At 39.5% G+C, this 106,953-nt stretch overlaps 3 protein-coding genes across 5 annotated transcripts; 2 read left to right on the top strand and 1 right to left on the bottom strand.

Annotated features, from left to right (window-relative positions):
- Positions 1-5,500: 5,500 nt before the first annotated feature.
- On the bottom strand, positions 5,501-16,047 carry ky (kyphoscoliosis peptidase). The gene is made up of 7 exons (XM_041244403.1): positions 15,989-16,047; positions 12,601-13,361; positions 12,079-12,193; positions 11,594-11,711; positions 10,620-10,811; positions 8,921-9,111; positions 5,501-8,327 (listed from the first exon to the last, which is right to left on the bottom strand). The coding sequence occupies exons 2-7, from the start codon at positions 13,273-13,275 to the stop codon at positions 7,021-7,023; spliced, it is 2,598 nt and encodes an 865-aa protein (XP_041100337.1). The 5' UTR covers positions 13,276-13,361; positions 15,989-16,047; the 3' UTR covers positions 5,501-7,020.
- A 16,898-nt stretch (positions 16,048-32,945) lies between these two features.
- On the top strand, positions 32,946-65,319 carry LOC121309835 (sodium bicarbonate transporter-like protein 11). 3 transcript variants are annotated; one of them, XM_041243999.1, is made up of 20 exons: positions 32,946-33,130; positions 41,123-41,170; positions 42,686-42,808; positions 45,963-46,009; positions 47,439-47,664; positions 48,781-48,862; positions 49,004-49,127; positions 50,409-50,609; positions 51,534-51,618; positions 52,054-52,179; positions 54,610-54,723; positions 54,921-55,053; positions 58,609-58,682; positions 59,390-59,597; positions 59,784-59,890; positions 60,635-60,800; positions 62,309-62,482; positions 63,276-63,471; positions 64,116-64,285; positions 65,045-65,319. In XM_041243999.1, exons 1-20 carry the CDS (start codon positions 33,094-33,096, stop codon positions 65,109-65,111), a joined length of 2,508 nt encoding a protein of 835 aa, XP_041099933.1. In that variant the 5' UTR covers positions 32,946-33,093; the 3' UTR covers positions 65,112-65,319. The 3 variants fall into 3 exon arrangements, with proteins under 3 accessions (XP_041099933.1, XP_041099736.1, XP_041099293.1); XM_041243802.1 differs by having other exon boundaries at positions 41,120-41,170; positions 45,966-46,009; XM_041243359.1 differs by having other exon boundaries at positions 41,120-41,170.
- Positions 65,320-75,935: 10,616 nt separating this feature from the next.
- On the top strand, positions 75,936-91,266 carry LOC121328818 (5-hydroxytryptamine receptor 7-like). Its single transcript, XM_041273940.1, has 2 exons — positions 75,936-76,393; positions 90,201-91,266. The coding sequence occupies exons 1-2, from the start codon at positions 75,936-75,938 to the stop codon at positions 90,967-90,969; spliced, it is 1,227 nt and encodes a 408-aa protein (XP_041129874.1). The 3' UTR covers positions 90,970-91,266.
- The last annotated feature ends 15,687 nt before the right edge of the window (positions 91,267-106,953 follow it).

Below are 106,953 nucleotides of genomic sequence, written 5' to 3'. Positions count from 1 at the left end.
CTTCCCATCATTGTGGTGGGAAGTTGTCCCCAAATAATTATCTGGACTTTTCAAAGCATGTTTGGGGATTTGGCTCGGTGGATCTGTTCTAATATGGTGCTGTTGATTTGTACGTGTCTCTTTTAACTGTAGCAGATGGTTTAAAGATGTTTTTTGTTTTCAAGGTAGTACTTTTGTACCCTTGATTCATAAACAAAAAAGGATGCTGTCTCTCCTGTCTAGTCTGCCAATGTCAATATTTTGGGAAAAAGCTTTTCTAAGAAAAAATAGCAATTTGCACAAGTACTGTACTTAAATTCTGAATGCCAACCAGTTACTATCCTTAAATGCATATGATCATTTACAGTCATTGATGACAAGAAGCTGGTGAGTTTCAAAAGTTGCATGGAGCTCACTATTGGTGATTCTGCAAACATAAAAAACTGCTTACCTCATAACTACATTCAGAACGCGTGTGTGCTGTGCAATTTAAAGACTTAACATTCAGATTGAAAATCAGGAAATTATTCATGTAACTTTAAAAAGTGCCAAAACATTTGTCTCTGTTTTTATGCTGACTTTTTTGTTGATGTTACTGAATTTGATTTAAAAAAAAACAAAAAAAAAAAAAAACATATTTGCACAAAACTGCTGTAACTCCAGTTAAACTGGTTTGTCCTTTTTTGTATCTTGTTGTGTTTGTTACACTAAGTAGTAGTTTATTTACACTGATGCAATGCAATTAAAAAATAAATAAATGCTAGCAATTGATTCACCCCTCTGTCTTGTTCCATATTGTTATTTAATTGAAGCATACTAGCTCCTCTGCCTTGTGCTGTAATTTTAAAAAGTGAGTTTCAATGAGTTTAAACCTCTGCATTGTTGAGAAATGCCTGCATGGCTGTGACATTAGCTGGCCATTGAAATGAACAGTAGGACACGTTGTAACCACTATTTTAACATGCAGGTCTTCAATCACACAGTTACTATTTCTAAATATAGGATGCATTTAAGTTCCTTGCTTGTGTGTGTGTGTGTGCGTGCGCTCGTGTGTGTGTGTGTATGTGTGTTAGGAGTATCGTATTCAGTTACAGCGACCCATTGCCCTGGAATGGTGTTAATCAGAGTATCCTACAGATGATGGTTGAAAAAATCAATATCCCTAATGCCTTTGCTAAACATAGACCAATCCCTTGCATTAAGTGTACTCAGAAGTTAAAGACCGATACAAAGAATTAAAGAGTACTGTTCAATTTGCCATTTTGTCACACTCTTACACAGTCTCAATGGCCCAGCTGCTTAAATAATAAATATAAGACCAGTAGCAAAAAAGAGTTAGGAAGTCATTAGGAGTACTAATGGCTAGATTTGCTAGTGCTTCAGGCATCCTGCATATTTCAACTCTTGTTCCAAAACGTCCTTAGCGCAATAAAATGACCAAGCCAGAAATAAACAGCTCTCTGGGTTTGATTTAGGGACCTTGGGTCTCATTTACCAAAGGGCACTAAACATTATGGTGCAGCATAATTGCAATTAGTGTGCACGTTCATGATATCTGTATTTACCACTGCAATTTTATTAATTATCATACAAAATAGTGGGCATATTATGGTGCACACTAATACCATTGTGCCACACTATGGTAATCAATGAATATGTGACTTATATGGTAAGAAATGATAAAGTATATAAATGAGGCACCCCTCTGAATAGTGAGATGGGCTTCATTCACACTGTATTTACTAAAGGGCGATAATCGTAGTGTGCACTTAGAAACCGTTTGGAAACCAGTCTTTAACCACTGATAGGTGCACTATGTAAATCTACTTTTCTGGGCTGAAATCTGTCTGGCATGGAGGCATTAATTGCAGTACGGTTTTTCTTATAGAGCAGTGAAAATAATCTGTAAATAACAGGTTATATTAAGCGTGAATGAGTCTTACCATTTTTATCATTTATTTTATAGTTCATTACATTGGTACAAATGATAGAGAGGTTTAATAAAAGATGACCAAACAAGGTATTATAATATAAAACAACCTCACCCGCTAGAAATTCGCACTCCTCAGCTGGCAGTTTTAGTTTGCGTTGCCTTTCACAATAAATCACTGACCAAAAGAATTGCCTGGACCCCTGGGGCTTTTTATATCATGGTGGTCATGGGTAAGTCTTGGACATTATCATGCACATTAAATTCTCACTCACAATATATGTAATGTGCATGCTATGGTATGTAAGTGTAAATATAAATAAATGCGTTCTCTGTTAGTAAATGGGACAGTAAATTTAGAATGGTGCACATTAGGCTCTACGTAATGTGCACGTTACAGTTACAATTAGTGCCCTTTTGTAAATGAGACCCTTTAAGCTGTTTCTGATGTATTTTTTTGGTAATTGGTGGTTTTTTTAAAATTTCTTTTTCATTAATAACACTAATGTTGTTTTGGAGTAAGTTTTTCAGACTCGTTTGCCTGGAGGACTGATCTAATAGAAGGGTAATGAAAAAATAAATGGAGTCAGGTTTGGATGATTGATTGCCAGTCTAACCAGGCCCCTTATTAAAGCACGAATGGCCTGTTGCAATCAGTTCAGGAGAGGACAATAGCTGTGATACCACGACAGGAGATTCCATACACATTCTGTTCCTGTTTAATGGGACCCCCTGGATTGTACATGTATTGACTGCTTATCTCTTACTGTACCTGACCCCTTGCTGGCTGTTTTCTGTTAGCTTTGGCATTTGTGGAATGATAAACTTTTGTATTTTAAGATTCTTTGGACAAAGCAGTCATTATCCCTACTTCCGAACCACTGACTGATAACTCTAGTATGGCTCTACGGAAGTGATCTTGTTCATCAACAATAAAAGAAGAGTGATGTTTTTATTCCATAAAATTCTAAATGGATGTAACCAGGGCAGTTGGATGCAGTTCCGTTTTCTTTTTTATCCGGTTGCATCTCATTTCTTTGACATGCCAGACTATAAATACCAGAATGCATGGCGAAAAACAACTGAATTGTGCCAGAGTGTGATGGATCTATTAGCATAAGATCAAATCATCCAGGTTACAGACTCAACTTGTGTCTTATGTGCTTTATTTCAATGTATTTACTGAATAGAACCCAGATGTAAACTGGTCAGGCCAACTATAGAACTGTTTAATAAATAAGGAAAAGAATAATTAGTATTTTATACTATTGCCAGCTCAAAGAGGTAAACTACTGTAACTGCCACATGTAAAAATTATCTAAGTGCTGCAATGCAAAAACAGCATTCGATCACATGTCCATAGAACAAATTTTGTATTGGTTTGTAGCAGGGGGAGATCTGTGCTGACGCTTTGCTGGCGTGTTCACAGGGCTGCAGGAAGAGGGCGGCAGTCGTCCAACAACCGCCTGTGAGTCATGGCAGTGACACGGGGAGGTGGGAAAGTGGGTGTGTGGACTTTTCCCCCTCTCTGAATGGCTGAGAGGCGAGTCTTGGGAGATTGTTAGCCCTATAAAATAATGCTCTGCTGTTTCCTCAGGTCTGCCCTTTAAACGTGCCGAGAGTGCGGAAGCGCTGGTCGAGGACCGAGAACCAGTCGGGAGAAATCGAAACTGAGTGAGTCAGAGCGAGACAGTGAGGGTGGGGAACCTTTGGGCAGACCCTGGAGTATTGTAACTGAGCAGGCTGTTAGCCGGCAGTGTAGGACGGTGATCCGGGTCGCAGGGGTAGCGGCGACTGGGATATAGCTGTCAAGTGCAGCACCTTTTCTTTGTAGTTTGTTACTGTTTTATTTTACCTGTTTCTTTGTGCCTTCTGTTTTGAACTATTGTTTCAAAGCACCTGTAAGGGCGCCGGTATTGTGTACCATCGCTTGGTATGCCCGTGGTTCTGTTTACCATCGTTGGTAAATCAGACCACGGACCCACAGCACCATCTGCGGGCTAAAAGAAACATAGCACCCTGAAATAAAACTGGGCACCTGTGCGGTGTTGCCAAATCCACCTGTCTGTCTCCTGTGTCAGTGAATTACCCACCACCCTTCCACATGGTTATAAACTTTTTATTTGTATATATGAAGACATTTGTATATACAAGTTGGGTGATAATCATCTGATTGAAAAAACCCACCTAATATCAATCTGATTGAGAAACTAAAATAATTCGTGAGATTGTGAGACAATTTGTGAGATTGATAACATTAAGTCAAACTCACAGGTGAATTGTCAACACATCAGGTATGTGGATGCAAAAAATCCAAACGATCCTCAATGGAAGGTTTTGATTTTTATGTCAACAGCATGTGCAATAAAGGAGAGTGGCAGGGCAGAATCCCTGCTGCTGTAAATAGTGTGTTTGTGGGAATGTAAGGTTGGCTGTGGCATTGCTGGGCACTCTGGTCAATGGCGCTGGCAGCAGCTCAGGTGCTGAGCCCTGTGGATATGGATGTGCAGCTGGCTTTCGCTCCCCTCAGCAGCAGGTGTAGCGGCTGCTGAGGTTCGCCTGACGGTTGCTCTGCTGACTGGAGCAGGGGAATGCACACACACACACCCCCCCTTGACTCTGAAGACAACAGCGTCTCCTCCCCCTTTTGCACTGGAGATGGCACCAGCTCCTCCTTTCGTTTTGGGGCAGGCAGTTTGGTCTTCGCCAGCCTTTGGAGAGGCAGCTCCTCCTCCTTGTGGAGGGGGCAGCATACCACCTTGTGCCCGAACTCCCCGCACTCAAGGCACCAACCTTGGTCCTCGAGGCCACCGAGGAGATCCTTAAGTCCGCCACCCATTGGGTTTGGGATGAGTCAGGGTTCCAGCAGACAAAATTATCCATCTATCTATCTATCTATCTATCTATCTATCTATCTATCTATCTATCTATCTATCTATCTATCTATCTATCTATCTATCTATCTATCTATCTATCTATCTATCTATCTATATATATATATATATATATACACAGTTGTAGACAAAAGTTTACATACCCCAATAGAAAATGTATAATTTCTAGAAATTTCTCGAAAACAAATAATTATAGGGACAAGTTTTTTGTAGCAAAAGTTTTGCTTTTGTGGATGAGGAAAAAAAGACACAAGAAATAGATGTCTGCAATTATTTATTTCAACATTTTTTTTTTTTTTTGCAAAACTCCAAAAAAGCTAATTAAAAGTATTCATTCATTCACTGACAAGGAATAATTAATTAATAGGAAATTTTTCAAAGAGCTTTTGGCATGATTCTTTAATGATTTTTGACCATTCTTCAATGCCAAATTGTTCCAGTTCATTCAAATTCCACGCATACCTTTCTTCAACTCATACCAAAGATTCTCAATGTGATTTAGATCGGAACTTTGGCTAGGCCATTCCACCACTAGCTAGAGCAATCTAGGATATCTAAGAAAGTCAGCACAAAAACATGAGCATTCCCAAAGTCACCTGCGAGCAATTGTTACACTCAAGACTTTTGGACAAACCCGGATTGATGTTTAACTGGATGAGCAGAAGCGTTGGGATACAATACATCAAAATGAGCAAGTAAGAAAAACCTGTGAGGTTCTTAAACGCTTGATTTACCTTGGCATTTGGCAAGCAAGAACTGGCTTTCAGAGGCCACAATGAAGGCAACTCATGCCCTTAAATTAACAGATCCAAAATTTGAATCCAGTTACAGCCCTAATATAATAATGTTTTAAACTGCAGTCCTGCTCTAGGTCACAAGGGGTACTATTCCACTGACACCACAGGGGTAGTGTCACGGCCCAGGTTGGCTGCCAGTAGGAATTAGACCCAGAGACAGAAAGCTGCAGTTTAAGTGCTGGTGCACACGTTTATTAACAAAACAAAAACAGGAACAAAATAAACTGGCACGAGGGCCAAAATAAAAGGTTGAAACAAATGAATAACTATGGGTAGGTTGGGCATTCGCCTTCAATACCACATTAACAAACACCCAAACTCCTCCAGCAAACAACGGATTTTGCTTCCTTTCATACATGTGGTCTCTCCCCAGTTAGCATCTAGTACCTAATTGGGAAACGGCCACACCAGTGATAGCTGGCAGAGACAGAGTAAATCCAATCCCTGCCAATCCTAACATTCCCCCCCATACACTATTTACAGCAGCAGGATTTATGCCCTGCCACAGAGATCTATTCAGCAGAGCAGCTAATCTCAGGGGTCTGTGACAGTTTATAAACTACTCGACCCAGCGGTCTCCTAGGTATGACATCAGAGGAACCCCTGATGGAATTCCTGTAACTCACTGAAGCCCATCTATTGTTCTATATGTATATGCAAATCACTGGCCTGCTAAGCTTTTGCAGGCAAGCTTTAGAGAAAAGACACTATGAACATGTAAAAAAAAAAAAGTTATTTCTAATAAATCTTTATTAGTGACAATGTTTTTGTTTTACATTTTATTTTGTGTGACAGTTTTACATATATTCGGAGAATACATACAGTATTCTCATTGTACATGATACAGTACAATGTTATAAATGCACATCCCATATTACAATATGTACCAACCAGTTCACCTCATCCCAGCAACTTAATACAGTAGGTTTCATTTTAAAAGTACATTGTCAAAGTATATTATATTACTGCTCATCTAAACACAGTCCTGGTTTTGTAATTTCAAGTTCATAATTTGGAGTGAAAAAACACAGCAGCCCACTAAAACACATGGTTGTCTATTGAATTGATCTTAAAGACATCAGAGCTTTAAAATAAAAGTATATTAAATAGAGTTCCATGCATTACCAGGGCCCTGTCTTAATAATACAAACAGTGCCACTACTTAGATCCACTACAATATAGATCAGTTAAATTGACCCCATGATTCCTTCCTTCCAAAATCAATGCTGTACAATATCAGAATTCCACCAGCTTTTCAGATTCTTTCTGCTGTTGATTACCATTCAATAACAAATCAGATTTGGATTGTTTCGTATATCTGCTAAGGCTGCAGAATTCAGGCTGATACTTGTGCTATGTATCTAAATAAACAAACCTATTTAACTTATTTTCTAAGATAGTAGGCTCACAATGAGTAAGTTCAGAATTCATTTTGGTGGCCTAGAATGCCAAAAGACAAAATCACATCCATGCCTGTCGATTTTGTGTCAAACCTTGCTGCCACTTTCAGTTCAAGAACTGCTCCCCCAGTGGAGACTTCTCCTTCCCACACCCTGCTTTTATTGAGATGCAGCTCAGTCCGTGACTCCCCGACCACACAGACCTTCTGAGCTCCAGGAACTCGAACCCGGAACCGGACCCTGCCTAGGGGCTCCAGCAGGCCAGATCTGGGCTCAAAGAGGACGCAGCCCTTCTTCCAGGCCCTGTACGTGGTGGGGAAAGGCTGCCACCCTTCCTCAGAGGTGCATTTAAGGATGTAGTCGCAAACATGGGTGAAATCCTCGCTGGAAGCTGCCTTCGCGTGGAGACCCAGTTTGTAGATTCCGGCTTCTGGCAAACAAACACTGACTGTCACCTTACTGTCCGTGTAGGTGAAAAGGACATGCCTGTCCAGCGGATGCGTTGTGTCTTTCATATGTTCCTTGGTCAGAACCGCGGTGAACTCCAGGTCTTGGGAGTTGTGGAAAGTGATGTTGCATTTGCCCTGTTGGGTGGTGATGATGGGTGCTGCATGGCTAGGCTTGGAGATCCCAAGCTTCTGTGTCTTGATACCAGGTCCGCAGGATGCGCTGAGTGCAGGTGGAAAGAGCTCATTGAGGTTTATGGTGGGGCCAGTGCACTTCAAGAGAAAGTTTCCTGAGTTTTGTAAACTGCCTTCACCCTCAAAGTCCCTCACGAAGACAGAAAGACGATAGTAGCCACGGAATGGGCAGAGGATGTAACAGGTCAGCTTGTCCTGCTCCATCTGGGAGGCAATGCATCTCTTGGAGAGGGTCGGGTCCAGATCTTTGTGGACCAGCTCACACAGGATCATCAGCGGTCTCGTGGTCCGCAGGGTCAGCTCAAAGGATCCGGTGTCAACCACAATGGGCTCTGCCCCATGGCTGCACTCTCTGAGGCCCAGGTCTTTGGCTGTTTGATGAAGACCCCAGGAGAGGAAGGGGTTGTCGGGGAGTTCCTCCGAAGGCTTGGGTTCAGAACATTCCATCTGGAAGGAGCAGACCCAGCTCAAACTGCCTTCAGAGTGCGCAGAGCGAGCAAATATCATGACATCATATGCACCACTGGCTGGCGGGAGCAGCTTCAGCTTCATGCTTTGACGGGACACGGTCAGGAGCCCGAATGAGCTGCTCAAGACCTTCATGGCACCCTCGCTCAGCTGGGAGATCTGGTAGGTGAAGTCCACAGGCTTTGTACATCCAATGGACACCATGGCCTCTCCGTTTACTGGAAGGGATAAGAAACACATCAGTGAATTTAACCTGCAATCCTGTAGCCAAGGTCTGGTCCACACAGTTTAAATGGGCTGTCCCTCACATCAGTTTATTATGCAAGTGACATCCATGGGATGATCTGAAACCTATAGAGTAAATGATGCATCTGATAATATCTCTGCTGAAAGGTGTTCATGTATTCAACACTGCTCAAAGAACAGTCCCAGACTTTATGAGCCTTCAATAAAGGAATCAGAGACACTGCCAATTGTCTTATACTTTTCTGATTAAAGTAAACAAACTGTCTGACTTCAGTCCAGTCTGTGTCATCCTGTCTGTCCCTGGTGAGACTATACCCTGCCCCTGGTGAGACTACACCCTGTCCCCAGTGAAATTACACCCTGCCCCTGGTGAAACTACACCCTGTCCCTGGTGAAACTACACCCTGTCCCTAGTGAGACTACACCCTGTCACTAGCGTTTTGGCAGTTTTGTTAAAAATTATTATTATTATTGGCAACCATTGTAAACACCAGCGCTGGCTAATCTGTAAGTGACAATAAAACTTGTATAAAGTTCATATGGGTGTTTCTACAAGGAATGGTACCTGTGTGCAGAGGATACTCTTTTGGTGATATGATGGAGAGACCCAGCCTATAGAACTCCGAGGTCTTAAACGGCCTCTGCTCGAACTGCTTCAATGAGACTGTGGAGTCCATCAGCTGCCATTGAGGATCGTCAGGGCAGTGCGAGTCGATGAAGTCCTCGGGGTCTGCCAGGAAGTAAAAGTCATCATACCTGCAGGACAGAGGGGACTGGAGCTTTACTGCCTTGATACACTTTGTTATATTTTACTCCAAGTACTGTATGTTACTCCTTATGAGTGCACCTCGATCAGCTTCAGCACTGAGCTATCGGACAGCTCCAGTCAGACATTGTATATTTATTACAAGATAAACTTGTAAAGGGAGATTCATGAACAACTGCATTGCCATATAGTGATATTCAATTAAACAATTGTTAATCTTTTGTTTATGCAGTGATGTGTCTTCCTAAGCCTGGATATTTAATTGAATAGCACATTAAAACAGATTCATCACTGTCGGTGACATTACAGAATCACAATATAAATATAGCTTATCTTGGAAAGGGTTATACAGAGTATGGAAAGTCCACTCCGTGGAATCTTGGAAGAGAAGATGCACTAGTACTGTATTAGCTCTCTCGTGTCAGAAAATACCTATTAGGGTTAGGAAATGATTCCCTAAATCTGTAACTAGGGAGAGGGAGGACTGAACTGCACTGCAATTCTTTTCGATTCCATTCTGTTAATAAAAAACGTTTATACTGCATTTTCACACCCTCAACTCGGATAACACCATGGTGGGACTGTATTCTGAAAGCTTCAACTATTCCTCACAGATAGAACAAAAGAAGACAAATATCTCCACTGGTTAACAGCTTAATGCAAACAGGTAGCTAATGAGTGACCAGAATAAGAGCTGGCAATGTCACAGTAGAACTACTTTAAGGAATAGTACAGTTGACATAAACCAAACCAGCACACCAAATAACAAAAGAATGGACCTTTTCCACAGAACTTTACAACTATTTTTCAGAAAAGTGCAACAGATTTGGTGACACAGAACTAGCAAGAATATTCATGCAAGAGATTTAAGTTCTGTCACAGTGGGTTTGCTTGTGTAAATATTAACTAGCAAGCTAACTAAGGCTGTCTGTCTGTCACACTTACATTTTTACATGTGCTCTATTTCTATTTTGTTTCATTACTGATTGCTCTAATTTTGCATTTAAAGTATCAAATGTAATCAGAAAGGTCTATAGAAACTATAAGTCTATGATAAAACTTTGATTGAAAATAAGGGAAACCCTTCTTCAATAAAACACCTGGGACACAAGTCTGCAAGTTGTTTAAATAGGGATACAGATACACGACCATTCCTCAATGATTACCACCTCTATTTCCTTAAGGGTAGCTCAAGGAGGCAATCTGATCAGTAATTTGTATACTGTAGAACACAGAAGCCCATGCCAACTGACTGCATATTAGTAGCTTGGCAGTCTTGTCCATTGGGACTGATATATACTTGCATTCTTCCTTATGCATAACACAGACTGCAACATCTTAAACTTTCAGAATTAAGAGTGTGAGTTGCTGCTGAAAGGTTCTTTTGGGTATGCAACATGTGATAATCGTAAGGAGGTTGCCCATTTCTTTGTACTTAGAGAACATGTCAAAGTGATCTGCAGATCTGTGTCTTCCCCCTCTCCAAGCCGCTGCTCACCTCTGTGTGAAGGTCTTGCTCTCGATGTCCACAGTACCGGCGCCCCAGCAGGAGTCCAATAGGCACCACTGGCCCCCCAGCTGCACCACGTTCCACATGTGGTTGGACTTCTTGTTCTGGAAGCTTTGCCCAAGCCGATATCCAATGCCTTTCCCATAGCCGGAGACCTCCATGCACTTGATTCCCACCTCCCTTTAGAAATAAACACATGCATAACTGTGATGGGCCAGAAACACTCTTGACACACAGATTTAGAGTTTAAACTCTCAATCCCTCGGTGGCAGTGAGGGTGAGAGTGTATTTAATATTTACAGTTATGTTTTTTGTGAAATCAGCGGTGTAAATGGCTGGTTCTGTGCAGATGTGCTGGTCGTGCTTTACTGCGCTGATAAAAGTATTCTAATAGTCCAGAATCTTTTCCGGCACCGACCTCGTATCTCCCCTCGGCAAGGTTATGAAACGATAAAACAAAACACAATATTAATGCAGAACGACAGACAGACAGACAGACAGACAAACAAACAAACAAACAAACAAACAAACAAACAAACAAACAGTCTGTCTGTCTGTCTGTCCGTCCGTCCGTCCGTCCGTCGGTCCGTCCTTCTATTTCCATTCTCCAGCCCAACCTTTGTAAGACAGAGACTTCCCTATTTATGTTTGGAGCACTGTCGCTGTAATCACTGGAGACCAATGGCAAACTGCCTTGTGTTTAAAATGTCCGCTTTACGGAATACATTTCTCCATACACAAATCACTGTCTGCCCCTACCTAAGATGGTTGACTTCTAGTAATACTGAATCAATCCCTGTTCAGCCATCCCAAATAGTGTCACACGTGGGCTGCACAGCACCCTCTAGCATTAGGAGGTCGATTACAGCCCGGACCCTTCTCTGTCCATCACAATAACTTACACCTTGATAGCAATACCAAATACCAAATAATCCTTGGCTTATGCACTTGTGATATCTTACCTGCACATCTCCAGACAGATTCTGGAGTACCCACAGCACACGCCTTTCCCTGCCTGGATCACCTGCTCTGGGGAGCACATCTTTTCAGACAGCCCCAGATAGCCAGTCACGTCATATTCTGCAAGTCATAAGAAAGACCATAAATGTCGCTGTATCACAGTAACCCACTTACCATGCTGCTGCAGTGAAGGCAAAAGATCAAACCAGCTTTCCTGCTGTCAAACCAAAGTGGGCTCTATAAAACACAGTATTATAAAGACCAATGCAGCACCCCCAGGGGTTCCCAGCCAAGACTGGCAACTTGGTAAGAACAGGATTCGAACCATGCTCACATGACTCCATGCTTTTCTAGGTGAGTCACTGGGGACCTCAGAACAAGATCCTAAAATAATAAATACATGGTACATCCACAGGATATACTGTAATCCTAGTAGTGAGCTTCAAGCACCATTTTAATATTGCCGTTTCAGTAAATATTGACTTACCGATATTATGACACAGCCAGATCCATATGGCGCGCACCCTCTCCAACTCACTCTGGGCTTCCTCTGTGACACAATGGACAATTCTGGACAAAGAATACATCCTGTCTGCCTTTAGCTGCGAAAACAAATAAGCAAACAATAAATAAATAAAGACACGATGAAAGAACTTCCCATAGGATTCACTGTCCTATGTCTATTTATTCCTTTCCTCCCTCTATCATCTCCTGTCTTTTTCCTGTCACTATTCTGTTCAGTCTAGTGCTCTATATCTGGTCATCAACATACAGTAACTGTGTGCAGACTCATACAATTTCTTTTGATGAGACCAACAACAGAATATTTCGTTCCTAACATAAAAAAACTTAGTTGGACTTCAGAAGTTCTTCAATATTATCAACAGTACTAAGCTGTTTCTTACATCTAGTTTTGTAAAATTCACAGTTGTTTTTTCCTGTGCATTAGTGAATATTTCCATACAAGTTCCATGCATGCAGGGCTGTCTTCTTCCTGCCTTGTACCTACCTGCTTACTGACTCTCAGAACGTGGCTGTCCACTCTCTCAAAGACCTTGGAATCAGAGAACAGGTCCCTCCGGAGCTTCCTCTTCACAGGATTGGTTCTAGTGAAGACAGTTCCTTTCTCTCCCTCCCAAGATTTCAACCCAGACACCTCTGAGTAGACCTCCTTCTGGACCACGGAGCCTGACTCCTCCTTCTTCACGGTTGATTTCTTTACCACCCTTAAGGTTCGTGCACTCTCAGAGGACAGCTGCCGCTTGGTGGAGGGCCTCCCGTTGTTGCTGCTTTGTTCCTGTTGCACCACAGCCCCCCAGAACTCAAACAAGTTTCTCCTGGAGAGGACTCCTGGAGAGCAGGATGTGACGGGGGGGACAGTGCTTCTCTGCTCTTGGGCACTCTGGGCGGTTTTGACCTTGACCACAGTCCCCTGATGGAGAGCTGCTCTTCCATCTTTGCTGACAGTGGTGGTGTGCAGTTCACTCTCAAGGATGCTGTTTGTGACAGCTGACTTTTTCAAGGTGCTGGTTTTAGACCGTGGTTCAGGATTCTGGTTCTCTCTGTCATGTGGAGTCCTAGTGTAGGCCTCTTCTGTTAACTCTGTGTTGTTGTTGTTGTTGTTGTTGTTGTTGTTGTTGTTTGTTGTTGTTGTTGTTGTTGTTGTCATTGAGAGGACATTCATTTTTCAATTCCAAAGGTGTCTTTGAATCTGAAATCTTTGAAATCATTTGAAAGCTGTTGCTATTGCCCATCTTTGGTTGTCACAAACTGTAAAGAAAAAAAGGAAATTCCAACCTTTGATTTAACCCTACGTTCCCAATCAAGCAAGTCAGCAGCTTTTTTTTGCCTTTTGGGGTGGGGTGGAGGGAGGGGGGTGGGAGTTGGGGCATAGAAATTGAGAAAACAATGGTCCTCTTTCACAGTAATTTTCAAAACTAGTAATATTACAAAACTAGCAAGAGATATTCATGAAAAATATCTTAAATTAATATAATGAGTTATTTATTTAAGTTCTGTCAGTCATTTTGCTTGTATAAATATAAACTAGCAAGCTAAATAAGACTGTCTGTATGTCACACTTAAATTTTCACGTGTGCTTTATTTCTATTTTGCATACAAACAGAAAAAACTTCAAGATGTACAAGATCACTTAAATTCTCCATTGGGTTATAACTTCCAGCTAAGTTCATTGACTGGGAGACTGTGGAGTACCTCAGTCATTGTGCTTCATGATTGCTGCCTGCTCCCTCACAGTTGATCTGCTTGGGTGAATACAGGATGTGGAGCTGCACTATTACATTATGTGAAGGAGGCTTGCGCCACAAACCAGCAGTTCATTACTGAGTCACAGGCAGTTCTGTATTTTCCATCTCTATTATCCACTCACTAATGTACGTTTTATTAAAACAAGAGCACACATGGACCCTTTGTCTTGTTGTTAACCCCTGTTTAAAGCAGCAGAAGATAACAATATATTACCGACTAGATCTAAAGTTAAATCATTCACTCAAGTAAATGGCTGTCTGCACTCTGAAGAGCAGTACATTATCCATGCTGAATATCTAAGCAATGTCTACCCTCTGAAGAGCAGTACATCATCCATGCTGAATATCTAAGCGCTGTCTACCCTCTGAAGAGCAGTACATTATCCATGCTGAATATCTAAGCACTGTCTACACTCTGAAGAGCAGTACATTATCCATGCTGAATATCTAAGCGCTGTCTACCCTCTGAAGAGCAGTACATTATCCATGCTGAATATCTAAGCACTGTCTGCCCTCTGAAGATCAGTACATTATCCATGCTGAATATCTAAGCGCTGTCTACACTCTGAAGAGCAGTACATTATCCATGCTGAATATCTAAGCGCTGTCTACCCTCTGAAGAGCAGTACATTATCCATGCTGAATATCTAAGCGCTGTCTACACTCTGAAGAGCAGTACATTATCCATGCTGAATATCTAAGCACTGTCTACACTCTGAAGAGCAGTACATTATCCATGCTGAATATCTAAGCACTGTCTACACTCTGAAGAGCAGTACATTATCCATGCTGAATATCTAAGCGCTGTCTACCCTCTGAAGAGCAGTACATTATCCATGCTGAATATCTAAGCGCTGTCTACCCTCTGAAGAGCAGTACATTATCCATGCTGAATATCTAAGCACTGTCTACACTCTGAAGAGCAGTACATTATCCATGCTGAATATCTAAGCGCTGTCTACACTCTGAAGAGCAGTACATTATCCATGCTGAATATCTAAGCGCTGTCTACACTCTGAAGAGCAGTACATTATCCATGCTGAATATCTAAGTGCTGTCTACCCTCTGAAGAGCAGTACATTATCCATGCTGAATATCTAAGCACTGTCTACACTCTGAAGAGCAGTACATTATCCATGCTGAATATCTAAGCGCTGTCTACCCTCTGAAGAGCAGTACATTATCCATGCTGAATATCTAAGCGCTGTCTGCCCTCTGAAGAGCAGTACATTATCCATGCTGAATATCTAAGCACTGTCTACACTCTGAAGAGCAGTACATTATCCATGCTGAATATCTAAGCGCTGTCTACCCTCTGAAGAGCAGTACATCATCCATGCTGAATATTTAAAAAGATCTCAGTGTAATATGAACAAGAGACTGCATTTGTGGGAAAAATGTATACAGAGATTGCTTATATTTCCCTCAACTGACATCCTTTTTCACCCTGGGTTTAGCAGGGTATCTCATTTCAATATTTCCAGAATGCAGTAGTTAACTGTAGATATTTGTAGTCTGACATTTCTGTAGTCTGTGTCTCATATCAGAAATAAATCTCAAAGCAAGTATTTTACAAACTATTCAATTACACAACCATAGGTAAGTTACATATTTTTTTGTTAAATATATTTTTGCAGATTTTCATTTAGTGGCTTTAAAGCAGTATAATAACCACATAAAGCTGATTACATTCAGCACATGGCACATCTGTCTCCCAGAAACATAGAGCTGATCAAAGTACATAAACTGCAAGCAAGCACAGAACAATATGCTCAGCAAAAACATATACACACTGATACTCATTGTATGTGTGAGCTGTATGTATGCTCTCTATATGTATGTATATATATATATATATATATATATATATATATATATATATATATATATATATATATATATATATATATATGATATATAATAAACATAATATATATATATAATGTACATTATTTGCATATCTGTATATTAAATACCTGCAAATTATACATAAGGATTTGGAATATGTATATATAAAAACATATGATCTGCATTAACTTATCATAAGAAATGTGCTTAATTTCCTAATTGATTGATCAGATAATGCAATTTAGTTGAATGCATTAAGTGTAATGTATCAGAACAGCTTACCCTGTCTAACCAGCCTGTATATCTGTATCTCTATGTCTCTTGTTCTCGTTCCATCCCAGGACAGTGTGAGAACCTCTGCACCCCCAGGCTCGTTTTATAGCCCACCGGGTGGCCTGGGATTCACCCAGCCATCACACTGAAGAGATGACAGGCCTAAAAATACTACAAAGCAGCTGATAAGAGCTTTCAGATGAACTTTCCAGTGCTCCGTGAGGCCGGCATGCTAAAGCCTCCCTGAGGCCCAAGCCCTGAGGCTGGGTATGCTTGGAAGAGGAGCTGGAAGAGGGAGTCGTGCCAAGGTCAGTGCACTGCAAGGAAGGTGTGAGATTGCAGGGAGGCCAGCAGCATGGGGGTCTGTGCTGGTCTGTTGGTTCAGCCTAGGTGTGTAAACCCAGCAATTTTCCACAAAGTCATTTTACTAACTGGCAAAGTTTATAGACTGCTACTACACAACACTGCACACCCAAAAATATGCATATTCTCAATAGTGATTTTAACAGATTAGGTCAAATGTACACTGTGTAGAATTAAAAATTGCATTATAAACTGAAAAAAAAGAGCATTTCATAATGATACGGTTATGAGTCAATCTGAGTCAAAAGTCAAAGTATGAAACACATTCTAACTGGTTAAGGCAAAGCTTAGAAGGGTTGTTTTGAAAGACTGGGGATTTCAAATTGAGGAGAAAGCTGATGGTAAACACCTAATTGTACTACAAAGAAAAGACTGATGTAAATTCCAGCAATGACCAGACCAGGTGTATGTTTGCTGGTTTTCAGCTTGTGGTTTGCTGGTCATGCTGGTTCAGGTGTCTTGGTGCTGTGGTAAGGTACCTAGTTGAGCTGGCCCCTGAAAACGCAGATATAGTAAACATTCCTTTACTGTAAAACCTTGTCTGGGATTGGATATACATGCTGTGTACACAGTAAATATGTGTTCTTATTCCCAGCTCTTAAGACTAGGGTAAAACTAGATTCTAAATCACCTAGAATCTTAAGATTGAGAAAATAATAAAAACCTATATGAACATCATTTAGATCTTTTATTTAACGTCATGTAATCAAAGAAACTACAAAGTGATATCAAAGTCTATCGGGAGCCATAATAGTAGTGCAGTATTTCATGTTAGATTTCGAAATGTCCAGTTTTTCCATTTTTGTCAGTATTTGGAAAACTACAAGGCAGCATGTAATTCAATATGTTAGCTTATCATTATTCCAGGTGCCACAGGTGGAAGCTGAAGAAGGGCATATTCATAACCGAGGGGAGAAAAAGTTTTTTCACAGAAAGGGTAGTGAACTTGGTTAGGGTTTTTTTCTGTTTTTTTTCTTGAGTGATAAAGGACCACATTGACACCAAAGTGAGTGGGCACAGGTGGGCTGAATGGCCTTTTCTCATTCTTGAATTTCTTATGTTCTTATGTTTTTATTCAGCAGGTTTCATTTGACTTTATGAAGCCAAATTAATTATTTCTATAGGGTGGTGCAAAACTTTTGACCATCCCTTCATGCATATCATCCATGCATAACTGATATTTTTTGTGCAAGGTATATATGCCACATGAAAAAAAGAGAAGCGGTCCAGTAGTTTATTAGTCATCTAGAAGCTATGACCCTAACCCTTGGAGTTGTGTTAACTAGGACCATTGTCCTTGTGGAGCAAAAACGCAAAGACCTACGTTTATTATGTATTATAACATCAGCAGTATCTGTCTCTAGGATATTACCTTTGAGTTTGACATTTGCCTCTTTCTAGGGACAGGATGTACATTTCTCTTATCAGGAAGATAGTGAAAACTTTACGGCTTTCCTCAGTCCAAGAGGCTATTTAAACCAAAAGGTGTCACTTGTGCCACTCTGCAAACCCAGAGACTCACAGCATGTTTCCTTTATGAAATAAGAACATAAGAAGAACATAAGAAAAGTTACAGATGAGAGGAGGTCATTTAGCCCATCTTACTCGTTTGGTTGTTAGTAGCTTATTGATCCCAGAATCTCATCAAGCAGCTTCTTGAAGGATCCCAGGGTGTCAGCTGCAACAACATTACTGGGGAGTTGATTCCAGACCCTCACGATTCTCTGTGTAAAAAAGTGCCTCCTATTTTCTGTTCTGAATGCCCCTTTGTCTAATCTCCATTTGTGACCCCTGGTCCTTGTTTCTTTTTTTTCAGGCTGAAAAAGACATTGTCAATACCTTTTAGAATTTTGAATGCTTGAATCAGGTCGCCACATAGTCTTCTTTGTTCAAGACTGAATAGATTCAATTCTTTGCATATGACATTTCTTTTAAACCCAGAATAATTCTGGTCACTCTTCTTTGCACTCCTTCTAGAACAGCCATGTTCTTTTTGTAGCGAGGTGACCAGAACGGAACACAATATTCAAGATGAGGTCTTACTAATGCATTGTAAAGTTTTAACATTACTTCCCTTGATTTAAATTCAACTCTTTTCACGATATATCCAAGCATCTTGTTGGCCTTTTTTATGGCTTCCCTTATATACAATACTTTCTTATTGTCTAGATGAAAACATTTTCAAGTCAATTTAAACTCCTAGGTCTTTTTCATAGATTATTTCTTCAATTTCAGTATCTCCCATATGGTATTTATAATGCACATTGTTATTGCCTGCATGCAGTACCTTACACTTTTCTCTGTTGAATGTCATTTGCCATGTGTCTGCCCAGTTCTGAATCTTATCTAGATCATTTTGAATGACATTTGCTGCTGCAACAATGTTTGCCACTCCTCCTATTTTTTGTGTTTTTTATGTCATCTGCAAATTTAAGAAGTTTGTTTACTATACCAGAATCAAAGTCATTAATGTAGATTAGGAAGAGCAGAGGACCTAATACTGATCCCTTTGGTAATCCGTTGGTTACATCACCACTCCCTAATCAATATGCATGCCTTTCCTTGAATCCCTACTGCATTCAGTTTGAGAATTCATCTTTTACGCGGGACCTTGTCAAAAGCTTTCTGGAAATAAACCATGTCGTATACTTTGCAATTATTCATTATCGATGTTGCAGCCTCAAAAAAATCAAGCAGGTTAGTTAGACATGATCTCCTTTTCCTAAAACTACGTTGACTGTCTCCTAGGATACTGTTACCATATAGGTAATTTTCCATTTTGGATCTTATTATAGTTTCCATAAGTTTACATATAATGAACTGAACGATTTCTTTATGATAATCAATATCACAGTTATTGGAAGGGAGGAGACATGAAAAGGAGGAGTGATCACTTCTCTACACCATCTGTGCGGATGCACAGTTACTTTAACTGGATGATTCCATCAGCGACACATCGCTACACAGGTGTTTAAGAACAGCTGTTTCAAATCTCTTTTCATCTTATCCATTGTCTCTTTCCTTCATCATTATCTTCAAGCCTCCAGGCTGTCTTTGTCTTGACCACCTATGGAAGTTTGTTCTTCAGGCCGTCATCTTCTCCTTCAAGCCTTGATCTTTCTTGTCTTCCTCTTTGACACTCCTGCCAGCCTTTACAAGCCTTTGTCTTCTAACCCTACAGTCCCTTCCTGAATGCTGCTCAGTGCACCTTATCTTTGCTACAAGCAATCTGGAACCACAAAACTGTGATGCACTTTAAGAACAATATGACAAGGCTGCAATAATCTTCTATACTGGACCCGATCCTCAAAACTCATTGTTATCTCAAGACTGGTCTATAATTGTGTTACACTGAACATATCCATATACATTTTAGACATAAATATCTATGCATATTAAACCATTGAATACTAGTATGAGTTTATTTAAGGTTCTCTGCCGATCATTCAATCATTTTATTGGTCATAAGAACTTATTCATTTGAGCCAATGGTGACTAATATTAATTAGTTTTGTAAATCAATGTTAATTTCATAGCAGGTAGCCTTTTGTTTTATATGTGAGTGGATAAATGAAGTATTTACAAACCAATGTGCTGTTAAGCATATCAATAAAATTGTTACAACAGCCTGGAAGACCTGCTACTATAAAACCTTGCTGACCTTCTTTGAAGGAAGATTATGCTCTAAATTACTACTTGTGTAAAGATCCATCACATCCTCTCACCCTCTCCCACACACACAAACACACAGACTTGCTCTCCCACAGTCTAGCTCAGTTAATCATTTGCTCCAGGCTGCAGAAAATCACTAAGAAAGCATTTTTTTGATGGCTCAAATCTGATTGGCTGGGAGGGAGGTGCCTTTCATTTTGACATGTCTATACCTCCTTGTTGTCACCAACACCTGTGGGAGATCTTGGTTACATCTCCAGGGCAGTCAGGAGCACAGCTGGGACTACAGTGTGTGTGTGTGCGTGTGCGTGTGCGTGAGTGCATGCGTATGCGTGAGTACGTGTGTGTGCGTGCGTGTGTGTCCGTGTCTTACACCTCTCTGTCCCAATATTGATTCTTGCCCTCTACAAAGGAAGCAGCTGTTTGTCAGGCATGAAGATGGACACTGATTCCTCCAACATGGCTGGAGTGATTGTAAACCACTTTGCAGAAGGTAAGCGTGGATGATTTTATATTCACCAGAGAAATCCTATAACAAGGCAATGCATAGCGGTACAGCTTGAAATAGAATTCAGTTGTGTTTCCTTACAGGAAGTAAACTGTAAAATTATTTAAATTGACTATGTCACTAGGAATTATTCCCAGAAAAATAATAGAAAATATTAGAGTTTTCCACACACTAGTACTTTTAAATTGGCAGCACAGCAATCCTTAGCAATGCTTACAAATACACCGAGCCCAGTCAGATACAATTTTATACAATTATTTTCAGTATAGAAAGTACACAAAATGATCAGCCCTGTAATTTACAATAGGAGCACTAAACAATAGGTAGTTCGGGGAGAAATCTGGGACCAGTAAGACAAAGACTCCTATGCAGCATTACTAATTCCCACTTCCCTGTAAATCAGTATTCCTGAAGATTACTATGCGTTTACCTAGTCTGTATTATATTAGCCAATTTTATCTGACTCTGGCTACAAAGACAGGTCAGCAACCAGATCACCTTACTTAGAGGAAGCACCAGCTTGCTGTTACCTTTCCATCCTATTACTTTAGAGACCTGATAACACACGCAAGCTCCAAGGGCCAGAGCAGCACAATTATACACATGCTGTTTAACCACTCTGGGGTAACCCCTAAATGGCAAAATTATTAGCAATGCACCAAAACTGAAACAAAAAACACTCCAAGGTTTATTACTACTTCAACAGTTTGTTATTGTTGGTCAGATCTGCAGTACAACAGTACATAGCAGATCATATCAACACAAGTTTACGGTATATTTCTGTAACAATATTCTTACAGTGGCACCAGACATAATTTAGTTACCTGAAGTGTTTATATCAATAGTTTTGGTCATTCCTTATTTTAAGATTTTTCTTTTACTTTATTATATGTTAACTACTAGTGTACTAACATGTTAAATATTTTCATGATTAGTTAACATATCAGGGTAGATGTAAGTATAGGCACAGTGCAAATAATTGTGGATGCAAAATTCTAATTCCATTGCAGCCAAGTATTTTGTACTGCACCCTGTATAAGCTTAAGAGCAATGCAAATTACTCAACACACACAAATAACGATCTGCAAATATGATAACAAGGGTCTCAATGAGTCTATTTATTGGCCGCACTTGCAGAGTTAGGAGGACTGAGAGCAGTAGTCGTTGTATGACAAAGCAAAACAAAATGTTGGACGAAGGGCAGCAAAGTTTTCTGAGAAGGAGCTGAGAGTCCTTACGGCCTGATATGTATTGGCCTGCCCTTCATGCCATACAATATACATCCAGAAGTGTGCCCAGCACTCTGGAAGAGGTGGATTGGGCTATCCCTACAGACATTCAGAATGTGGTCTGAAAGGAAGCAGAGGCTGAGCAGCGCAGAGAACTGCAGCACTTTCACATGTGCAGGGATAGCAGTCCCTAGGTTGACACTGAGGTCTAGCTCATCCCTCAATTCAGCTATTAGGTCTAGGATGACCTGCGGAGTGAGATGATAATGCTTTAGCACCACATCCTCCAGCATCCCAAACAAAGTGACCCTGGGATTGAATATGCAGGGTCTTCATTGTCTTACCCTTCTCCTCTGAAGGTGTTCCTGTATCATCAATTGTCGCCAAATCATGAAGTGTATCACAGCAGCCACCCTGAAGCCAGTGACAGGTCTCTGCAGGTATTTGCTTTTATACAGCTCTTAGCTACTCTGTACCTCTTGTGCCATTGCTTGGTATGTATTTATTAATTCAGCAACTTTATTATATGTTTGATGGACTCCACGGCTTTCAAACCACTGAATCAGATCCACCAGTCCCTTGGCATGCGTTGCAATTAGGGAGAGTTGAGATTGTAAACTTTACACATCTTTAAGCAATTTCTGGAGGTCCTTTAACACTACAGTGTTTGGTGAAATGTGCATTTGCTTTTCCACGAAGCCTCCGTAAAAAGGGATGCATTTGGAATGATATTCAGCAGCAGAATACCAAGTGCCCCATTGTGTTATGCATGGCTCAGGTGGCAGCTTTATGGGTTTACAGTACAGCCTTCTAGTTAGATTGCTTCTGTCAGGTGGTCTTTAAAACATAGTTTTCTGCTTGGGCAATGTTTAAACAATTTTTCAACATTTGCAACCATCTTGTCGTGCATATTTACATTGACTATCCAGGGTTTATGTCACAACTGTGTCCTCACCAATTACTATTAAAGAAAATACCCACTATAGCTCATAATGTAATTATTAACCATAATAAACACAATACCTCAATAAGTACTAGTGATTCTGGCTTAATTATCCTTAGATTCATGATGAAAAGAGATTAACAAATAATATTATGTATGTTTAAGTATTTCAAATCAATCATAAATGTATATTTGTTATAGGACAAAAAGAAACCTAACAATCCAAATTATTATTACAGTTATTCATATTTTCAAAGGAAGAAGAATAAAGGTTAGGCTTCATAATTAAAAACATATGTATAAAGAAGAAACAAATTAAAACATTCAAGGAAAAGTAATGCATTGTTAAATGTTTATAGTAAATCTTTGATGTGCTCTCTGGTCATAGAGTTCTGCATTAGTGAAGCAGTCTTAATAGTTCATCACGTATTGTTTGGTTGAGTCACGTATTACATGCGCCAGCTTCCAAGTGGCTAAGTACACATGTACAATGTACAGCATCTAGTTGAATAGACGCACATTACGTATTGTGACGATTTCAATAGCATGGCTTCAGTTCAGTTACTTGTAAACACACCATATAAGTTTGATACTTGTTCTGTTGGTGTGATGTTTAAAACAAATTCTTCTTAACATGGTTGTCCTCTCTGTGGAAGTTAGTTTTGCAGCAGCGCAGTGCAGTATCTCTGTGAAGGCTGTAGGTAAAAGCTTTCGTTGTTCCAGAGGGAGCCTATTTTCTCCGGGACAGCTTTGAAGATTACATCATTAGGTTTTCGTTGAAGAACTTCAGAGTTTGATGAGTTGAGAGCAATGAGATTGAAGAAAGAGCGAATCCAGCGAGAATCTAGAGAGAGAGAGAGTGAAAATCCTTGTTTTGAGTTTAAATAACATGATGCAGAGGCGTTCCCTTGTACTGTAAACGAATCCTTGTCTGTCCTTCCATTGGTTCATAGTAGAGTAAGTGAATTTTATAGTTGATATGAATACATACTCTCCGTTTAATTGATCATTTCAACTTATTATGTACCATACAAACAGCCCGTCAGGACCTTCACATGTATCCCGATAAATATTGTACCACAAACAGCATATCGTGACATGTATCATATTGTGACATGTATCATATCGTGACGGTGTTGTATCGTTACACTCCTGCATGCAATTCAGAAAAAGAGAGATCAAGATGACTGTTCAGAAAAAGAGAGGTGAAGATGACTGTTCAGTGGTGGTGGGGTCAGCTGCACATCAGGTTGGCTCCTGTTGGCTGTAGCTGTGGCTCCTGGATTGAGCAGTTTCCCTCTGTGATGTTGCTGCCTTCTGTTGTTGTTTTTTCTTTTTTTATGAGATACTTCGCATCAGATGGCTTGTATTTGGTAATTCATATCAGATGGAAATGACACCACATCAATATTAACAATACAGTTTAATAGTAATCTTTATTATTATTATTATTATTATTATTATTATTATTATTATTATTATTATTATTATTATTATTATTAATAATAATAAACTATATATATTACAAAAAGAAAAAAAACATACATGGTGCTGTGTAGGTGCAAGCTGATTTTCACCCACTCAAGGTCATAGTGACTCTTAAGGCCATTCTGACCTCCAGTGGAAAGGATTTCAGAATGTATCGTGCAATCCACACTATTCTTTATTACTTGTGCAATCCACACTATTCTTTATTACTTGTGCAATCCACACTATTCTTTATTACTTGTGCAATCCACACTATTCTTTATTACTTGTGCAATCCACACTATTCTTTATGTATCATGCAATCCACACTATTCTTTTTGTATTTTCTGTTGGGTAATGGCAGCTTCTGCTTTGGGGCTACCAGCAGCCTGCCTTCCTGTTCTCATTCTCACTAATGTATTGGGGTTTGAACTGTCAGTGGTTATCTCTCATAAACATTTCACAAGGCATATCTAAAGTCAATAAACATTTCCTGCATAAAGACTGGTTTGCGGGTAATGAAACACACAAAGCAAAAGACTAAATGTGTGTGTGGTGTTGTATTATACACCTAAATGCGTGTGTGTGTGTGTGTGGTGCTGCATTATACAGATGAATGTGTGTGTGTGTGTGTGGTGCTGTATTATACAGATGAATGGTGCTGTATTATACAGATGAATGTGTGTGTGTGTGTGGTGCTGTATTATACAGATGAATGTGTGCGTGTGTGTGCGGTGCTGTATTATACAGATGAATGTGTGCGTGTGTGTGCGGTGCTGTATTATACAGATGAATGTGTGCGTGTGTGTGCGGTGCTGTATTATACAGATGAATGTGTGTGTGTGTGTGTGGTGCTGTATTATACAGATGAATGTGTGCGTGTGTGTGCGGTGCTGTATTATACAGATGAATGTGTGCGTGTGTGTGTGGTGCTGTATTATACAGATGAATGTGTGCGTGTGTGTGGTGCTGTATTATACAGATGAATGTGTGCGTGTGTGTGTGGTGCTGTATTATACAGATGAATGTGTGCGTGTGTGTGCGGTGCTGTATTATACAGATGAATGTGTGCGTGTGTGTGTGGTGCTGTATTATACAGATGAATGTGTGCGTGTGTGTGCGGTGCTGTATTATACAGATGAATGTGTGCGTGTGTGTGTGTGTATTATACAGATGAATGGTGCTGTATTATACAGATGAATGTGTGCGTGTGTGTGTGGTGCTGTATTATACAGATGAATGTGTGCGTGTGTGTGCGGTGCTGTATTATACAGATGAATGTGTGCGTGTGTGTGTGGTGCTGTATTATACAGATGAATGTGTGCGTGTGTGTGCGGTGCTGTATTATACAGATGAATGTGTGCGTGTGTGTGCGGTGCTGTATTATACAGATGAATGTGTGCGTGTGTGTGCGGTGCTGTATTATACAGATGAATGTGTGCGTGTGTGTGCGGTGCTGTATTATACAGATGAATGTGTGCGTGTGTGTGCGGTGCTGTATTATACAGCTGAATGTGAATGTGTGCGTGTGTGTGCGGTGCTGTATTATACAGATGAATGTGTGCGTGTGTGTGCGGTGCTGTATTATACAGATGAATGTGTGCGTGTGTGTGCGGTGCTGTATTATACAGATGTGTGCGTGTGTGTGCGGTGCTGTATTATACAGATGAATGTGTGCGTGTGTGTGCGGTGCTGTATTATACAGCTGAATGTGTGCGTGTGTGTGCGGTGCTGTATTATACAGCTGAATGTGTGCGTGTGTGTGCGGTGCTGTATTATACAGATGAATGTGTGCGTGTGTGTGCGGTGCTGTATTATACAGCCGAATGTGCGTGTGCATGTATTATACAGCTTCTAAATTCTGGCTGTCAAAGGTGAATGTAGACATTTTTAAAGGAGTTGATTACAATATAACTGAATATAATTACAATATAAAGTAGCTGCAGGTATTTTTTAATGTCCCCCTGTGCGTTAGTGCAGTTTGCAATCACTCTTGTTGTATTTTCTCACACATATTGTCAAGCAGTTTTGATCAAAGTTCAGCGTTGCTCTTGTTTTTCTTGTCCACTGCTGTACAGACATGTGTAACCCAGGGTAGATCAGCTGAAGTGTGTTTATAACAGTAAGAGACAGAGCCTTCTAGTCCACATCTGTGTATTGCCAGCAATGTAACACTTTCATTATAAATAAATAAATAAATAAATAATAAATAAATAAATAAATAATAATAATAATAATAATAATAATAATAATAATAATAATAATAATAATAATAATAATAATAATAAGCATGTGCACTGGCTTTATAGGTAAAATGTTTCTTGAGCAAAAGAATGATATAGTTACATAACTGTGTCTCATCTCTCAACATGATAAACACAATACATAAAAAACCCCAAAATCACAACAGGACCTCTGCAAAGGTAAAATCAATTTCTATAGATAATAGATACTTGACTTTCTGCCCACTGTGTTTTTCTCAGTGGAGTTTGAGAAGAGTGCATGTTTATTATTCTGGATAACTATAACTGAATGGAAACTGCTATGAATGCAACATTGGATAATTGCTACACTTTGTACAGTAGCCTGGTCTACCGGCACCTGCTTGCACTTCCCTCAGCATTGCTGACCTGCTTGTACACCATTAAGGGGCAGTGTAACACATCACACCACTCTGCCCACTCACGAAGGCAGTAACTGTCCTGCTGTCTGGGATGCAGTTACAATGCAATTAAAGTGAGTTTCAATTGCAGTTACAATGGAGAAGATTAGTGGGTCAATTTTGCACCAATCTTCACCGAACATCCATGTACACTCCATGTACACTTTGGATTGCATTTGACTAAAATCCGATAAACTCTTGATGTTATAATAATATTTTGAACCCTGCAGGTGCTGTGTAATGAAATAAAAGTTTCTGGATGCTTGTGCTCCTCACTTAACCTTATCGACCTTGAATTAAAAGATGATGCTAATGTCAAGAACTTGTTATACAGATGCACCATGCAAATGCTTTGCTTAGTTTTCTTATTTTCCATTCGTCTCTAGGTTAGGTTCAGAGCACACTGTCTCCTTCACAGCCAAATATTTATCTAAAAGTTGTTCCTAAGAAAGACAGATTGGAGCTCTTATTTTCTCATGTGTTTTCCAAAAGAGTGCTGTGGCCCTTTGTATACATGTATGTCCAGGATTACCTTTGTCTGACAATGGACGGTCAAAGGTTGTGCTTCACTCCCTTGCAGTAAACAATAGGACCCTGACAATTTCCTGCCCCAGCCCACCCCACCCTCCAGCAGATCTCCAGTCTGCAATGTGTGCCTGTTAAGCACTCCCACCCTGGCTGAGAAAAGGACACGGATGTGTGGTTTTTGCTGCTAGCATGTTACTGCAGACTCCAATGCTTACAGCAATTAGTATGTCATTAATACGTGGTTTCATTAATGCCATGAGGAGTCGTTTTCTGCCAGGCCAGTAGTCTTGAGTTCTGTGATTTCAAAGCAAGTGCAAAGTTGACCCACATTTAGTCTAGAAAGGCTCACTTTTAAAAAAAAAAATACAAGTAGTGAGAAATAACTTAAACCAATAATATGATGTTCTTATCTCCAACTTGTAATTCCATGCATTTTTTTATTTTTTATAATATAATTATGTAGCGTGCATCTGAAAGCACTTAAGGGGCTGGCATAAAGGTGCTTGAGGTACATGCATGCATGCTGTAGCTTCTTTAGCCAATGTAGTAAATGGGCTTGTGGTACTGGCACATAATAAGGCACAGGGAAAACAATTAAAGGAGTGCCTCTGCAGGCTCTGCTGAAGCCCAAATGCACGTATGACATGGTTTACTACTTTGTCAGCGATATACTGTACTGTGCTGTCAACCATGTGTGTTATCATGCTTTTTTACCACACAAGAGTTCATCACTTCCACCATCACTCCCCGCAGTGCTGGAACCAACCTTCATACATGACACCAGCCAACCAGAGACTGTTTTACTGACTAGCAATAGACCAACCATTTGCCCTCCTGATGTTACGCCAGATAAGAACATAAGAAAGTTTACAAACGAGAGGAGGCCATTCGGCCCATCTTGCTCGTTTGGTTGTTAGTAGCTTATTGATCCCAAAATCTCATCAAGCAGCTTCTTGAAGGATCCCAGGGTGTCAGCTTCAACAACATTACTGGGGAGTTGATTCCAGACCCTCACAATTCTCTGTGTAAAAAAGTGCCTCCTATTTTCTGTTCTGAATGCCCCTTTGTCTAATCTCCATTTGTGACCCCTGGTCCTTGTTTCTTTTTTCAGGCTGAAAAAGTCCCTTGGGTCGACACTGTCAATACCTTTTAGAATTTTGAATGCTTGAATTAGGCCACCACGTAGTCTTCTTTGTTCAAGACTGAACAGATTCAATTCTTTTAGCCTGTCTGCATATGACATGCCTTTTAAGCCCGGAATAATTCTGGTCGCTCTTCTTTGCATTCTTTCTAGAGCAGCAATATCTTTTTTATAGCGAGGTGACCAGAACTGCACACAATATTCAAGATGAGGTCTTACTAGTGCATTGTACAGTTTTAACATTACTTCCCTTGATTTAAATTCAACACTTTTCACAATGTATCCGAGCATCTTGTTCGCCTTTTTTATAGCTTCCCCACATTGTCTAGATGAAGACATTTCCGAGTCAACAAAAACTCCTAGGTCTTTTTCATAGATTCCTTCTCCAATTTCAGTATCTCCCATATGATATTTATAATGTACATTTTTATTTCCTGCGTGCAGTACCTTAAACTTTTCTCTATTAAATGTCATTTGCCATGTGTCTGCCCAGTTCTGAATCTTGTCTAGATCATTTTGAATGACCTTTGCTGCTGCAACAGTGTTTGCCACTCCTCCTACTTTTGTGTCGTCTGCAAATTTAACAAGTTTGCTTACTATACCAGAATCTAAATCATTAATGTAGATTAGGAATAGCAGAGGACCTAATACTGATCCCTGTGGTACACCGCTGGTTACCACACTCCATTCTGAGGTTTTTCCTCTAATCAGTACTTTCTGTTTTCTACATGTTAACCACTCCCTAATCCATGTACATGTGTTTCCTTGAATCCCAACTGTGTTCAGTTTGAGAATTAATCTTTTGTGCGGGACTTTGTCAAAAGCTTTCTGGAAATCTAAATAAACCATGTCATATGCTTTGCAATTATCCATTATCGATGTTGCATCTTCAAAAAAATCAAGCAAGTTAGTTAGACACGATCTCCCTTTTCTAAAACCATGTTGACTGTCTCCCAGGCCACTGTTACCATATAGGTATTTTTCCATTTTGGATCTTATTATAGTTTCCGTAAGTTTGCATATAATAGAAGTCAGGCTTACTGGTCTGTATTTACCTGGCTCAGTTTTGTTTCCCTTTTTGTGGATCGGTATTACGTTTGCAATTTTCCAGTCTGTCGGTACCACCCCTGTGTCAAGAGACTGCTGCATGATCTTGGTTAGCGGTTTGTAAATTACTTCTTTCATTTCTTTGAGTACTACTGGGAGGATCTCATCCGGCCCAGGGGATTTGTTTATTTTAAGAGCTCCTAGTCCCTTTAACACTTCTGCCTCAGTTATGCTAAAGTTATTTAAAACTGGATAGGAACTGGATGACATGTGGGGCATGTTGTCAGTATCTTCCTTTGCCCAGTATCTTCCTTCAACGCCCAGTCAATCCCTTAGCTGACTTTAAGGAGGGTATTCACTACTTGAGTAATTCCAAGGAGTAGGGAATGGAGATTGAATGCACTTTGGCTAGCTCTTACTTAGCTCTCGTCCTTCAAAAACCCAAGCACTGCATAGAACCAAGCAAATCACACTGCAAGGAAGGCCTGCTGTCGGCAGCTCCTCCAGGGTCCTAGTGATCCCTTAGAGGAAATGTAGTTGTCATTAAATTGAGTTGTGTTCCACCTCCTAACAACTTTACAAATCTTGATAAAATGTCACAGAACAGTACAGTTGATATTAATTGGATATTAAGTGCCCTTGTGATCAGAGGCTAGGGGTGTTCTGGCTCTCTCTATTCAGTGAGAGACTCATTCAACAAAGTAAACATTTTTTATATAAACTATATTCATGGCAGTTTTCTCCGGTTGCATGCTCAGCACTTTTAATCACACTCACCGCTTCCTTATCTCTTTGTTTTCCTGACACAGCGAGTTCTTGATCCTGACCTGCCCAGTCTTTGCCCTTTACTGGCAAGCTTTAATCAGTTTCCTTCTGGCTTCTTCTGCTTTTAGTTGCTTTATATATATATATATATATATATATATATATATATATATATATATATATATATATATATATATATTGTTCCAGTTTTCATTTTTTTTTTTTTTTTTAATTATTGGACTAACACCCATCAACGACAGTATTTGTTTTTTCCTATGCTTTGAAGGTATTCATACATTATTAGGTACAACATTTAGTTTAATTTGATCAGCTTTTACTGCTGTGATAAACCACCACTGGATTTACAGCACCGTGGGATGCACCTGGATTGTGTCAGCTATAATGTTTCTAGACCAGACTGGAATGTCATTGGTACAGCACATTAATAAGAGAGAGAAAGCTACTATACACAAAAAAGATATATTTCGTATATTTGGGTGGTAGTTTAGTTTAGGTCAGATTATTCACTTTGTGCTGCAGGGCCAGCACAGAGACACCTCAATAGTGCAGTACTAATGCAAAGAGAGACTTAAATAGTCCATACTCAACAAACCATAATACAAATATAACACTGAAATAATTCCAAACAACCCAGACCTCCAGGCATATGAGCCGAGCAGGACAGCAGCACATGTGTGAGCTACGTCTCTTCAAAGCCAAACAAATACTTTACTGGTTAAAAAAACATTAAAAAACCTGCATGTTTCGAGCATGGTCTGCCATGTTTTCACTGATGCTTTATTATACCTTACTATGCTTTTACAATGGTAATGGGTACAGGTTAAAGAGCATTGCCTAACTATAAATATTGCCGGGCTAACAAGCATGCCATAGGCAAGACATCAGGCATCTCTCTGGGGGCAAAAATGACCCTTGCTTCAGCTGATGCAGCAATGCCACTTTAAACAGCTGAGGGATCATTTAATCATCCACTAGTTTTGCATTTATGTCTAACCAGAAACAAGCAAACAGCAACAATTATTTAAAAGAAAAAAAAAAGTTTTAACTACGCTCTGAAGGTCATTCATAAAGAATCTACCCCAGTGTGGACATAAAAAAAAAAAAACAAACTGATGCTCAGAGACTTCAAGTAAGTAGAGGGGTGCAAAGTTACTGTCTTGTGCGGTGGTGAATGCTTTATGGATTTTGCAGTAGGATGCAATAAATATACTTTTTTTTTTTTTTTTTTAAGAGCTGACACTGTCAATATATCATATCACTATTGAGATGCACCTGTGCTGGCTCTGCGGGCACAAAGTGTATAAAGTAAATTGCTGGGTTGCAAGCGACCACTATTTGCATGTTCATTTTTTGCAAGCCCCCATGTGGAGTGCCATGCCCAGTAACAGGAGAGATTTGAATGTTAGGACAGGGGAGATAATATCCCAAACTGCCAGACAGGGGCATGGCTCACAGTGATGGTGCCTCTACTAGCATACTAGAGCTCAGAGGGGGTTAGCAGCTGACTACCACAGCTGACTACCTCTCAGGAGGGGGATACATTTGTGTAGCTTAAGGGACCTTAAAGCACACCTTGTATACACAAGAAGCTAAGGACTGCAGGAAACTGTGATATACAATAGCAACTTAAGAGATGGTTAAAAAAAATCGATATATTTTAAGCCTGATACAAACATATATTTCCAACTGTTGCAGCATTCGATTGTGGATTCCGGAGAGGAGAGCATATTAGCTCTGTCAGTCCTGCAGGTTAGGGAAGCAAAACCAGCAGGTAATGTTTCTCCTAATCGTGCCACAGCAGCAACAACAGCTCTCGATTTCCTAGAAGAGGGACTTGGCTTAGCTGAGGGATTGGAGGACCCCACTGAACCTTCAGTCCTCCTGAGCTGTGTGGGGAATTGCTGAATTGAGAGAACATTATTGGACAGTCTAAATTGGGAGAAAATTAGGGGTAACCTTTAGCACAGAAAAATATCAATATCCTCAATTAAAGTAAAAAGATTGAGGATAAATATTATTAAGAAGTTGAACAAACGTGACTCAGCGGTATCGGAAACTGAATCTGTTAGGCAAAATGAAGTTTGCAGGGGAACAGACATTTAATGTCTGTAAAAAAGCAGGTCATGTGAAAGGTTTTATTGCTTTTGTTCATTTTGTAGCATGCTGTGTTGCATGTTTTAATAATACGACGTAAAGCTGTTTGCTTCAAGGTACTCTAAGAAAGAGTGCACAGTAAGAGTGCTTTTGAAGGCTGTATAACTGTTATAAATAATTATAAAACTTTCAGATTTTCCCCACATCTCTAAATAATCCTTATTCATATCATAGCACTTCCCAAATTTAGAACAGAACCTTATTAATGGTCCCTGCATTCTCTCAAGGAAGTAGAGTCAGTTACATATTCTGTATAATAAACAATAACAGAGATTCTATAAGTGGGTAAACAACAGTGTCAATCATTGAGAGCAGACTTGCCTAGCTGCTTCTTACCCAGATACCCCCCTTCCTGAATCAGCCTGAAGCAGTGCAGGCACTGGGACCCAGAAGAGAGTCTCCTCTGCCCCTCCTTGCCTGCCTGCCTGCCTCCTAGCCTTGCACACTTTGCATTGAGTAACAAAGGCGGGCAGTTTCATTTTGGCACTGAGAGAGATCCTACAGTGACTCAGGTAGTGATGGAAGTGATGGCAATGTTGCTCTGACTGAGGAGTTTAGGAATGATGATGATGATGATGATGATGGGTTGACTGGGGGATCCTCACACCAGCACCATGGAATCCATTACTGTTCTTCACTTTGAGCCTTCCGGTAAGACTATTACATTGCACAGGATTACAGCTGTATCATAGTACAGCATTTTACAAGTGTGCCAGGAGATCTCGTGATTAACCTGAGCACAGCACACGCTTAGCTTTTGACATACGCCTCCTGTTCAGAAGGGGTGGTGGCGGTAGACCAGATGTATCACTTGCCTAGCTGCTAAATGATTTCCATTGAACAAAAATTGAGACTTTAGTTCACGCAGTCTTGTTTTGTTTCATCTACAGTAGCATAATTTCCACCAACCTAGAACAAAGCCCAACTGCTCATTAATATGAAGCAGATGTGCTTATCTCTTCTGTGTCAATGTGGTTTTTAAATCTGGTAAATAAAAGCTGTTCTGAGGTTTACTGCTTTGCATAACGTGAGTCATGACAGATCCGCTAGAGCCATCATGCTATTGATCACCCTAACCAGAGGAAGACAGCAGAGAGGCACAAACATACCTTCCATACTGGCTTATTAAAGACAGTGGTTTATTCAATTATTACATGCTTAGAGATGTTGGGTTTTGAAGTCTATAATAATCAATATTGATATTGCACAGACGTTTATTTTCTTTACGTTAATGTTAACATCCGTTTAATTTGCCAATTTATCTTTAGCACCATAGCAAAGATGTTATGCAGCACAAGATGCTCAATGTAAGCTTTGCATGCAATATGGCCTACAGCTCTTTGGGGGACTCACCCCCAAACCAAATGGCTGCAGTGGTTGGAATAAACTATGTGCATTCTCTTTTCTCTGGGGTTGAATTGATTGTTCCAGATTGTTTAGTAAGAAATAAAAAGGGAAAAAATATATCTGACTGGTTCTGGGTGTTTTCTTGGGTGGAGGGAAGTAAGGGGGGAAAGTTAGCATGGTCCCCAAGAATTTTTTTTAAATGAACTTGGTAGTTTAAAATGATGTTGGCCACCCCCCACTTTTAGAAATGCTCTGGCACTGTTGAATTCACTTCAACACCCTGCTTCTCACTTCTATGTTTCTCAAACGTATTACAGCAAAATGTACAGCTGAACTACAAAGCCTGGTTTTACTGTAGTGTTACTTTAATACGATTATTCTTCAAGGTGGTTTTAACAGGAAGGAAAAGGAGGAGCGTGGAACAACCTTAAGACTCATCAATTTTTAAATGTGTGCTGCTAAACTTAAACGAATTGATAAGCATATTATTTCCGGAGAGCTGCTGCAAGCACATTTAAAAAAAAAAAAAAAAAAAAAATTGAATGTCTGTTTTTGATTTTGATTGTCGAAACTCTATATAGGAATCCTTTTATATTGAGTTATATATTGGTTTATGTTTCATATTTTGGTAAATTAGATGTATGCTTTTTGATAGCTGATGATCAGCTGGCCTTTAGAGAGAGAGAAATAAAAATCAGGAACTTTTAAAAATGTAACCCTATCACAGTGTATTTATAGTGGTGTAAATTGCATCCATCTTCACCAAGGAAATTAGCCCAGTCCACAATCAGTCATTTTTGGCCTCACGAGTTGTGATTGCCATTAGTTTTATTTTAAGATATATGCTTACATTATTGTGGCTGGTTTCTGCATACAAAGGTAAACAAGGCTTGTATCAGCACTGGGTGCTAGGCAGCCTCCTGCTTCTGGCTACTGTCCCTTCTCTCAGCGATTGAGATTCATCCCCCTTGTTTCTCTGAACTACCTCAGATTGAAGTCAAATCAATTAGAATATCAGCTGGGAGCTGACCAATCAGCATCACTCCCAACAGACATTCCACACATGGAAATGAACAGCCTAATAACTTTCTAAGGCTTAAAGTTGACCCTTTCCTGGGTTCAGTAAACACACACATTTTACAACACTATTGAATCTACCGATATGGGAGATAGTCAGCATGATTTTAGGAAAGGGAGATTGTGTCTAACTAACCTGCTTGATTTTTTTGAGGATGCAACATCGACAATGGATAATTACAAAGCATAAGACCTGGTTTATTTAGATTTCCAGAAAGCTTTTGACAAAGTCCCGCATAAAAGATTAATTCTGAAACTGAACGCAGTAGGTATTCAAGGAAATGCATGCAAATGGATTAGGGAGTGGTTAACATGTAGAAATCAGAAAGTACTGATTAGAGAAGAAACCTCAAATGGAGTGAAGTAACCAGTGGTGTACCAAAGGGATCAGTATTAGGTCCTCTGCTATTCCTAATCTACATTAATGACTTTGATTCTGGTATTGTATGAAAACTTGTTAAATTTGCAGACAACACAAAAATAGGAGGAGTGGTAAACACTGTTGCAACATCAAAGATTATTCAAAATGATCTAGACAGCATTTACAACTGGGCAGACGCATGGCAAATGACATTTAATAGAGAACAGTGTAAGGTACTGCATGCAAGCATTCAAAATTGTCATTATAAATATCATATGGGAGATAATGAAATTGAAGAAGGAATCTATGAAAGACCATAGAGTTTATATTGACTCAGAAATGTCTTCATCTAGACTATGTGGGGAAACTATAAAAAAAGGCCAACAAGATGCTCATATATATATATATATATATATATATATATATATATATATATAATATATATATATATATATATATATATTATATATCAACACACACAACATAAAATCACAAGAACAAACACTGTTTACTAGTGAGGGGTTTTCAGTCCGTCATATGGATTTCCTGCATCCACTAGGGCCAGAGTGTTGTAGGTTGGGTTAATAGCCGATACAGGACTCCACTGTGCAGTGCCAGCTGTGGGAACACAAAGCCACTTTTTAAGGAACAGTCTTGAAACCTGGTTTGAGGTGTGCCATGCAGTGGCCTACAGGGTCAGCAACCCCCCAAGGCCCAACTCTCAGCCACTCAGAGAGAGGGAAAGCCAACACACCCTCTTCCCCACCTCTCTGTGTCACTGCCAGATATACGAGGCTGCTGCCCCCTTCCTGCAGAACCATGCATGCGCCAAACAGTCAGCACAGATCTCCCCTGTTACACGTGATCATTTTTATTCGTTACTGTTGTGTACAGAACATATCTCCCCTGTTACACAGTCTTTAATTAACTCCTGTTTTTCATTCACATTTTACTAAACAAGAACCAAACAAATTGAGAGTGGTTAAGGATCTTCTCGTCCAAACTGTCAGATGCCTCCTCATGACACTTGAGTCAATCTCAAATGTATTTTAACAAGAAACTATTTGAACAAGCACTCAACCAAAATCTGAAAGATTCAATATTTAAAGAGTTTATTACAAACTTATCAGCAGGAAATCTAAGCCTGTACAGTTTGGGAAAGAAGTCAATTAACCAAACATTTATTTTATCAAAAGACAAAACAGCCAACCTAAGTAATAAATTAGAGGTTGATTATATAAACATAACCTGCTCTCTACACATTCATTTACTCCAATTCATAGTTTACCAAATTGGATTTCAAAACCCCAGTCAGCATGGTTTTAGGAAAGGGAGATCGTGTCTAACTGCTTGATTTTTTTGAGGATGCAACATCGATAATGGATAATTGCAATCAAATTTTCAGAATAATAGCGATCAACTCTGAGCGGATCCAAACTCATCTGTAACAATTACTGTAATAAAGATGCTGGCCTAAAAAGTAATGAAGCTTTATTTTGTTCAAACTGGATTAGTTACACCATAACATAAATATGCTATCTATTTTTACAATTGGACTATGGGTACTTAACATTCTACAGCAAATGTCCTGCTAAAAGTTACATGATATTATGTTAATCATGGATTAAGGTTAACTGGAGCACTACAGCATGTATTGATGAAACAAAACCCTTAGATTTAATTGTTTTTCAGACTTCTACTAAAGCTTCTAAAATGCCCTACAGCCCCAAGTGGCGCTCTAGTTAACGAACAGTAGATAGAACTCTGGAACGGAGTGCTGCAGCATTAAAACGGCTCATTTATAAAAGCTAAATGCTAATGTTTCAAGGCTGCAGTATAAGAGACAACAGACATATTGTTCTGAGTAGATGTCCTGCTTTTAATCTCCTACTAGCAGCCAGGCTGGGGAGGATGTATAAATCTATATGTGTTACCAGAAACTTGGAGTACCCAGATAAAAGAGGTTGTATGGGCCCCATGCTCTTGATCGAACGTCAACAACAGCCAAGTAGTGGAGGTGACTGGGTGTTGAACTCTTTCGATCACCAGAGTAGCTTCAGGTTAGTCATGTGGGGTGGCCGAGGAGAAACATCAATGTGGCTAGATATGCCATTCAATACACCCCTTGAACCCCAGGCTAGTGCTAAAATATTTAAACTGACTGCACCTATATGAAAATGACCTATATGGTAACAGGATCCTGGGAGACAGTCAGCATGGTTTTAGGAAAGGGAGATCGTGTCTAACTAACTTGCTTGATTTTTTTGAGGATGCAACATTGATAATGGATAATTGCAAAGCATATGACATGGTTTATTTAGATTTCCAGAAAGCTTTTGACAAAGTCCCGCACAAAAGATTAATTCTCAAACTGAACGCAGTAGGGATTCAAGGAAACACATGTACATGGATTAGGGAGTGGTTAACATGTAGAAAACAGAAAGTACCGATTAGAGGAAAAACCTCAGAATGGAGTGTGGTAAACGATGGAGTACCACAGGGATCAGTATTAGGTCCTCTGCTATTCCTAATCTACATTAATGATTTAGATTCTGGTATAGTAAGCAAACTTGTTAAATTTGCAGACGACACAAAAGTAGGAGGAGTGGCAAACACTGTTGTAGCAGCAAAGGTCATTCAAAATGATCTAGACAAGATTCAGAACTGGGCAGACACATGGCAAATGACATTTAATAGAGAAAAGTGTAAGGTACTGCACGTAGGAAATAAAAATGTACATTATAAATATTATATGAGAGATACTGAAATTGGAGAAGGAATCTATGAAAAAGACCTGTGAGTTTTTGTTGACTCAGAAATGTCTTCATCTAGACAATGTGGGGAAGCTATAAAAAAGGCTAACAAGATGCTCGGATACATTGTGAAAAGTGTTGAATTTAAATCAAGGAAGTAATGTTAAAACTGTACAATGCACTAGTAAGACCTCATCTTGAATATTGTGTTCAGTTCTGGTCACCTCGCTATAAAAAAGATATTGCTGCTCTAGAAAGAGTGCAAAGAAGAGCGACCAGAATTATTCCGGGTTTAAAAGGCATGTCATATGCAGACAGGCTAAAAGAATTGAATCTGTTCAGTCTTGAACAAAGAAGACTACGTGGTGACATAATTCAAGCATTCAAAATTCTAAAAGGTATTGACAGTGTTGACCCAAGGAACTTTTTCAGCCTGAAAAAAGAAACAAGGACCAGGGGTCACAAATGGAGATTAGACAAGGGAATTCAGAACAGAAAATAGGAGCCACTTTTTACACAGAGAATCATGAGGGTCTGGAATCAACTCCCCAGTAATGTTGTTGAAGCTGACACCCTGGGATCCTTCAAGAAGCTGCTTGATGAGATTTTGGGATCAATAAGCTACTAACAACCAAACGAGCAAGATGGGCCGAATGGCCTCCTCTCGTTTGTAAACTTTCTTATGTTCTTATGTTCTTATGATATTGTGTGTCATCTTGTGTACAGTGAGATGCATGCATTGAGGTAACCTGGAATGAGACAATTTCTTTGAAGTATTGTAGAGCTAGCTGGAATGAAAGGCTGCTAAATGATGGCCAGAACAATCTAATAAACATTACTATCTCAGAAAATCCAGTCACAGAGAGAACAGTCCTGACCGTAAGAACATAAGAACATTTACAAGTGAGAGGAGGCCATTCGACCTATTTAAGCTGTCCGGGTTCCTCGCAGCATCTGATTGATCTCAGAACTTTGTCAAGATAGGCCCTAAAGGATCAACAACATGACTAGATGACCCATTCCATCCTCTCATCATCACATGTGTGAAGAAGTGTCTCCTTCCATCTGTCCTGAGTCTATCTGCACTTAATTTACTGTACTTAATTTAATTTACTAATGACATTTCATTAAGGGATCCTAAGACTTATCATTAACAATTTGTTCCAAAATGACCCCATTGATAAGACCATCCCCAGGACGTGTCTCTTCATTCTGTAATAAACACCTAATTAAGGAATTAAAGTGTGAGTATAGTACAGAGGGGGGTCTTGTGTGACTAATCATACAGTAAAGAGGGGGTGTTGTGTGACTAATCATACAGTAAAGAGGGGGTGTTGTGTGACTAATCATACAGTAAAGAGGGGGTGTTGTGTGAATAATCATATAGTAAAGAGGAGGTGTTGTGTGACTAATCATATAGTAAAGAGGGGGTGTTGTGTGACTAATCGTAAAGAGGGGGTGTTGTGTGACTAATCATATAGTAAAGAGGGGGTGTTGTGTGACTAATCATATAGTAAAGAGGGGGTGTTGTGTGACTAATCGTATAGTAAAGAGGGGGTGTTCGAGCATAAACTGCTCGTTTCAGGTCTTGACACAACATCTAGTACATATAGTACTAGATCTCAATGGGGTTTAGGCCTGGACTTTGACCAGGCCTTTCCAAAACTTTAAATTTCTTGTTCAACCATTCTGATGTAGACTTGCTTGTGTGTTTCGAATCACTGTCTTGTTGCATGACCCAGCTGCACTTCAGCTTCAGCTTCAGCTCATGGACGGATGGCCTGACATTCTCCTGTAGAATTCTCTGATACAGAGCAGAATTCATGGTTCCTTCAATGATGGCAAGTAGTCCAGGTCCTGATGCAGCAAAGCATCCCCAAATCATGACACTACCACCACCATGCTTGACCATTGGTATCTTATTGTGGAATGCAGTGTTTGGTTTTTGCCAGACATAACGGGGCCCATGTTGGCCAAAAAGTTCGACTTCTGTCTCACCTGTCCATAGAACATTGTTCCAGAACTCTTGAGGATCATCCAGGTGCTTTTTGGCAAACTTGAGACGAGCATTTATGTTCTTAGTGAGCAGTGGTTTCTGCCTTGCTACTCTGCCATGAATCCCATTTTTGCCCAGTGTCTTTCTGATGGTGGAGTCATGAACACTGACCTTAGCCGAGGCGAGAGAGGCCTGCAGATCTCTGGAGTTTGTTCTAGGGTTCTTTGTGACTTCCTGGACGATTTTATGCCTTGCTCTTGGAGAGATTTTGGCAGGACGGCCACTCCTGGGAAGATGCACTACTGTTCCAAACATTCTCCATTTGGATGATATGGCTCTGACTGTGGATTGGTGGAGCCCCAGAGCCTTAAAAATGGCTTTGTAACCCTTTCCAGACTGATAGGCATCAACAACTTTTTTCCAGTGGTCTTCAGGAATTTCTTTTGATCGTGACATCATGTGCCTCTAGAACTTGTTGGCTGACAACTTCACTCTGAATGTAAGGAACAAAGTTAATCAGATTTATATTGGGGCTGTCCCAAATCAGGCTTGATTGTTAACCAAAGTATTCAAAAAGCTGACCCTAATTATCCCTTTAATTGGATTGAGTTAACTAGGGGGGCAATAACTTTTTCACACCTGAAGATTGCAAGTTTGATTACCTTGCACACCAAACAAATAAAAGAAACACCAAACTTTGGTGCCATTTTTTCTCTCAGACTCCCTATACCCCCTAGACTATATACTACTACAACCCACAAAAAGATCGACCAAATTCAAAAATGTAAATGAAAAATGTAGAAAATCAGATAGGGGGCAAATACTTTTTCACAGCACTGTAGCTCTTGGTTTTGGAACAGGGTGTGAGGGCATTGAGTGAAATCCCACAGTAAACAACTTTTGTCCATTAGTGCAAGCAATTATTTATTTTATGTCTTTTCATTGTTCTATAAACTGAATGTGTGTGCCCGTCATGCAGAGAGCAGTGCACCCTCCATCTGACAAGTTCATAAAGCAGACGCTGACGAACAATTGTGTGATCAGACTTTTGTCTAATTTCTTTTCGTGTTGTTTTTTTTGTTTGTTTGTTTTTTAATTTGTTTTAGAAGCTCCTCCTTCAGGTATGTCCAATAATGGATACCTTTTCCAAGAGATTGGTAAGTAAACTTTGAATAATTTTAAACAGTATTTAAGTCACTATAACTTCAGGCTTTAACAAGGCACAAGAGTCCTAGGGTTTTAAGATTCTTCTGTATATTTATATTTTGAATAAGAAATATTCCCTTTAAAAAGAAAACATAATGTGAATCACCTCATTCAATGCCCAGTAATGAAAAATAATTTGACAATTTTGCACTGTACAAAAAGTAGAAGATGTTTAGCGTTACAGCAGATAAATGCTTAGAATCATGGTGGTAATAGACGTCATGTATTGACATATTTGACAGTTGATAATCTTGAATTTTTTTGGCAGTTTACATATTTGTCAAGATCTGCAGTGCTAAAAGACAACCCATGACAATGACAATGACAGTTGTTCTCAAAACCTTTATGTGTGAATAAAAATCATTTCTCTGCAGGTTACTGTGTGTTAAGATAAAACTAGAAGAATTGGAGTCAAGCAGACAAAGGCTTCTGCTAGCACTTTCTTCAGTTTACAATAAAGTCTTTGAAAGTGTTCCCAGAAGAAGAAAGCACTAGCTGAAACATTTGTCTACTTGACTTCTGGCTGGTTTCACGAACCCTCAAGCACTAATCTTATTTTTTGGCTGATTTCACAGACCCTCTTTAGCACTAATCTTTATTTTTGGTTGGTTTCATAGACTCTCTCTAGCACTAATCTTGATTTTTGGCTGGTTTCACAGACACTCTGTAGCACTAATCTTGATTTCTGGCTGGTTTCATAGACCCTTTAGCACTAATCTTGATTTATGGTTGGTTTCACAGACACTAGCACTAATCTTGATTTATGGTTGGTTTCACAGACCATCTTTTGCGCTAATCTTGATTTTTAGCTGGTTTCGTAGATCCTCTAGCACTAATCTTGACTTCTGGTTGGTTTCACAGACCCTATTTAGCACTGCTGGATTACAGTACCTACTGTTCAGTCAGGAATCTCTTGCACTAGATTATTTATTAAAACAGATTAGATAACACAACTACACTATAAATATTTGACTGTACACTCTTTGGTCTTGGGACTTGCCTTTCGAGGTACCCCTGCCCATAAATTAGCTTGCACATAAGTGGACAGCCTCACCGCTGGGAAGCCCTGGGCAGGATAGCTGCTGTCCCCCATTAGACAAAGCCAAAAATCAGATGGAGGCTGGGGAAGAGGAGGCAAACTCTGGAGCACAGCTGGGACATAATGGATTGAAGATTGGACGTATTGTTTATCGAAGGACAAATAAGATACTAGCCATTTGACTGATGATTTGATCTGGGATTGGAAGTGCCTAAAATGTGCTTGATGTTTACATGATTTGATCTAAGGTTAAAGAGAGCTGTCTGCCAGAACCACTGCTTTGTTTAATTATATGTAAGTTAGAAATGGGTAGTCCAAAAATAGTGCTAACTGGGGGATATGAAACCAGCTGTTAGTTTCTTCTAGTCTTACCTTCTAATTCTGCATGAGTCTCTCATCACTGTGTGTTTACTGCGTTTCTTTACAGCATTACGGGAGGGTGACCCAGACAATGAGTGTGAGAGCCGAGAAGGGGGTCCAGATACGTCCATCGACACTGAGGACAACACTCATTTCTTCATTAACATCGATGCCAAGCAAAGGGGCACTGGTGAGTCAACAAGTATGTGTGTGCGTGTGTATAGATCCTACGCTGTGCAAACCAACTGGTCCCCACAAAGATGGTAAGCATGAAAACACATGCAGGGAAAATGAAATATTAAATATGCAGTGGAGTTTAAACAGAAAATATGCAAATGAGAGTCATTGCAAGGTTAGGATAGCAGACTATAGGTATTGTCATGCAAGAAGTGGCTGAAAACCGGGACTTTTTTTTTTATTTTTAACATTTAAATATTTTCCAATTTTTCTCACAATTTTGTAATGTTAAAATTGTGTAATGAGTATCGTCATTACTGCCATTCCTAATCAAATAAAGGGGGAGCATCGTCATTACAGGAGCATCGTCATCCCAGCACTTTCTCCTGCAGTCCCTAAAAGTGAAAGGCACTCAATTGTGTGACTACGACAGGGGTCTGAGTGCTGCTGCAAGCTTTTCCAGCAGCATGCTTTCCCCGGGGTGGAGTGGGGATCAACCAGCGGACACACAATGGGGCTCGGCTTTCTCAGGTCAGCACTGCCTTTATTGTGAATGTCTGCCGGCTCAAAGCTGACCCTTGCTCGGCATCCGACAGCCTCTTATCATAATGAGCAAGGGTGGCAAGGTGCCCGCACATTTTATTATTTTTGTGTTATTATAATGTGTGTTGTATTTTTATCATTGTTGTTATTTGTATTATTATTATTGTCGTAGTATTATTGTTATTATATGTATTTATGTGCGAGCGGATGGATTATTTGAGACCGGAGAAAAGGCCAGTTTCATAAAATATAGTTGGCGTGGACACGGTTAAATCTCCGTCCCAAGAAATCCTGTGGGAATGTGGCTGGAGCCTTAAGGTAATCATTGTATTAATGGTTAATTAAAGCTCCAGCCACAGAATATAAAAGACACACTCCAGGCTCATTAATGAAGAATATATGAAGCGTTAAGAGAGCGAGAGCGAATGCTATCAAGGAGAGATCCCAAGAGGCACTTGTAATATTTAAGAAAGACCAATTGCTTGTGTCTGTTGCGTCTTGGCAAATGTGTCCTTTTCTTTTGTGCATTCAGTGTTTAGTTTAAACTGTTTGTTTGTTTTTATTATTTAAACAAATATAGGGCTGCGGCCGGTTTCCCCGTACCTTCAATCTGGTGTGTACTGATTCCTGGATGCTGACGTCACCACCCATGCCCACACACAGCCATCTTTATAACAGTAGGCGCTGGCTTTTTAAAGGGTTTCCTCTGCATCAAGGCGAGCCCAGTGTGTTCCAGAAAGTTAATAACAGGAAGGGTTGGAGGTATAGGGGATTTCCTAGATACAGCTTTTTGCGTCGTTAGCAACAGTATGCCAAGAATTCCTCCTCCGCTGTCAGTCTGTCCAGGGTTAGCAACATTAACTTTCATGAAAAAAGTGAAGGCGCAGTGTGCATTCAGTTTTTATGATCCCTTTCCTTCCATGCGCTGAGATTGATGGCTTCGCTGTCCTTTCACGCAACAAAGCTGTATCCTGCATTAATGCCAGTCCCAATCAATGCAACACAACCCTTCCCCATTCAGGTGTAACAAGCAGATACTGCTTTTATTTGTTAAGTATAGTCTATAGTGGGTTGTTAGAATGTCACTATGTCACGCGCTCTATTTGCATGCGTCTGAAATCAAGTCCAATGTAATTGACGGGGGTAATCAATGTCTACAGGGGTTTGCCTCTATAATTAGCTCCCCTGATTTTAACCAGGTGCACTGTTTTGTTAATTGCTGTATTGGTTTGCTTTTTATTTAATTCTCAGGTTGTACTGCTGTGTTCATTTTACTTTATTGAAAGTGCATGCCTGTCCTTGTTAATCATCATTCATGGAGTTAATTTGCTTGTTATTTCTCCCCTATTTAATGATTGCAATCAGGTTGAGAGAGAGCAGCAGCAAGGATAGGCTGAAGCTGAGCTGTGTCTGTGTTAAAAAGCTCCATTCACTGTAGGGGCGGTAGACCTGCTTGTGTGTTTCCTGTAGATGTGTTGAAGTTCGCTGCTGCTGTCATCTGCACTTCCTCTCTCTCTCTCTCTCTGTCTTTTTTTTCATATGTGGGTAGGCTTCTCCCCCTTTGTGAGCTTGTTGTAAACCTTTGTTTTTGCTTTGTGCTTTGTTTAAATCTTTTTACCCAGGCCTGGGATGCATATTAAAACATAGCTGTAGTCTAAGTATAACTCTTTTTAAAATAAAGGATTGTTTTTTAATGTTATGTAGTTAGCAGGCATTATCTTGGCATGTATTTGCCCTAGAGGGATTGGCAGGTACTGAAGCCCTGCCAGTTTCACATGTTCACTTTAATTAATACAATAAACTGGAAACAAAATAAAGAATTAAGTGTGGATTTTCATTGTTATCATTGTATGTCTGCATTTGGGGTTTTATTCATATTTAAGTGTGGATTATTTTAAGTATATTAGGTATTTCAGTAGTATGCTGTGTTCACAAAGTTAATCTCTTTTGAGTGTTCTGCTTTACCCTGAAATAAAGTCTGGATTTCACCTGTTTTATCACAGTTCTTGTCTTGGGTTGTTTTTTTTTTTTTATTGAGAGAATACCGTGACTCCACCAATTGAATAAGGACCTGTGGTGTATTTTATAGAAGTACTTTTTCCTGGATTGGAACTCACTCCTAGGTGACATAATTGGCTACAATAAGTTTTTATTCAGCCCTAATTGGCCAGGTGTTGCACGTGACTGTTTACTTGAAAGGCAGACTGGAACCCTATATGTAGCGGGCAGTGTTGTTTGACACATTGCCATTACAGATTCTGTCCTGCCCCCTGTTAATGAGATGAGGTTAAAAGCTCTAAAACAACAAATAGATGTGCCCAGCTCTTTTGCACTGTGGTTGTGGTGCACAGGGTCATAGGTTTTGCCCCCACCCTCTGCCCTGTTACATTTATGTATTTAATTTTTACATTTTCTTTGTTTCTCAATTTTTCCCTCATCAGTTAAAACAAAACATACAGATGGCATTTATATTCCACTTTATGTTTTTAGCATTAGCACAGTCACGCTGCATTCTAATTAGCCCTTAGATACACCTTAGTGACTAGATGCACCACAAACTGATTGTGTGTAGTGTTGGTGAAACCCTATCATTGACTTGCGTCTGTTTTTTTTTTTTTGTCCAGCAGATACTGGTGATTCAGGTTGCGTGTTACTGCATACATCAAAAAAGGTACCTGCTTCATCATTTTGAAGATGTTCTCTAGCACCTCAATAGTGCTTCAATTTATAGCTTACTCTTGCAGGCATTTAATTTCTTAACATAAGCCAAATCTTTACAATTTGATAGCAAGTCTCTCCACGCTTATCATCCATCACTTCACAGCAGCCTTCTAATGAACTACTGGAAAGGTGCTGAGGTCCTTCTCAAGTTCATGTTCCTAAACCTAGTTTAATTCCTCTTTGTCTGTAATCTGTTCTATAGACCAGTACCAACACTTTTTTTCTCAGAATCCATGGCACCTAACTTATGATTCAATCTTTCTAGGTGTTTGAAGTCTATATCAATTCCACTGTTGTGATCAGTCTGTGATCATTGCATATCTTATGAATTACATGCAAGATCCATCTCTATTTAGATCATGAAAGCAAACACCAGTGTCAAATCAGTCGATATGCACACTATGCAAAGGATAATTCTAGTCCAGGTAGCCTGGTTGAAGTTCCCAAATTGTTTTAGGTTTGAAAGTACAGAATTTGAGTTTTCCAATGATGTATCTTATGTCCTGAACACAGGCTCCTAAGCGAAACTACAGCAAACCGAAACTAAGGCTTGAGTCATGTGACAAAGTTTAGTTTGTTGTCTATTACTCGGCCGCTTCAAAAGATATCGCTCCAGTTTCAAGTTCATTTAAAAGCGCCGGCTTTGCGCTTTCCATTCATGTCAGGCATGCCTGTTTGCGTACTTTCTACCACCCCCTCATTCAGTGCGCCAGTGCTGTGACGCACAGCAAATCGGTAAGTGTGTTCAAGTGCCTATAATGCAAAAACAGAAAGAGCTAGGAACACATATATTGAGGAGGCTTGGGGCTTTCCAGTGATATCTCACGTGCCCAAATGACATGTTCCTAGAATAAACTAGTGTCCAGAATACAATGGTGCCTTCACTTGCTAGGGCACATGGGCACATAGCAAAAACATAACATAATACCAAACGGTGGCTAGAAGTAAAAGAAAAGCACAATAAAGTGTTCATATACACACTTTCATTCATCCAGTTCTTAGTTATATGTTTTATTGCTGGTGTCCGGTTGGATCCCAGTTTTCCAACGTGTCATTATGAGGGTTAAGTTGATGTGTATGTTTGTGAACTTATGGAGAAATTATACAGATACGGTATAATTTAGTATACGATATATAGTCTACGGTTCCCTTGCTAATTCAGATCTTGAGCCTGACAGCGTGTCTTTTCTGCCTTCAGTGCAACTTGACTCCTATCAGAGCTTGTTACACTGAATGATTGTAAACATCATAACAAGTTAAAGCTATATTTCTTTTAAGACCAAAATGTGTGGATCTTGCAGTCTCTAATGCATAATAATGCATCTTGAGCTATCGCTGTGAGTGATGAGTCGGTCTTGCCTCTCATCTCCTCTGTGCAGTATGTGAAGCTCATGAACTTCGAGGAGGAGATCCGTGCTCACCGTGACCTGGACGGCTTCCTGGCCCGCGCCAGTATCCTGCTGGGCGAGACTGCTGCCTCGCTGGACGATGTGCTCAGGGAGATGCTGCTGCATGTGGCCCAGGACAACAACGAACCTGACTGCAACTTCGACAGTGTCATGAGCATGCTGTTCACAGACGTATGGATGCCACCAGGGGGCAATGGTGAGCTGGACGAAACTGGAGGCAGGGGGTGGAGGGGCTGCTGATTCCTATTATAGACTTTTTATATAAATGAGGTACTGTATGGGAAGTTGTCCTGACAACTATATATATATATATAATCGGACCAGGAGCATGGAGAAACTGAATGCCCATTTAATGCTTGACCCTGCTGTATTGTCTTGTACAGAGAAAGCTCAAAACAGCGCTTTCTTTGGAAATGGTATGTTTGTGATATGCACGGGACATCAGTGTCATTCAATTACACCATGAGTTTATTTCCTTGGTGTTTTGTGGTTGGCTTAGGTAAAAGTTACGACGTGCTTTAGAAACCCAGAATCACTCTTGAAACACACGTTGGGGTCCATTCAGTTGATCGGGTGATAGATCTCAATACCAGGTCCTTAGGGAATGGGGGTGTTCCTGTTTCAAGATATGAACAGCTGCTAAATTTGGATCTGCTGTCACTGAGATCAATTCAATGTTAAAGGGTTGTTTCCGGTAGTTTGTTTTCAGTCAGAGATTTCATCCAGGGGACAGCGACCTTTTGAAAAGAGGCTTTCATGGAATTTTAAAAGCAATTCATACATTGTGACAAATCAAGTTTTCCACAGCGCATTGTTAAAAAATCTTACAGAAGATTGAGCTGCAACATAAGAAGTCATTCTTGATGACCATTAAATTAACCAAAAACCGCATCGACACACTTGTGCAATAAAGGCACCAGTTAGAGAAAGGGTTTGCTGGTTTACTTTTTCAACCCTGTTTGGAAAATATTGGAATACTTGTTTTAATCAGTCCTGTAGATGACATTTAATACATTTTCACTGATCAAATGGACAACCGTCCATTACTGACTGATGATGGAACTGAAAATGTCATAAAGTTCTGTTTCAAGGTCTGTTATTACAGAGGCTCAATGCGCTGCCTACAATCTGTTGGGTACTTTTGTAACAGGCATATCTATACCTACCTCTAATTTCTGCTGTTTTTGCCTCTCTTGTTTTGTCCTAAATGCCACATTTGGTTATTAAAACAAATCCTGAACCGTCTCACGCTCTATAGGTTTAACCTAACAGTGAGCTGACTTGACCTTCTCTTTATTTCTTTTTCCAACAGTCCATCTCCTGTCAGAAACAATTCAATGTGTGACAGCCACCATCACAGGGATTCAGTATCAGCAGTCCTGGCTCTGTGTCATGTAAGTGAAACAACAGCTGAGCAGAGAGTCGACTGCGTGACTGGGGATGTCTCTTCAGAAACATTGACACCTGAGCTATTGACAAACCGGTCAGGTTAGTATTGTTCACTGTAGTGACTGCTGCCTTGTATTGTTCCACAGCTGCAACACCAAGAACCTTCTGAGGCGACATGTCTGCATCTCCCGGCTGGAGCGGCCTCAGAACTGGGGGGAGAACTGCTGTGAAGTCAGATACGTCATACTGGTCCTGGCACCACACAAAATGGTAAAAGTCATAAGAGGTTTTAGAATAACGAGGGCCATTGCACACCTGATCAAGATGAGCAAGGTTCAATACGAGGTTCAGTAAGAGGTGAGAGAAATGGTCAGCAGGTGTATTGGTGAGGTAATGTAAGCGACAGCGTGGGAGAAGTACAGGCGTGGAAAAGTGCACAGCCCTTTTTGGAAGCAGTTTGAAAGCAGGTTGACAGCTGCAGAAGAAACTAAACTTCCCAAAAAAGCCCCCCAAAAATTAGCATGGTCTTCAAGCCAGTAATCTGTGACACCTGCATGATGTGGGAAATCTGAGAAAACCCAGCAGAGCTAAACCAAGTGTGCGTAAAGTGCCGCATGATCCAGGACGCAAAAACTAGTAAGTATGCTAGAAATGGAGCTGGAAGAAATCAGACAGCAACATGAGCTTGAGGAGCTGGCACACCCACAATTCATGAAAGTCTGTACCACCTCTAACAGACTGAAAGCCACCAGGGAGATAGAAGGTCAGAACAGCTGGGTTCAGGTAGGCAGAAGCAGAGAAAAAAAGAAACTTCGTCAAACACAACCACCAGAAATCAAAACAACCAACAAATTTGAGCCACTTCAAAATTTTGATGAGCAAAACCAACATCAAGAGAACGAAAGGAAAAGGACAGAAAAGAGAAGGGAGGTCATGATTGTTGGGGTCTACCCTTGACAGGATAGACATTTCCAATTACATGAACAGTAACATGAACAGTAACTTCAATAAATCCCAATTCAAAATGCAGTCAGCACCTCATGTTAAACCTTATAGGAATTCTCTATCAGCACCTAGTGTAGTCTGAACTGTAACAGAAATGTAGAATACTGTGATTTATTCTGTTAGAACTACTTGCTTTCTAACAAAAGAACTGACTCAAAACTAGAAATGATTAAGCAAGACATTTGTGACTATAGATTTATGATTATTAATCTGTTATGGCATTTTAAACACTTTAAATGGAATCTTATGGCCCAATAAACTTGAACTGTTTTTTTATTTAATTTTAATTATAAAAGTATGAAGCTGAAGGCTTCATGGTATAATTTACGTTATTACTGTTACAGGGATTGCATTATAAGGTAAATATTAATACAAAGGTAACCTCTTTTGGCTGTTATTTAACCTGAAATTATCCTTACATACCTTTAGAAGCTCTATATAAACCTCTGAGATAATTCATTGAAGATGTTGCTTGGGGGTGGCATGAGGCTACACTAACTTCTGTTCTCTTGTTAATCTACACCCCCAAACTTCTCTCTCTTCCAGAAAAGCACCAAGACTGCCATAGAGCTGGCCCGCACATTCGCCACCATGTTCTCTGACATCACGTTCAGGCAGAAACTGCTAGAGGCCAAAACAGAGGAGGAGTTCAAAGAGGCCCTGGTGAACCACAGGCACCAGCTCACCACCACTCTCCAGGAGCATGTCTCCGAGGGCACAGACCCACACAGTGATAAGCCCCTCAGGGTAGGAGCCCAACGGGTTGCTTGCTCAATTTAATTATTCTTTGTTGGAAAGCCCTTGAAACATGTTTTCAAAATGATAGTAACTTTATATGCCATCATAACTTTATAGGTCATCAGCAACATGGATGAGACCAAATGTCATCAAAGGTGACGTCTGTGCAAACTTCAGACAATCTCATGAGCATGATTTACACAATCCTTCTGCATGCACACAACACCTATTGTGGAATGATCCGATGTACTGTGTGTATCAGGACTGAACATGATGTGTTAGTATGTCATGTCGAACATCTGGGTATTGTAGGATACTTGGCTTGACTTCAAGAACTGCGTTAGAATCTATCCGGAGGACCAAATGAATTCATTTCAGGTGGCATGAGTGAAAAAACTAGAATAGTGGTAAAACAGTTGTTCATTGTTGTTCATTGCACCAGACGACCGTTTGTGCCAAAGGAAATGGTAGTGGCTAGATGGAGAGTAGAAATAAACTTGAAGGGGGAATTGGGTGAGTAATGGGGTGGGGATTGTTGTACTAAGTTATGTTTTAGGTTCAGCCTTAAAGACAAAGCATTATACAGCAGTCACACTGCTTTGTGGTGATGTCAACTGTAGTGTTTTGGATGAGTCCATCTGCCCTATCCAGTGAAAAACAGCAATCACTTCACAAATCCTTATTGATAGGCACACAACATCTGTGAACCTGTCTGAAACATGATATTCAGTGGAAATTGAAACATTAGCTTAAATTATTGGCACACAAAAAAAGTGGGGGAGCAAATATCTTGAAATAAGAACAATTTATTCTGAGACGTACATACTCCACCCCCCCCCACCCCCCCCCTTTCAGGATCTTGAAAATAAAATGCAAAGGAAGTATTGTCTCATATTTTTTAAGGGTTGATAAACTGTTTTTGTCTGTTTCCAGAGTCCGGACTTCCTCAGGGCTGGCAGAGGGATTTACACTGACTTGTGTCGCCGGCTGCCTCTTTATCCTTCAGACTTCACAGACGGTGGGTGAAACCAGTTTCTTCATTCTTTAAAGCTGAGCGTGGACACTTTATTAAGAACAAGACAGTGATTGTCAGAGTTTAAAGGGGCACTTAATGTCAGCAAGCTTCCATATCGCTTCCTTCTGGGGTAAAGAAGGGAAGCTATTAAAAGTTTTCCATAGTAAGCATAGCAAAATGTAATATAATGTAGTGAAAGCATGGTAAAGCATAGGAAAGTATTGTAAAACCCCATGAAGCATGGCAAAACATATTAGAAAAACATGCTCAACTACAATCACCACAAAAACCACTGGTTTGCCATTTGTCTTGTATTGATTACTATTGATTGTCGGTGTGACAAACCTACCATTCATGGAATGGCCCATTTTGCATCATTGAAAATGTCATGTGATGGGGTTCCATCTTATCTGTGCTCTTGAATTTTGTATCCATTAGGAATAGTTGGGGACAACAAGACTATCGTAAAGTACATCACAACAGCCATCTTTCTCTACATCGCCATCCTTCTGCCAGCAATAGCGTTCGGTTCACTGAACGATGAGAGCACACGGGGAGAAATCGGTAAGAATGTATCTCCTGATGCACCTCCCTCTGCTCTCACAACTGCACTAAAGAGTTCAGAAAATAAACAGAATTTCAAATTGTGGAACTTTTAACTTAGTGAACATTCTAGATAACAAATCTCAATTTAATTCTAACACCTGTTTCACAAGGACCTGAATAATTATAAAAACTGTAACTTTAACAACAATTTTGCTGTGTGGTTTTGATGATAAAGCTGTTGAACTAATTGCCTTAAATAATCCCACCTGCACCTCTTTTCTTTATTCCTTCAATGCTTTCATTAATGTAGTGCTTTTTAAAGTGGAGACAATCTGATGCTTCATCATTTTGGAATGAGAATGTAGTTTTACATATATACAGTTGTAATTTACATACCCCAATGGAAATTTATAATATCTAGAAATTTCTCAAACAAAGAATGTTAGGAAAAATCTTTTGTAGTAAAAGTTTCTTTTGTGGATGGGGAGAAAAAAATTCTGAAATATTATTATTTACTTAAGCAAAAATGCAAACTCAAACATATTCATCCCCTTTGATGCTATGATAGTATTGTCTACAAGGTGCTAGAAATTTCAATGTGATAATGCAGAACCTAATTCTAACAAAGTCCAGGAAATGTTAGATTGTAGGTGAACATTCTTATGGAGTATAAAAGGGTTAGGCATAGGATGATTGCTGTCATTACTTTTTCCCATGTTGACTTATAGGTAAAGAGCTATCTGAAGACCTTAGACAGAAAATTATTTATTGTCATAAAACTGGAGAAGGATACAAGAAGATTTCCAAGCATCTGAGCTTCTCACTTTCAACTACTGTTTTTATTATCAAGAAGTACAACATTCAAGGTACTGTCACAACAATCCCACGGTCTGGAAGAAAGAATGTTCTTTCACCAAGAACAAGATATTCAAAGTGAATTGTCTGCAAGTGGGAGTAGGGTTTCTATTTCAATCACAGGTCAAGTATTGCATGGTGAAGGTCTCAATGGTTGCCAGCCAAGGAAAAAGCCACTTAGGAACGTCACAAGGAGAATTGCTTAAAGTTTGCAAACTGGCATTTGAATGATGGATATGAGCTGTGGTCAAAGGTTTTGTGGAAGAATGAAACAAAAATCAAGCTATTTGGTCACACTGATAGTCGTTACGTCTGGTGAGGTGTACAAAGAAAAGAACACCATACCTACTGTCAAGCATGGAGGTGGTCATATCCTTCCATGGGGCTGTAGGGACACAGGAAATGTAGTTCTGGTTGAAGAAGAATAAAATCAAGGTTCTTAATAATAGAAACAATAGCTGAAATTGGGATACTCAAATGCTTGGGAATTTTCTCCAGCTTCATGACAATAAATAATTTTGTGCTTAAGGTCTTCAGATAGCTCTTTATTTTTTTCCCATATTGACTTATTGGTAATGATAGCAAATCATCCTATGTTCACCTACAATCCCAAATTGACTAGACTTTTCTAGAATAAGGTTCTGCATTATCATATTGAAATTTCTAGCACCTTGTAGACAATGCTATCATTGCATCAAAGAGTATGAATACTCTTCAATACTCTGCATAAAAAAATGCTGGAATAATTGTAGACGTCTATTTCTTGTATCTTTTTTGCCACAAAAGATTTTTCCTAATTCTTTGTTTTCAAGAAATTTCTAGAAATTATAAATTTCCATTGGTGTATGTAAACCTTTGCCTACAACTGTGTGTGCGTGTGTGTGTGTGTGTGTGTGTGTGTGTGTGTGTGTGTGTGTGTGTGTGTGTGTGTGTGTGTGTGTGTGTGTGTGTGTGTGTGTGTATTATCATTAGGAATCATTAACAGTAATGATGTTAAACCTCATATAACTTCTCAGAATACAGCAGCCATTATTCTGCAGTACATGGGGCAGCAGTGTCGATTAGTGGTTAGGGCTCTGGACTCCTGACCAGAGGTTCATGGGTTCAATCCCAGGTGGGGAACACTGCTACTGTACCCTTGAGCAAGGTACTTTACTCCAGTAAAAACCCACCTGTATAAATAGGCAATTGTATGTAAAAAATAATATGATATAATTTTAACAATTGTAAGTCACCCTGGATAAGGGCATCTTATTATTAATAATAATAATAATAATAGTGTCCTTTGGCTCAGGACAGACAGATCAAAGGATCACCGCCATATTAGTGAGAAGCTGCTTTCTCTGATATTTTTTGATGTTTGGTGTTTCATTACCTAATTCAGCAATCTAATTTGAGATGCCTGGTGATGAAACTAAATAGTGGTGCAAACATTTAATAAGTTTGATTTTATGTTTCTGAATAACTATTTGTGTTGGCTCAAAGTGTGACAGCAGCTTTATTGTCAGGACCCCCCAACCACGCCCCACCCACCTGGCTTCAGAAGAATCATGTGAGTGTTCACCAAATTATTTGTTTTTATTATCATTACAGATGTGCAGAAGACAATCATTGGGCAAGGCATTGGCGGAATTATCTACTCCCTGTTTTCTGGTTCGCCGTTGGTTATTCCCTTAACGACAGCCCCTCTAGCTCTGTTTATCAGTGGTAATTATCATGTGCGTGTGTGTGTGTGTGTGCATGTGTGTGTATGTGTGTGCGTGTGTGTGTGTGCACGTGTGTGCATGCGCGTGTGTCTGTGTTTTTTATTTTTATTAGGGAGCAGACAATGATCAATCAGCAGGAAAAATGAGGTCTGAGGAAGTTGGTGAGTGGAGAATATAAACTAGCATGCTGTCTTTCAGTGATCCGAGGAATCTGTGATGACTACAGTATAAACTTCCCTGCTTTCTATGCTTGCATTGGCTTGTGGAACAGCTTATTTCTCATTCTCGGAGCTGTTTTCAATGTGAGCCTGGTGATGAAGCTCTTCAAACGGTCAGTAATGCTCATTGTAAACTGTACTTACACAGCAAGCCTTGAGTTCTACCTGCTCGGTGCATTCTTTCAAACTGGATTTCATTTTGAAATCTACTGTATCACATCCAACAACAGAGTGACCCTGTGGATCTCACCGTCTCAAATTATGGCACGTTGAGAAGCAAATGCAGAGCTTGATCTAAAGAAAGTAATTCAACAAATTCAGCTGTTTTAATTTAGTGTTTAAACACAGGAATCTGATTCAAGATCTGGGGATCTGGGGTACAAACTAATCCATATGTACAGTGGCTTGTGAAAGTATTCACCCCCCCTTGGCATTTTTCCTATTTTGTTGCCTTACAACCTGGAATTAAAATGGATTTATATTTGGATTTCATGTAATGGACATACACAAAATAGTCCAAATTGGTGAAGTGAAATGAAAAAAATAACTTGTTTCAAAAAAGTCTAAAAAATAAATAATGGAAAAGTGGTGCGTGCATATGTATTCACCCCCTTTGATATTAAGCCTCTAAATAAGATTTGGTGCAACCAATTACCTTCAGAAGTCACATAATTAGTTAAATAAAGTCCACCTGTGTGCAATCTAAGTGTCACATGATCTGTCACATGATCTCAGTATATATACACATGTTCTGAAAGGCCCCAGAGTCTGCAACACGACTAAGCAAGGGGCACCACCAAGCAAGCGGCACCATGAAGACCAAGGAGCTCTCCAAACAGGTCAGGGACAAAGTTGTGGAGAAGTACAGATCAGAGATTGGTTATAAAAAAATATCCGAAACTTTGAACATCCCACGGAGCACCATTAAAGCCATTATTAAAAAATGGAAAGAATATGGCACCACAACAAACCTGGCAAGAGAGGGCCGCCCACCAAAACTCACGGGCCAGGCAAGGAGGGCATTAATCAGAGAGGCAACAAAGAGACCAAAGATAACCCTGAAGGAGCTGCAAAGCTCCGCAGCAGAGATTGGAGTATCTGTCCATAGGACCACCTTAAGCCGTACACGCTACAGAGCTGGGCTTTACGGAAAAGTGGCCAGAAAAAAGCCATTGCTTAAAGAAAAAAATAAGCAAACACGTTTGGTGTTCGCCAAAAGGCATGTGGGAGACTCCCCAAACATATGGAAGAAGGCACTCTGGTCAGATGAGACTAAAATTGAGCTTTTTGGCCATCAAGGAAAACGCTATATCTGGCGCAAACCTAACACCTCTCATCACCCTGGTGGCAGCATCATGCTGTGGGGATGTTTTTCATCGGCAGGGACTGGGAAACTGGTCAGAATTGAAGGAATGATGGATGGCGCTAAATACAGGGAAATTCTTGAGGGAAACCTGTTTCAGTCTTTCAGAGATTTGAGACTGGGATGGAGGTTCACCTTCCAGCAGGACAATGACCCTAAGCATACTGCTAAAGCAACACTCAAGTGGTTTAAGGGGAAACATTTAAATGTCTTGGAATGGCCTAGTCAAAGCCCAGACCTCAATCCAATTGATAATCTGTGGTATGACTTAAAGATTGCTGTACACCAGCGGAACCCATCCAACTTGAAGGAGCTGGAGCAGTTTTGCCTTGAAGAATGGGCAAAAATCCCAGTGGCTAGATGTGCCAAGCTTATAGATACATATCCCAAGAGACTTGCAGCTGTAATTGCTGCAAAAGGTGGCTCTACAAAGTATTGACTTTGGGGGGGGGGGGGGGGGGGGGGGTGAATACTTATGCACGCTCAAGTTTTCTGTTTTTTTGTCTTATTTCTTGTTTGTTTCACAATAAAAATATTTTGCATCTTCAAAGTGGTAGGCATGTTTTGTAAATCAAATGATACACCCCCCCCAAAAAATGAATTTTAATTCCAGGTTGCAAGGCAACAAAATAGGAAAAATGCCAAGGGGGGGTCAATACTTTCACAAGCCACTGTATGTCTGTATCCAGTTTACCTTGTTGAATATGTGGCATACCTGTTACACCTGTGTGACAGGGTATTTGTGTCATGTGTGTGGGTAACCGCTGATCTGTAAGACAGAGATCCATGGGAGTTGACATGGCGCTCATGTGTGCAGGACTTATCACACACAAAAAGTAAACAAACAGTTTATGTGCAGCTACCAACAATGGTAACACACAGAGGACATATAGAGGAGACTGTGTACAAAAGGAAAAATAAAACATAGTACAAAAATAAAGGTGCCAGACAGGATGAGTACTAGCCTTATTAAACAAGCCGTCCCGCTCCAGGAACCTGCTGCATACGTAACCCTCGCTATATATTACATGGGATCACTGTCTCCTAAACTAACTTACTTATGAGTCGGTGTTCATACAGCGACACCTGCTTCTTCATACAGCCTTGGCTGGGAACTGGCTTCACAAGCACATCTTGCAGTTTCAGGGTTGTGTAGCTGTAGTTCGCGGACGCTCTTCTCCTGAGTATATGCGGCTCCCCTCTGCAGCATTGTGGTGCAGTCACCCAGAGTGATCGCCACTGGATGTTTTTAATGCTAATGGACACTCAGTTGAGACCCGGCCACCTGCTGATTGAGGACCAGCACAGCCAATCACTCGCTGCCCTTCCTCTCAACCAAACCTAGCTGGCAGCAAGTCTCAATCAAGTGCCCATCTGTAAACAATAATTTGATCAAATGTAACAACCCCAAAAAGCACACAAAACAAACCCGTTTCCACATACTGTATAAAAATACAGGAACATTAATTTCCCTTGTGCAGGGCCATTGCCCTGCTACAATCTGTTACACCTGTTGCTTCCCTGTTACACCTTTTGGTACGGAATCATGGCATTTATCTGGTTTTAAAGAAAGGTACACCATTTTGAGAAGCTTGGCTATAGGCTTTTATTTGTTTACATTAGTTGTAACACAGGCATAAATGGGCCATGATACAGTAAAGAAAGCACACTAGATTAGTGTTATGCATAGAGCACATATGAAAGTATATGCCAGCTCTGTATGCAACTTTGTGTGCAGTGCCTAACCAATGTGAATGACTGGCCTTCAGCACCCTGGACAGCACCCACTTTCAGTGCTGGAAAAACTAATTCAGTTTGTCTTCAGGCTGACAGATAAAGACCCTTTTGATAGATCATAAAGATCCATACATCTTCATGCAACTTCACAAAACTTAATCAGCTTTGCTCTGATGAGATATTAATAAATGCAGCATATTTGCTTTGGCACTGACCTTGAATGGTAGGGTCAGTGCAAACATTCGATAGTTTCAGCCAGTGCCTTCTATTAAAGTCGGCAACATCAGTATCCCTGTTTACAAATCATCCCCCAAGGTACTGCAGACTGTGGCTGTGTGAGCTTATATTTCAGGCAATCCTGACTGAAGCTTGGCTTGGAGAGTAAGGCAGCAGTTCAGTTATCGTATCCATCCAAGCCTGGTGCAACATGTGCCAAACTGTTGAGACTATCGGTGACACTATGGGTTCACTTGTCACTAAGGGCAGATTTGAACCACTGTCTTCATAGTTAGTCCATTATCAAACTGTCCCTTTTTATTTACACATTGCTCTGTTTTTTTTCTTTCAGATCAACAGAAGAAGTAATTGCACTTTTTATTTCCATTGCATTCGTGGCTGATGCAGTCAAAGGGACTGTAAAAAGTAAGTAAGACTTGGCTAAACACAATGAAACAATCAAATTCCAACATTCAGCCCAGACATTATCGAATGTCTCAAGTTCATTGTTTGGGTTTAAATCTGGTTGTTGAAAGCCTGGCAGTTAACTTGATACCATGCCAGAGCTTTTAACCTTGTAATATTCTATACAGTAGTGGTTGACAAGAAAACAAAAAAGCTCAATTTACTTTAGAATGTACACAACTAACAACTCTTTGGCACAACATCAACACAGAGGAAAGTTAGAACACATGGACCATGTTTGACATTCTGAAATGAGACACCCACTTCACTGTAATGTAACAGTTGCATTTTATGCTGGCCTGTTTAAAACAGGAGAACATATAAAACATTACCAGCTGGTTTCATAGTTCCTGATAACTATTAATCTTGGATAGCATCACCTACAATAGAATTATATAGTTCAAGGTTAGTGCTAATCTAGATCTGTAGTACCAGCCACACATTCAATTAAACAAACAAATAGGGTTGGACAAGCGACTAACCTGGTGGTGGGCAGGGGGTGGGTCTCATCCGAAAATACAATGACATCTAAGACAATGTGGGGCTATTTAAAAAAATTCATTCCACAACCTCAAATTTCAACGAACATTTTACAAAAAACAACAAGAAAGACCCACTGTAAAGAACTGCTGATATTCATAACTCAAAAATGCATTTTCAATTTTTAGTTTTCCACAAATATTACCACGATCCGCAGTTTGAGAATGGTACCGTGGATCACGTGGCGAATATGACGCTCCTCCCTGGACATAGCAGTAATGCCTCCTCTGGGATACTGGACACGGTGCTGTGCGGACGGGAGAGTGCTGTGCTCAGTCTGCTGCTCATGCTGGGTACTGTGTGGCTCGGATACACACTCTACCAGTTCAAAAGAAGGTGAGGGAACATTAGAAAACATTTTCAGCTGTAGCACATTCAAAAATTTTAGAAAATCATTCTGGCAAACGCTCACCCTTAAACAGTTTCGTTTATTATTGCATTGCTTGTGTGATGGATCTGCAGTGTTTAATGGCTCAGTCCCAAGGGAGTGTATTTAATGAGAACTTTCTCATTGCATTTCAGCCCCTTCCTCCACGCCAAAGTACGAGAAGTCCTGTCAGACTGTGCCCTGCCCATCTCCGTCCTGTTGTGCTCCTTCGTGGGATCCTACCTGTTCTTTGATATACACCGTAAGTGTCGCACCTTCAACCCAAGCAAGAGACCAGCGTCTCCAGCAGCATGGAGTGCTTCACCTTGCATATTGGAGTCGCTTGTATGTACTTGCATCTAAGCTAAAGTACATGCATAGTCTTTGAAGTCCATGTAACATCAAATTTCATGCAACTCGTTGTAAGGGAAACATTCAAACATTGACAAGCAGCTGAAATCAAGTTTGTTCAGGTATTGGAACTGGAACTATTTGAATGGTGAAAATTGCTTAAAAATGTCACCTGCAACAAGTTGCTCAAAAGTTGCCTGGTGTTACACATGTTTTGTATGTAGAAACATGGGAAACTGGGTTTGGACATTACTTAGCACAAGCTCTTGAAAGAGTCACAATCTAGGTCATGGTAATGCATGTATGTGGGACTGGTTGGGCTCATTTAAACTCTGGAGGTGCTTGAAATATATAAATCATTTTGCATCAGGGACATTTGTTGATGTATTAAAGGCTTAAAGATATTGCTCTCCTAAAGAACATGGATAAAAAGAAAGAGGGGCAATGCCCGTCTATGTACAGTCCTGCTCTTCTGCAAGGTCAGACAGCACGTAGCACTGTTTGAGGACTAGAATCTGTATTTTATGTACTTGTGCCAAAGATTTTCTGACCCTCTGCCCACAATGATGGTGTAATATATAAAGTGCTGTCTTGTTTAACAAATCAATCAAAAAGCAGCTCCTGATAAACCTTGTCTGCCTCGTCCCTCCTGCAGTTCCAATCTTCACTTTCCACACCAGTAAAATGTTCAACGTGGCTCCGCTCCATGAGCTCTCCCCCATGAACGTTGTGAGTGCAATGGGGCTGGGATTCCTCCTGGCGCTGCTCATCTTCATTGACCAGAACATTGTGGTGTCACTGACCAACGCGCCAGAGAACAGGTATAAGCCAGCGGCTTAGGGGTCACCAGTAATGGGGAGGTGCTTTTATGCTGCTACTGCACTACGCTACTCAGCCAATGAATCTGATCCTTCAGGAATATGCAGGAAAACCACAGTTATTAAAATACACATCCATTTAAATGGCTTTATTTACCCTTTAAACATATGCTCCAAATTTACTCCAAAGTGTCATCGGTTTCCAAAAGAAAAAAAACTAATAAGAAATAAAACTTCAGACTGCTGTACTCACAAGTTCCTAACACAAGTTTATTTCTGCCTTGGTAAACATTGTGCTGCGGAAATGGCTTTGAGATTTAGCCCAATGCAAACTGAGGTGAAATTCACAAAGTTTTCTTATAATGTATGACAGTAATTAAGTGGTAGTACCTGTTGACGAGTGGTCTATCATGTCATAGTTGACTGTGGCTGAAGTTATGAGTCCTCAGCACTTTGATGTACCTTAAACTTGTAATTATTCTTCGGGTATCCTTCTGCTGAGAAAGGCTTTAGGAAAACAGTTCTGAAAATGAATATTTTTTAAAAATAAACAAATATCTATTTTACTTATCAGAGCTGCTTATAGTTTAACTGGACAGAGGCAGATATCTGAATGGAGCAATATTACCGAATTGTCCGTGTCTCAGCTTCTTGTTGAAAGTGCTGTCTGGGTTCAGTTGAGCTAACAGGCTGCGATTGGCTGACTCGGCCGTTGCAAGTACAGGATTGGTTGCTTTCGTCAGTGAGAAGTATTGATTGGCTGGTTTTGGTGGATAAAATAAATTTGGACCAATTGCGTCTTTGTTTAGTATTTTCTGTCCAGTAGATGTGAATTGAGCTTTCATTACTGCAAGTCAAAATTAAAAAGCCGGTACTTGCATGGATTGATTTTAAATTGGATTCACAGTCTATGATGTGTGACGTAGCAGCAGCGGCCATCTACTGTCTGCTAGAAGCCCGCTAGTTTTCTAAGCATGAGAGTGTTTAAAGTGCTGGATAAAGTTTGTGCATGTTTGTGATTGTAGTATATTTTCTTTGAACTGATCACATGCCACCTGGTAGCTGAACGCTATTGATTATTTCACAAGGATTTTAAAACAACTTGAATAAAAATTCTCATGCCAAAGCACCTGCAGAAAATAATGTTACAGTTCATTTAAAACAAAAAGGAAAAATGCATCCCTTAGAAAAAGTTTTCCATGGCAAAGTGTAATAAAGCATATTGAAAGCATGATAAACCGTAAGTGAGCATTTTAAAGTGCAAAGAGGCATGGTAAAGCATTTAAAACAACATGGTAAACCTTGGTAACTTTTATAAGGGATATGCTATCAACCTTTCTGAAGGGTAGTCTGTTATCAACAGTACCCCAAACAGATCACTGCTTTTATGTCAAAGAACAGTATAGATTCTTCCATTCGTTTTGTGCTACCATCCTTTACCATACATCGTCAGTAATAGTACTGTAGAACATGACCCTATTTGACTCTATTTGAATGGTTCTCTACTGCAGGCTGCTGAAGGGCACGGCCTATCACTGGGACCTGATGCTGTCAGGACTCATTAATGTTCTGATGTCAGTCTTGGGGTTGCCATGGATGCATGCCGCCTTCCCACACTCCACTCTGCACGTTCACCAGCTGGCCTGCGTGGAGCAGCGCGTGGAGAACGGACACCTGTACGAGACGTAAGTGTTCCTCCACGTTGCTATCTATCAGGGTGTGAACAGCGGGGGCGGGGCTTCTCAGTTCATTGGTGTAATCTGTGTATTACCTCAGAAGATTGATGCCAAACTGTTAGTGTCTGTGCAAACCCACTTGTTCAGCACTCGGTTCTATTTTTCTACCTAGAGGTTTGTTTCAGGTGCCAGCAGTCTGACTACTACTTTTTATAAAATGGTCAGAAAATAAGAAAAGATTGGGAATGACGAGATTCCGTTCAGTTACCCCAAGGCTGATCCTTTCCTAACCCTTTATGTGTCCCCATTTAGGGAATCTCGTTTAATAGGACAGTTTATTACAGTGCTCACAGTTATGTTTTATATGTTATTAGTTGGAATCAGCAATCTCTTTTAATTGGACAGTTTATGACAGTGCTCAAAGATATGCTTTATGTGTTATTAGAGCCACAATCAGCAACTCACTCCCCAATCGAACATCAGACCAGAAATAAACATTTTAATTATTAAAGTAATTAGCGACGAAAAAATAGACTATTCATGATAGCGTTAAAATAGGACTTAAAACACCCTTGTGCTAGTAATATAATGTACATGTGGAGCCTGACACTGGAAGATGTTTGCTCATGCAGCAGTCAGCAGAGGGTTAACACACCACACTGTGAGAGTCCTCTATTTGATCCTGCTAGCTGAAATCAAGCCTCTTTTCTGTGCTGCCCGTGCAGAGTAACACATTCCTAGTAACCCTCAAGGAGTCGTTGCACTAACCTCTGCTCTGCCCCCCTCTCCACCACCTCACCAGGATTGTCAGTGTGAAGGAGACCCGTCTCACCTCACTGGCTGCCAACATCCTGCTGGGCTTGTCTGTGTTCCTGCTGCCCGTGCCCCTGCAGTGGATTCCCAAACCCGTCCTGTATGGCCTCTTCCTTTACATCGCCCTCACCTCCATCGACGGTAACCAGCTGTGCGACCGCATGGCGCTTCTCCTGAAAGAGCAGGTGAGGACACATCTAGAAAGTTTGATGCTCACGAACCTTTCCTAGACTGTTGTCAAAGAAGCCTGCATGTGCCACAAAGGTTGAAGCATTATATGTATTCAGATAGGGCTTTGAGCTGTTTTGCTCCTGAGGCTCTGGAATACCCTGCCACAGATTATTAAGTAATCTGAGACAGTTTTAATTTTCACCATAAAAACTATATGCTTGCAAATAAAATGAAAGTCTGTAAAGCACTTTGGCAGAGCTGTGGCATGAAAAGTGCTATATAAATGAAATGCTGCCGGCTGTTGTTATAATCTCCCCTGGATCCAGGTCTCAACACTGCCTTGACTATCCTCCAATCCTAACCCTGCCGGAAGAACCATATGAACAGTATAGGACAGGAGTAGGAACCTGAATCTAAGTTACTCCTTCCCAAACTGTAATTTTCATTTGGGCAACTTAATATATAAAACTGTGGTCTAAATAGGGCGGCAGTCCGAATACAGGCAAATTTTCAGATCGGCTCTCAATTTAAAAGGACTGATCTGAATGGTGAGCTGATGTTTATAAGACGTTGGTCTCAACAATGTGTACAGTATTGTGAACAAAACTAATTAGTTTTAAAACAAACTGATCTCTCTCCCCTTTTTCTTTCTCTTCAGACCTCCTACCCCCCTACCCACTATATCCGGAAAGTGCCCCAGAGGAAGATTCACTATTTCACTGGGCTTCAGATGCTGCAGCTGCTCGTCTTGTGTGCCTTTGGGATGTACCCCCTGCCATACATGAAGATGATCTTCCCACTCATAATGATCACACTGATTCCTGTCAGGTAATGGCAATGTGGGAGTGCAAGAACAAGTGGGGCCCTGGTCCAGTATAAACAGCAATTACTTTTCCTAGAATAAGTATATTGTAACATTCTTTCAGTCCCATGGGAGTTATAGGGAAGGCTGGGCTTGAAACTCATCTATTCCCTGTTGTGCTGATATACAGAAAGGTGCGTGTCTATGGCAACAATGGGGTTAGGAAGCAGGTATAGCACATTACTGAGTAGTGATTGATAAGTAAGGGTCTTGTGGGCATTTTTCACCAGTTTTATTTGAGCTGTGACACTTTCAGACACATGGCCTGTTATTTTTGTACATTGCAGTAAAAGGTAGTAAAATTCTTTAAATCCCCTTTGGCCACGATTTTTTTATTGAATTGTTAGACATTTTAAGAGTTTGTGTGAACTCTATGGAATTTGAGAAGTTGAAGAGCCAAAACTTAAAAACATATAAGCATTATAAAGTAGATACATAGATAAGGAAATGAACATGGTATACTAATACACATAGTGATTGATGGGATTATAGCAAGTGAAATTACTCAAGAACTTTCAAGATTTCAAATTGCCCTCTTTCTGCTTTCTCTATGGAGTGGACAGTTTGCCTTCATGTTGCCCAGACTGCAAAATATTTGAAGGCAAACTGCTTTGGGGAGAGGAGGGGATGCTTTTAAGAGACAACTGGTTCTGTTGCCCCAGGAGTATCAAGATTTGAGACTAACTTCAGTTATCTAACATACATACCTTGATCTATTCCCGAAGGAACTTCCTGCTTCCCAAGATTATCAACGCCAAGTACTTGGACACAATGGATGCACAACACATGTAAGGACTGCTGGACAATGACTGGAATTGGATTTCAGCTGGAACTCCCAATACAACAGGGATTTTACAAGTGCACTTTTTATATATAATGTTTTCTTTTAGTAACTGATGGTATTCACACTGCAGTAATAGCCTGGGATGTGTTTTGTATTTCATTTGATTAGATTGTATTGTTTACTTTTAATATTTAAAGTCTATACAAATATTGTAAACCTGCCTATATATATATATATATATATATATATATATATATATATATATATATATATATATATATATATATATATATATATATATATATATAATACTGAGCATCAAAAGAAACTTCTCACTTTGAGCATCAAATATAAAGTTCACTAGATGTGATCGAAAAATGACAAACTTTATTTAAGAGCAGGTGCAGTGACTTTATTTTGCTGATTTAACAACTGATATCATGAAGATGCTGGAAAATTATCTTTTGATCTTGGGTAGGTGTTGTTTGTAAATGCATATGCTTCAGTTATTGTCCCACAAGCGTGTCATCATCAAGGATGAATGATCAAGTGATTAAAAAGAAACCAAAAACATTTCGCCAATGTCCATCATTTATATACCTTATTTCTTTTAAAAAACAAATGTGTTATAATAGTGATAAGTTTCTTTTGATACTCTTTATATATATATATGTGTGTGTGTGTGTGGGGGGGGGGGGGGGGGGTGTAAAGGGCACTGTCGTTCTGATAGTGCCCCCTATCATTGAAATTTAAAACAGGAATGTAGATGAGCCTGGCTCTTTTGCACAGTTGTTAATACGCTCACTTGCAGGGTGTTCACTATAAAAGGGTTTGCCAATTTGCTGCATCAGATTAATAAAAAAACAACCCAATTTGAATTGAACATCATTATATAGTACTTTCATGAAGACTACTTCAAGTTGATCAACATTTAAGCCATATATGAAGCATGTGAATAACAATACATTTCAGAATGTACAGCTCTTTACCCAAGTATACTGTACCCTACAGTTATTATAACAGTCCGTAGCTGTAGCATTGTCTCCAACTGCGCACATTATCTGAAAATAAATTTAATTACAAAGTTTCTATTTTTATTCCTCTGATGTTGACTTCCTGGGGTGTACAAGCCAATCCTGTTGCCTTTCAAGGGAAACGCCCATGTATACAATGACCAATCAAATGCCTTATTGAGTTCTAGCTGCCTGGTGCATTCTGTTATAACCGATGATAACAGAAAAGCATCTGCTTCCTCCAGTGATTCCTTCCATAAACATGGTCAGAGATGAAATATGTTTCTTGGGGATCAGCTCCGGGCTTTGATTTCCATAAATGCTTTGAAAGTTTTCAAACTCTTTTTAAACCAACTTTGAGTTTTGTTTTGTACCAAATGTAGTCAGTATTATAAACAGTTCATTATTGTTTATGGTAGTATAGAAGCTGTGTTTCATAGTTTGTATATGGTTCTTCTATTGCATTTGTCAGAGTTAACTCTGTGGAGTCTTTATGATGACTTTATTTTTTTTGTCAGGTGCAATTATTTAAAAATATTTTTATGCATAAACTTGAAAATGACTAGTTTGAAAATATATTAAAGTTCTATATATTAAAAAATACATAAATAATTCCACACAATAGCAGATGATTGTCCCAGCAATAAGCTATATATAAATAGAACGTATAAACACAAAGCAGCACTTTATCCAGAAATGGATGGGCTTCATGTGTACCAGATCGGCTGCTGTCAAAGCACCCGGGGTCATACATTAAATTATGGGAGGCTTGTGGTTTGGTGTAATGAGAGCAATGGTTATTTATTCAGAGATAAAGCTTATCATGCAATTGATAGTCATTTGTTAAAGGAAATGCTGATTATTTTAGGAAAACAGTTTAAAATATGGAGTAGCTGCTTTAATCTCTTTTGATAAGAGTTATCTTTCAAATATTGCTTTGCCAGGTAATTAAAAAATAAGATTTCTTGTTTATTTTGTTTTTTTGTTATTGTTATTGTTTTGATTTTATGATTAATTCTTCATGGCTTATTAAAAGGACATTGATTTCTCTAAGACTGGGGATCCATATTTTGCAAATGCAGTTTATTTGAGTTAAAATGATTGTTGGATTGTAATTTAACTCCTCTCTCCTTACTGTCACAGCATACAACCCAGCTTTGATTTGTGCAGCTCCTCTCCTGAACATCTCAGTTCTAAACGGTTAAACAGTTACTAAGATTCCTGTCTGTTTAGTGAATATTGGTTCATGCTTTAGTCTCAAGTTAATTCGAAAGTTCATGATAATTAACAAATTTGGTTAATTATTGATTAGACCATGTTGACAGAAGAACACGTACTACATGTAATCAATCAATCAATCAATCAATCAAATAATTGTTATATAACGTATTTCACAAACCGCTTCCCAATAAAAAGCTTGTTTCACAGGAACAAATATGAAAGAATAAAGTAAAATAAAACACAGTATAAGTTGACTGTACAAGGACCCTGTAGCAGGTTGAAGGTGAATAAAAGGTGTGAAATCTGGCCTCTTGACAGGTGGTGGCACTGGAATGATCTACCTGCGTGACCTCACCAAGATGAAACATACATTAGGTATTCCAAATGGAAATACATGGTAAAATTTCCTAAAATACACAATGAGAATAGAGTGTTTTCTGCAAAATTCAGTGGCAATGACTTTTTAATGAAAAACAATGTAAATGAGCATAAATAAATAAGAAAAAGTTAGCCACAGTTAGTTAAATTATTTTTTTTTGTATTAAATTGCATTACTAAAATCTGAAAAAAGACAGAACAAACATGTTTGCCATATTTTATTTTAATATCTATCTTACCTTATTCCGTTCTTCAGTAGCCACTGTTTGCCTATCCATGGTCATTGTCGCAGTCTTCTGCTGTTTTAATAGAAGCTATGATGGTGAGTTATTGGAAATACTGGACTTGCGTTTTGCATTTGTGCCCTATCTTTTGCCATTATATTTGGCGCTAATTTACATTTGTTTCTGGAGTTCACCGATGGCCTTAAGAATCTCTCCATGGCTGAACTAAAGCTTGCAATGAAACCTCGCCGCACTTCTCACTATACAAATAGCATGTATGCACTCTAGTGATATGTACAGTAATAGAGTAGGGAGCAAATGTTTCAGTTTTTGTATTTTTGCAAAAAAATGAAAATTCCGCAAGAGAGAGCAAATTCTATAATTTTTTTCGCAGACTCCTTGAGACATTTTTTGGTGGCCATCTTGGTAAGGTCATGCCACAGGTGATTCAGGTTATGCTACTGTCAAAGCCAGTGTTTTCCCACAGACTTAGCTGATTAGGGATTGGCTGTGGAGGATTGATGGGGGCGTGGCCTGGAACATAAATAGGGAACGGTGTTGCTTAGCGGGGGAAGAGTTTGGTGCAGAGGATTGCTGTTGAAACCTTTAGATGGCACAGAATCAGGATATCAGTTCATTTTAGTGATAGTGGACAATGCAACTTGATTTTTGGAGGCTGACCCTATGCGCAGTATCAGTGCTCAGTCCGTGGCAAAACAATTGGGTCAAGTGTTTTCTCATGTAGGAATACCCAAAGAGATCCTCACTGACCAAGGGACAGCTTTTATATCAGGGTGCACTCAGCAGATTTGCAAATTGCTCAAGGTTTGCTCTATCAGGACATTTGAGTACCACCCCCAGACAGACGGACTGGTAGAATGATTTAATCAGACTCAAAATCAGCTCTTGTGTCACTTCATGCAAAGAGACACCAATAATTGGGTAAGAATGCTTCTCTATCTTCTTTTTGCTATTAGGGAAGTAACCTAGTCATCAACAAGCTTCTCACCATTTGAGTTACAATATGGTAGACAGCCAAGAGGGTTGGGAATCAGGACAAAGTAGAGCACAACATGTTGTAAAGTATGTGCTTGAATTGAGAGATCACCTAGAATTGTTTGATCAACTGCCTAAACAAAATCTGGAAGTTTTCATAGTCAGAGCAGACTTACAATCAAAAAGCTCAAATTAGATCATTCCAACTGGGCAATTGAGTGCTGTTCCTTCTCCTCTCTTCAGAATGTAAATTGTTTACCAAATGGCAAGGCCCATATGAAGTAATCCAAAAAATTGGAACAGTACTTTTTGAGGTTCGGCAGCTGAAAGCCGGCTCTATACCAAATGTATGTTCCATCTTGGTGAGGTCATGAAGGTAGATCTTTCCAGTGCCGCCACCAGTCGGGAGGCCAGATTTCACATCTTTTATTCACCTTCACCCTGCAACAGATCCTAATTTACTGCCCTTGAATTTTCAGAATTAGTTAGACATAGAAGTAGGAGTATAAGTACAAGTCAGGTTCAAAACCACAATCCTGACAGACAAGGCATTCTTAGTATGAGTCAAATTATGACCATTATCAATAACCAAAAAGAACAGGGTCCAAACTGTTAAAGATAAGAAACCAGTAGATGTTTCAAAGAAGCATGACCACTGAAAGATACAAAGCAGGATCCTGGAGTGATTTGGGCTAGTTAAGATTTGTTTCCATCCAAGTGCTGAGCAGACTCAGTACTGCACAAAGCACAGTGAGCTGTGCCATTTTGCAAAACGCACTTAGGTATCCTGATGGAATAATGATGTAATTTCCTGTGTTATATAAAGTATATAATTCTATTTTTTTGTTTAAACAGAATGCAGAATGTTTTTAATCTGTATTGCACAGCTTCTGTATGCTGCACTGATTTATTCCACTGTGCCTCTCAACACACAGGGGAGGATAACTGAAGGTTAGATGAACAAGCCTTCAGTATTAATAAACCAGAAACAAAAAGGTGAGTTTTTATCTTTGTACAACTTTGTATTATTCTGGAATATTACAAAATGATATAACAGCATTGCAAATCGTTATACTTTTGACAGATTTAGCTGTGAATTGTGCTGCATGTGATTAGAACAGGAAAGTGAAAGTAGCTTTTGTATTAATTTCACTTCAATACATTAGTAATATACTTTAGCTTAGGTATTGCATTAATTAATGTAAATGTACACGATGGGTTAACCTATTACATTTGACCTATTGTCAGAGCAATAATAATAAAGAAAATCTAGCAGAACACCTGATTTGTGTCTCCAGATTGTTATTAGAAGGGCTGGGAATTAAAATGCAGTATGGAATTGAGAGGGGCTGCTGTATTTTAAAATAGCACAGTGTTTTGTTTTTTTATATCATTTTTTTTATAACAAAACTCCCTCTCTACAGCAGTTGCTGCATAATGTAATATTTCTGAATGCTTGTCATTTTAGGTTTATCTGAAGTGTAATATTACAGTGCATGACTGAGTGATACAAGCAGAGGGGACAAAGCTTTCAGTATTTTCAGCTTCTTTTGTTTCTGATGAATTGGTTATAATTTGACAGTTATATTTTAAGGCTTATTTTGTATTTGTGCTATGGACTGTTTTGAGATGCAGACATCCAACTGATGCCTATGATTAAGAAGATTTTATGACAAATCTGAAGCTGTTCATATGTTTAAAATCAAGTTATTAATCAAATTGATTAATCTTGTTACATAACTGATTTATGAAAATGTTTGGACATGCTGTTACTTGATTGATTAATGTCTTGTTCACAGTCATCTTAAAATAACGTTAGAATAGGCTTTGTTAGACAGAAGACTGATTAAGATTTTGCTGCTGATGCATTTATTTTCAAAAGGGTTTCTTTAGGTTAAGCGCTCTTGGTTTTGTTTTTGTTTTTTTGGGGCAGTGCAGGGTCTACTTTACAATCTTGACAAGGGCCCAGCGCCGGCATTGGGTGCACTACCTAGAAAACATTTTAAGGCCTGGAGAGAAGTGTTAAATGTGTCCAATTAATCAAATAATTAGACAAATTACGTAATTGGAAGCTCGGGTGGAACAAAAGCCAGAAGACACTACACCCCCCCCCCCCCCCCTCCTCCTCCAGGAACTGCCTTAGACCAAGCGTGTCCATTTATAGTCCAGTAAGGCCATTCCACTGCAGGGTTAACAGGTAAAATGAGGTAATGAACTACTTCAGGGTCCAGATGGAGGTTTGATTGGTTCAATTAAACAATTTAGAACAGGGTTGGAACAAAGACTAGAACTGGAAGGCCCAACTTTGGCCACCCCTGCCTTAGACCCAGCTTCTTCCCCCTAGTAGTGGGAGAAGGTGTCAGGGCTAGTGTCATGGACATGGTTAGGGTTCTAATATGGTTAGAATTAAGGGACTATGGCACGGTGTGGCATGTTACGAGGTAATAATGGAACTTAATAAAGTCCAAAAAGGTGTTATAATATAACTTTAAGTTATTTATTTCCCTTTGCCTGAAACAATCATTTAGTCCAGTAAAAGAGAACACTTTTCTAGAGTAGGCAGTGATTTTAGATCAGGTGTCATTAGGGTCAACTCTCAGCCATGCTTTATTTGCCGTTCCTTTATTGAGTAACAACAGAACAGCTGACCTCCATAGAAAACAATGGGAGGGCAGTCTCCGGTTATTGTATAATTAGGGTTTAAGTATTACAGAACACATTGTAGCATTACAAGAAACACATTATTTTACCTTTACTATATGATCTGTTGTCCATATTGCAGTGATATATTTATTCACACATCGCGGATCAGAAAATCACATGAGGAATTTATTTTTTCCACTCATTTCAATCAGATTGCCAACAATGCTGGAAGGACCCTAGTCTAGATACACTACGATGCTTATATGTGAAATTCTCTTTTGCCCAACAAACTCTCAAGTTGAGAAATGTATTCCCCAGCTGACCATGTTGTGTGAAAATAAAACCTCAAAACAATTGGGACTATGTTGAAGTGTATTGCTGCAATGCGCACACTGCGGGATGCAGACCTGCCCTTTTCTGAATCTCAGCTCTTCAGCGTTACGCTACAAGAGGGCACTACATCCCAACTCATACCAGGAAGCAGGCACTCTTACCAACATTTACAAGCCGCTGATCGCAGAGGGACTGTGCCTGGACTGTTACACATCAGTCAGGCAGGTTTTCAAGCAGAGGGTCTCTCTGTACACTGAAGAGCACAGGTACACTTGGGGGATGGAAATCACCTTTTCACAGGCAGCCTGGAAACTGGGGAGTAACTGGGCAAGCTAAGGAATGCTCATGTTACTGGCTTTACACCTGTCCTGCATTAAAACAGAAATAGCAAAATCAGAAAGCTTCACAAACCACTTTTTAAAAAAGGCATCGAGATGAAGAGCACCATAGCAGATGATGAAAATGAGTCGAAAAAATGTGACCCGAGGAAGAAGTTCTAGACGTTTTACCAGAAGAAGTGAAACATGCTGTCAAACATATGAAGACAGGAAACCTCATCATAGGAGCAAAAATAGATTGAAGTATTGCCCTCACATCCTTACATCACCGGGCAATAGTCACAGTCTGTCATGTGATTGGTTAACATCACTGTCGGTCACACCTCTTTTCAAAGGAATGCCCTCCACTCCTAAACAACAAAACACAAATGGCTGAAAAAAATAAAAACTGCTGAAGAGTGATGAATTACAAAAACATTTTCTATTTACTTATGCTATATCAGCTCTATCAAAACAAAATACTGTAAAGCCATAAATATTTGTGATCAAAATATTTGGCGAGTCACATTCATAAACCCTATTTTGCTCCAGAAATGTTGCGACCTGCTGCACTGGTAGTAGTGTATTACTTCATTATATGTACAGCACTAAAATATTCATGCAAAATTTCTTTTTTTTTCACATGCGAAAAACACGTAATAAAAGGCTTGTACATATTTATGGCTTTACAGTATATAAAGTCATATTTACTGTCCAACTTTTCCTCTCTTTATTATTTTGACTGAATCATATATTAAATATGTACTGCAGACTCAGCTAACAGTGGAAAATTAAATGTCCTTCTGGAAAACTATTGTTACATCCAGGGTGCAGCATCGAGCATTATAGCCCTCTGTTGGTAACAATAGTCTTCTGCTATAGCCCTCCTCTCCAGTCCATATATATATATATATATATATATATATATATATATATATATATATATATATATATATATATATATATATAGATAGATAGATAGATAGAGATAGATATATATATACATACACACACAAACACACACACACACACACACACACACACACACACACACACACACACACTGTGACATATAGGAGAATTAATGACGAACGTTACAATTCAGAGGAGAGACGAGATGAATACTAAATAGAAAAGAGTTTCAGTTCCGTCCCGTTGAACTTTTCATAGGAATGTACAGTCACATTTGTTACAATTTTAAACATTTTATATATATTATTATTATTATTATTATTATTATTATTATTATTATTATTATTATTATTATTATATTATAATAATAATAATAATAATAATAATAATAATAATAATAATAATAATAATAATAATAGTGTCCTTTGGCTCAGGACAGACAGATCAAACGATCACAGCCATAATAGGGAGAAGCTGCGTTCTTTGATTCTTTTTATGTTTGGTGTTTCATTTACTGTACATATGAAGAATGCACAGGGAAACAGATTTTGGCTGCCATAAACGTTATCCTTTTTACATGGAATAAGAGTGACCCCTGGTGGTCATTAAACGCAAATTGACTGATTGAAATCTGTCTCTCCATGCAAGGTGGTTGCTACAGCCATTTAGTAAACAGTACCGTTGCTTTTTTGGTGTCTCTTTGCAGTTGCAGATTTTTCTGATACATTTGTATCTATTTAGTTGAATTATCATAGCAACTATAATAAATGTATACTAAAGTAACAACATTGAACAGTGTTACAAAATAACCCTCTCCGTCTCTCCCAGCAGCATCTCTGACTCTTAGTTGGGTGAAAGGGAAACATACAGCCTTGATTGCAGTGATTTCATCTACTACAATGAGGAAGAAAGACATTTTTATAATTATAATTTTCAAAAATAGACTGGCATCCACAGATATACCACAGATATGATCCAGACAAGACTGCAGCTTTTCTTGCTTTGCATAATGACTTGTAATTATTATTTTGATTGAACATTTTATCGCTATTAAATGAATGTGCCAGCTAGACAATAACCTAATAGGAAGCCATAAACCCAGTCTTAGAACAAAGACTGAGAACACCAATGAAGCCTCGAGCTGTGCTTCGGTTGGAGCTGTAATTACTATGTAGTTTATGCACTCGGCTTTCAACGACGTGCCTCAGATATATTTCAGGGAATATGATAGATATAAGAATAAAGATAAGATTTGAATGCTGGGTTAGGGGGTTGTCATAATCCCAGCTGCAACTTTATCACTCTCCCTTCCCCAGCCTTTACTTGCAGACAGTCCCCTCGGAGGGGGGAGGGGGCACCTGATGTGACAGTTTTTTGAACGTAGGATAAGGAATATTATCAATACGTTCTTATTAAGGGACCAGCCCGTGTTCTGGCCCGGGTACATTTTAGGCCTGAATTCGGGTCCGGTTGGTGTTTCATCCACATACAAACAATAAAGACATGTCTGCTTCTTGGAAAATGTTTTTATATTGTGTTTAGAACTAAAACACATGTACATCGGAATTAAATAAGGAAGTGCCCATAGGGGAGCAATGGACTGATCAAAGACTGCATGATATCAAACGATTTCACAGCAGGCTCAGCGATAGAAAACACATATAAATAAATGAAGACGCTAATAAATAGCGTTACTTTTTCTTTTTAAGAAGCTGATTTCATTTTTATTAATACATCAAAATGTCCACTGGAATCATTGGATTGTCTAAAAAAACAAAAAAACAAAAAAACAAAAAACAAAAAAAACACAATGGACAGTGGATTAAAGCAACTGTTTTAGTATTTTTGACTGAAATTAATTCCCTATTATATATATATATATATATATATATATATATATATAGATAGATATAGATATAGATATAGATATATATATATATATATATATATATATATATATATATATACACACACACACACACACACACACCTTTTGTTTGTTTCTGGTTGAAACCATGTCGTTTTTCAACTGTGTTTGTAGAGAGAGAGAGAGAGAGAGAGAGAGAGAGAGAGAGAGAGAGAGAGAGAGAGATGAAAAGCAAAAAAAAAAGTTGTGTTAAATTAAAAACATTTTTGGATAGATTTGAACGATATTGGAAAACAGCCACCTGTCAACGTGAGCAGATAATGGGGTTGTCAGGTTGCCGCTGCTGTGAGCCTCTCTCTGGAATACGCTGCCTTGGGCTCAGTTCTAACAGAATACTTCACAGTGTTGCTCGGCTTTTTCACAAGAGGAAGAGAAACTGATTGAGCAGGCTGACTTGACTACTGACACCGCACAGCAAAATAATTGTGCGCTTATTTCAGGGGAGGGGGAAGCAAATATGTTTCGCAATTAGTAAACATAATTTGTGACTATTCTTATACATTCAAATGTAATTTTATAATTGTATAATATCAATTAGATGTTAAATTTTTTGATATATATATATATATATATATATATATATATATATATATATATATATATATATATATATATATATATATATAAACTATTGCATATATATATATATATATGTGTGTGTGTGTGTGTGTGTGTGTGTGTGTGTGTGTGCGTGCGTGCGTGTGTGGCACTGGCACACAAATTAACATTAACATGACATTAAACATGACTGGAGTGAGTTTATATCGCTGTGCAAATTAAGTGCATCTATAAGGGAATTAAAACCGGAAAGGATGGTCGTACACACCAACCCGAGTCTAATATTCAACAGTCAAATGTAATGGGGGAAATGAAAGACCTGGTACGGCAGAGATTACCCCGGTCTGCGGCAGTGACAGTGGGGTCTTTCCCCGCTTACGCCGAGCTCCCAACCCCGGAGCTCCAGTTTGCCAACGGGACAAACTCCACGGACTGCGGGGAGGAAATCTTGCTGTATGGAGATGTGGAGAAAGTCGTTATCGGGATTGTCCTTTCCATCATCACCCTAACCACCATCGGCGGGAACTCGCTCGTCATCATCTCGGTCTGCACAGTTAAAAAGCTCAGGCAGCCGTCTAATTACCTGGTGGTGTCGCTGGCCGCAGCGGACCTGTCGGTAGCCCTGGCGGTCATGCCCTTTGCCATCACCACTGACCTGGTGGGCGGGGAGTGGCTTTTCGGGAAGTTCTTCTGCAACGTGTTCATTGCCATGGACGTCATGTGCTGCACTGCTTCCATCATGACACTGTGTGTGATCAGCGTGGACAGGTATTATTATTATTATTATTATTATTATTATTATTATTATTATTATTATTATTATTATTATTATTGTTACTACTCCAGTAGTTTTTTTTTTTTTTTTTTTACTGTGTTAAGACAGCTAATTGCGCTGCTGCCAGTAGCTGCACAAAACACATTCTTAATATATTCCCATTTTACTTTCTCTAAACTTAAAGTCAATCAAATAGAAGCATTTCTCATTCTTCAGACCTGTTGTTAAACTAGTGGGAGGCTGGAGCTTCTTACTGACAGTAGAATTTATACCGGTAATAGGAAACCACAAAAAGCTGCTTTCTGATCACTTCTTCTTCTTCTTCTTCTTCTTCTTCTTCTTCTTCTTCTTCTTCTTCTTCTTCTCTTCTTCTTTAACGGTGAAACTTTATGACGTACCGTTTTCGACTAAAAAAAAAGTTGGAAATATCGGAAATACCACAAAGCACAGTACAATTTCCAGTCTTGACGTCCAATCTTTCCTGTCGTGCAACCTATAACTGGGATAATCACGAACCCCACGTTATTCATTGAATGAAAAGTTGCCATTGCTTTACATACCCTGAAGTACGATTACCTCTGTTACACGATCTGAGTTGATCAATATATAGTTCATATATATATATATATATATATATATATATATATATATATATATATATATATATATTATATTATATATATATATACATCTTAATCCCTCATTATACGAGCATAATTTGTTCCTTGAGAACTGCTCGTAACAAGGGAACCAATGAAATCCCCATTGGTTCCCATGTTATAATCTTTAATTGGTTCCAGAGCTTTAAAAAATTCCTTTCAACACCCCAAATTCCACTTAATAAAGGACAGAATGGTATCTAAATATGAAATAACCGAAATTCTGTATCAATTATTAAAGAAATCATCCTACAGTGAATGAGAAATAAACAATCGCTTGCGGTATGCATGAGTCCCCCACAAAGAAAGACCGGGGCTGACACAGTTTTCTTTCATGCGCATATCATAGTGTTAGAAAACATACGTTATTATAGTAAATATTAAGTTGTAAAAACTCTAACAATAAATAATGCACAGTTATGAAAAAGAAAATTAAGAGAATATTAAATATAAAACAGAAAAAAAGATAGCAGAAGCAACTGACAACTGCTACACACGCGAAACAGTACGAGAACGGTACAAAGACAAAAAAGGCTCACAGCGCATGCTGGGATGGTAGTGGTGAAAGCTGTGACGTACGCCTTGCACAGACACAATACGATCGGCCACTTGGCGAGCTCCCTTCTCGTAAGAGTGAAAATATGCTCGTTTAATGGAAAAACAGGTATTAATTTCTGTGTCTGTCACAAAGACGGCCAAGTGTGTGACGTCAGAACCAGGAAGGAATGAACACAAAGACAGGACAGATGAATTGAAATGATGAGGCGCTTGCTTGCGCCGGTTTATTGTAAATAAAAGGTTTAACAAACACGAAAACACAGGAGATGGCACATCACACCAAAATAAATATACAAACAAAAACTGACTAACAGTTAACAAAACGGTGAGCAGATCGACAGACTAACAAACACGGTGAGTTTAAACAAACAAGTATCGTGCAGGTCCCACCAGCACGTAATAGCAATTGATTCTAAACTCTATTTGGTTTCTCCTCCTCTCTCTCCCGTTCTCCACTCACCGAGCACACAACCCAGAGTGGGTGAAAACATGCTGCATTCACACACACACACACACACACACGGTGATTTGATTCTTATAAGCGGTTGATTCTTAAAAGTGGACAGATATGATTACAATTAGCAAAAGTGAGCCTCCACGCATCAGCAGTTTAAACACAGCATACAGATGTCAATGGTGCTCAATTACTGAGGACAATACATCAAAACAATTAAACAAGTCCTTGTGTGTAAGCTGCTTGTTATAGGATCATGATTGTGTTTACTCAAGGCTGCAGAATCCTATTTTCACTACAGTATACCTGAGAGTGAGTGACAAATTAAACTAGGCACCCTCATCTCGTGAGGCTGCCTAGTTTAACTGCCATGTGGTGTGACATGTAATGGCCTTTGAATGTCAGGACTAACACTACATTTAAGCATCTGTGGCTTGCTTTTTTCAGTTTTGATGCATCTCAGTTTTTCACTAAGCAGAGATGCAATGCTCCGCAATCTCCCCACCCCTCTGCTATGCAATCCCCCTCCCTCTACATGCACATCACACAATAACAATCCTGTACACATTTTCACTAACAGAGATCACAAAAAATACCTGTACATGTAGTCGTACGTCTTTCTTTTTCCTGCCATGACGACACACACAAACTGCACAGCTTGCTTTTTTTTCTACTAGGAGTTGCTGTAGACAGGGGATAATATTTAATCAATACGATTATTGAATCCATCTCATTCATTTGTTCTATTACTGATGCTATTTTTTTTTTTTTTTAAAGTCTTCTTATTACCTATATGCCTTTACATGGTCTTAGACCTTCTATCTTCAAGATCTGCTGACCCCACATGTCTCTGGTCAGTCCCTGGTCATTCCCTGAGATCGGAATTGCTTAATCTCTTTGGTGCCTCAGGTTTTGCTAGATGCAGAAGTACAGGAAGCCAAATACATAGCTGTAATGGCAGATTAAACAACTGATGCTGGAAATGCAGCTCAGCTGTCTTGTGTTTTCAGGTATGTGACTGACAGTGTCCCAAAAGACAGCCCTTTTTTAAATGATATTTGCTATAAAGTGTTTTACGTATGCCAGCTGAAGCCCCAGTCCACTTTCAATATGGGCCTTTAGGGGTGTAGGGATGATGGGGTCCCTTTCCGATGCTTAAAACAGACCCTGACACCTCACACAATAATGTTCCTGAAGCCAGGGTATCAAATCAATTACCTAAGAGCTTCTGTTAGAGGCTTGGGATTCTCAAGGCAGCTCTGTCATAAATGCATACTTTTTGTTTTTAATGGCTTGTAAAATTATTCAATGGGAGAGGGTTCCTCAGTCAGGATGCCTCATGTCATGATTGCCGCAAACCAAGAAGGTAGGGCACCCTAGCACAACGGAACAGTTGATCTCAAAGTACCGTTTCACCTGCTCTCAAGGAAGGTAGGGCACCCTAGCACAATGGAACAGTTGATCTCAAAGTACCGTTTCACCTGCTCTCAAATTAGGTAGGGCACCCTAGCACAATGGAACAGTTGATCTCAAAGTACCGTTTCACCTGCTCTCAAAGAAGGTAAGGCACCCTAGCACAATGGAACAGTTGATCTCAAAGTACCGTTTCCCTTCCACTCAAGGAATGTGTTCGGGTGGTGGGGGACAGGGGACACTTGGCCCAACAGAAGAGCTGCAGCTGGGTTACTTAATGCATCTGGCACTGATTAAAAAGGGAATAGCTGATTATCAAAAGGTTAGACCCTCAAACGTGACACTGCCTTAGAAAAAGACACTCAATGAATGCTTACGCTACTTCAGCATTGAAAAGCCCATTTGTGACGTAACCTCGCACAGCTTTCTACTAAACGTAAAGGCTGTACCACCAAGCAATCTTTTATTATCTGAGAGCTGCTGGAAGTAGCCATGGCAAGGGTCTGACCAAATAGGAAAGCATACGCATACAGTACGAGGGGTTTGGATGCCTCGTCATTCAGTATTTTTTTATGTGACACCATTTATTCAGTATTTCAAATTATTGCCAATTGACTCGTGCAATTACAGTGCTTTATGGTTTGGTTACTTTATAAGCAACATTATAAAAAATACTGAAGTCACTACAAATAAAAAAAATCCCTTTGCAATAAATACATAAATATATAACAAGGCCCTTGTTTACACTTTTGTTGTCTTCCTGTGGTCATCAGATAGCTGATTACTTTAGCCTAGACTTTCTGTCCCTTAGCAATAAGATGCAATTCATTGTAGACCAGCTTGAAGTAGCATTTATAATGGGTTCCTACGAAGGAAAAGCAACAAGTCACTTTTGTACCAAAAATATGTATTCAATTAGCATAGCTGTACTATATATTAAACTCGTCTGGACTACTGATATTCTTTCTCACCTAACAGCAATAACTATGTATAGTTTTCTACTGGCCAGAACCTTGTACTGTCACTGCAGGACTCTGATTCAGGTCATTCTTGTTATTATTATTATTATTATTATTATTAGTATTATTATTATTATTATTATTATTATTAAGAACGTAAGAACATAAGAAAGTTTACAAACGAGAGGAGGCCATTCAGCCCATCTTGCTCGTTTGGTTGTTAGTAGCTTATTGATCCCAAAATCTCATCAAGCAGCTTCTTGAAGGATCCAAGGATGTCAGCTTCAACAACATTACTGGTTGATTCCAGACCCTCACAATTCTCTGTGTAAAAAAGTGCCTCCTATTTTCTGTTCTGAATGCCCCTTTGTCTAATCTCCATTTGTGATCCCTGGTCCTTGTTTCTTTTTTCAGGCTGAAAAAGTCCCTTGGGTTGACACTGTCAATACCTTTTAGAATTTTGAATGCTTGAATTAGGTCGCCACGTAGTCTTCTTTGTTCAAGATTATTATCATTATTATTATTATCATAAGAAATGTGTAGTGAAGCCGGGCGACTAGGTATCCTAATTTACTAAGTATTAAGCCTAATTTACTACCAGTATTAAAAAAAGGTACTTTCTAAATATTTTGACTGGATCATTTTTATATCATTAACCTAAAGTGCTGGTATTTTAGCTCCATTACTATAAGGATCAGATTTGCTGAAGCTGTGGTTCTGTATGAAAACTGGTATATATGTACGTGTGTATATATCCTTTGTGCGAGACTTTACTGTGTAATGTTAGTGTGAGTTCACCCCTAGTCTGTCACTTTGGGTAATAATAATAATAATAATAATAATAATAAATAATAATAATAATAATAACTACATTGTTGTACATACATCCAGTAGGTTTATAATAAATACATATATGCAGTCAAAAATGTTAGTAAAGAGTGCAAGGATAGAACACAGCGCTTGCCTATGAATTTTCTTTTTAATTATTACACCGTGTAACAATTATTATTTTTTTTTTGTTCCTGGGTAGTAAGTGTTATTTCCTAATTGCTTATGCCTCAAAAGTATAGAAAATGGCTATTATTCCCCACAAACTTTGCTTTTGTGACCAGGACAGTGATATTTTGAAATTTACCTATTTTCCAGAACATTCCAGATAGATTCAGTGCTGAGTAAACTTGAAGTAACTTCTAGAACTTTCCAGTAATATAAATAGTAGTATAAATATAGGGGCCTTAAGCTCACCAGTTCAGTTTAGTTCCAGCTGCCTAAGTGGATACATATCTGCATTTTTCTGAGATGGCATCAAGAGGCTGCAATGGTGGCATTCCTGATTGGTCTCCAAGGCGGTTTTACCAAGTTTCCCTGCTATCTTTGCCTTTGGGACAGCAGGGACACCAAGGTGCACTACTACAGGCGGGACTGGCCACAGCGGACCGAGTTCTCTGTGGGGAGGAACAACGTCAAGTGGGAGCCACTGGTGGACCCCACTTAATTTGGATTGATATGTTGTTTTTTTCTGACTTTATGTGAACGAAAAGACACAAAATCGCCCGTTTTCTCATTGGAAATAGGTAAATTTCAAAATATCACTGTCCTGGTCACAAAAGCAAAGTTTGTACCGAATATTAGCCATTTTCTATACTTCTGAGGCATAAGCAATTAGGAAATAACACTTACTACCCAGGAACAAAAATTGTGTTACATAGTGATTTGTGTTTCTTTGTGTTTACGATTAGAAAAACAGGAACTTGAGGGCTACATTTTCATATTAATTAGGTTATTTGCATTTTGGAATGAGAATATCTCTCGCTAAAAAAAAAAAAAAAAACGACATGGAAACACACACAACTCGAAAGTACTACCAAAATAGAGTGAGAAAAAGGTGAGGCTTATTATTTTTTTCCATGGAAATTGCCCCACTTTTTGTATAATCAATTCAGGTGACAATATAAGCGAGTCCATGTATCAAAGCTTGTTACGCGATTTCATTTGTGTGGGAGGAAAAGTGCTTGCATAAAACAGTTTCAGAAGGTTAGTTAAGGACTCTGCTGTCTACCGGAGCTTTGTAGCATTTCAGAGACGTGTACGTTGACATGAGAATTGCTCTTTTACTAAACTGCAATTAAATCACAAACTTTAGCTGCTAATTCACATCCTCCTATCTTTTTTCTTTCTTTTTTCACAGCATATACTTAGGTGATACACACAGAGCACATTGAGGGCACAAGAGTATAACAGTGTCTGAGGATGGTACACTGAAATGTTAAAGTACACTTTGGGACCTGTCATTAAGCCACTGGCTTTAGTTTTTCCTTATTTCAAGTTCACATTTTTAACAGTGTCTAAACACTAACCTCATTAAGACTTTTGAAGCCCCTCATACTTGAGAGTTACCAGCAATGACAAGGGTGGAGAGACATTTCAGGGTTTCATAACGATAGACTCGTCTGAGCCAATATAAATCCAGTATGCAGTAAAAGTCTTTTGATGGAGACAAATTATCATTGAAAAACAAATTTGCACAATTGTGTACAGCAGGCAGTAAAGGATTAAGTTGCCACAGCTGATAAATCTTTAGGCTTATGAATGGGTGAGGAACTGGGAGAGCTGATTTAAATTTTAAAATATACTGACTGTTTGTACCGAACACTGAAGGCATTGAGAAAGACTTCCTAGTTCAAATGTTTGTCATTGGCTGTATCATGTTCCTTTAAGCATTTTTTACGATTGATCACTATTGAGTTTATATAGAATTAATGTAGCTGCTTTACACAAGCAAAGAGACTTGAACAATTAACCTTCTGATCCGAAGGAGCAGAAAAATGTAAAACATGGTCATTCTGCCCATCAGTGCCTGTCCAGTTTCTGTTAGTTAATTGATCTCAACAAAAAACAGCAGTTTGATAAATAGTAAAGTCCAGACCATGTAGCTAACAGCACACACCGATTCTTATAAATCCATTGTTTCCATTGCTGGGTGCTACCCCCAGGATCATTTCCCCAAATATCCCAACATTAATGTCAATAGATGAAAACAGAGGTGCAGCATGTCCCACACCTTCTGTCTGGTGTTACAGGACAGCTAAGCTGTTTACCTGTAACACCAAAACACGTTCACAGAAAAAGGCTTTTACACACTACCTTTAGTTACGGTTGAATTCACCAACAACCGGGCTCCAAACACACCAATTTTGAAAATGAGTTGCACCCCTGAAACATGTAATTTGCATGGTTCCGCACAAAGTTAAATAAAGCAGTCTAAAGAAGGCAGTTTGCATGCCTTATTTTCAGGCATTTTGTTAGTATTTAGCTCCTAGGTTACTTGTTAAAAAAAAATCAATGAAATAAGAATCATAGCACATGCAGATTAGGTATACATTGAAATGTATAGAAATTGAACAGTTGATGATTTGTGAACATTTTCATTTTCAGCCTGCTCACCAGCTGACATTACAATTATTCATAATATCTAAAACAGAATATACTGTGAGGCACATGAGCCACGTTTATTATATGGAAATCTGCCATGTCAAATATAATAATTGCCTGCTGAGAAAGGCCTCATTGCTCATTGTGTAAACTGGAACACAACAGAATCCTAGTATAGTTCCCAGTTTAGTTAGACATATGTCACTTCCCAACGGAGATAAAGGGACTAGCTTGAATTCAAAATCCCCTTGCTCTTATCACTAGATAAATCATATCTTTCCTATGTCTTATATCTACTCAGGATAGCTCAGCGGAGATGCACAGGAATTGAGATCCCTAAATTTGGGGATTTATCAATATGGAAACCTTGATGGTTGAATGAAAAAAATCATATCGGGTTATTCTCCTAACAATAATAAAAAAAAAAAAAATATGATATAGGCTATGTTGCTATGTTGCTATTTGCTAGGTAATTTAACATTTCTTAAAATAACAGAACAGAACACTCCCAGTACTAATACTAGCTTATAAAAAAGGCAGTTGCTGCAGTGATCCGAAATGAGGAAACTCACTGTCCGTTTCAGACTTGACTCACACCATGTACCAGCACATGTCCCTCAGGATATCTAAACTTCTCTTTTAGATGTGTAAATGAAAATTACACATGGGAATGTCCAAACTATGACACATACATCAAAATGGTTAGGCATTTACAAACATCTAAGCACTTAGTTTGTCCAATTATTATTTTCACCTGATGTTCTCCCAATTTGGAATGCCCAATCCCTCACCGCAGCAATTCCCCACATGGCTCAGGAGACCCGAAGGTTCAGTCGGCATCCTTCAATTCCACGATCAAGCCAGCTTCCTTTTTCACCAGGAACTCAAGAGTGGATGTCAGCAAGCTACCCACATCTGAAGGACAAAGGCCAGCCCTGCAGGTGTCCGCTTTGAGCTCACTGGGTGCATCGCTGTAGCGTGATGAGGAGAAACAGCCCCTGCTAGTCCTCTGCGATAACTTCTTCATGCAGCTAATTAATTGCTTTTGAAAATCAATTTTACACCAACGTCTAAAGCATGAGATACACTAGTCTAGATCCCCTAGTCGCAATGTAAATGTACTCCACATCGAACCCCAAGCCAGGCATCCTAATTAACCCAAATGACACTCAAATCAGGAGAGTAGAGAGTTCAGGAGATTAATCCAGTATTTTACATTAACTCAATGCGCATCTAAAACACTTACAAATAAAGTTTAACATCAAGGAAACCCAACATCAATGTGATTAACAAGACCTTAGCGAAGCTACGAGAAAAGAGCCGGCTCTATTTTCATGTCACATTTAGTTTTATAATGCATTTATTTTTTAACAGTAACCATTTAGAGCAGTCCTCGGCTACTAAGAAAGCAATCCCTTTTCCTCTTTTAAACTCTAGCTGTTATATAAGCCAGCAGTAGTTGTCACTTTGAATAACATTTCAGCATTTCATCCCATCAGAAAGCCTTCCCCTTCCAGGATCTTCAGAACAGAAGTGCTGTTTGAAGTGCTCAGTGAAAAGGTATGGCACTGGAGCATAAACATCCAGGATATTAGGTTGGGGATAACTTTCACGTGTCGGGAAGAAATTCACTGAAGAGTGAAGCTGAAGACACTTTGCAGAGGTACATACTGATTAAGATTCAGGAAAAAAAAAAACTAAAAAACAACAAGAATAAGTCATGTTTGGCCTGAAGGCAATCAAACATTCGCCAACGAAATATCCAGATATTACAACTCAAAAACAAGGCATTCCCGTAGACTAACAGTAAAATAAAAAACAAACAAACATAAGATTTAGGATACGCTGCTATAATTTAACATATTCTAAAAATAACAACAGAGCCCTCCCAGCACTAACATTAGCATGTGATCCTACATGAGGGGAACTCACTGTGATTCAGGACCAGGTCATCATCGATGATGGTCATTGATGGGAAGAGGACAGGGTGTCAAGGCTCAGTTTTGACATTAAAATTAAAAACAAGTAAATCCCTGTAAGTTTAACCAATACAGTGACTGCATGCACACCTGAGGGTCCACAGCAATTGAGGACAAGCTAATAGAAGAACTGTCCAGTCATAGATACTGGGTTTTAAACATTACCTTTGTGCTGGGAGGTGGTCAGATTGGTGATACAATAATAGGGGACGGGGTTTGCTGGTCAAGCCTTGGATGATGGGTGAAGAAGAGCTCCTAAACAGACTGCTCTCTGCTCTTGGTATTATGAATGAGGATTACTGAATATTTCACAACTGAGGAGTTTCTTCTATACGGAGTGGGGCTTACTGTGAGTTGCACAGGCACTTACTCACTTACTTCTCAAAGCAAGGGGTGTCATATAGGGACTGTTAGCATGCATGCAGTACAGCACATTAGTAATCATCTTACCTTGAATTTACACTTGCAGCAGTTGGGGAGCTTTTACTGAGGCACAAGACCATGGGCTTATATATGCCTGTGTTTTTCCAGTAAACAGTTCATACCCAAGTATAACCACGTGACCTTTTTTTGCACAATAAAACAATGTTCATACGGATCAGAGTCCTGATCTTTACCAGCAAGAGGTACGCTGGATAGACTGCTTGGAAGCAGTGATGTTATTGGTAGTATACAGTACCGAAACCTCTTCTGACAGCTGTAACTCACAGTGAAGGCCTTGCTGTTATAATGCAATGTCTCAGTGGTAAAAGCATCAGGAATCCTCATTAGATAATACCAGACACGCACTTGACTGGAGTCTATTTATATACTTATGAAACCATTTGCTTAATGAATCTGAAATGACGCATAACATATTTCTCTTGCATGTTTAATCAGGTGTATAGGAATAATTATAATTATTAAAATTAGTAGCATAACTGATAACAATAAAAAATTAATTGTTATGCCCACCAAAATAGATGTGTCAGTTTTACGCTTTAAAATATCTCAGTGTACTTTGAACCCCAGGGGCTGGGTTCAGCTGCTTGAATACTTCAACTGTGTCTAAAATACAAATTCCACATTGCACAGGTGCACCACAGATTATGTGGATCGACGGCATCATCATTGCTGTTTTGAAGCAAATAGCTTTCAAGAAACAAAAAAAACTGAGTTGCAGGAAGAGGCAGGTTGTGATATAATGCCTTGCAGGTCAGGTGAGCTAGGTCTCAGTTTTCAGGGAAAACACTTTTGATGAAAAAGACGTCAGAAGTACAGTGTCAGAGTTCAAGCGCTGGCTACACGGGTTTATTCAAAAGATAAACTTCTGGCTTCTGACCCTTTAAGGAACAAAACAAAAACTTATCTCCCTCTGACCTAAGCTTATAGGGGGGTAAGCGTACCTTAACACTGTCCTATATTATGTGTGGGAAAGCTGAATCCTTTTAGCCCATCCAATATTGTCACCTTTTTAAACTGCTTTAAGCCGCTAAGGGAGGCATTGTTTTATTGACAGTTTCTGCCAAGGAGTGATTGTTCAGTGTTCCTGGAGTAATCTGCACTCTGCTTTAGTTTAATATATCATACTGTAGCATTTCCTTAAGCTCCTCTACTCTAACCAGCATCCTGAGGTACTTTAAAAACCTTAGACCCAATTCAGGAATGCTCAGAAATAATATACACAAGACAGGGTAAAACAACTCTTTATTTGGCTGGGTTGCATGCCGGCAACACTTAAATAATAAGTATGGGCTCTACACCTCAATGTCTTGAAATAATTCGACATGATATAAACCACACACACAAACACAACATGGTCACAAGTACCCAGTGAGTGCTCTTGGTGCAGGTGGTGAAATACAGGTAATGTGCAGAGCTAGCAGCAGCTCCTGGAGAGTTTAGCCATCTAACAATGACAAATACAACAATTACTAGACAAGTTAAAATAAACAAAACCGCCATGGTTAGTACACAGGGTTTTCCTGTAGGTCTTTGTGTAACCATAACACAGGGAACAGATTGTTTGGCCACATCCCCTGATATACCTTCAGTCCCTCCCCCTTCTTAGTGAGTGCAATTATATATCCTCCAATCCATGACTGACACATCACTTACTGCATTAAAGCGATGACTTCTGGTATTGTGACTCCGCCCCCTTCTTGGATGGCCAGCTTCCGACACCCTGGAATGAACTGCCAAACCATCCAATCCAGGACACACTGTTCCTGTTACAAAGCACCCTCTTGAGTTAATCTCAAAATTTCTCTCTCTCTCTCTCTCTCTCTCTCTCTCTCTCTCTCTCTCTCTCTCTCTCTCTCTCTCTCTCTCTCTCTCTCTCTCTCTCTCTCTCTCTCTTCCCTGGAGAATGTACTGAGAAAGTTCCTGCACAACAAAGCAGGGGGAAATCAGTCAGCATTTTAGTGTCTGTGTCTGTGTCTGCCTGTCCTGTGAAGAACATTAAATAATGAGGGATCCTTCTTCATACCTGTACTTATTTAGTACAATATTATGTGTTCACATAATAATTCAGTGATGGACATTGCCTGTAGTGCTGCTTTGCATTACTCTTTTTGATGTCCCTGAGGATTAAATTATAGCCTGATGCCAGCTATTTCATCATGTACAATTGTTTGTTTGTGACATCAGACCCAGAAGAAACACACACACAGCACTGTGAGTGAAATGGTGAATGTGCTTGCTGGAGCTGGTTTATTGTAAAATAAAAGGTTTAAACAAAACAAAACACTCAAAATAAACGTTGCAATGGCCAAACGAACAGACAGACAAAACAAACAGTGAACGAACACTAAACAAGTATTGTGCGAGTCCTCTTGTACAAGTAGCATCTGTTATCGTCTTAATTATTTATTATTTTAATCTCCTCTCCACACCAGTTCTCCACTCACCGAACACACCTCTCCCAAGTGACTGCACTCACAGAACACACAATATACAGTTGTGCCAGGATTCAATTACTAATTAATTATTCACTTGACTCCTAGCACGTGTCAATCCCCCTGCTCACATACTATTACATACTTTATCTGCACATGAAGTGATTGTGCACTCCCCATGCCTAAATACAATCATACATTTTAAATCACCCGTGCTACGCAGACCCATTTATATCCTATGCACCAATACCTATACACCAACATTAACACACCACACGAAACATATAACACAAAATCTACACATGGGCTGGGCACACTGCCACAGTCATATAATAAACTTGGTTCATTAAGTTATCCTTTTCATTATGTATATTTGGTTTTACCTGTCGTATAATAATAATAATAATATAATACAAAGTCAAGACACTTAGTCAATATGGGTCATTTCTGCCTCTCCAGATGAGCTACCCGGGTTTTAGTGGGTTAAAACCTGTACATTTTATTTAAAACACAGGGTAGTGTGTCTCCAAATGACCTACCTATTGTTCAATTGAGGTAGTCCATTTGGAGGGGAAGGGCTATTTTTCAGATTCGTCTGTTAATCTGTGCTGCCAGTAACCCATTTTGAGCACCGACGTTCCTGATTTATATTGGGCTAGTTATTTGGGATGGGGTACAATGTGTTCCACGGCAGAGCATTACTTACACTCTGCCAATTTAGCGCTGCGTCATACAATCTTGATGTCCCCCCAGGTGTTGTACTATTTTTTCCACTTTGAGCTTGAGAAAGTTATTTTTCCAAAGTTTTGTATTTGAATGTCCAGTTTGGCTTTTGATTCTGAAATCTTAAAGTAGGTGTAGGTGCAATGCCTCTTTTTCTTCCCCTTACTATTTCACAGTGTTTGCAATCATTTTTATATTGCTCCAGTTCTGAGTTATCTTAGTCTTCCTAGCTTGGAGAACTACCTCTTTCCAGCTCAAAGCAGCTCAAAGCCAGGTAAAGGAAGCTTTAGAGAAATGACAGTAGCTAAATATAGGAGCAACATAACCCAGAAGCACTCAGAACAATTGAAGCAAACACCATCAAATAGTAAGGGGGAAAAAAAAGCTTTTTCAGTGACTACAAAAAGGCAGTGTGTTTTTTAAAAAAAAAAATAAGGCTTAAAGTTTTTTAAATACACATTAATAACAGTCTTTATAAAATGTCCTGGGTCAAACTAAGTACTCTGATTGGTTGTTAGTGATCACATGACTGTTCGGGAATTTTTGCACTACCGCATGGGGTCAGAACATTTTTTTTTTTTTGCCTCATCACCTTCTCAGAACTTAGACTTAAGATCCCTTTTATCGAATAAAATCTAGAAAGTTTCAGCCAGTTGTTGATTAAAATCTGCACAGTTGATGTTTATTTTTTACTGACATATTGTAGGTGTTTAACAAGAATCCGAAACGTTTCTGTCAATTTTTCAGGTACCTGGGGATAACCAGACCCTTGACGTACCCGGTGCGGCAGAACGGGAAGCTGATGGCGAAGATGGTGTTCATAGCGTGGCTGCTGTCCACCTCCATCACCCTGCCACCCCTCTTCGGCTGGGCCACCAACGTCACGGTGGAGCCTGTCTGCCTCATCAGCCAGGACTTTGGCTACACTGTCTACTCCACGGCCGTGGCCTTCTATATCCCCATGACGGTCATGCTTGTAATGTACTTCCGCATCTATAATGCAGCCAAGATCAGCGCCGAGAAGCACAAGTTCATGCACATCCCGTGGCAGTACGACCGCGACGGGATCTACAGCATGGAGCAGGAGATGCGGGGGGTTCAGAACCATCGTGTCTCTCGCCAGGACAGGGTGATGGAAGAGTGCGCCATCCTCTCCAAGCTGCTCCGGCCAGACCGCAGGAACATCTCCATCTTCAAGAGGGAGCAGAAAGCTGCCAGGACCCTGGGCATCATCGTAGGTGCCTTCACCTTCTGCTGGCTGCCCTTCTTCCTCCTCTCCACGGCCAGGCCATTTATTTGCGGCATCGAGTGCAGCTGCATGCCTCTGAGGCTGGAGCGGACCTTGCTGTGGTTGGGATACACCAACTCCCTCATCAATCCCCTGATCTATGCGTTCTTCAACCGGGATCTGAGGACTACCTTCTGGAACCTGCTCAAGTGCAAGTACAGAAACATCAACCGGAGGCTGTCTGCAGCCAGCATGCACGAAGCGCTGAAAGTGAAGGAGAGACCTTGACCTCAGTGCATATGTAAAATAACTATATAACTAAATAAAGAAAAGCTTGGATGTGGTGGATTTCCATGGCTGGAAATCCAACATATTTTGTATGAAACCCATTTGTAGCTAATTATTGACTGATCATGACAGACAACCAACACCTGATGATTATTATAGAATAAATACATACATAATCAAAATAAATTGGAAATTTGTGATTCAAAAAAGCAACAAAAATGGTTAAAGAGTATAGAAACAATCTCAAAATGGCAGTGATAACTACCAAAAGACCATCTCAGTCCCCGGACTTGAATCCCATTGAGATGTTGTGGATTGACTTGAAGGCTGCTGTTGCAAAAAAGAAGCCAAAGTCGATTGCAGAACTCAAAGCTGTGTTGAAGAATGAGCAAAAATACATTAACAACGTACCTGGGATATAACCTACACACTGGTATAAAGAACCAGTATCATGGAACCGAATAAAATCGTATTAAATCCTGTTTAAATTCTCCTTTTAGTACATATTCTGATAGTGCGTACTTCCTGTTATTACTCACGCACTGCAATGGCACACACCGGTCTGCTGTTTGAACTTGACCTTGCTCTCTGTTACTGTAATTTCTGCAGTATTACCGTGGCCAGCGCTAAACGATCATCAATTTCACTTAAGGACAAACTATACATTATTGGAGAAATCTTAAAGGGACGAAATTCCGAATTATGTCCTCAAGTTTAAAAAGCAGCAGTCACTGTGGCAGTCGTCTAAGGCCCTGCCCACATTAGTGCAAAAAAAAGCGACAACCTAGTTCAAAACAGATTTACCTGAACCCAACCCAACAGTGTTAGCGCATCCAGATTGCCGAATGAAACCGGGTTAGTTTAACCCAGCTGCTGTTTAAAAAATACTTTGCTGGATGACAGTATCCCAGAAGCCACTGCAATGTACAGTATACATGTTCTTCTTTCTTTTTTTCCCCCTTCGTAAATGTTGTTTATTTTCATGAACATGGGAGCAGAACGGAGGAGCTATGAGAAAATGCCTAAGTAATCAAAAGGGGAATAATTCATATGGGGAAAATAAAAGTATGAAATTAATGTTAGCATGTTATTTTTCATGATATCTAATATTTTTTTGTTTTATTATAAAGCTGAATCTCCACTGTAATGTTTATCTTTCAAAAGAACAATTATAAATTATATAAATCACTTCCTTTGTGGTTTTTCTAATTTCTTTTAACTGCCCAGAATAGTTAGTACATACGGTAAATATGTCAAGGTAGATTCGTGAGCTGCAATATCACACTATCAGACGCTCCTTTCAATAAAAGCCATACTAGTGTACCATTCACTCAAGCGTGTATTTAATTCAGCATTTCACTGTGTAGGAGCACTTGCAAAGTTAGTTTGAAAGTTCAGTCTGGAGATATTGAAGCAGTGGTGCTCATTAGCTGCCTTGCATGGAAAGAAATGTCTTACGAGATTTTTGTTTGCTATTCACTACTAGTAAGGATCACGCTGTGTAAAATGAATTTCTTACAAAACAAACTGTTTTTCCTGGAGTCCTAAGTCATTAAAATAACAAGTGGAAAGATTAAAATAAAATAAAAATACTTAATCCTAACTATCTGGCTTACCCAGCTGTGTTGTTATTTATTGTATTTAAAAGTTATAGTATGCCGCAACTATAACAGGAATTGAATTGTATTTTCAGATTTTTATATAAATGGTTAAATTTTAATGAGCTGTTTGCTCTGCAAAAATGTTTATATACCAAGGTAGAAAAAAAGCATTACTTGAATCCAGCCAACTAAAATGAGGCTAATTGAAGATGCTCATTTCCAAATAGATACACAGCCCTTTGTTTTTCTGTAAAAATGACTCTTAGTTTCTGATAGTGATTACCTTCAGAAGAAATACCTGCCAATTAACCCTCCCCAACCCATGGGAGTGCCAGAGCAACGCTCCTTGTGGCGTCCCCAGATAAGAGCTAGGACAGCCAGGACGTGAACCCATGCTCCTCTGTCTGTATGACTCTCCCTGCACATCACACAGTCATGCCTTTACCAGGTCAGCCAGACAGACATTCTAGAAGAGAATCTGTGGAGACAATCTATCTGTCTGTTCATCCATCTGTACGTCACATACAATTTGACGTGATTTACTTTTTGATGAGACTGGTCTCTCTAATTTTGTGTTAGCTACATTTCAGCAAAGGAGGGATTTTAATATCTTTAGCAGTTGAGGGATTAACTATGAAAACTATTTGTCAGAGCCACCAAGCTTTTATTCGTCTTTGAAGTTTCCATGGTCTTTTTTATTTTTTATTACATTATTCAATCATATCATATTTCTTGTGATGTGTGTCCTAATGGCTTTGAGATTGTGTTCTTCCAGCACAGCACCACTCACTCAGCAAATGAGACACCAAGAGAAAATGCAATACTCCAATTCGTTTGAGAAACGTAACTTCGCTGTCAAGTTTCTCCTTTCTGTTCAATTACATTTTGAAAGACAAATGGTGATCTTATTAAACTGCCCAACAGTGAAATTCAATGCAGCATTTTACACTCCCAGGCAAATACATGACAGCGATACACTTCAAGAGAATGCCCTCAAGTTAGTCTGCTCTTCCATTACACCTGGAGTGGATTCGCAGCGCTTTTTCTGAACTAACACAGGTACATTTATATTCACTGATGTTATTATTATTATTATTATTATTAGTTTATTTAGCAGACACCTTTATCTGATGTGACTTACAGAGACTAGGGTGTGTGAACTGTGCATCAGCTGCAGAGTCACTTCCAACAACACCTCACCCGAAAGACACACAGTGTGTCAAGGAGTGAGCCAGGATTTGAACCGGTGACTTCCTTGTTACAAGCCCTTTTCTTTAACCGCTGGACCACATCTGACAGCTGCATGCTGCTACATAGTTATGCTACGTATGGGAAGTATGATTCCATTACATGAGAGTAGATGTTAAAACATAGAGGCTAATGCTAATTCAGTCAGTAAACTCATGTAATAGATTATTTATTAAAACATAGACTAGACAACACGACTACATTATACAATTTTCATACTATAGTCTTTGGCCGTTGACCTCACCTTTCGAGGTACCCCTGCCTCTAAATAGCTTGCAGATAAGTGGACAGGCTGGCTATAGGGAAGCCATTGGCAAGGGGGCAGGATAGCTGCCCTCCCCATTTGATGAAGCTAAAATGCAGAAGGAGGCGAACTCTGGCACACAGCTGGGACGTAACAGATTGAGGTAAGCTATAAATCTTTTCCTTGCTGATTACTGGACAGTGTTTATCGAAGGACAAATAAGAGTTTATTTAGAGGCCGGCTGGCAACTGGTCATTAAGGATTATGTAAACTAGGTCCTGCAGCTGCCTAGGACCTGCAGTTTCCTTCCCCCGGAATGATTTCCTTTCACAGTTGGCTGGCTCAAGTCTCTCTGAACCATTTTCAATTACATTCCACTGCATGGGAGTTTGACATTTCATAACCCGCATTACACCTCAGGCACAGCAACGTGGCTTACCGTGCAGGGCGGTGGGGTGGTACACAGTCACAGTCATGTTAGCGGGGTATCAACACCCAGCTAGCCCAAGACACCTGCTGCTTGAGTTTTGCATTGGAGAGGTGTCAGCATGGTGGAATATACAGTAAGGGTGATTTACATCAGTGGTCTAATTTTGAAGTTTCTAAAAAAAAAAAAACAATCACATCTCATCTCACCCACAGGGGGCAGTATCCGTAATGGCGGTGTATCACACAACACTGCTTGTTACACTCTTCCCCCCTTTAACCTTGATGATCGGCTGAAGAAAATCCATGAGAACCAAGTCAAGGCACTAATATAAAAGGCCGAAGCTACCCTGCACACAACAAGCGAGCATCTTAACCACAATGCAAGAGAGCCGGGCTCAACTGCACTCATGCTTTTAGAGCTTTTAACCTCATCTTTTCTCATCTCATCTCATCTTATCTCATCTCATCTCCTCTCAAAGGCAATGTATCACACACTGGAACAGGTCACAAGGTGTTCTGGTAATTCTGGATAATCAAGGTTTTCCTGTACTCCAGTAAAAACGTTGAAAACACAATGAACCCAAATGGAAAGGATTTAACACAGTGCCACACTATATAAATAATATATACTCATATCTAAGGGGCAACACATTATCCGTGTAACAACATCAATAACTCTCCCATTTCCACTGCTTACATTACTAAGTACCTGTGGCAGAGCGGGAAGCTCTTCTCATGTGAAATGTGTCATTTATTGTATGTTTTTGGGTTAAATGTTGTAAATAGATTGATTTAATTGTTTATCTGCTGTGACGCTCCACCAGGGACAATCACCCGTCTGCGTGGAGCAGCAGCTGAAAGCAATCAGCTGTTCCAGCAGGCAGGTGGGCTTGTCTCAGCAGAGCATCAGTATAAAAGCATGGCGATCGCTGTGATCGGGGCTGCTGTAAGGCCTGCCGTTTTCAAGACACCTCTGATTTATAGTTACTTGAAAGCTGTCTGTGTTTCCACTTCAGTGCTAAAACATCAAAAAGAATGTTAGATGTGTCCTGTTAGAGAGATCTCTAGTTTTGAGAGAGTCGTGCGACATTTTGTCAAATATATAATGAAAGGCAGTTTAATCCCATCAGATTCTATAGTGGGGCCCCCACCTTCACCCCCAAATAAAAAACGGGTTTCTCTCAATAAGCTTTTCATAATCATACAGCAGCGCCTCGCTAAACCTGACATGTTTGTTAAAAAAACACAATACAATTGCATATACATACATTTATAGTGCTCACTGTATTTTAAATGTAAATCATTGCGCTGAAATAAAACTAATGTGTTTTGGGTAGGCTACACATTACACTATGAAAAAATTAGTACAGTACGCCTCTACAGTATACAGTAGAGTAGTAAAATCAAAGGAACACCTACACCACAAAATAGGTCATGGTGACAAGCTATGATACTTACGAAATTACAGCCAATGATATTAGAATATTAATTTTAAGAGACCAGCAATAATTTTGCATTATACCACTAATTAGTATTATCATTAGTAGCCTATAAGCCAAATGTATACTGTCAGTTTTTAGTCAGGGGTGCAGTGCTAAATTATGCACAATTACAAACCACCTGCACATTAACAGAATAGGTGCGTTTCCTATTCCTATTCGGAATGAGCTGGAGGGGTTAGCGGCACATGTGCGCAGTCAATTACTCCCAACACATTGGGGAAACCAGAAATGTCATAAAAAATGTTCAAGGCTTGTAAGTACACCCTGCTTTTAGGGGAAGATTGGTATTTGGCTGTTCGCCTCATGTATTGAGCACAACTTGCAACTCACAAGAAAAAGCAGACTGGGAAATGCCAACAAACAACCGCCACAGTGGCCTGAAAAGCCCCAGAGGCCAGATAATGCAGGGTGGATAATAGTTTGAGAACTGATGGAGGGATAGCATGGCTTATTTGATATTCATTTAAATCAAAGAGGGTATTGCAGGTATGAAATACCCTTTCTCTTCTCATCCTACAAATCCCTCTTTCTTGCTGAAAACAGTATCTCCTTGCTGCAAACACAGCGGCCATGGTTAGGGGACAGTGCTTTTAATAGTGCCTTTTAAAGGTTTGCTAATTGCAACTGTTTAATCTCTGTTTTGCTCATTGTTTTGCTAATTGTGACTTGTTTATCTCCCTCTAGTAATTTTACTGGGCTCCCTCTATTTCACTCTCAAGCAGGTTCTTCAAAGAATCATCCTCTTTCTGTAACAATCTAAGGTTACTAAGGTAAACAAAAGGCATGGACTCCAACATTCTGCCTCCAGATTGTACTTTAGTCTGGGCCCTAGTTATGACCAGATTCACCAGTCTGCAAGTCTGAACTAATTCAGATAAAATTGGCAAATCCTGCCCTAAGATAACTGGATAGGGCAAAATATGCACTAAACACACCAACATCAGAAATGTCTACCCCTGCACCTCCAAATAGACCTCAGCTGTAGGATAGGCATTTCCTTCCTCATGAATGCATCTAATTCTTAGCCCTGGACCATTACTCTACCACTTCCTCTGCACAAGTCTTGACTGCACCAGTCTGTGTACTACCAGAATCTATCAAATCTATCAAAGCTAACACAGCTTCGTTATTTAACATTACAGTGATAGTCTGTTCCTTACCTTGGCTTTCCCATACACATTTCCCTTGGCCTAGGGCATAGCATAAGTTAACAATGTTAGTTTTCCTTAGGGGGCACTCTGGCTTGATATGACCTGGCTGACCACAGTTATAACATACAAGTTTCCCTTTGTCCATCCTCACACTTTCCCGGGTATTAAGATGCTTCATTCCCTGACTTCAGACTTACCCCATGAAAACGAGCTAGCGCTTTGGTCGTACCGGAACTCTCTGGGCTTCCCTCAAGCAGCAACAAAGGCGTCCACCAACTCAACAGCTTTCAGCATGGTTCCTAGACTACGTTCCTTCACCCACACTTGCACTCAATATTTCAGCAATGCTCCCCTATCCATGGGCGCACACTTTTGCATCTAGGTAAAACAGTGGGGGTGGCCCAGCTGCCTGCTCGACTCAATAATACTGTTATTTAAAAATAAGAGATAAAACACTGAACTGATTAAACTACACTGAACATTTAAACTCCAGAAAGTAAACTTACCTAGTACTAAATACTACGCATTTCTTTAAGGAAGCAACATTGTGCAATAACAATTTGAGTGTTTGGTTTTTTTAGCCCACAGACAGCAGTAACGCCTTGCTATTGAAATATATATATTAGCCATGTGTGTGCTCAATGCTCAATGCACTGGCAGCAGCCAGCTGGGTGTTTATAGTTAACCTCGTCCAACAGAAAGGAAAAAACACCAGTATGGTTGTGGTACTACAACCTGGTAAAAACAAAAAAAATAATTGTTGTCCGCCATTACAGAATTTTTCTCTCGTACCCACTGACAAGAGCCCAGTTTGAAAACTACTGCCTTAGGATAATTCAATAGTTTAAATTTTGCATACTAATAAATTCATAGAAATAGCCAGGTTTGTACATATTAGTATATTGCTTGCTGCAGGTCTTCTGTTTTGAATGGCGTTATCTTTTTTAGCCTGTAGGCTGGCAGTGTTGAAAGAGTTAATGCTAATATAAATAAATCATTGCATGCATGAATAGATCAGGGCAGATTGAAGGCTGCACTACCTTGGCTATGAAGGGTTATGCACACAGACAGGGGTTGAGATAACATCTCAGATTTCAATAGGATGCCCCGCAGAAAGTGTAATAATTTTTATGGAAGGGGTGATGGATTCCACACCTGATCTTGATTAAACACCACATGCACATTGTGAATAAGGGCCACTTTGTCTTGAGGAGGACTGCTGTTGACTTCAGTGGATGGAATGGGTGAGTTGATTGAGTTCTCATGTTACCATCAAGTGCCCTATGACAGGCTGGCGAGTGGATAGAGGCCCAGTGACAGACTGTAGTTAAAAAAAATAATTTTATTATAAATAAACACAAAATAAAAGAGCACAAGGGCGAAAACAAAGATATTTAAACACAAATAACAAAACACAAAAGCAAATCTACAAAAATAAAGGTTTCCAGGCTGGGCGATGCCTTCACTGGACCAGAAGATTCACAAAAACCACAAAAAAGCAAACCAAAAAAAAAAAAATAGCAAGCACAACCATCTGCTTGCTTCCTCAGCTCCCTCCTCCCTCTAATGGGAAGCTGAGGCCTCCTTTTATGTCAGGTGGCTGGGTGCTGATTGATCATTAATTACTCTAATCAACCCCAGCCACCTGAACACAATAAACACAGGCAGGTAGGGGAATTTAACCTCATCCCTGCCTATCTATATTGGGCAGAGCTCCGCTAAAGTTGTTGTAATAAATCAAATCAGGATCCAAACTGGTTGTCAAAACTGAGATCATAAATTGTTTTGGATTTGAAGTATAACTCAACGGGGAAAGAGTGTGAAACAGGAAACAGTTTACTGCTATGTCGTTTATCAAGTCTGTTTGATACCTGAACTGTTCTGATATAGTCCACATTGAACACTCAGAATCTATCCATTTTCAGAGCCCCCTTTTGCTTAATTTACTAATATATCTTCCTGAAGATTTCTCACTCTGCAAAGTTTTCCCATGGAACGGGAAAGGAATGTACTGGAAATGCCTCTTCCATTCGTACAGAGTGCATTTAATCAGTGCGTGGTGCATGCACAATGCATTTCTCCAGCAGTAATAACATTAAAACAAACATCCATGCATCAAGTTTAGTTTTGTGTCAGGTGTTCGTATGTCTGGCATGGTATTTTATTTTCAATAGCCAATCTCACTTTGTTTCTTGTGTAGTTTGCTTGGCTGTGGAGTTGGGAATCATGAATCTCTGAACCGTACAGGGCTGGTCTTGCATATTCATGAACCTGTCTCTTCCCACGGATACCGTGTTTCCAGTGACCTTTTTATCCTGAGATGTGCTGTTGCCACAGTCGTCCAGGTCCCTTCCAATGAGGTAGTAGTAACACACAACTCGGACAATGCACAGACTTATGTTCTAATGCATGGAGGTGTGTTTATCTTAGCCGACAGTATCAACAGAGCTACAACAGCAAAGCTGCGTCCTTCATTTAAAGAAGCTCTTGGTTACCACTGAAACTATGACTCTGTGTAAATGAAGAAGTGAGCTTTAGAAGGAAAACTTAACTTCTTTTTTCTCTCATGTGCTGTATCATAGCTCGTATACATATATTTCAAAATTACTTTTCTGAAATACATCAAGATATCGCAGTCCTCCATTTGGCATTGTGGTGGATTGATATGTGGGATGTCTGAAGGAATCCACATAGGGTCCTATCTTTTTTAATCTGTGTGCGTTTCCTCGAGATATCTCTCCAGCTCAGACTTAATTGTTTTTAGTGTGCCATTTTTCCCCTGGTGAATAACTTCTTTGCAAATTTGAATGGGTCTTTATAAAAGTTAGTTCTCACACACTCCTTCTAATTGCAAATATGCTGCACCATAATGTTTAGTGCCCTTTCATGAATGAGGCCCTTAATCTCTGAACGCTAGCATGAGTGTGGCATAATGCAGATTTAAAGGGAGGTACGAGAATCGCCCTTAAAATATATTTCTGGAAACGCTGAGGTTTCCCCACAATTGAATGTCAGAGAAATACAGTTTTGATATTAAAATGACACTACATTGGTATAAGAAAAGGGTGTTTTAAAAAAAGTTATTTCAGCTTAAACAATTAAAATATGCCCATGATAATGTAAACAACATCAAGCTACAGACAGAGAGTCACAAACTTTAAACATATTACTATTTTTTATAGGTAAGAACTCAACTTTATTATGAATATACTGTGCTGTTATGTTTTAAACAACATATTACGATAATGTTCCTTATGGTAATTGTTTATTTATTAGTTTTAAAATGTTCAGTGAACTATGACCTATTTTTTGATCTCGCATTAGTACAAGCGGCCCCCTTTGCTAATTACATAGTTTTTGTGGTGGTGGGTCACAACACGGTATAAATCTCCACATTTTTGTAAAATGATTTTACACTTCCTTCAAAGATGCAACGTGTTTCAGTAAAATCAAATGCTCAATAAACTTTGCATCCTGTGCACACGTAGAACACCAAGTGGGTTTGGCATTACAGGGGAGAGGAAAGGAGGGTTTTCTGAGTGACTGTTTTGAGTGACTGTTTTGTCAGCATTGTGAATGCTTATTAACCACAGCTACACCCCGTTAGAAAATGTACTGCATTTTTTTAAGCAAGACTGTGAACGTGGGAGTGTACATCTTGTTTTAAGTAAATCATACTGAGAAGAATATTGAGACACAGACCATCAGCTAGTCCTCATCAGATTTAATACACCATCCCTACTGTGAAGCATGTTGGTGGCAGCATCATATTATGGGATGTTTCTCATCGGCAGGGACTTGGGTACTTATCAGGATAGAAAGGAAAATGATTGGAGAAAAATACAGAGAAGTCCTTGAGGAAAACGTGCTGCCCTCTGCAAGAAAGCTGAAACTCGGACAGAAGTTCCCCTTTCAGCATGACAACGACCCAAAGCACACAGCCAAAGCTACATTGGAGTGGCTAAGGAACAAAAAGGTAAATGTCCTTCTGTGGCCCAGTCAGAGCCCCGACCTAAATCCAATCAAAAATTTGTGCCATGACTTGAAGATGGCTGTCCATCAGCGCTCCCCAAGGAACTTGACAGAGCTTGAACAGTTTTGTAAAGAAGAATGGTCAAATATTGCCAAATCTAGGTGTGCAAAGTTGGTAGAGACCTATCCCAACAGACTCACAGTTGTAATTGCTGCCAAAGGTGCTTCCACCAAGTATTAACTCAGGGGGGTGGAGACTTATCCAATTATGATCTTTCAGTTTTGTATTTTTAATATATAATTTTTTTTCTCAATAAAAACTTTTTTCCCCTTAACAGTGTGGAGTATGGTGTGTAGATAAGTAGGAAAAAATCCTCATTTAAATGTATGAAACTCTGAGGCACTGACACAACAAAATGTGAAAAAAGATCAAGAGTGTGTAGACTTTCTATAGGCAATGTACACCTGTATGAAGGGTGCTATATAAATAAACTTTGATTTTATTTTATAATAAAAATACAATTGGTGATAATAGTACGATAGATATTATCATATATATCATATATATATATATATATATATCTATATACTATATATTATATATATATAATCTATATATAGAACTTTAGGGGTTTGAAACTCCCAAACCCAGATTTTTTTTTTTGTTGCTGTTATTTCTGCACTTAAGTGGAGTTCGCAGATCTGCTCAGTCTTTGGTTTTTGGGGGGGGACATCACGAGTCCACCCTGCTGGGAGCAATAGACTGCACACATGTGCCGCTAACCCCTTCTAGCTCATTCTGACCATGTGTATAGGACCATGATCTAGTGTGTGTAAACTGTCTAGGTAACTAAATAGGCCAAGTTAAAAAATAATAATAATAAAACTAAAGAAAAATGCTAAAATCATTTAGTTTCAATTTCAAATAATCTTTTATTCGCATTGTACACCAATGTGTACAATGCAGCAGTGTGATTTATTTTGTGTCACCAGTAGCCTACAGGCTAAAGTAAGAAGAAAGAGCGCTAGGTGTTCATTTGATTTTACTACTGTACTGTGTAATGTATAGGCCTACTGTACAGATTTATATTTTTTACATAATGTAATGTGCAATCTACCCAAAACACATTAGCGTTATTTCAGTGTAATGATTTACATTTGAAATGCATTTGACACTATAAATGTGTGTTCAGTTTTAATCTATTTTTGTTTTAAACCCGACACCTCCTTATGTCGGACAACCATGTCCAGTTTAGTAAGAGGTTACTGTATGATTATATATACTAGTATTAAAATAGGTCAAATGGAGACGGAACAGAATGCATTGTACAGATGACGTTTACGTTTAACAAAAACAATTATTTGAACAACGTTGCATGACTCTCGCAACGTGTAATGCTAGAGATCTCGCTAAGAAGACGCAGCGAATATTTAAATTAGTGTAGTGTGGCACTGTTCATTAACATTTTCTCTTAGTACGATAAAATGTTTACTTTGCTAAATGTTGCAATGAAAATGCAAATTGCGGTGTGTTTGAACTGTGACTGGCCCGTCTTAGTAAACCTGCCCCTTTGTGTGGAAGTTAAGCCATTTATTGGTCCTCAGTTGTAAAGGTGAGGGAATGGCAGCTTTTCATGCTTTGAAATTAACACATTAATAAATAAGTGTGTTTTGATTTATTTAATACCTGACGACAATTACTGATTATTCAGAACATACGACTGTGAGTACACTCCTAGCTGTAATAATGTCATAGTTTGAATTCTTATGATTGTCATTGGTGGAGACAAACAGTGAAGCAAGAAAATATCACTTTCTGATATGGGCCATAATGTCCAAAATCAATAAGCCATTATAATTAACAACTGCGGGTATTTTAATAGTCTAAATTTACTCACAGTAATGGTTGAGATGCCATTCAAACCAAAAATACTATATTAAATTGCCATTTGTTTTCGCTCATGAGTGCTAATTTTGCAGTTCTGGGAGCAGGGGCACCCACAGATCCTGGCAGATTTATTTGCTGTCTTTAAATTGTGTGTGAGATGGCTGATGAAGTGTTTGTGATCTTGGCTTTTAGCTGTGGTGGAATAATGCCAACTCCAACAAGCGCATCACAGCAGATTTTAAATGGGTATTTTGTACAGCAATTCTGCATACACAAACATTTCATGTGTGTTACTGTTTATTGCAAATATGGCTACACCAGTAATGCATCAACCTGGAAGTTAATTGATAACCTTGTTGAATAAAACTAAAACTCCAAACCCCTTTTTTCATCTGTACAGTTTTAACCAAGTGCAGGTTTTTGTCCCTGGTCTTATCAATAAGGTATAATTCAGGATCTATCTTAAATAGCATGACCCCTGTTTCAATGGATTAATGTCACTTACTATCAATGTACAGTTAAGTGTTAGGGATAGGAATAGGGTTATATCATCCAAAATAATGCACACATTAAATACATTTTAACTATGCTTAATAACAACACACAGTAATTAAATACACTTAAAGTGTTCCCAAATAAACTTGAAGTGATGCAACTCAATTTTGCAGTGCAAGATGAATAGCTACCTGAAGGCAAACACGTCAACAGACCTTACAATTTCTCCAGATAGCAAATAAGGAATGGCGACATGACATTTATACCAGCATTGCTTCAATCAAAACTGAAAAATCTTTGCAATGTGTTCCAATGTATTTAATATTTCAGGCCAGCCTTCATTGTCTATTTTCTCCACTAAGGACACTCTTGACATCACAGCCCTTTGAGCTCTTAGTATTTCACTTTCCAAACACATGCTTCAGTGTTTTCCAGGTCCGGATGCTGGTTGATCAATACAAGTTAAGCCTAAGGTTGCGCCCTCAAGGACACAAAGCCTATTTGTATGCCTGGCATGGGGCTTTGTGTTTGTCATTTGCTGCAGTGAGCTCTGCTGTTCATTTTACTCATGATCTTCAACAGCATTTAAACAGCTGCTGTTCGTTTTACTCATGTAGCTCAACAGCATTTAAACAGCTGCATCATTGCCGGTGTTCTAAGGACACCCCCTTACAAAATCAAGTTATGCATCTTCCCAATAATATGTTAGATTACATCTGCTTCCATTTGCATTTTTTTTTTTTTCTATAATGACACTTTCAAATAACTTTGCACCTCCTTGGCCACTCTACCTAGAGTAAAATTGTCACTGCCCCTTTAACGCCTTATCGTTAACCAACCAGCTGCTTCCCTTCATGACTGGCATGCTTTGCAGCCAGTGACGTGTTTGGACCCCAATGAGATGACATAGGAAGTAAAACTAACACCTAAAAGAAAGTTTGATTTTGTTTGCTGTAAGTCACTGTCACAAGGATGGCTGTAGGGGTGACGTCAGACCAGGAAATGAATGGATTCCACAACAGACAATGAAAAGCGCTGCGGCACAATTATTAACAAAATAAAAAGATTGAACAAAACACCAACACTGAAAATAAATGTCACAATGGCCAAATGGGTAGACAAAGTTTGATGGCATCTCTGTGGATTTGCAGTGCAAAAAAAGACGGCTAGGCAGGTACACGTTTCGTAGGACGCGTGTGTCAGCCGCTGTTCCCTGACTCACTGAGGGGTTGCAGTGGTGAACCAGGATTAATAAAAATACAATTGGTGATAATAGTACGATAGAACTGGAAATCGTCCATTGGGGAAACGGCGTAGCTGTAAGACTGCTCAGTGACTCTATTGTGATCAGCTGAGTTCAGTGCGATGATTGGATAGAGCGTGGCGGCGCATTGATCTCAGGGAGGAGCTTAGCAGTCCAAAAGGGACGCAGCTACGTGAGTACGAACCCTGAAATGTTAATCCAGCCGGAGCGTTGGGTTTTTGTGTTGTTGGCAGATGGAAACCATTTTGGGAGCTGAGGCGACACTTACACCCAGAACACCTGAACTGCCACACTACCGCAAGCTGTACCTGCACCTGGAGCACCTTGCCTTGCACACCCCTTCAACCTGTGCACTTGTACACCACAGTATTGTTATTTCTTTTTGTGAAACCTTTTTTTTTGGGACTGTAAACCTGCTGGTATAGGGGGTGGATATTTGTGTTAATATACTCTCTGTTTTGGACATTCAATTATTCCCACACCACTCACATCCTGACCAGGGTCTAGGCTAGATCCTAGGACCCCCAGCAGAATAGCAGGCAGCTGGGTCCACACACACAGAAAGAGAGGCGCACAGAAACTTGCTCTTGGTTAATTTTGTTATTTTCTGAAGGCTAGGCATTTCTTTTTGGATTACAGCAGACCTGGTCTCTGAGTCTCTGACGCAAACAGCTTCCTGCTAAAGTACAATACAAAATGCTCCATACTCTCCTAGGAAAGATCCGTCCCTAGTCCTACTACATCAAAGGCATCAGTCTGCATGATAAAATATATGAAACAGGCTCAATTTACGCATTCATTTATTTAAGTCTTAGGGCCAATTTAAAAACATGTCCTGTCTGAAATGTGCACGGTATGCCTCTTTATATTTTAGAAAGTTTTCTTTTTAATTAGGGGGTTGGAATTTTGCTATAAAAAAAGGCAGGTAAAGGTAAACATGTACAATGCGGGAGGCTGAAGGAAATTCAAATGCGGAAAGTCCATAGTGTTTGTTTCTCTCACTACAAAAAAAAAAAAAAAAAGTAAAAGGACAGAATAGGTATTCCCTTATTTTTGTTAAACACATTTTTTGTTCTATTGAATCCAATGCTACTACTGGTCCACAGAAGGGATCTATGAACAGTTTTGAGAAAAAAACCGTGAGATTTAATTATTGTCACTCGCATGTGATTTCTGTCATATGGTACAAGGCAATAAAGGCACACACAGTTTAACAAGCCTCATGCCCGCTATGATCAGCAAAGAGAAAAGCTGACAAAGTGCTCAGATGTTATCCAATGCAATTCGAAGATGCTTTCTCATTATTACTGATTGGTACTGAAAAAAATACAGAAATTAAAAAGGTTAGGAAATCCCATCTTGCAATTAACAGGTTCCTACGATGTTGTATACGGTGCACTCACCTATTTCAAACTTTGCATGTGATTCGTATCAAATTAACTTTATACTGTGCTTGTTTGTATCCAAATATCTCATAGTGAGTTTCAACGGGGCTGACAGACCACCCTGTAGTGTATGAACTATCCTTAAGAGTGCAGAAAATATAAACCGTGTTCACAGGGCTGTATTGGGGCATAACCATAGAACTGTATAAGAACAATATAGGCTATATAATAACCACAGACAGATGGACACACTGATGACATTTCTGACATGTTTCTGTGGCAGCTCCACAATTGGCAGAATTTTCCCCTCCATAATGAATTCTAAAGTGCAACGCCAATCACTTTGAATATAAAGGCGTTCTTTACAAATGCAATTCTCAAGGCTTTATACAACTTCTGTGGCTTTAATTTGGATCTGGACACTGGACGTAGTTCTCACCCATCCTCCAATACCCTCCTTTCAAAATGTAGTCTTCATTGTAACTGCGTGTGACCTTTAGTGAAACGTTCCAGTTTACTGTTGTGGAAAATCTACCTTCCACATGTATAACCATCACGCAGTACAGAAACGTCAAGGTCGAGGCCTTCTAGCAAAAGCAAGTTTCTTAAACAGCAGCTTGTTTCCTCAGCTGTTGAGGGGGTGCATTTAAATATATCTGCTGGAAATCTACTTACCTCTGGTAGCAGGGGTTTTGGCTGTGCATTCAGCAGGAGAAAATGAACTGCAGTCATGAGCTGCTATGATCTGATATTCTGTATGCAAGAATACTGCTATCATAAGCTATTGGTGGTAACATTTTCTCAG

The sequence above is a fragment of the Polyodon spathula genome, chromosome 1, assembly GCF_017654505.1.
Source record: "Polyodon spathula isolate WHYD16114869_AA chromosome 1, ASM1765450v1, whole genome shotgun sequence".
In the NCBI taxonomy this organism is placed as follows: Eukaryota; Metazoa; Chordata; class Actinopteri; order Acipenseriformes; family Polyodontidae; genus Polyodon; species Polyodon spathula.
This window is presented reverse-complemented; position numbering and strand designations above follow the sequence as displayed.

What these genes read in the sequence shown, in the direction of transcription:
- ky (XM_041244403.1), bottom strand. Translation starts at nt 13,275, where the DNA reads ATGAATGTCCTCTCAATGACAACAACAACAACAACAACAACAAACAAC. An exon ending in AGCAAGACCTTCACACAGAG is followed by an intron (nt 9,112 to 10,619) that starts GTGAGCAGCGGC and finishes TCTGTCCTGCAG; the next exon opens with GTATGATGACTTTTACTTCC. An exon ending in AGAGTATCCTCTGCACACAG is followed by an intron (nt 8,328 to 8,920) that starts GTACCATTCCTT and finishes TATCCCTTCCAG; the next exon opens with TAAACGGAGAGGCCATGGTG.
- LOC121309835 (XM_041243359.1), top strand. Translation starts at nt 33,094, where the DNA reads ATGGAATCCATTACTGTTCTTCACTTTGAGCCTTCCG. An exon ending in TCCTTCAGACTTCACAGACG is followed by an intron (nt 51,619 to 52,053) that starts GTGGGTGAAACC and finishes TGTATCCATTAG; the next exon opens with GAATAGTTGGGGACAACAAG. An exon ending in CTCTACCAGTTCAAAAGAAG is followed by an intron (nt 59,598 to 59,783) that starts GTGAGGGAACAT and finishes ATTGCATTTCAG; the next exon opens with CCCCTTCCTCCACGCCAAAG.
- LOC121328818 (XM_041273940.1), top strand. Translation starts at nt 75,936, where the DNA reads ATGAAAGACCTGGTACGGCAGAGATTACCCCGGTCTGCGGCAGTGACA. An exon ending in TGTGTGATCAGCGTGGACAG is followed by an intron (nt 76,394 to 90,200) that starts GTATTATTATTA and finishes TCAATTTTTCAG; the next exon opens with GTACCTGGGGATAACCAGAC.